We start from the raw sequence: 124,874 nt of genomic DNA on the forward strand, positions 1-124,874 counted from the left end.
TAATTTCTCTGGACTTCACTTTTCTTTCCTGTTTGAGGGGAGTAGATGTGATGGTACCTGGAGTTCTTTTAACTTTATGAATTTGTGATTCTCTAGACTGATTTGGCTCTAGCCCTTTCCCAAAGGGAATTGGTATTTTAAAAGCTGAGCTGAAAGAGGATGATGCTTAATACAAATCTGACTGGCTAATGGTAGTAAGTTAGGCATCAACTGCAGCCCCTGAGGTTAGAAGGTGATACCTACAGGAGCTGTTCTGAATGAGAATCTACAATTAAGATAAAAGAACAAGAGCTTACTCATGCCCACTGCTAAGTCCACAGTGCAGGGTACATTGGATGACAGCTTGGGGTGCTCTGGGATGCCACATAACCCTCTGCAAGCCTGTAAAAGCTTATTATGATAACGATTAGTCTGGAATGGGCCAGTAAAGGGCATAGTGCCTGGTATTTTGGGCATTTCATTCCACTCATCATAGAACCATACTGTGTCAGAAGGGCTCTTAGGAAAAAATAATCACTAACACTTAACATAGTGCTTTACTGTGTTCCAGGCACTATGCTAAGCACTTTACAGTTATTTCATTTGATCCTCACAACCCTGAGAAGGTGCTTTTATCCCCATTTTACAGATAAGGAAAACATGTGGATAGACTTCCTGAACATGTAATGTCAAACCTTAAACAGGGAATGTGGAAACTGGAAGGAAGCCCAGAAAACACATCTTCAGAATTGAAAGAGACCTGTGAGACCATCTAATTCAACCCCTTCATTTTATAGATGGCCTAGAGAGAAGTTTACCATCTAGTGTAGGATGCTGAGAAGGTCACTTAAACCTCTCTGGGTTTAATCAAAGTGTTGGACCCAATCTCTAACGTCTCTTCTAGCTCTAAATCCTGTAACTAAAAATGTGTTAGTGATTGAGCTAGACTGGAACCTCAGGCTTCTGGTTCCCAGTCCCAAACTCCTTCTGCTCCATGGTGATAGGTTTTCTTTGTTCACTTTCCTTTTGTCCCATTAGATCAGCACTGGGGCAGGGCATAGAAGGGGTTGAATTATGTGGCCTTTCAACTACAACTCCTGCCACTGCCCACCAAATCATGGGTGGATGTTGAAGTCCTACATGAAAGAGGAAGTTGAAAAACTTTCTAGAATAAACCAAGAACTAGTGCTTCAGGTGAAAATTTTTTATTTTGCTTACTTCAGCATATGTGTACTACACAAGCATGCCCAAGTGGCTGGCAAGTGCCGACATATGGGGACATATGGGCACAAATGGCTCAAAAGCAAGTTCCTCTGCCCACTTTGCTATAAAAAGCTTGATATAAACTATGGACAGAATCAAATACCATTTTTTGCTCACATTTTAAAATCTTGTTGGAAGAAAAGAGAATATTTCCCTAGCAGTAGTAGCAAGTCTGAGTGAAACTACCAAAACTCTTCATGTCCTGTTTTCCAGATAGTTATCATTTCATACTGATATAGTGCTTTACAGTGTTGTTTTTTTTTAACAGTAGATTCATAGCCATTATGAGATTCTCATAACATCCTTATAGAGGATTCTTATTCTCATTTTACAGACCAAGTAACAAAAGCCAGAAAAATTAACTGCCTGGGGTAACCATTTTTGTTAGAAGCAGGACTAGAATCCAGGTCCTCTGACTTCCAGTCTAGGAGTTATTCTTCTACCTGAGTCTCTGTCTCCAAACACCCCTACACATTTTGTGTTCTCCATCTTTCTGAGGCTTGATATCTTGGATCTAACTGGAGGCTGAAGATGGTAGAGAATTAAAGAATGGTTCATTACCTTTCAGATTTTAGATTCTAATCCAATTTTATTTGACAGATCCTCAAAGGTTGTGTAATACAGCTTGAAATTGAAGCAGGACGCCTCTCCATGATACCTCCAAGTGGTCATCCATGAGTAGAATGTAATCTCTTTGAGGGCAAGCACTCTTTTTTTTTTTTTTTAAATCTCCAGAACCTCCTAGAACAGGGTAGGCACTGAATGATTGATTGGCTGATTACTGGAAGGATTCCAGTGCATTTAAGGTATCCTATTCCTATCTTGTACAGCTGAGATTTATTTATTTTTATTCTTAACAAAATTTGCCTCTTTATAACTTCCCTCCATCGTTTGTAGTTCTGCCTTTTGGAACTAAATAGAAGTCTGATATTTTTTGGTAATAGTCTATGAAAGATTTAAAGGAAACTATCATCCCATTTCTCCTAGCCTTCACTAAGCTAAAAATCTCTAGCTTCTTCAACTTAAATTCATATATTCAGGTGGGTTTAGTGCTCCTCACACTCTTGGTCCCTTTTTTTCTGGCATATTGCTTCTCATGAAGTTAACCCTGTATTTTTTTAAGGCTATGTCAACGACACACAAGTTTAGAAGATCTTTATCACAGAATCCCTGGATCAATGTTACAAGGAATCTTCAAGTCCTTCTAGTCTGACCCCCTATCTGAATAAGAATTCTGTCTTCAGCATCTTTAAGCTTATTAGACCTTGACCAAAGATGTACAAGCTATAGCTTTGAAAATCTCCCCTCCTTGCTTCCCTATAAGTCTTCAGACTTGTGCTGAGATGCTGAGCAACATGCCTGGGGTTAGGCACTGGGTTAGCATTAGTACAAGCTAGTACAAAAGGTTGGGTCCTAAGAATCTCAGCTTTGCCCTTGGAAAGTCCAGCACAGTTACTGAGAAGGGTGGAAAAAAAGAAAGGAGGAAGAATGTGGAAAAGGTAAGTTGATCAGAAGACAATGACAAAGATTAAGTGTGAAGGTAAATTGAGTATTAGTTACGGAAGAGCTCTTGGAACCTAACAAGCAGATAGCCTAATGCCTTTAAGAATGAGGCAGATGGGCTCCCGTGGCCTCCAGCCTCTGACATGTGAATAACTCTGCTCTCTGAAGGACAGGATTACAGGCACTAGTCCAGAGTCTCAGAACTTGGTGGGAAGGGCCAGGTAAAGAGATTGGCATTTGAGATTATCTAATCCACTTCCTTTCAGAGGAGGTAATTGAGGCTCAGAGATGGAAAATAGCTTGACTAAGGTCACACAGTCAAGGAAGAAATTGTATTAAAACCATAGAAATCCTGAATTAGAAGAAGCCTCAGTTCTAGTCCCTATCTCTGACAAGTAAACTGTCCTTGAAGCTCTAGGAACAAAGAAGCTCATTTTACCTCTTGAGGCAGCTTCATTCCTTTATAGATTGGCCCTGGTTTTTAAAATCTTTTTCTTTTTTTTTGAGCTGAAATCTACTTCTCTGTAACTTCTATCAATTTCAGCAAAATGGGACCAAGCCAAAAAAAAAAAAAAAAAAAAAAAAAAAAAAAAAAAAAACCATATTCTATGTGAACACTGCAGATATTTCAAAACAGCAGCTTTGCCTCCTTACCCAGCCCAGGGATCTTTTCATTACAGATACAGATTCATATACCAGTCCCCTATATCAGGCTTCCTGGTCCCTCTTCACTCAAGGTGCCATCTTTTTGCTTGTCCAAACCTCCCACTGTTTCCTATAGCTCTGGGTGGGGCTAGCTGGGGGAATAAAAGGGAGGTCTGGACCTTCAGACCATCTTGGTCTGGACCCATGGCCTGATGGTGGAAGAAGAGGACAGCTGATTGGGGCAAGGAGTGTTCTGTCCTATAGAAGCATACTTGTAGGCCAAGAACAGGATATTACCTCTTAGACAGTCACTGTGCATGATGAGGGAACATTTAAAAGCCTCTCTTCTCAGGGGGCTCTGGATTTTAGGAAGGATAATGGGCCAAAGGGATACAATCCACAGACTCTCTGACTCCCAAAGATGGCTGTTGACCATCTTTGATTCTGTTGACCTAGAGTGATGCAGAGAACCCCTATAGGCCCTGGAACATAAGGAGAAGGGAGACTCTTGATTGAATTGTCTTGTTTTTGTGGGGTACAGTTTGGGAGTTTTCTTACAGGGTGTGATTAGGCTCAGTTGTATAGGTTAAGATGGGTATGAGGAAATGGGGGGTTGCTCCCCATGCCTCTTAGCTGGTGAGCAACTTCTCAGTTGAACTATGGTCCAACAATCACATTCCAGTAGCCCTTCACTCCCTTCATTTTGTCACTTTCGAAGTTCACCACCAGCTTGTGCAGTCCAGGCCATTGGGGCATCAGGTCCACTCGGGTTGTGACAATGTTTCCAGGTTCCACTGGGTCAGGGCTGGAAGAAACAGAGACACGGTGGACAATTGGTCCTGAGACGCTCTAGTCACTTCTTGCCAAATCTCTCAGGGCAATGCAGATAGGCTGGGCAAGGGGGTAGGAGTGGGGGAGGGACAGACATCGTTTCATCTAAGCTTGTTTAGTTCACTTGACTTGAACCACCACTTTCACTTTGCTAGAAGAGACCTTAGGCATCCCCTAGTCCCATTCCTCCCATCACTTCTCACCCATATGTGCTCCTGTGTGTAAGAATATGTATGTTCATGACACAGTTATAAGTATGTTCATGGATAGACTCTTAAAGCTTCTTAGAACTAGATGGAACCTCAGAGGTTCAGCCTCTTAATTTTACAGAAAAGGAACTTGAGACTTAAGAGAAGGAGTACTTGGGATACAATTCTGTATCTATGTGGACATACTCATGGCCATGCAGAGAGTATGGATGCCTACATATGGCTGTGGTGTAGGTATATGCTCACATGTACACATAGGATTATGGATATTTGTCAGTATCAACAAACATATAGAAGGCTGCAGAGGCGAGACTAGTTCTTGATCTGTTGTAATTAGTCCAAAGGATCGGTCAGGCAAACCTGTCTTGAGTTGGAAGTGGAGGTGGAGAGGATATGTTGAAAAATGAAGGCTGGCCTATCTAAGGGGAATGTGAAACCTATATCTTTATCCCTCGTGTAACCCAAGTTTCTGCATTCTCAGGATTCCTCTCTCAGGCCATAGAAAAACCCTTTGTTTTCATTCTGGGCAGGGAGCAGCAGTGACATGATCTGAGCTTGCTCTGGGCAAGCATCAGAAGGATGGGCCTGGCTTTACAGAGGGTGTATGTTAGTAAGATTTAGTTAGGTTCATAATAGTCATCCCTTATTAAAGCGTCAGTGGCTAACCTTCAAGATCCAACTGAAATGCCACCTCTTATTTGAAGCCTCTTCTGATTTTTCCAGCCCATAATGAATTCTTTCTTTTTAAAGCTCCCACTATGACAAATTAGTCTTGTGCCCTTTGGCCCTTGGTAATATAAAAACTGTTTTTCTAGCTACTTCAAGTGTAGTGCTTCAGCCAAATGGGTGGCTCCTAGAATGCAGGTTATTGGTCTCCTCTTTACTCATAATACAGATAAGAAGTTAGAACCCACTAAGAGGTGAGATTACTCAGTTGTTGGCTGGTTGATGAATGGTAGAATAGTATACTCTCAGCCGTTCATTCTTTTCCTCTTCTATGCTGGGGAAGCTTCAGTCTTTAATCATAGGGGAAGCCAGCTTTAAACCTTCAACATCCCTGAACAGATGGGTCCTAGAATCTGAGAAGATCAGAGGACATCCAGACCAAGCTACTACCTGACTAGTAATACTTCATAAAACATTCCTAATGAATGGATATTAAGTCTCTGCTTGAAGGCCTTTAGTGTTGGAGAATTCCCACCATCTAAGGCAGACCATTTCCTCTTTGTCAAGGAGTGTTCTACATCAAGCTGAAATGTGTCATCACTCCTGGTTATAAGAATCACAGATTCTTAGACATAAAATAGACTTTACAATTGATGTAATCCAACTGATCTTGAGGCAATAAATAAATCTCTGACAAATGGTCATCTAGCTGGAGCCAAATAGAATCTAATATTTCTCCTTAATCCTTTACAACCTGCACCCTTCCTACATTTCCAGTGTTCTTACATCTTAAACTCCTCCATATACTTTTCTATCAAGTGACACTGGCCTCCTGGTTGTTCCTTATGCATGACATAACATCTAACATTTGAGAAAATTTTCATTGACTGTCTCTCTTACCTGGATGTCTCCCGCTTTTATCTCTACCTCTTACCCTCTCTGACCCCTTTCAAGTCTCTTCAAATAAATTCTTATCTTCTTGCACAAAATCTTTCTTAATCACAGTCTTCCACAATCCCAAACTTCAAAGACTCTCCTCAGTTTATTATATATATAAAGAGAGAGAGAGAGAGAAAGTTCTTTTCATATTATCTCCTCCATTATACTGTGAGTTATTTGAGAGCAGAAAATGAGTTTTTGTTTTGTTTTTGTTTTGCCTCTCTTTGTATTCCTCTTACTTAAACTTTGCTGGGAACAGAGTAGGTGCTTACTAAGTGCTAGTTACTTAAGGTTGACTGACATCCTCCAGGTACTTGAAGATTGCCATTATGTTCTACCTCACTCCTCTTAAGTGTTTTCTCTTCATTTGGATTAATCTAGAGTCCAATCCTTGATTCTATCACTCTTTGACTTGGATAAATAGTCATTTAGCTACCCCTGTACCCTGTAAAGGAGTTTAAGATTGGACCAGATACCTTACTTTGATGTCTACACCAATGATTTTCTAATCTCAAAGATTTCTTTCATTTCTAAATCCACAATCTTAGTTCCTTTGGCAGATCCTTGTCTGGCATGCTCTCCAGTAACTTTACTTTCCTAGTCACTAGAGAAATTAGTTTGAGACCTCCCATAAAGGAACTGCCCTCCCCCTGAAGCCCACTTGTGTGAAGAGGACACTTACAGATAAACTATCTTCTGCACCGGAGTCAGCCCTGCTCCTTCTGCAGTAAAGACACAATCAAGCAAGGGAACTGGGAGGGGGTTTTTAAGGGACAATTCAGCCACCAGCTTTCGAAGCTTTTTGGGTTCTCCTACGATCTGCAAAGGACAGAAGAATGATATAAATTTCTGGTAAAATAACAATGAGGTAAGGGTATAGAGGTGAAGGAAGCTCTGATCTAGGGGCCCTAGAGACCTGAATTCTAGTCCCACTTCTATTATGAGGCTTTGGGCAAATTCCTTCATTTCTTTGGATCTCTTTTGTCATGAAGATGAAGATAACAATTCCTGTTCTAGCTCCATTCATAGGGCCTTTGAAAGGATCATCATAAGTGATGAGTAAAGAGTAAAAATTCTTATTTACTAATATAATTGACCTCCTGATTTCTGACCTTGGAGACTCTTGCTACAGGAATACAACTTTCCAAGAACTAGGATCAGTGGCTCAGTTAAGAACATGGTCTTAAATTGACCCATGTTACAGATTTGATCTTTGTGGGGCCAGTTAATTTTGTTTTGTTTCAGAGTCATAGGAGTTACCATGACTCTGGTTGTCCACTGCCATTAATCTCAAGATGAAATCAAGGTTATAGAACGTCAGAACTAGAAGGAACCTTAGAACACCAAAAATAGAATATCAGGACTAAAAGAAACATTAGAATATATAATATACCCAGAAGAGAATTTCCAGTTCTTTTAATAACAGTAATTAGATACAGAATACAGTTTGTAAAATGCTTTAAAAATGCCTCATTTCCCCCTCACAATGAGAGGTAAGTGCTGTTATCCTCATTTTACATATGAGAAAACTGAGGTAGACAGAAGCTGAATGACTTGTCTACCATCACAGATCTAGGAAGTATGTGAGGCCAAATTTGAATTAAGGTCTTTCTGACTCCTACTCAAATAATGTACACTGTACCACCCAACTGCTTCCAAACCCATTTTATTGACAAAGAAACTAAGGCAGAGAGAGACAGACAGAGAGACAGAGAGAGACAAATGGCAGAGACAGAGAGACAGAAAAAGCCAGAGATGTAATTAGCTATGCCCTGGTGCTGCCTCTGAGGGAGTGGGGGTGGGGTGGGTGGAGAGAGGTAACTGAGCTCCATCTATGTCTGTTACTTTGTCCCTGGGAGCCTCCTTGGAGACTTCAGTGAAGGCAGCTGCCTCTCATTGCTTCCCCCTCATTTTGCCTCTGGTCTGTCTTTTGGGACAGAATGAGCGATAGTCTTCCTTACCCTGATCTTGATATCTGGATTCACCAGGTAGATGTATCTCTCCGCTATCAGGAAAGTCTCGGACTGGGGGACTTGGAGGAGCATTGTCACTTTAATAAGGTTGCTCTCATCCAGGTACTGCTGATATTGTGAGTAGCAGATCCTCAAAGGTATTATCCTCTCTGGAAGAAAAGTAAGGAAAGGTTTATTTTTGGCATTTGATGTATAATAGATACATGCATGTATATATACTCACACAAGCATATATAGAATTATATATATATATTTATGTGTGTATATGATTATTGTTATACAAAACTGAGGACACAGCCTGCTTGCTGGGCCTTAGTTCTAGGAAACAAGGCAACTCCAAAATATTTTGACACTATTAACATGGATGATGAGGACAACTAGTCTTCAGCTGCTTTTCTCCCTAAGAGAGTAGTGGCAGACCATAGCTGAGGTCTGTTTAAGGATCATTCCCTGTCCTTTCGTTTATGTACATCTCCAGCTATAGACTAGGGTCCTTTTCATCTTTAACTGTTCACTTTCTCTAAATTCCCAATTTGCTACCAGACTTTCATCACCTCTTGCCAAGGACTGCTGAAACATCCTCCTAACCTGTCTTCCTACTACTCCAGGAGGAGGTTTCCTGACTTTCCTCCCACCTGTAACTTACAGCGACACAATGCCAGAGTTCCCTTCTCTCGGCCTAGCTCCAGAACAAGTGAACAATGGACACTTACTTAATACCTAGCGTACATGACCCTATGATTGGTGTTAGGGAAAGATAGGAGAAAAAATGGAAAGCAGCCTTGGCTCAAAGTGTTAAAGTTAGGGAGACCAAAAGAATGAGAGTGGCCATTTTAGTATTGGAGGGACAGAGGTGGAAGGACCTATACTGGGGAGGAAGGGGGAAAGCCCTAGAGCTACAGAAGCCAGAAAATCTTGTGCTTCAGGCATACTGGGAGAAAAGTTTGCTCTTCTGCTTGGCCTGAAAACTTCAAATCATTTTGGGCTTAACTTCTGGTCCTCCCAGCTCATAGAAATGCCGGAGATCTCATCATCAAAAAAAATAACAGCTGTGGACAGTAAGTACAGCCTGGCAAGGTCCAGGACTTTGTTAATCTCAAGATTCCTTCTTAGAATCATATCTAGGTGCTGGGTGAATTCTTGCTCTTTGGGGGTGGGAGATCACTGAGAGGCAACCAATGGGAGGGGAAGGAACTTTGGATTAGGAGTGGAAGCCCCACATTCAAGTAGTTCCTATAAGACCTGGAAAACACCCCTCCCTTCTTCCATTTTCATAAAGGGTAGCTTTTTTTACATATAAAATGAGGTCAGAGTAGATTTCTTCTAAGCTCTAGTTCATTCTCTTCTCTGAGTTTCCGTTTCTACATCTGTGAAATGGGGATGATGACTCTTGTGTTGCTCATCCCAAAGACTTTGTTATGAGGATCCAATGGGATAATGGTCCATGAAAATTGATAGTTGGATAGTTGCATCAGATATGAATGGTTAAGGGCCTGAATATAGAATCAGGAACACTCAGATTCAAATCTTACCAGTTGGATTTGATGGTCTCTAAGGATCCCGCCAGCTATAAATCTAAGATCAATGAGACTTGCCCAATGCCATTTGGACAGCATGCATAAAGGCTATAATTCAAACCTGAGTCTCTGACTCCAAATCCAGGGTGCTTTCCACTATACCAAATGGAAGCTGCAGACAGTGCAGCCTAGTTGGAGGATGCTTGTTGTTAAAGGGAAGGGAGAAGGGAATACACATTTAGGCAGGACTGGTGATTTCTTTGTTGTAGAGATCTTCCAAGAGAAAAATCTTTCTACCAATTCAGTTCAGCAATTGATATGCAAATTATGGTTTTATAGAGTTATTTAGGGGTACCAAGATGCCCAGTGACCTACCTAGGGTCATATAGACAGTATGTGTCTGAGGCGGGACTTGAAACTAAGGCTGCCTGACTCTTTGGTCTGTTTTCTAGCTACTACTCAATACTATCTTTATCATGGCTACAGGTAGCTAAGTAGCCTGTTAGAAGAGGGCACTAGAAATGGAGTCAGAAAGGCCTGAATTCAGACCTTTCCTCAGGTATTTCCTAACTATGTAACCCTAAGCAAACCATTTAATCTCAGCCTCAGTTTTTTCTTCTCTAAATTGGGAACAATAGCAGCACATATCTTCCAGGATGGTTGCGAAGATCAAATGATATCATAAATTCTGAATGCTTTCCAAATTTTAAAGCACTCTATTTTGTTGTTCAGTTGTTTTTCAACTTTGTGATTCCATTTGGGGTTTTCTCAGCAAGGATCTTAGAGTGTTTGCCTTTTCTTTCTCTAGGTTATTTTACAGAAATAACACAAGCTGGATGAAGTAATTTGCACAGAATCACAATAGCTAGTATCAGAAGCCAGATTTGAATTCATAAAGATCTTCCCTAACTCTAGGCTTGCACTCTATCCGCTTTGCCACCTAGCTGCCCAAAGTACTCTATAAATACTATTATTAAATATAAACATAAGTGCTATTTGTAATGGAAGAAAAGGGATCTAAGTCCTTCTCTGCCTACTCCTCTACCTGCATTTTCAGCTACAGTGGAATTCATCCAGTTAGATACATTCATAAGGACTTGAGAACACTTCTAAAAGAATTTCCCTTGGCCAGGCTTAGGGCAGAGATAAATATAGGTAAAGAGTAAACAGACCTATCTGGGAGATAAATGGTGATTAAATAACTGTAGGAAGAAGAATAGATTTAGAGAAAGCTTTGACCTGCTAATTTAATGGACTATCAATTTAATTACTTTTATATCAGGCAGTTGTAGAGAGAGGTCTCCCTCCTACTACCTTCCCCTTTGGAACCTTACAAGCCTGTCTAAGATTATTGATGGGAGGCCTTGATAGACTGATATAAAAGAGTTAGTCACTGACTTCTCAAATCTCTGTCTTCTGCCTCCAACCTATGCTCCCACAGTTATATATTCCTAAAGCCTAAGTCTAATTATATCATTCCCCTACTCAAATTCATGTGGCTCCTTATTACCTCTAGGAACAAATTCAGACTACTCTCACTAGCATGTGAAACCCTACAATGCCTCCAATAGAGAATTTGACCAGAGAATAAGGAAAAACAAATCTCAAAAGAATTGCAGACAGTTAACCATATGAAAGGATGCGCCAAATCACTAATAATTAGAGAAATACACATCAAAGTAACCTGGAGGTTTTGTCTCACTTGGCAAATTGACAAAGATGACAAAAGTTTGGAATAGTCAATATTAAAGAGGTTTTTACAAAGTCAAGTACCTATTGCAGGTGGAGCTGTGAATCAGTGCAGTGTTGTGGAAGACACTTTGGAATTATATAAATAAAATGCTTAAAATATTCTTATGCTTTGACTTAGAAATTTCATTACTGAGCACATACCCCATGGAGGTTATTGGCAAAAAGAAGGGCTCCATATACACCAGCATACTTATAATGGAACTTTTTGTATAGCAAAGAACTAGAAACAAAGTGGTTAATTATACATCAAATGGGATGGGAGGGTAGGGAGAAGGGTGAGTAACTAAATGAATTGTAATATTATGGTGCTATTATGAAATGAAGAACATGAAGAATTGTGAAAAGCATGGAAATTTTAAAATGCAAACTGATGGAAATGGAAGTAAGTAAAACCAAGAAAACAACATATTCAATGACAAAACAATAGAAATAGGAGGAAGAAAATAACTATAAAACAATCTAACTGAATCTTACAAAATCAGGACTAGAATCTCTGTCTCCTGACTTCCAGTTCTTTCTCCTACTCCATGCATCCACAAACTAGATACTCTTCTGGATTACTTGTCATAAAGGTTAAGATTTAGGAGTAGGTATAGTTTTGGCCAATAAATGCAGGTTGATCATAACACTTCTTGCATCTGTTGCTAGTTTGTGGTGGGACCTTAGCCACTTCCCTTCTTTGAACCTACTAAGTTTTTTAAGGACCCTTCCACATATGAGATACCCTACAGTTCTAAGTCTTTTTTAAAAATAATTTTATTGATTTTGTTTTTCCATACTACTTTTTTTTCCTCTATCCTTCTCTATTTTCCCTCCCAGAGAGCCATCCCTTATAACAAAGGTGGGTTTTTTTAAGTAGAAATCATTCAGCAAAATTAATCAACATATAGGAAAAAAACCCTGACATTATTTGCAATATATCATACCCATGAACACCTATCCCACCTCTTCAAAAGGAAGAGAAAGTGTCTTCTCAGATCTGTTTTTTGAAACTAAGGGTGCTTTTTGTAATTTTGCATGATCTCTCTTGAGGCTGCAATGAATTGAATTTTCATTAGTAACCCTGCCTGAAACATCCTTCAAAATAAGTCTGATCTCCAGATCCCCCACTAGCAGTGCTCAGTCCTATGGATGGAGATAGGGCCCATTATTTTCAAGGAATGAAGATCCAATCAGAATTGAAGTAGAGCCTATAGCTCCAGAGAATTGATCTTAAAGTCAGGAAGACCAAATCCAAGTCCTACTTCTGACCCTTATTGGCTGTGTGATCACTAAACAGTGCCTTTTCAAGGCACTTCTTTAAGATTATAAATTGTTGAGCAGTTGAATGATCTATAACATCATAGGGAACTTGACTCACCTAGGGCATCCTATAATGATGAAATCACTAGTCTGGACAAAAATAATAAGGATACCATAGAGGAAATACCGGAAAACAGAAAACTAAAATCTGTGAAATTGGAAATAAAACAAAAAGGAGGCAGGATGGGTTTCCTGGAATTCTGAGTTCATCCCTTATCAGTGAGACAACACCCAGCCATGAGTTGAGGCAGAGAAGTGTTAACATAAGGTCAGTTTTGATTGGAGAGAAAAAGCTATTCTGCTTGGCAGTCAACAAACATCTCTGCAGGAAGATGATGTGGGACAGGTGAAATAACTCTTGTTTGGAAATTGGGAGTCCTGGATTCTCCCAGCTGGGGAGAGGTTTTGGTTTGAATCACTGGAGTTGGATATTTTCACTAATCACCAAATTTTATAGGAAAGGATACTGAAGCCCAACAAAGGGAAAGGTTTTGCCAAGATCCTAGATTGAGCAAACAGAAGCAGGACTTAAACCCAGGACTTTTGACAACCTGAACTATCATTTCATCTCTCCTGGCCTCCATTTCAAGGTCAAGGAGATAACTGTTTTATCGGGAACTATGTTGTCTCTTAAGGCTGGCCATCATTCCCTGTAACCTCCTTGAGAGAACAGACTGCTTTATTATTGTCTTTATATCTCTATCACTTGGCATAGCACGTGGCACATGGTAGATGCTTTAAAAATGCTTGTGAATTGGTTAATTGATTGATTCTCATGGCAACCCTGTGGGTAGTGGGATTATAGTTACCATTCTATCAATGTGGAAATTGGTTTGTCTATGATCACGTAACTAATAGCAAAACTAATAAGGCGCCCAATCTTGGGCCTCATGGATACAAGTGTGCTGGTTCTTCCATAATGACAGATTGTCGAGAATTCGGTAGTTAAAGGATAAATCATTTGCCCACTCCCCACCTGATGTAGGTGTGTCATCACCCCCACTTAAGGTTATCAGAAGCAGAGGATTTGATCCTAGCTGAGAGAGGAATAAATGATCTTTGAAGGAAAGTAGGAAGATGATAAGATGGAAGAAAGCAATCCTTTATATCTCTTTCCAGTTTTTATCCTCTGATCCTATGACTCTGTTTCCCTATTCCAGGTCCTGAACACAGTGATACTTAATGAGAACTGTAACAACATGCTTACCAGATAAGGGTTCAATGGTCAGAGAATCCTGCTCTGTCTTGGAACACTCAGGGCCAAGTCTGCCATTATAGCTGACTGTCCGAGCAGTCATCAGCAAATGGCAACTTTGCTCCTCCGATGAATTGTTGTGGATCACACCAAAGACATCAAAGTCATTACCCTTGCTCATGTTCGGGGACACTTTGATTTTAATCTGCACATTTTCGTCTGGGGAATACTCATTTGTTAAAGACAGCTTGTTCAGATGATTTGCTCTTTTATATGTCTCCCTTTCCTCCTCGGACCCTAAGACACGAAAGAATGTTTCAGTTAGTAGAATACCATGGTTGTGTGTGTATACATTTAAGTGTGTATCACAACAACAATAATAATAATTAACATTAATAGAACACTTTAATGGTTGCAACGTGCTTGCCATATTTAATTTCCTTTGAGCTTCCCAAGAACACCATGAGAGGTGGGGACCATTATTATCCCTATGTTACAGCAGAAAGATCAGTGGTTGGCTCAGAGTCACACCGCTAACAAGCAGCTGAGGCAAGATTTGAATTTCCTGAATCTAACACTAACATTCTTTCTACAAATGCCACACTATCATCCATGCGTTATTCTTTTCACAAAAAAAGGCTATCTCAAATCTTTGAACACAGACTTCAGACTCTCAGAGAGATAGGATCTTAAATCATGGAATCGTAACAGTTGACTATAAAGTTATAAATATTTGCAAATATTTATAGAACATCTTATGGTTTGCAAAGTGCATTAGAGACATTGTCTCTTTTAAACTTCACAAATACACTGTACAAGAAAACTGGTACAGAGCACTGAACATATTTGCCCATGGTTACTTAGTAACATAGGTGGGGTTCACTTCTGGACTTCTCCCAATTCCAAGTCCAAACACTCTCCATTAAGCCAGAATTAATGGAAGGAGCACTAATATTTGAGTTTCATGAGACCCAGAGTTTGCTCCCAACTCTGTCATTAACTTTGTCTGACTAAATCATTTGCTCTTGCACAACGTTAGTTTCTCTCTATAAAATCAGGAAATATCTACTGCTACTTCCCTATTGCTTACCAACATGACAATGGCTCCCCAATCCAAATAATCAACCAAAACCCCTTTACTGGATCTGTATGTCCCTGCTAGCTATTTTCTCTGTGTATCTTTTCTCTCTTTGGTTGCTGAACTTGAGAAGGTTGTGTAGAATCTGTTGATATTTCCACTTCCTCTCTCATTCTTTTTAACTCTTTGAAATCTAGCTTCCAACTAATTATTCTACTGATGCTGAATCTAATGGTCTTTCCACCCCACTCCCATTTTCACCCTTCTTACCTTTCTGCAATCTTCTTCTCCTATATAATTTCTTCTTTCTAGTTTTTCATGACACTACTCTATTCTCGTTCTCTTTCCCCTTGTCTAACCACTCCTTTTCAGTCTCCCTTGCTAGATCTTTGCTGAGGTCATGTATGGTAGTGATGAGAATTACTGGGTCTGTCCTGGGGACTATTCCCTTCTCCCTCTATATTGCTTTACTTGTTGATATCAGCTCCCATGAATTCAATAATCATCTCTATGCTAATGTTTGTCAGACCTACTTGTCCAGACCAAATCTATCTTTTATCCTCCATATTCTTCCCTACTAACTGTCCCAAACTGACTTCATTATCTTTTCTTCTAAGCTCTCACCAATTTTCAAAAATCCCTGTTGCTGTTTCCCTAATCAACTGGACTCAAAATCTAGTTATTCTCCATTCCTCACTCTCTTTCACCCTCCATATCTAATCTGTTGTCAAGTACTGTCAATTTTGCCTTCATTTTGTTGTCTGCAACTCCTCTTCCCCTCTGAGACCACTAAATGCAAGTCCTTATCACCTCACACTTGTGGACAATTGTAATAGCCGGCTGGTTAGTCTTCCAGCTTCAAGTCTTCCCCCATTCCACTCTATTTTTGACTTGGCTATCAAGAGCATAGGTGTGGTCAGGTTACCACCATCCCTAACCCCAATTCCTGCCACCTTCAGTAAATTCTGTGACTCTCTGACTCTCTATCACTGCTGGGATCAAATATAAAATCCTTTGTTTGGCATTCAGAGTCTTTCATGGCCTAGCCTCCATCTTCCTTTTCCCCAGTTTTCTCATATTTTATTCCATATCTCTCCACCCCTTCTTACATATTGCATGATCTAGTGATAATGATCTCCTTTCTATTCCTGGAACAAGACATTTAATCTCCTAACTCTGGTCATTCTGACTGGCTGTTTCCCATGACTGGAATTATCTCCACCACTCTCCACCTCTTTTTTTCTTTCCTTGTCTTTCTGTCAGCTCCTAGCTAAAATTCTAACTTTCACAGGAATCCTTTCTGGGTTATCCCTCTTAATACAAGTTGTCTTCTTTCTATTGGTTGTCTTATATTTATCCTGACTGACTAAAGAATAAAGATTAGGAGAGGTCCAAATGCTCATTTGGTACAATTGAACAAATGAAAAAGAATTATATCAAACATCAAGACTCTTTCACAAAGCAAAAAAAAAAAAAAAAAAAGAACATTACTCAGACTACTAAGGGCAACTAGGTGGTACGTGAATAGATCACCTGACCTGTAGTCACGGAAACCAGAGTTTAAAAATGGCTTGCTACTAGCCATGGGACCCTGAGCAAACCACTTAACCTTATTTTCCTCAGTTTCCTCATCTGTAAAATGAATTGGAAAAAGAATGCCAAACCATTCTTTTGCCAAGAAAAATCCAAATGGAGTCATGAAGAATTGGACATGACTGAAACAATTCAACAACAACAATACTTAGACTACTGAAAAAAGATCAAGAGCTAGTAATTTTTGATGCTTATTTATATACTTAAAAACAAAGTTTGAGCCAAAGAACAGATAAGAGAAACAAAGATTATTAGAATCAGAGAATCTTAGATTCTTAGTTCACAGAACTTTAGTATCTTAGACTCAAACTCTTACACTTACAGAACTCAGAGCTGGCAGAGACCTGAAGGATCATGGAGTACAGCTCCCTAGCTACTGGAGATAAGCACCATTCTGCTGTGTCTTACCTTCTGGATACTTGTAGTGGTGGGTGACATCTTCTCTCTCATCCTTGCCTATAGCCTTTGTACTGATCATTACGCCTACTACCATAGTTTTGGTATATAACTTTTTAAAGGCCCCATCACTTTCTTTGATCCAGTTTACCACATCTGCATTGATTTCAGCAAAGACGAAGGGAGCATCGTATTTGGTATTCACTTCACCATTCTTGATGGCTTTGATTGAAGCTGGGCCACAGCAGTATGTGCCTAAAGAATTGAAAAATCATGAGTGCTAAAGAAAAGGTTTCTACAAAATGGGATTGGTCTTTCATAACAGAACTACCTAAAATGTATGGTTTTCAGAATTTCTTTCTCTTCTAATCCAACTTCTCATGCCTAAAGTCTCCTCATTAGAATGTTTATTCTTACAGCTTAAAAATTTGATTTCTGCTCAAATGCAAATCTCTTGGCATTTACTTCAAATTGATCAACTAGAGAAGGGGGAAAAATTCAATCTGTTATGAGGGGAATCAGTAATTTGGAAGGAGTAATGAACTGGTATTTAGGAGAAATGAATCCCAGAACCAATTCTTTCATAAGCTTGCTATATGCTCCTGAGCAAGGTACTTCCTTTCTTTGAACCTCAGTTTTTCTATTTATACAATTAGCTGGTAAGACTAGATGATTCTTAAAGTAACATATTTCCAACAATCTATCTGATTTTTATATGATTTATTTTCTGATTTGGGAAGAGTGGAGACTCTCAGATTTAGGACTAGACCCTCAGAATAGAACTGTCTACCAAGAGACATACTAACCCAGATGTAATTAGTGTATGGGGAGGTCATCTTTCACCCCTTGAAGTAACATGATCATAAGATTTAGAGCTAGTAGAAAATTTAGAGATTATCTAACTGCAAATGTAGCCTATAAAACTTCTGCACAGGACCCAAATCAAATTAAAATGTAATTGTGGAACATTTAAAAATTAAGTAGACCACATCACAGAAATGTTTGTGGTTTTCTTAGTCAATATGTAGTCCACTGGGGATCTGCTTCTATTTGAATTTGACACCACTGATCTAATCCGTTGCCACACCCAACAAAATAAAGCCCAAGAGAGGTAAATAATTTCCCCAGAGTCAGATAGTAAGCCAGGATTTTGAACCCAGATAATCTTACTCTAAATTTAGTTCTCTTTTAACTACCAAATGTTACTTTTGGTACTGGATTTTTCTGGATGTAATCTAGACTTGCAATCTAATTTTACCTCAGTGGCTTTAGGATAGACCTGCTTAGCATAGGTGATATGAGAGGCTCCTAAACCTGCAAAGTCCATGATTGACTGATGGGATGGATCAGAGGATCATAGATTTAGATCCCTAAGGAATCTTTGTCTAGTCTAAGTTAATTTTACAAATGAGGAGTAGAAAGACCAGTTAATTAAAAGGGCTTTCCCAAAGCCACAAAGATAGTAGGACTGGATTTACAATCCAGGTCCTCTGAATTCAAATCCAGTGCTTTCCCCAGTGTGCTACACTATACTGAGAGCCTTCATTCTGATGCAATATTTGAGAACTGCCACGCATTAAGAATTGGAGTGCCCCAGAGGGAGATTTCAATATTAGTAGGCCCTAACATCATATGCTTGTGCTAGACACAGAATCAATGATCAGAATGGGTCATAGGATCATGGTATTTTGAACCAAAAGGGATTATCTAATCTAATCTCCTCATTTCACAGATGAAGAAACTGAGGTCCAGAGCGAGAATAGATGGCTTGCCCAAGGTCACCTAGCTGGTGACTCCTTGACTTCAAACCCAAGATTCTGTTCCATTTTATCCTGTAGTATCTTTTGCAAGAGGAATGTGTGATTCTTTCAGTGGGAAGGGACATAGGAACATATTCAAGGTGTCTGATCCATCTACCTTCACTCTTTTCCTGGGGAGTTGGATCAATAGCTTGCCAACCATTATACTCTGGCTTTAGATCAGGACGGGCCATCCAAGCTTCAATCCAACAGTGATAGTTCCTTAGAAAAAAAGAGAGAGGGAGAGAAAATTGAATAAACCCAGGGAAGCGTACTAACACCTGGAGGCTTATAGAATCATATTGAGTTGGAAGGAATCTTAGAAACCAAATAATCCACCCCAACTCCCACCAATGGGAGATTTCCTCTTACAACATTTTCAACAACTGATCACTCTGCTGGGTCATCCAATTTCTATTTGCAGACCTCTAGTGAAGAACTCTCAGAGCTATTTAACAATAAAATGGACCAATTGTTAGGAAGCTTTTTCTTACATTGCACCAAAATCTGTCTCCTTGTAACTTCTACCTACAAGTCCTAGTTCTTGCCCATCTTTTTAGTACAGAAGAAATCCTAGGGATGAAGCCTGTGAGGACCCTTATCCATTCCTCTCCTCCCCTGCCAACCCGGACTCACCATACTGTTTCACTCTTGTTCATTAATACCTCGCCTCTCTCATCTCTGTACACTTCAATGGTCAGGTTCGTGTTCGAATCATGGGCTGAATTGTAATTGGTTACAACCCTGGTGGGTATTCCAAGGCATCGCATCACTGAAGGAAAAGCCAGAAAGGGATGACTACAGAAAGGTTCATTTTGCTAATTTAGAATGGGAGCTTGAGCAATTTATTTCCCTTCTCAGTTTAAGATGCATCATCTGTAATCAAACATTCAACAAGTACTTACAAAGTGTCTGCTAAGTGTCAGACATTGTGCCACTCCATGGAGACAAAAATACCTTGAATGAAGCCCTTTGTACTAGGGTAACAATGAGGTAGTTGGACTGTATGACTTCCAAGGTCTCTCCTATCTTGTCATTCTCTGTCCTGGGGGCCTTTCTTGTTCTGATACTCTTGTTTTATATTCACATGCATCCAGTTTTGACATCCTATGTTTTATATTCTGAGTTCCTAACCCCCTCTATTATTTCCAAGTTCCTTCTTATAGTCTAGGTTCTGGGGTCCAACTCTTCCAGCTGATATTTCGTGTTCTCTATTGTCAAGTCCCTTCCAGATCTTACATTCTCAAAAGCCTCCAAGTTTTCCTTAAATATAAACTCTGACTTGCCCCCTATTTCACCCAATTCAGGACTTTTGACGCTCCATCTAGCCCTGTCTCAGGCTCCATGAGAAGGCAGGACCATCAATCAATAAATATTTATTAAGTGCCAAGCACTGTGCTAAGTGCTGAAACCAGAGTACATGTTAGTATTGCTTCTTAGCCAATCTCAGCCAGGAGGCCAGGAACCTTATTCCTTCTGACCTAGATTCCTTTCTCCAGGAAAGTATGGCATAGGGGAGAGGAGGAAGTACTAGGAAGTATAAGGAGAGGAAATAGATCTAAACAAAGATGGTGCAACATGGGTGACTAATCAGCTAATTGATAAGCATTTATTAAACAACAGGTATATATGCCAAGCAAATGGGGACCCAAAGGAAGGCAAAAGACAGACTTTTCCCTTAAGGATCTCACAAGTTGATGGGGGAGACAATAAAGTTATAAAAAAGTTACAAAATAAATAGGAAATAATTAACAGAAAGAAGCCTTTAGGATTGGCTATGTGAAGTGAAGATCAGCTTTAAAGGATAAATTTTTTGTTTTGAAAATCATGACTCTCCAAGTATGAGGTTGGTTTGTTTGTTTGTTTTTCCCTCATGGGGGAATAAAGTTTCTATTCAGATACAAAGGCAATATGGTAAACAAAAAGTCAGTCCAGATAGACAGTTGGAAAATAAAGAATGTACCATGGACACTATAAGCAAATTAGAAGAGCTAGGGCTAGTTTACCTATCAGATCCTTAGAGAAGGGAGGAATTGATGGCCTAAGAAGAACTAGAGAACATTATGAAATGAAAAATGGACAACCTTGATTACATAAAATTAAATTTTTTTGTACAAACAAAACCAACCCAGCCAAGATAAGAAGGGAAGCATAAAGCTGGGGGGGGGGAAATTTTAAACCCAATGTTTCTGATAAAGATCTTATTTCTAAGATATATAAAGAACGGTTTCACATTTATAAAAATATGAGTCATTCACCAACTGATAAATGGTGAACAGATAGTTTTCAGACGAAGAAAGTAAAGCCATCTATAGCCATGAAAAAAAAAAATGAATGTACATGTATAACCAGAATAAATAAATAAATAAATAAATAATTAAAAAATAAAATAATTGCAGGAAGCAGGAGGTCAAGGCTTGGTTGCACACCCAGTCTTAAAAACTATCATGCATCTACTGTAGTAGGATGACTGCCAATCACTGGAATTCGTTTTCATCAGATAAGCAGTCTTTCAGACTGTGACTTCCTCATAACAGAGACTGTTTCCCCTGCCTTCCTTTATTTCCCCAGGGTTTAGCACAGTGCCTGGCACATAGCAGACACTAAATAAATGCTTGTTGACTGACTGTTAAAAAAAAAAAAAAAGACTATGCCATGTATAAGCATAACCCAGTGAGAACTGCTGCTCTGGAATCTTCCAAAGCTCCAAAAGTACAGCTTTACCCTGTACTAAAATATCCATGAAGATGAACCAATAAGAATATGAATGATAAAAGCTCACTTTTCTATGGTGATTTAAGTTATTTTAGATTTTTTTTATAAGAATTTTGTGAAGCAGAATGTGTAAGAATTATCTCTTTCCTTTATAGATGAAGAGACTGAGGTTGGGATAGGTACTTGCCATGTCCTGGAAATGTCATATTACACATAACATGGAAAAGGAAACCATGATTAAGTCCTCCTAGAAAGAGGTTCCTAAAAAGCAGGGGTGATCGGAATTCAGTGGGAACAGTATTTCCCACAGCACAGATCTTCATCCTGCCTCATGGATACAGCCTACATCCAAACTTTGTTGCTTGGCATTCAAAGCCCTTCAATAAACTAGTTCTTTTCTAACATCCTAGCCTAATTGTGTATACCTTTTTTCACCCAATAGTTCTGCCAAACTGGCTGTTTCACTCCATAAAACAAATAACATTCTCATATCTTTGGCTCACACTGCCCCCTATGTCTGACGACTGCACTCTCTGTTGAATTCTTGCACTATTTAAAGTATAGTACAAATGCTACCTCCTCAGGAAATTTCCCCTTACTTTCTTTTCTCCTTTCCACCATTGATAATGATTTTTCTCAAAAACTTCACTTAATTAGGAGGTTCTTTCTGTACCTCTAAGACACAAATTAGGTAAAGTTGTGTATTAAAGTTTTCTGTTTTGGTCTATCTTCCAACTATACTTATAAGGGCAGGAACCATGTCTTATTTAACCTTTGCATCTCCTCCAGTACAAATACAGTGGCATGTAAACAGTAAGTGCTTAATGCATGTTTGTTGAATGAATTATAGTTATCTATATAGTCACCATATCGCCCGATTAGATTAGACGTTTCATGAAGATTGAGCCCACTGCCCAAGCATGGTAATTCTACATATAGTAAACACTCAATAAAATGATTTTTGAATTGTATCATTGTTTTATATTATATTAGATAGTTCTCTGTAATTTAAGAGTAATAAAAGACAAACTTTTATACTAGGAAAGGGTTCTTTGAATCCAAAATTAGCGCCTTCCCTACCTTCCTTGTGCTATGGAAGAGCACTGCATATGGAAACACATCAGGGCTCACCTGTGCAAGCCACTGCAGCAAAAACCCAGCATTGGCCATATTTCACTGGGTGACAGCCACTCATCTTCCACTTCCTCAGGATGTCCACACTCCCTATCCAGGCCATGGGGCTGACTCCATCCTTGTAGTAGTTATCCCAGCGCCCATATAAGACTCCTTTGTCATCATTACAGTTGACCTAAAACAGCACCAGGTGTCATTGACCCAAAAAGGAACATAAACTGGACTTGCCACTTTCCAACCACCAAATTTTAGAATGAATTCTAGAGAGCTTAGTACAGATTGTAGAAAAGCATGATATAGCAGATAGAATGTCGGCCTTGGGACCTAGAAGAAGACTTGCTAGAATCCTGCTTGTATTTTTACTGGCTTTATCATTTCTCTTAGTCTCAGTTCCCTTCTCTATAAATGAAAGCAAAAATATCACCTACCCCTAGAAGAAGATCAGATGAGGTCATATATGTAAGTATTTTGCAAACCTTAAAGCATTCTAAAAAATGTCACAGCTAGAAGATTATAAAATATCCGAGTTGGAAGGAATCTTAGAGGCCATCTTGATTCATTTTACAGAATAGGAAACTGAGGCCCAGAGAGAAAGGACCTGTCCAGTGTTTCACAGAATTAAAAGGATCTCTTTCATTTCTGACTACTCTTACATTCCTGTTCTACCTGGGTGGTGGACAATTATTACAAGACTCAATGAAAACTGAACTTAGTAACCACTATTAAAAGTACAAGGAGAATGTACGGAAACATGAGCAAAATATATTATGAGAAGGGGCTCACAGTTTGAGCAGTGAGGAAGTGGATAATGGTTCTTTCTAATTCTATCCAATCCAGAATTGGTCTCTAAAACACTCCTGGGACCTCTGTCTCACCTATAACATGAGCAAGTACAGGGCTCTGGATGTGATTTGGATAAGTGTTTGAATAGCTGAGATATATTAAATATGCTTGAAGATATTCTATCTCAAGACTTGAATTTGTAGGGCAAGTAGATAAGGGAACTATTTAGGATGTCTTTTTTCCTTACCATGGCACTGATGACCCGACTAATATAGATGGGGCTGCTGCGCTGGGAACAGTCACGACTAGGATCCTTAAAATATTTGGGGTTCATATCCAGGAGCTCAATGCAGATATCTATGATGCCATCTTCAAACTGTAGCCAAAAAGAAAGAAAATGGAAGATCAGAGGATAGTTATGATTGGGCCAGCTTTTGTAGTCTGGGCAGAGGCAAGATCAAGATGATCTAGAATATCTTGCCCATAGTAATATTTTAGAGAAGAGGGAAATTTATTGTTTAGTTCTGGCCATAAGGGGCATGAATGCCTTAATCCTTCATGATTCTCCATGACTCCATTCTTTACCCCACCTGAACACACACACACACACACACACACACACACACACACACACACACAGCCCCCCCCCCAATCTGCACACAAGTTCTAGCTTCACAATATTGCTTCTTATCTTCTCCATGCTTTCCCATCTTTCTCCTCTGCTGACCCAAATTCCACACATTTCTTCAAGGTTCATCTGTGCAGACAAACTTTTCTGGATCACTAGGTAGGCCTAATCATCGAAATTCCCACAGCACATAACACTTGGCTGATGTACCATATCACTAAGTGCTTAGAATCATAGACTCGTAGTTGGAAGGACAGGTGCCTCAGAGGGCATCTAGTTTAGCTCATACGTGAAACAGTAACCCTCTCTATGACATCCCTGGCAAACTACCATTCTATTGGAAAACCTCTGGTGATGGAACTCACTACTTACAAAAGCAGCATATTCCAGTTTGGAATAGCTTTAATTGTTTGGAAGTTTTGACTTATACTGAGCCAAAATCTGCCTCTTTACACTATCTAACAATCGTTCCTCATTTTATTGTCCCAGACTAAGAAAAATCTTCCTCACAAGGGCCCTTCCAATACAGTTAAGTCCTAATTAATATGAATAAAGAGAGTCCTAAAGTGGTTGCATTATTTAAATTTGTATTCTATGTTTTTATTGGGCTGGAGTCAATTATTTTATATAGTTATAACTTTGAATAGTGTGAATCCAAATACATATGACCACTTCAGAGGATTCATTAATCATACTAATCAGGACCTAGCTTTACTGGAAAGACATCTTTTATATTATTCTTTTTATAGTTCCTCCCAACTTCTCTGTGTATATGTTGTTTCAATTTTATACTGGCTGATATTGCTTTCTAAATATCTCATATGCTTAAGCTTTATCAGGCTAACAAAACTAAATTCTGCAGTCTTTTTGCATCCTACCCATTTTTACTCCCCAGTGTTTAGCAAGTAGTGTCATGGAATGGCTGAACTCTAACTTGGACAGGTTACTTTATTTCCCTGGACTTCAGCTCTCTTATTTATAAAATCTAGAGATATGAGACAGCAATTCACTTGCCACTAGGCTCAGAGCATCTGTGATTCATGCTGAGACAGAAGACACAAGTTCCTGCCTTTATGGATTTCCTCCTGTTTGCTGGAAGAAGTAGACTAGATCTTAGAATCAAAAAGTTGTGAGAACCTTATAAACCCCTAGTCCATCTTTTTTATTTAAGAAATAAGGAAACTGAGGCTCAGAAAGAGGAAGATTATATAGCAAGACAATGACAGATTTGGAACTAGAAACCAACTTTCCTGACTCCTAGTGCTGACCTGGGAGCAGCTAGATAGTAACAGTGGATAAAGTGCTGGGCTCGGAGCCAGGAAGACTCCTCTTCCTGAGCTCAAATCTGGCCTCAGATACTTATTAGCTGTGCAACCCTGTATGAGTCACTTAACTCTTGTTTTGCCTCATTTTCCTTATTTGTAAAATGAGCTGGAGAAGGAAATGGCAAACCATGCTAGTATCTTTGCCAAGAAAACCCCAAATGGGTCCCAAGGAGTCAGACCCGGTTTAAAAAATGACTGAGCAACAACAGATTTATCAACAGATAAAGTCAGAGAGAAACCAGCTGAGGCTTCTAATTCTTTGGTATTTATCTGCCCCAGTTCTCCTCCCCTGGCTACTCTTAGGCCTCAACTTCTTCATGGTGATTTATAGCAATTTTTTATGGCTTAATCTAATGAGCGGAAGCAGAACCAACTTATAAATATTTATAAACCTCCTGCTGCCACTCTATGAATATTAATACCCACAGGCTGTCAAGGGGTTCTCCACAGAGTGGCCACTGGTGATTCAAGCTATTTCCTCTCCCTTTCCTCCCCCAAAAGAAAGCCAGTGAAGGGAACACTCTGGAGCACCTGTCTCCTCCCTCTGCACTGCAGTCCCTCACCCGCCAATGTGCCTCCCTGGTTGTGAGAGAGCCACCACCATTAGCCAGCCTTGATGCCTACAATGCCTGAGAAAGGCAAAAGAATTCTAGGATGTCAGAGCTATAAGAAATCTATGGTCTCACTCCTTCATTTTACAGTTGGGGAAACTGAGGCTCAGAGGGGGTTCATAGACAATACAACAGGATCTAAAATTGCAAAGGACTTTGGAGAAGTATGGGGGGTGTCATTCAGTCCAACCCCAATATCTTTTTAAAACTAAGGCTCACAGAGACAGAGTTCTTTCTCAAGATGTCTAAATGGTAAAGCTAGGGAAAGAACCTTGGCTTCCCTAGGAGAAGCTCTGGTCCTGGGGGGCGCCTTGTACTCCCCACTTTGTGAGGCTGGGGTGACAAAAGCTCTTGGAAATCCTAAAGCTTTAATGGGAGCTGTTATTTTTTGCCGTGATCCCAGTCAGGACTCTTAAGATGCTCCAGCAGCTTTGTCACACAGGAGAAGAGGAAGGGAAGCCCTAAAGCATGCTCTGAGTTCTAGGGTCAGGATGGATGTCAGCCTACCCATTTCTGGTCTACACACTGTTTATGAAGCATAGATCCTGCCCTCGTTGGCTCAGTAATTTCTTCATTAGCCCAGGACTTGCTCCATCCTGTCTCTGATGCTCCAGGTGAGTCTACAAACATTCAGTCCAATCCAATAATTATTCTTAATGAGGTGCCTACTAGGTGAAAGGTATATTGGGATAAATATATCCCAATAAGAATGGATCAAAGGGGAAGTCTAGGAGGAAATTGACTTGAAATCAGGAAGACCTGGATTTAAGTCCTATTTGTGATACTCTTGGCACATCTCTTAGCCCCTTTCTGGCAAATCTCCAAGACCATGAGATGCAAGATCTGAATGACTGCAGGGAGTTTTAGCACCAGGAGATCCCATCCTCCAATGAAATTGCTACAAATCAAAGTCCCCTCCAGCCCTCTAATTCTATATTCTATGCTTCCCATACCCCTTACAGCTCTCACAGTCTGACATTCTGTGTTCTATAGCATAGAACCTGTTCAAGTCTTACACTCTCTACCCTGTCCCTCAGCTTTCCTAGGAGTAAAACTGACTTTCCCCAGTTCATATTGTTTAGTCTTTAGACTCTCCAGCCTAATTCTCAGACCTCAGAGGAGCAGAACCAGGACAAGAGATCACAAAGCACTATTTGGAACACAAAGACAATAGAATCCCATGCCTCCAGTCATGTTACATCCCTCCTTCAAGGATTCTGCATCTTCTCATCTTAAACAAACAAAAACTAATCCAATAATTTGTGAATAAAATTCTATGTGGGCTTTTATTGCTATTATGTACTTATGAAACATATAATATTTCATATCCTCTACTAGACTAAGTTTCCAAAGGCACTGACTGTATCTTCTTGAAACTATTTTGTCTTATTTTGTAGATAAGCCAAAAAATCTTATTTTATCTTAGCACTGAGCGCAGGTATCTACACATAGTTGGTTCTTGATAAATGTTCTTATAAATGGATGAATGAATGAATTGTTGCAGGTTGGAGATTAATGGTTTTTCTCCCCAGCTGGTTGTTTTTTGTTGACACACTGGGGCACTGAGAAAAGCCTTGACATGGGAATTAGGAGACCGGAGTCCCTCCTCAGCTACCAGTCAGCCAGCTCCTGGCCTCAGGCCCAAGAGTTTCACCTGCTGGGCTTTGGTTTCCTTATCTCTAACTTACAAAGATCTTTACCAAGCCTTCCCACACCCAACTTCAGAATAATTAAATGGATCAAAGGAAAAGTCCAGAAGGAAATTGACTTATTTTTCAGTCTTCCATTATTACCTAGACCTAGACACTACTGGTTCCTGAATTATCACTACATTTCTCCTTCTTACCCCTTCTGCACAATAGTACCTGGGGAAAGATTTTAGGGATATAAAAACTCAACAAAATTCAGTGGTTTTGATGAAAGGGGAAAGATGATAACTGGGAAACAAGCTACTGGTGTGTGGAGAGAGAACTGGTTCTGAGTAGGAGGGTCAAGAAGAGGGAAAGAGAAGAAAAAAGGGAAGAACCACAGAGGGGAGGTTCCTGAGATAACTGCCAGTGCTGACAACCCGAGAGCTGGGGGTCTTGTTGTAGTGTGTTTATTTTATGTGATGCTATTTGTTGCCCTGATAGATCTGTGGGTCTCAATCACCTAATAAAAGAGTTACTTTGACCCAAATACACTGCATTGCAGGTAGATTAAAGGATTCTTCTCAGTGGAAGTCTTTGATTTACGAAACTTGCAAGTAGAAAGTTAATCTCTGACTGCTGTCAGAAAAGGAAAAGAAAGTCATACTTTAAAAGTGTGCATGAATATGGGGAATTACTAACAGCTGTTGTTTCCCTAAGGCCATCAGCCCATGGCTCTAACCATGGATTAAACTCTGATGCCAACCAGAGACTGAGCTTTGGCCCTAGATAAACACTGAGTCCTGACCTTGACCTCAGAGTTTTTCTCCCTTCTTCCCCTTCATGAGCTTTTCCTTGGCCATAGTTACTGTATGGGTTGAGGTGGAAGGATACTAAATAAAAGTTATTGAGATGGCTCACTGGAGACTATCTCCACTATTAAAAAACCAAGCCCAAACCAAACCAAACCCCATAGTGGGTCAGTCACCTGATCATCCTATGGGGAGGGGGGCAGAATGGCAGAAGAATGGCATTTCCCCCAACCTAACAGCATCTGTAATGCCTGTCTGGTAAGTCTAAAGAATTCTGATGTTTTTCTATCTGCCTGGGAACCATTCCTATCTCCCCTGGCAGGATGATTAAGTTATGATCATGGAGCTTCTCCTCTTCATTCCATCCATAGTACTCAGCTACATGAACTCTTTCTTGCCTTTTTGTGGAAGTAGCTCTCTTGTTTATAGCCATTGATTGCCCAGATCCCAAGGGTTTCTTGAGGCCCAGAGGGGTTAAATAACTCACATAAGGTCACACAAACCTTCACTAAGACATGATTTCTGCAACTCCTTAAAAGCCCTTTTCCTTCGTTCCTTTTAGCACCACATAAGGAAGAATATATTTCAGCTGTTGACTGGAGTCAGGAGACTTGGTTTTGAGTCCTGGCTCTGCTGCTCCCCTATCTGGGCTTGTATTCCTTATTATCAAAACAGAGATTAAAAATATGAACTCTGCTGGCTTCTCAGGGCCAGAGGATAAACTGAGATTTTTAACTAAGAAAGGGCAAAAACTGTATAGGCCCTTAGATAAATAAGGAAACAATCACTGGAGCTAATAGCAGGGAACATGAGTTTGGATAGTAATTCTACCAATTCCTAGATGACAACTATTTTTCTTTAAGTCTCAATTTACTACTTTGTAATGATAGTAATACTTTGGTACTACCTTCTGCTTTCTCAGGCTTTTGAGGAAAACACTTTGCCCATTCTGAGCTATTATTAAAAGTCTGTCCAACCCCTGACTCTAGAGAAGTGGAGGACTAAAGGATGGCTTTCTGAGTCTTGGAATCAGAATTAATCACAAGCATTGCTGTGACCACCCTCACCCCAACCTACTCTGCCTCTGAAAAAGCATTAAAAAAAAAATCCAGATTGATACCATGTAAATGTCCAATGGCCTCTTCATAAGCTTCATCCACTTTATTTTTTAAAGCCATTTTGTGAGAGATGTGGATGTCTCCATGCAAGCCTATCCCTAACCACTAAAGGAACAACGCATAGGCTGGACACACTTAGTCCCTGGGCGGCTCACTTAGACTTTCTCAGTTTGACTTTCTCAGCTTCCTTATCTAAAAAGTGGAGGTTAACAACAGCCTTTCTTATCTACTGAATTATAACATCTGGAAGACCTCAGATAACACTTAGTCCATTCTGAAATGCATATATTTCATTCATTTACCATTTATTAACTACTCACTGTGTATAAAGTCCTTCACTAAAGAGCTCTTGTTTTGGCAGTGGACTCAGTCCTGGCAGGCTTTGCCAGCAGGGACACAAACATCCATAGGTATACTATTGTGCTGAAAAGGCAATAGTGTACTCTGTGCCTATTCCCTGGAAAATGGCATAGCAAAGACTGCCCAGGAGGGTAATAATCATCAATGGAGAAGAATCTGGGGCAAATGGAAACCCACTAAAATATTTCTGAAAGTATTGAGGATTGTTGAGGGAATAGCCAAATCGAAGAAATCCTGAGACTGAAGGTGATAGGCCTGTTTTCAATCCTTCCTTTAACATTTATTTTCTGTTTCATTTGGGTCAAGTCTCTTTTCTTTTCTTCTCTTTCTTTCTTTCTTTCTTTCTTTCTTCTTTCTTTCTTTCTTTCTTCTATCTTTCTTTCTTTCTTTCTTTCTTTCTTTCTTTCTCTCTCCTCTTTTCTTTCTTTCTTTCTCTCCTCTTTTTCTTCTTTCTCTCCTCTCTTTCTCCCTTCCTTCCTTCTCTTCCTTCCTTCCTTCCTTCCTTCCTTCCTTCCTTCCTTCCTTCCTTCCTTCCTTCTTCCTTCTTCCCTTTCTTCTTTCTTTCTTTCTCTTCTTTCTTTCTTTCTTTCTCTTCTTCCTTCCTTCTTCCTCCTTCCTTCCTCCTTCCTTCCTTCCTTCCTTCCTTCCTTCCTTCCTTCTTCTTCCTTCCTTCCTTCCTCTCCTTCCTTCCTTCCTTCTTCCTTCCTTCCTTTCTTTCTTTCTTTCTTTCTTTCTTTCTTTCTTTCTTTCTTTCTTTCTTTCTTCTTTCTTTCTTTCTTTCTTTCTTTCTTTCTTTTTCTTCTCTCTTTCTTTCTCTCTTCCTTTCTTCTCTCTCTTTCTCTCTTCCTTCCTCCTTCCTTCCTTCCTTCCTTCCCACAAAAATGGTTTACCTCTCTGACTCTCACTTTTCTTACAAGTGAAATGGGGATAAAAATAATTCTACCAGCTACTGTATTGAGCTATTTTGGAGGAGATCAATTGAGAGGTCTGAAGAACCATAGAAATGTGAGATTTTATGGAAATACTTGGCAAGTACGGTCTCCTTTTCCACCTTTCTCTTCTCTTTTCCCCCCCATTCTTTTTCTTTTCCCCATTCTTCTTGAGCAATTTCTCTAGAATGCCTTCTGACTGTCTCAGCCCACACTAGCCTTCTCCTAGTTGAGGGCACAACTATCTTCAGGTTATGGCATGTATGTGAGATTGCTAGACTGAAGGCTTCCAGGGGAGTAGGGCCCATGCCGGAGTCACCTTTGCCTCCTCCGTAATATAACTGATTGAGGGCTGATCGCCTTTTGGTTGTTATTGGTGACTTAATTGATTGAAGCAGGTCAAGGGCAGCACCTGGTTCCTGGAAACTAGGGATGGGGGGAGGGAGGCCCGTTCGAGGAGATACATACCTGCCCAAAGTTCCATGGGATCTTGTTGACGAAATTATAGGACCCCTGAAAGATGATACCATGCTGATTCAGGACATATTCCTTCCGAAAGTCATCATTCTCCACATACACTGAATCCTCTGAAAAGGAAAGCAAACAGTTACGTTTGGCCTAAGACTGCATAGTTTAACTTTGATAGTAGCTGGCATCTAAGGTCTATTAGTGTTAACTCTGAAAAGGGAGCTTGATAATAATAATCCTGAAGCATTGGAGTCAGGGCGTTCTACCTGCTGACAGGTACTGAGTTGTTTTAGGGGAGTTCCTTACATACAATGAATTCAGGTTTGTTAGAAAAAAAATCCTTACAGATATGACACATAATTCTTTAGAGGGGGTAGTATCAGATAGTAAAAATTGTATTTGACCTGAGTTCTAATCCTGATCTTATCACTTAAAAGCTGTGTTATTCTGAGCGTGTAAATTAATAGCTCCCACCCTCAGTTTCTTCCTCTGTAATACTGGAAAAATCAGATTTATTTCGTAGGGCATTTCCCTTTCTCTGGCTCAGGAAGACAGAGTGTCCTTGGCTCTTAGAGGATGATTAGGGAGGAACATTCAGAGCTGGGTGCTCTGGAATCAGTCCAACAGATGAGAAGGGGTCAAAAGTCTGATATTAGCTGTGTGGTCTTGGGAAAATAACTTTAGTGGTCTAGTCTTCCTCTGTAAAATGGAGGGTCTGGACACCCACCAATGTTTGGTCTAAAATTCTGCGATTTCTAAGCATAGAATAGTATGTTTATAGTCCACTCTATTATAGATGTTATTTTTACCTGTTACTCATCATAGTATCCTAACATTTCTAAGACCCCTGCCATCAGCATAGGCACAATGTTTAAGGTTATCTGTGGGACTTGGAGGTACAGCAAGGGAAGAATGAGAGTAATGCAGCAGAAGAGTGCTACTTTCTGAGTTTGAATCAATGTTTAGGACTTGACTTTTTTACTCCTCATCTCCCCCACAGAGAAGATGAGAATCTTGGCCTAGGAGTCAACATATCTGGGTTCCAGCTCTGAAACTCAATGACTGATCTTTCTTTCTTCTGAGCTTCAGTTTCCCAATCTACAAAATATTAATAATAACCCTTAAATCTACTAATCTCCCAGAGCTTTGTGTGCAGAACCCATGAATAAATAGATGAGAAAATGCTGTGACAAATAAAGCACTGAATTCTCAGAAGGCATCTATTATTAGTAATATATGACCATGGAAACTGTCAACAGATCTTTAATGGACCTCTCCCCACCCCTCCCCCAAACCCGAGATACAGAGAGAGGTGCCTTTGCCCAAGTCCTCCCTACATGGACCAAATACCATTTGGAGAAGCCTTCTGGTGTTTTAGGAAAAGTACTGGATTTGGAATCGGGAATGCTGGGTTTTAATCCTAGCTCTACTAATATTTGTATTAACAAATGACCCAGTTCCTTCAGCTATAAAATGGGGATAAAAGTAAGACTTGTATTACCTACCTCTTCAAGCAATTGTGAACAAAGCACTTTGTAATCCTGAAAGAGCTACCGAAATGTGGGTGGTTATTTTTCTACTACTACAGTTATTGTCATTCTTACCTTCGCACCAGGGATTGAAGAGGAGTATAAAGCCAGTGATGGAGAATATATTATTATAGGATCCTGTGAAGGTCTCAATCAAGAGTTTGTAGTAACCGATGGGAGCGTGGGGCGGAGAGGAGATGGTCAGGTACAGCACGTTGTCTTCTTGGCCAACCACAGTGGCTGACCAGACGCCCTCCTGGAAAAAGTCAGAGAGGGGGAATTTGGCCATGGTGCCTGCAGCTTCATTGGGATAGGGCCCTGCAAAGCAAAAAGCCTCTGGTGAATTACTGCTCCCTGTGCCTGCCCCTCCATCTTCCACAGATCCTCCAAGGCAAGGCTTTGTGGCCATCAGCCCGGGTACCACGTTAGCTGTCTCCCTGGGGGTCAAGGATAACTGTGGTCTGATAGGAGTTCCTGTGTGGAATGGTGGATAACACTCGTAGAAACTAAAGAATAAAGAACAAATAGAGTATTATTTGAGTAAATAGAAAATAGAATAGTGGAATAAAGAAAGCACAACTAATACACTAATATACACAATGTCCGTGTGAAAAAAAAGAACACTAAAGACATAAGAATTCAGATCAAGATGATGAACAATCCTAATTCCAGAGGACTGAAGACAAAACCTGCTTCCCTTCTTTCAACAGAGAGGTAGTAGGCTATGGATACAGAACACCACATATACTGTCAGACACGGCAGATGGTCCTGCATCCCCAGCAGGTTATAAGGCAGAACTCCATTGGGAAATGAATTTTCCCAGTTAAGATGCTTTTGTGAACTTTGTAGAAGATCCCAATTCTCATCCATATATTTTAGCAAAGACCTAAAAAGAGCTCCAAATTTGACTGGTCATGGTTCAATGTCTAGTACAAAAGGTTATTCAGAAGTGGAGGGTTCCAATCCTTTTGACAAAAAAGATATCAAATATTCTCAAGTGAAAACAACTTCCAAGGTTTTTTTTTTCTTTTTCTTTTTGCTGAGGGACTTGGGGTTAAGTGACTTGCCCAGGGTCACACAGCTAGGAAGTGTTAAGTGTGTGAGGCCAGACTTAAACTCTGGTCCTCCTGATTTCAGGGCTGGTGCTCTATCCAGCTGCCCCTCCAAGGTTTTTAAAAAGCAATTTTCAAAACTTAAAAACCACAAGCAAAAAAGGAAAAACCAATTAGGATTAAAGTTTTGTTTTGTTTTGCTTAGTTGTATCTGCTGAGTTTGGACCTCCCTTCCAAAAGGCACTCCTTCAGGACTCCCAGATCAATCTACCAGGGGCAAGGTTAAGTCAAAGAGCTGCTTCCTGACTTTTTTACTCATAATAATCCCTGTTGGTGTTATAGGAGAAACTAGGGATTATTTCAAGCTAACCCTGGCTTGTTGTGAACAATTTTGAATAAATGATTAGGAAGGGCAAAGCCACAAAGAATAATAATAAAAAAAAAAGCTACGATACCCCTTCCTTTCTCCATCTTTTTTCTTTTTTCCCCCTCCTTTTCTCCTTTCTTTCCTTCCTTCCTTCCTTTGTTCCTCCCTCCCTTCCTCCCTTTGTCTCTTTCTCTCTTTCTCTCTTTTAATCTTTCTCCCTTTCTTCCTTTCTTCCTTTCTCTTTTTCTCCTTCCTTTCTTCCTTTCTAAACCTGAACTAACTGAGGTTGAAGGTTTAGTTCTGGTTATTCCTGTAACTGGCCATATGATCCTGAGCAAATCATTCCCTTTCTCTGGGCCCTAGTTTCTCTGTTTGCAAAATAAGAGGATTACTTTAGGTGGTTAAAGTTCTTCCACTGATCTCTAACAATCCACAGAGGAGTGAGGATTAAATAAAATAATGATTGTAAGGCACTTAGTACAGTCCCTGGCACAGCTATTATTTTTATTTTAATGGAAATATCACTGGTTACGGACTCAGAAGCCCCAGGTTCATGTCCTGGCTGTGATTATTACAAGCTGATATATAGGAACAAGAAACTCTGCCTGAGTTTCAGTTTCCTCCTCTTTAACAAAAAAATCCTAACATCATCTATATAAATTGAAAGAGAAAGTAGGATGAAATAGAAAGCGCATCAGCCTTGGGAGTCAGAAGAAATGGATTCTTGCCCTGTCTCTGACACAAAGTAGATGTGTGACCTCAGATACGTCCCTCTAAGTGTTCTAAAAACCTCTTCAAGACAAATTTTAAAAACTTTCTAAGTCTTTTTCTAAGTGTGAGTGTGGATTTGAACTCAGGAAAAAAATTCTTCCTGACTCCAGATCTGTGTTCTAGCGACTGTGCCAAGTACCTGTCCATAGATATAGATAGAAATAGTTCTATATTAGATATAGTTGGTGCTATATAAATATGAGCTGTTACTATTACTCCTGGTTGTTCCATCAATAAAACACTCATCTCTTTGCTCCAGGCATTCTTTCTGACTGTCCCCATTGGAACTTCTCCCTCCTCCACTCTGAATATTGACTTCCTGCCTTCCTTTAAATCCCAACTAAAATCCTACTTTCTACAGTAAGCCCTCCCCAACCTCTCACAATTCCAATTTCTTTACCCTGTTAATTATTTCCTATTTAGCCTGTATATAGCTAGCTTTGTATACCTTTGTTTGAAAGGTGTTTACCAGTTGAAAACTTCTGGAGGGCAAGAATTGTCTTTTACTTCTGTATCCCCAGCACTTAGCACAGTGTCTTGCATTTAAGTACTTAATGAATATTAATCTAAATTACTTTATGCCAGGTGCTATTCTAAATGTAGTTGTGGGCAACTAAGTAGTGCGGTGGCTAGAGCATCAGGCCCGAAGTCAGGAAAACTCATTTTTCTGATTTCAAATCTGTCCTCAAACACTTACTAACTTGGTGACCCTGAACAAAGTGACTTAACCCTGTTTGCCTCAGTTTCCTCATCTGTAAAATGAGCTGGAGAAGGGAAGGAAAAACCCCTCCAGGATCTTTGACAAAGAACCCCAAATGGGGTCATCAAGAGTTGCACATGAATGTGCTAAGGGCTTTACAATTATTTTTGAGCAGTTTGAGAACTGCTGCCTTGAAGTGTCACAGAAAAGGGAGCCATAATCATATAACTTTAGACTGCCCAAACAAAGTGGGCCATTACCCTCTACTTGCGAATGTATGCTTTGGACAAGCAGTTGTCCTTCCCCGTTTCTAGGCTCCTCCTTGTCTTGAATCCTGTAGTCGGTGTGCCACCCCCACACATCCTTGCTTTGTTTCTCAGAGTCCTCACAACTGGCTCCCTTCCAAGCTCCACTACTAGTCATGGCTCTGGCGAATGGAAAAGGAAGAGGCTGAACCTTCTCTGTCCCCAGTAGGCCTGAGCAGCGTCACACAAAGTCAAGCTGAGATTGCCCTCCATGTGACTCTGATTTTTCCCTAATAAATCTGTCCCTTGCTTTCCTGTCCATCTTCCAAAGGATTGCTTCCTACTCTCTCATAGCCCTTTTCAACTTTTGCCTCCTCTTCCCTTTCCCTCTTTCCTCACCACTTCCCATCCCCACCCTTATGACCTAAAATTTGTCTCCTGCCAGGTGGAAGTCTCCTCCCCTCATCTACTAAGCTCCCTTTTCCTCCCTTCACCCTTTCAGCCAAATCCAGGAAAGGCCTTGAACTGATCTGTTCACTCATACACTGTAGATGAATTTGACTTCAGCAAATATGAATTTACATTTCCTATAAAGATCTGGGGTTTGCAAATCCTTGTCCACCTTCCTTAGTGTTTTTGGGAGGATCAAATGAGATAATGGATGTAAAGTTCTGTGTAAAACTTAGAGCTTTAGATAAATGACAGTTATTATTATTTTGTCATTAAGTTGTTAGGAGATAAGAGCTACCTCTCCCTTTGGCAGCACGATGTAAAAAATAGGGGTTTTTAGGAGCCTGAAAATCTTCAATACCCCAAAGGACAAACCTCTGAAAATCAGTGCTAGAAGGACCTTAGAACACAGGACATAGATTATGAAGGTAGGAAGGGACCTCCGAGATTGTCTGGTCCTTTTTTTCTCCTTCCTTCCTTTCCAAACCTGAACTAATTGAGGTTGAAGGTTTAGTTCTGGCTATTCCTGTAACTGGCCATATGATCCTGAGCAAATCATTCCCTTTCTCTGGGCCCTAGTTTCTCGGTTTGCAAAATGAGAGGATTACTTTAGGTGGTTAAAGTTCTTCCACTGATCTCTAACAATCCACAGAGGAGGGAGGATTAAATAAAATGGACTTGAGGAAAGCCAAGTGGTCAAGATGAGGAAGGAAAGCACTCTCATGGAGTTGAGAGATGGAGTATCTTTTTTGAGGAACAGCAAGGAACCCAGTGAGACTAGGTCCAAGATTACATGGAAAGGAAAACGTTAAGAAGACTGGAAAGGTGATGGGAAGGGGAGTCCTAGGTTATGAGAGGCTTTGGATACCAAATAGAGGGTTTTATATTTACTTGTGGAGATGATTCTGGAGCCACTGGAGGTTATCGACATGCACTTTGGCAGTTGAATGGAGGATGGAGTAGAATGGATGGTGGTGGTGGTGGTGGGTGAGAGAGTGAGATGGATGATATCTAGATTGCACACCTGTGAGACTGGGAGGATGGTGGTACCCTCCATAGTAATAAGGACATTTGGAATAATGGAAGGTTTAAAAGGAAGATAATGAGGTCAGTTTGGGACATGTTGAATTTAAGATGTCTACTCGGTATCCAAGTGGTATTTTCTGCAATGTTGGTGATGTGAGATTGACTGAAGGGCAAATGGAGAGGTTAGGGCTGGATAAGTAGACCTGAAAATGATTGATATAGAGATGAAATTGAATCCATGGGAACTGAGGAGATCATCAAGTGGAACAGGATAGAGAAAGAAGAGAAAAGACCCCAGGACAGACATCTAGGCAGAGACTGAGTTCAATACCCACTTGAGAACGGTGTACCCAGTCCTGGGAAGCACAAGGGAAAATAACGAAGGGAAGTCCTCATCTTGGACAAGCTTTTGACCTAAGTGACCTTCGGGAGAATGCCCACATGCTATTAATTGTACCAGAAGTATAGAGTCCAGCTAGATTAGATGCTTATTGATTGGGGAACAGTCAAACAAATTGTAGAGTGTGAATAAAATGGAATAATGAGGAATATGAGGAATACAGAGAAGCATGGGAAAACTAGACGGAGAGCAGAGTGTGTCAACATAGCTTGAGACCTCTCTGTGGGCAGTTCATTTTCATGGCATACCACCCTCTACACTTAGCTCTTTCAAAAGAGAAGAATTTAGAACTGTTCCTCCTGAGATTAAAGAGAAGGTAAAGTGGATTTTTCCTATTTTCACATCTAAGGAGTTCTTACTTCACTTTTCTGAACCTCAATTTCCTTTTCCATAAATAGGCATAAAACTACCTGTACTACTAACCTCACAGAGTTGTATGAAAAGTGATTTTGAAATCTTAAGGAACATGCAAGTGTGATTTTTTAAAAATAAAAGATGGAAGGGACCCTAAATCCCTTTCATGTAGGAATCATGTAGGGCTAAGCCAAACCTCTCATTCTGCAGATTAGGAACCTGAGAACCAGAGAGAAGAAGGGATTTACCTTAGATCACAGTAAATCATTTGAGGAGCTTGAATAGGTATCTATATTCCTGGCCCAGTGGCCTCCTACTGTCTGTGTCTTGCAAGTATATTTCTCTTGAATGGGACTCTGATCTCCTATATTGGGTCTCCATGGGGTCAGTCCTGGGGAGAGTTGTGAAAGAGAGAAAACATGGCTCTGTGCCTCTCTAAGTGTGCACTAAAATGCCTCTCTACAAAGTTCTTGCCAGCTGCTTCCTCTCAGGCCCCTGGCTTCCTGACAAGACACGGAGAAAGCCTGCATCACTCCTGCTAGTTCATGTTTATTTTTGGTATTGGTCCACCAGGGCGGGGCTAGAGAGAGTGGGCACAGGATGCTCAGTGTGGCACAATTCCTTTAAATAGAAAGTGCCCATAATTTTAACTGGGGAGCTTTCCTCAGGAGGGAAAGTTGGGAAGATTTTTTAAATAATTAAATAAAAACAAGTTTCACTTCAACCAAACAATTAAGCCTTCTCCATGACTACTTCTGCCTGTTCTTGTCCCTTGACCATGAGTCAGACCTTGGCCTTGGACAAGGACAGTATATTGATGTCAAAGGATATTCCTATCAGGAGTTGGCGATCCCAGGGGAGGGATGTGAGGGATAGCAGGAAGGCCCACGCACTCTCGTGGCAGTACACTACTCACAATTACACCCTAACAGAGACCTCGTAGCAGAGGAAAGAAAGAGTGCTGTGCAAAGGGGAAAATGGAGGTTCCAGGTCCGGTTCTATCACAAACATTTTCTTTTTATTGATTATCTTGAATTTTATATTGACTATATTTCCAAATATAGTTTTCTCGCCACCCCTCTGAGCCAGAACACCAATAAGTGCTATTCTACACCCAAAATTTCCTGTTACTACAAGTCCCCCATTTAATTTTTTTTATTTTTTATTTCAGGTCTCAAGGTGACAGTGCTTTCCATCATGATTGTCACCTGGCTGTATGACATTCAAGGCCTAAGAAGTCCTTAGGGGTGGAAATAGGAAAAATCCACTTTTCTGTCTCTTTAGTGGTAGGAGGAACAGTTGTGAATTCTTCCTTTTTCAAAGGGCTGAGCAGAGAGGGGTGGTGTGGGCTGGAAATGAGCCGCCCGCTGAAAGGTCCCAAGCTAGGCTGACACACTCTGTCCTCTGTCCCAGGTTCGTTTCTAGAACAACCTTATTAGAGTGGGAGTGGGCAGGGGGCGGGGATTGGCTTATCTCCTAGACCAGCGGCCTCAGGGATGCTGGGAAGAAGGAGAGTCCATCCAAGAGACGGATGAAACTGTGCTGAACGAGGTTCAGTTCTCTGACTGAGGAGGCCTTGTCACTAACTCGGCTGACTTCACTCCTTCCCAGCCTCGCCCTCCCCACTCAGGCCCACTGCCTAACTTAGTTAGCACCTGGGAAGGGCCTCAGAGCTTAGTCTGACCCTTCAGTTTATGGAAGGGATGGAGGCCTGCAGGGGAGAAATTATCGCCCCAGGTTAGATAATTGCCCAGCTGAATCTAGCCTAAATCTCCTGATTCTGCCAGCTGCCCTGTTTCCCCTCTCTGCTCTAAAGGTATGACTCTAAGGTCAATTCTAGCTTCAGATCTTATGACATAACTATGATATTCTGTGATGTTATCTCCTAGGGCCCGTTTCCTTGTCTTTCAGATGGAAAATAGAATTTCTGCCTTGCCTCCTTCATGAGAGTTTTGTGATGACCAAATGGGATCAAAATTGGAAAAGTATGTTTACAATGAAATCATTTTCCCTTCCTCCTTCCTGGATATGTCTCTAAAACAAGAGAAAAGAATTTCTTTCCTGCCTCCTTCATGAGAATGTTGTGATGACCAAATGGGACCAAAGTTGGGGAAGCACTTTAAAAAAAAAAAAAAAAAGTAAAGTACTATATACATTGAAATCATTTTCCCTTTCCCCTTTCTGGACACATGTCTAAAATAAGGGCACTGGGCATCTGATAATTTCCCAGGATCCTTCCAATTCGAACATTCAATGACCTAAAGCCCCTCCCAGCTTTAACACTCCATGCTCTATGTTCTAAAGTACTTCCATCTCAAAAAGCTTGTATCCTAAGGTCTCTTTCTAATTCTGATATTCTATGTTCTATATTCTAGGGTCATTTATATTTCTAACATTCTACATTCTAAGGTCTTTCCCAGCTCTGACATTCTGTATTATGTTATCTCCTAGCCTCACCTACACCTGGACGTTGGGAGACATTCAATCTCTAGGGGCCCGATAGACTCACTACCCAATATTTGCTTCGGAGAACTGGTCTCTCTTTGCTGGCATGATGTAACAGTATGACTATTTACTTTGTGTGGCCCTAGATAAAAAAGTGGTTAAAGGAATAGGATGTTTGTCTTTCCAGAAAGCCCAGATACACTTCTCTGATCACATTATAAAGCCACGTTTCTTCTTGTATCATAGCCTGATTTGTGCCAAAGGACATTTGTACCTTTGTCCAGTGGCTGATGGGTAGATTCCCATGCATGTACTTTGCCCTTCTTTGACTGTTAGGTAACAGGGTAGCAAGGGGCCTACAGACTCCGAAGTTTCCCCACATACAGGAATTTTGCTGTATTCATCAATATAATGAAAGGGAAAGGGAAAGAACATTTGAAAAATCAATCAATGAGGATGAGAAAGGTTAAAGGCTTGATTGGGATGAGAACTGAGAGACCTGAGACATCCCAATGAATGTGGAGTTAGCTTTCTTATCTTTGTTAAGTCACATGAAGCAAGATTCATAGACCTGGTTAAGGGAACATATGCAGAATACTTATCTCTTCCTTATTTAAAATTCACAAAAATTCACTAAATGTTAACCTGGAACAAACCCCAGAGACATCTAGACTAACTCTTATCTAAATAAGAATCTTTTCTATAATGATCTTAATAAATAGCCAGTTATCCAACCATTGCAGTAAAACCTCAAGTGATGGGGAGCTAGCTCATTGCCTTCCAAAATAGTCCATTTCACTTTTTGAAAGTTCTAATTATTAGAATATTTTGCCTTATATTAACACTAAATCAATCCATTTGTTGTCTCTAGTCCTGCTCTCTTGGGCCAAGTATGGAAAAGGCTTTCAAATATAGTAAGAGAACAAACATCTTTAAGTCTCTTTTCTAGGCTAAACATCCCCAGTTCCTTAAATGAATATATGCTACAGCTTCCCATTCCTACCAATGCATCTACACTGATTACCCCTCTTAAGATATACTCTAGTTTGCCAGTAACTGATTGTTTCTTTCTTTTTCTTTTTCTTTTTTAGTTTGATTTTTTTTCTTCCCCCCCCCCCGCTTTTTATTATAGCTTTTTATTTTCAAAACATATGCATGGATAATTTTTCAACACTGATCCTTGCAAAATAAATTTGTGTTCCAAATTTTCCCTTCCCTTCCCCTCCCCCCCTCCCTAGATAGCAAGTAATCCAATATATGTTAAACATGTTTAAAAAAATATATATTAAATCCAATATCTGTACACACATTTATACAATTAAGACTGTTTCTTGAAGATATTGATGGGGGGCCCAGAGATTTTTGGGTTAGATCCAAAGAACTAATGAACACTGACCTTGGGGCAACATGGGTATTCTATGAGCTCTCTGGTATGTGTGTGTAACTACAATATTTTCACAATGTTCTCATTATTTGTCCCCAACACCTCGAAGAGGAGGGTGGTACCCACTGTCAGAAGATTGCTTCACTTTTGAATTGCTGGGATTGATGAGGAGAGAGACAACTTGGAACTCAAAATATAACAAAAAAAACAAAACAAAACAAAACAAAAAAAAAAAGGTTTCTTCAGGAATGGGATTTGGGAATATGCAAGCAAAGCAGGAAAGTTGCTAAGAAGAGAAGCTTCTGGGTTTTATTTGAAAGATTAAGTGAATCTATAGGGCTTCTCAATGATGTAGATATAGATCAATCACTGCTGTCTGAGGTGAATGAGAAGGAACCAGCCTCAACCATGGAGCTCTCTCCACAGTCTATGACAATCTGTGGAACAAACTGAAAAAGAAGAGGAGGGGATAGGAAAGGAGAAATTGAGAAATAGCCTAGGGAGAAGGAAAGGAAAGGAGGATCGTGGCTCCAGGTGATGGAGCATTAGTCCTGGCCTCTGAACTGGTTTTAAGGAACTTAAAGAACAAAGGATGACCTGTATCACCCCTGGTACCATCTCCAATCCAACTGGACATGGCTGAAGCTGATCCCAAAAAAACAGTGCCTTATACAAAGTAATGTTTGTTGGTTTTAAACGGATGCTAGACCTAGAATTCTCAGCAGAGAATCGTACAACTTAGGTCTTGTTGTTCCTTGGCTAGGAAAGAACATGGGGATATGGTAAAAAAATCAGGAAACCTCACTAACTCAATGTGAGACTAACAAATCTTATAGCTTTGTTGCATCCCAGTTTCTTCATCTGTAAAACACATGACCTGTTCCCTTCCTTGGATTGTTGTCTGGGCTAGATGAGAGAAAAGACCATATGAAGGCAACTTTGAAAAAAAAATCCATTCCTCTTCTGCTCAAAAACTTTCAGTGACTCCCTATTGCTTATAAGACAAAATACGAACTTCTAAGCCTGACATTGAAAACACTGCACAGCCTAACTCTACAACCTTTCCAGTTTTATGTCACATTATTCCCCTTCATACACTCTTTATTCAGGGTCCATCCAAATGGGTTTCTATCCTGAGTCCTCCACTCTTGGCATTTGCATAGGTTGTCACTAGGCCTTATACTTGATCCCCTCCAACATCTCCCTTAGATGAAATCCTACTTCAAGGACTAGTGTATGTGCTATCTTCTCTAATAATAATGATGATGATGATAGCTAACTTTTAAAGCACTTAAAAGTTTATTAATCATTTTATGTGTCATTATCCTGTGGGGTAGTTTCAATGGGAGTCAGAAGAAATGAGTTCAAATCCTGATTCAGACTCTTACTAGCTGTATGTATGATCCCAGGCAAATCATTTAACACTCAGCCTCTCTTTCTCCATTTGCAAAGCAAGGATAGTAATAGCACTTATCTCAGTGGATTGTCATAAAGGACAAAGGAGATAAGGTATGTAAAAAGCCTGGTAAACTTTAAAGTGTCACTTATTATTATTCCCCTTTTATAACCAAGATCATAGAACCTTTTTTTTTTTTTTTTAACTGAGATCATTGAAGAGTTTAAGTGACTAGCTCAGTCATACATCCCTTGAAAGTGAGAGGTGCTGTTCCCTTTATATAAAATGTAGAAATGAATTTGGCCATCAGAAGGATCTTTCACCCCACTACAACCCTATGGAAGCCATGGATATATTGATTAGATGGGGAAAAGACCCCGTTGGGTTGTCTCTTTCTTGTTTCTCTCAGTGATGGTTCCCAGGGCAGCATCAGCATTATAAGCCTGGGAGCTGAGTACAGCTTCTGAGGCTAGTAGGTTAAATTTTGCAGAAAACCTCAATTAGCGATATCCTTGGCCTGGCTGTCAAGGCTCATGATCTGGCCCCTCCCTACTCTTTTCAATCTTATTTTCCTCTTCCCCAAGTCAAATTCTCCTTGTAGACAATCCTTGATACCTCACTTCCCTAAACCCCAGTCCCACATCTATTTCTTACCCGTATTTCTTCTCTAGCTTCAAAATGACTTTCTTGCTTCAACTATGCAAATCTTGATCCTTTGGGACCTTAATTAAAATGCACTTCTGTCAGGAAGCCTTCTATGACCATTCCAGCCTATGGTCAGCTTCTCGTTGTTTGAATCCTGTAACCCTGCTGCTTCTCTATAGGACATAATTGTGTACTTAATTATATATTCTTTCTTTTCAACATGTGTCCTGTTCCTCTCCCTCAGGGACAAGATCTTTGTAGTATTTTTGTTTCCTTGTTAAGTTATCCCAGAATGGGGCACATAATTTAATTCGGATCAATAATGATTAATCACGTATTTTGTGGAAGACCATTCATATACTCAAAACTAGGATTGAAGGATAAAAAACAACATAAAGGTTTCCCTTCTAGTACAGGGGAGGTGCCTCTCACCCTTGCATATAAATAAGTTGTGTATGAATTAAGGTGGGTGGAATAGAGACACAGACAAAATACTCTTCAGAAAATTTGAGGACATAAAGGAGTGTGGACAAGTAGCACCTGAACTGGATCTAAAAGGGAAATGATTTTTGATAAGTGAAGATGAGAAGGGAATGCATGCTAGGTACAAGGAATATGGCTAAATGTATATAGCAGAAACAAAATAAAGACTGATTCTTAGGTCCAACTAAAGATGCTGAGCTCACTCTTTGGCAGTGGAGAAGGAGGATGGAGAATGTGGGAGTGGGATAGATGTTCTCAGGATGCTAGAATATGGCCATTGGACATCTCTAGACAGTACCTTCTCTAGAATTAGAAGGAGTTTAAGATATTCAACAGTCTTGTGCTTGGGAGGCTACCATGTCAAGGATAGAAGGCTGGTCAGTAACTGTAGGAGTCAGCTTTTCAGGCTTAATAAGGGAAATAGAAATCCTAAGTTGCCTCTCTAAGAGCCAGGCCCTACTCTATGATGTGGTCCAGACCACCTCACAACTGTCCTGCAAACCTTTTCCTCATATTCTTCAAGGTGAACAACCAGCTAAGCATATTAATAGATTCTAGAACAGAGAAGTAGACTAGTAGAACTAGAAGGAACCTTATAATAAAGAATGTGAGAGTTGTGAGGAACATCATGGGAACATGATGAAGAACATCATGTTAGAGTTGTATGGAACATTAAAACATAGGATTTCAGGGCTAGGAGTTTAGGGAACAGCTGGTCTAATCAATTCACTTATTTTATGTATGGAAAAAGTAAGGTTTAGAGTGGTCAAGTAATCATAATTCTAGGCAGAAATCAATCCAAGGAAACTTACTATTGAACTAGAAACTAAACCACATAGAGGCAGACTTTTTCTTCTACCCTTTTTCAGCAAACTTAGTCTTTTGTTTAGTTTCAGAGAGGCTGTTCTATCATTTCCCTTTCCTGGATGGCTCCCTGTTTATTTTGTGACAGATTAACTTGCTGCCAAAGAGAAATATGGAGGAAAGAGCAGGTAGGGTAGAGCTTGGTGATTTTTCTGATGTGGGAAATAGGGGGCAGGAAGTCTTCCACCTGCATCTGGAGATAGTGGACGACCATCATTAATCCATGAGGTTGTCCTGTGCATTGTTAGAGGCAAGATCAAACAAAAGGGCAAAAGTAACTCTCCACAACATAAAGGCCAAATATGGGGGAGAGCACCTGGGACTGATGGTCCTCAGCTAAAGGGTGGGAAGTAGACATTACCCCACAAGATCCAGGGAACAAATATCCATTCTAGCCACATCTTCATGTTGGGCAAGACTGGCTCTGAGCTACATGGCGGTAAGATGAACCTTGTCCAAGATGGCCAGAGGAGGAGAAAATTAAGTGAGTGGAACTTACCTGTCTCTACGATGAAGTTCAGTGTGTCTACAGAAGCCTCAAAGCCCCTGTCTTGGAAATATAAAGCAATGCTGAATGGCTGACCTCGTCTGACCACCAGTTTATCCTGGCACATGCTACTAGTCCAGTGATTTTTGCCATTCTTCTCAAACTCCAGGTCACTTTTTTCAACTATCAATCCTGCAGAAGTAACAAAAGGATAAGAAGTTAGCAGTGCATCAGTGGAGACAAGGAGTAGAACTTATAACAAAAACCACAATCATAACAGTCCACATTTCTCTAGTGCTATAAGGTTCCCAGAGCACCTTCCTCCCAATAGTCCTGCCAGTTAAGTAGCAAAAGGATGATGATTTCCATTTTTCTCAGGTGGTCAAACTAGTACTCTAAGAGATACTGAAGTAATAATAGCAATAACAACAAAATTTATATAGCACTTATTATGTGCCAGACACTGTGCCAAGCTCTTCAAAAAAATGATCTCATTTGAGCTTCACAACAAGGTAAGTGATATTTTACAGATGAGGAAACTGAGGCAAACCGAGCTTAAGTGACTTCCTCAGGGTCACAATCAAATGTCAGAACCTAGATCTCCAGCTTTGAACTTAGATCTCTAGTCTTTAGATTCAGTGCTCTTTCCATTCTCTCTCTCTCTCTCTCTCTCTCTCTCTCTCTCTCTCTCTCTCTCTCTCTCTCTCTCTCTCTCTCTCCCTCCGTCTCTCCCTCCTCCTTCCCTCCCTCTCTCCTCTCTCTGTCTCTGTCTGTCTCTGTCTCTCTCTCTATGTCTCTGTCTCTGTCTCTCTCTGTCTCTCTGTCTCTCTGTCTCTCTGTCTCTCTGTCTCTCTGTCTCTCTCTCTCTCTCTCTCTCTCTCTCTCTCTCTCTCTCTCTCTCTGCTTCTCTCTGTCTCTGCCTCTTTCTTTCTTTTTTCTTTCTGTCTGTCTGTCTTTCCTGCCTGTCTCTTTTTGTGTCTGTCTCTCTATCTCTGTCTCTCTGTTTCTGTCTCTTTCTCTGCCTCTCTCTCTTTGTCTCCCTATTTCTCTGTCTCTGCCTTTGTGTCTTTGTCTCTCTCTCTCTCTGTCTCTCTGTCTGTCTCTGTGTCTCTCTTTCTTTGTGTCTCTTGCTGTCTATGTTTTTCTGTCTCTGCCTCCCATTTTTTCCCTCTCTCCCTCTTCCACTCCCTCTCCTCCCTCTCTTTCTCTCTCTTCTCTCCTCTCTCTCTCTCACCTCTCTTCTTTCTTGAAGTGATATACCACCATGCTAGATGATGGTAAAAAAGTCATATTCCTTCCTTTCTGAACCTAAGTTTCTTCAGGAGAGTAAAGCAGAGATAAATTGCACTTACTAAGTAGAGCGTGCATTGTGAAAATTAAATTAGGAATGGAGAGAAGTGGATATAGCACTTTTTTAGCCTATAAATATAAGCTCTAGTATTATTATCAATCAACTAACCAGTAGGCTCTTGGGGTTTTAGTGTCCCTATCTGTCAAATAGTGTTGCCCTACTTGTCTCCCAGGACTTTGTATGAAAGAAGTGTTTTGTAAACCTTAAAACATTATATAAATGGGAGGTATCATAGTCATCAATCACAACCAAGTATGTTTGAGGAAGGACCCCTGTGCTAGGAATTGCCACAGAAAAAATAACAGATAAGTCCCTTGATCATAAAGAAGGAAGAGGGGAGTAAGCATTTATTAAACACCTAATATATAGCAAGCATTGTGCTGAGTGCTTTACAAATATCTCTTTTGATATTTACAACAAGGCAGGTAGGATTCCCCATTTTACAGTTGGGGAAACTGAGGCAGACAGAGACTAAGTGACTTGTCCAGAGTCATATAGCATTTGAAGCTAGATTTAAACTCAGCTTTTTCTCACTCCAGGCTTAGTATATCCACTGCACTACTGCCTCCAAGAGTGCTCACAATTAAAACTAGGAGGATAAGACTCAGAGGAAGTAATTGGCAAATAGCACAAGCCAAGTCATAACCAAGTACTTGAATTGGGTGGTACAGACTGTGAGGGCTATGAGGAAGTCACAGAATCACAAAATCTCAGTCTCTGGGGGAAAAAATCAGAAGGCATGAAATTCAACCAATTCTTTGACTCAGAATGTCTTCGGTAACATCCTCATCAAGGGATTGTACACTTGAAGACTTTCAATGATGGGGAGCTCACTATTTCCTAAGAAAGGCCAATTCCATTTCTAATTGTTAAGAAGCTTTTTTTGTTGTTTAGTCACATCAGTTGTATCCTACTCTTTGTGATACCATTTGGAATTTTCTTGGCAAAGATATTGGAAGGCTTTACATTTCCTCCTCTAGCTCATTTTACAGATGAGGAAACAGAGGCAAACAGGGGAAAGTGATTTGCCCAGGGTTATACAGCTAGTAAGTTTGCCTCATTTGAATTCAGATCTTCCTGACTTTCTATCCGCTGTACCAGTTAGCTGTCCCTCTTCTCACTATACCAAACTTCTTACTAGAAATGACAGTTTCCTTAACTTTCCCTTCCTGATACCTCCTGGGGCTTTGTAGAGAGAGTATTAAATAAACAAAAAAGTGCTGGAGAGTCCTGAGCCCTCATTATGAATACCATATTCACAAGAAACTTTGCAGCTAGGGCAGAGAGCCAGAATGGGAGAAGACATAGCTGATCCTCTGAATGGATCTAGCTTTTCCTGACCAAGAAGGTCATTCTGTGTTCCCAGATTTTTGAGACCACACCTGTGTGGGTAATTAATTGCAACCTGGCTATGTGGTCTAGGGAGGACCAGAAAAGAGGGGTTTGAAGCAGTCCAAACCACACCCGGTTGAGTTTCTCTCCCAGAAAATTATTTGTGAGGGTGTTTGGGGACTGGCTGCCTCCAGGGGCTATTTTTGGCTCTCTTGATGAAAGACTTATTGCTGCTTTAGCTGGGAGGCAGATAATGGGCCCAAATCTTTTTTGGATAAGGAGAAAGATTCTGACTCTGGAGGGTTATGGAATCAAACCTCTGAGGTTGAAGGACACAGTAGAAAGAATTTGAAACAGCAAGCTAAGGGAACTTTGCTCTGATCTTAATTCCACTGTTGGCTTGTACTATCATGCAGGCCTTATTTCTGAGTCTTATTTCCTTTATGTCAACATATGTTGTTCATGCAGGAATATGATAAGGAATGAAGTAACAGTTGGTCTTTGGTCATACTCAAGGAGTTTCTTGTTAAAAACCTATCATTAAGTAGGACTAAAAAGACTACTTGAATTTTGAGTCAGAGAGTCTGAATTTGAATCCTATGTTTGCTGATTAAAAGATGTGTGACTTCCAGCAAATCCTCTTTGTCTTTGGTTCTTTTTATGTAAAAGAAAACAGTTGGTCCATATGACCTGTAAAGTCTTCCAATTACTGTCGCCATTAGTGCAACTCACATTTATATGTAGCTTTTCTATATACAAAATACTTTTCTTACAATGACCCTATGAGAGAAATAAGGCAAATGCAATTATTCTACCAAATGGGGAAACAGACTCTGAATCTAAGATAATTCAGCTAACAAATGTCAGAGGTAGGATTAATTCAGGTCTCCTCACTTCCATTCTAGTGTTCTTCCCACTATGCCAACAAGTTAGCAGGCTATTTGTTAAGTACCTCCTATATGCTGGCCACTGTGTTAAGGATCAAAAATATAAAGAAAAGCAAATGAGGTCTCTACTCTCAAGGAGCCCAATTATTGATATATTCAACAATTAATTATATTAGTTACTATGTTAACATTATTAAGAGGGGGAAAGCATTTATATGTCAGAATTGTGCAGAGGCTTTTTACAAATATTTCATTTTGATCCTCATAGCAACTCTGAAAAGTAGGTGCTATTATTATACCCATTTTGTAGTTGAGGAAACTGAGGCAAATGGTTTGCCCAAGATTACACAGCTAGTATAAGTGTCTGAAGCTGGATTTGAACCAGGGTCTTCCTGACTGCAGACCCAGTGTTCGATGCATTCTGCCACCAGCTGCCTCTAGGCAATATACACATTTCTCCTCGTCTGGAGATGGTCATTGATTTGGAGCTCAAAGGGATCTTAGAGATCACCTACTACAATCCCTCCATTTACACCTGAGGAAATTGAGACCCAAAGAAATTAAGGGACTTGTCTAAAAACTCTGCAAATAATAGAAGATTGAACTCAGACCCCCAATTCCAAATACTGTGATCTCTCCACTGGATGACAATGGGAGACAGGAACCTTAGGTTCCAGCCCCACCTGGATCACAACCTTGCTATGTTACTTTGGATAAGGAATTTTCTGTCTCTAGTACTGCGTGTCCTCATGGATATAATGAACACTCCATGTTATTCATGGGGTTCTTGTAAAGATAGAACAACAGTCTCCTCCATTAGATTGTAAGCTACGGGTAAGGATTGTTGCTCTCTTTTGTATCCCTAGCTTTTAGTACAATGCTTGGTACCTAGTTGATATTTAATATATATTTATTGATTAATTGATATATAATGCAAAAAGTCTTGGGGCATAAAAGTCATTGCAAAAATATAAACTATTTATTCATGGGCTGATATTGTTCTTTCTGATTTCAAGTACCCTCTGAGGCTTGGTTTCCTTATCTGTAAAATAAATTTATGATCTTCTATTTACATGTCTGAGTCAGCATTCCTTTCTCCCAAAGCCCTGTATAGTGTGAGCGGAATGTTCCTCAGCTCCATCTTTCTATCTGAAAGACTTGTTGCTGGAAATCCCCCTCAGCCTGTTCAGCTCTGTCTAGGTCACTAACAGGAAGGCACTGAAGTTCAGGGGAAGTCTTGGGTCCTCAGCTCTTACCTCGTGATCATCTGCAGTACTGGAGTGTATGACCGATACCCAGGAGAGGGCTATTTTAGTCCCAGATTGGCAATAAGTTAGTACTGGGAGTGATATAAGGGGGGATGTTGGCTCTTGGGCAGAGGGGATAACTGAAAGCTCTCTATGGTATCATTTGCCTTCAAATGATTATGTCCTAGTGTTTAAAGCTGGAACATAGTTTAAAACACATCTAGCCCAATGTCCCTAATTTTATGGATGAGGAAACTGAGACCTAAGTGAGAAGTGACTTGCCCAGGGTCACCCAGGTAGAAAAAGTAGCATCGAATTCAGTTTTTCTTAGCACAAATCTAGGGCTCTTTCCATTGTATGTTGCATCGAATCTTTTGTATCTAGAGGGGACCTAGCGAATGTGCCTAGCTAGAGTGGAGGCATAGGAAGTGGTGAGAAGATATTGGTTCTACCTGTACAATGCCTTTCACATCCCACTTCTGTCACTCTCATTACCTGTGTGATCCCGGGCAATTCTCCTAACCTTCCTGGGGGGGTCTGGACCTCATTTTCTTGGGGGAAAGGGTGTTCTAAATGGCTTTTCAAGTTCCTCTGGTCAAAACTGAGTAACCTGTGATGCTTTTCCCCCCTTCAGTTTTATAGCAGCCCTGAGAGGCAGCAGGACATGTATTATTTTTTCTTATTTTACCAACTAGGAAAATGATGCCCAGAGAAGGGGATAGGACTTACCTGGGATTATTCAGTTAATTGGTAGCAAAACTAGTGTCGGAACTCAGTCTACTGGCACTGAATAGGACTTTCCCCCGCTTCTCTTATATTCTCTTGTTCTAGTCAATTGGAATCACAGATGAATGGAAATGATGGTGGACTAGGAATTAAGAGACCTTAGATGGATTAGACTGACTGTCACCAATTGACTGGGACTTTGGACAAGTCATGTCCCTGATATTGCACCTCAGTTTTCCCCTCTGCAAAAGGGGCATAACTTAACTGCCAAACGGGTTTTGTGCCGGGAATGGGAACTAGGGAATCCTTGGTGTGTAGTGGTAGCTGGTATTTCTGCAATCTTGAAATCTTGCAAAATGCTCTATGCCTTGTTACAGTTTGACCTTCTAACCCTGAGAACACTGCTCTGGGGCTGGAATATTTACTCCCTTGGAATATTTGCTCTAACATTTACAATAGCTCCAAAAATATCCATTACGTTCTCCGTAGGAAAATGTAAGAGCTGGATGAGAAAGGATTTAGAGCTGTTAGAGACTAAAATTCTTTTTTCTCTATTGCACAGAATAGGAGGAAAAGTTTAAAACTCCGAGTCGCACATCGCCAGCCACCCACTGCTCATCTGGTCCTCCCCACTCGGTCCTGCGTGCCTGCTGCTGTCCTGGAGTGGGACAGGGGCAGGACAAGCCGGGGTGAGCCCCGTGGCCGGGAGAACGGGAACTGTCCAGCTCCCCAGTGGCTCACACCCTTTGTCGGGACCCAGGGACACTCACCACTGGCCATGTTCTTGATTCTTCGGAGCTTCCCGGGGTTTCGTCTGGGACGGAGCTGACGCGCGCTTCCGAGCGCAGCCACGGGCGGCGGCGGCAGCGGCGGGCAGAAGAGGCCAGCGGCTGTCTATAGCTGTCCGGGAGAGCACTTTTATACCCGCCGCGGGCTGGCCGGACACCAACTTTCCCTCCCCTCTCCCCCGCCCGAGGTGGGACGGAAGGTTGCCTGAGTAAGAGCCCCAGTCTGAGAGGGAGGGGGACAGAGCAGAAACCACACCCACTTCGCCGAGGCCAGGAGGAGACCGAGGGCTTCCAGGAAAGTTTCCCAATCTGGAAAGCTTCCTCGCTTCACCTCTCAGTGGGAGCTCCTACTCCTGCTACTTCCCAGTCAGACCCCAGAAGGTGGTCTCAGACCAACCCCTATCTCCGTCCCCTCGCCGCTCCCCGAAGCACACCGTCGGGCAAAACCCTGCCATCTGGGGCCCATGGATTTTCATCTGAATCCCGGCTCTGTGGTTCGCTGTGCTAGCTTAGGCAAGTGACTTCATCTTTCTCAGCCTCAGTTTCCCGATCTGTAGAATGAAGGGGTTGAACTAAACAGCCTCTAAAGTAGCTCTCAGTTGTGGACCTGTGATTCAATGAAATGGCCCCACTCTCCCGCACAGCGTAGTTGCTCTCCACGGGATGCTGGTCCTGGACCCCTCCTCTAGTTTGAGGATTAGGGGAAGGGTGAAATTTGGAGGCGGGAATAAGGAAGGGACCCTTGACCTTTCCTGAGGACTCTTCCTCCTCCCTGCCAGAATTGAATCTCAAACCTCAGGGATGCCCTTGTCAGGAAGACGAAATGCAATGGGCAGGTCACGGAAGACATGAAAATCGAGCCTCCCCGCCATTTAGAAATAGTGTTTCTCCCCCCCTCCCACTTTTAGTTCAAGGCTTTGAGCTATTCCAAGAAGTTAACAATTAATCAGTCCATTCTTATTTTCTGACTTTTAAAAAGTGCTCTAACAGAGCACTGGTCTTGTCTACTCCTATAACAATGTATTTGAAGTCAGAGGAATTGTGGATGCTCCCAGGTCAGTGCTGCTCTCTTGGGGCCATAAGGTGAGTGGACTAGGAATTATGAGACCTTGAATCAGCCTGGCTCTATCACTAATCAGCTGTTTATCTAAGGCTGAAACTAGGTCAAGTCTTGTTCATGTTTTGCCCCTCAGTTTTCCCATCTGTAAAATGAGCATAACATAACTGCCTCCCAGGTTTTGTGAGGAGGAATAAAAACTGGAGAATCCTTAGGGTGACATGGAAATAAGTAGCTGATATTTTTAGAAGTCGCTTCAAAGCTTGCAAAAATGCTTTTTCAATGGGGTAAATGGAATAAGTTATTCTGTCAAATTGCAGGATAACTTCCAGGGTCAGCTACATTGTGCAGTCAGCAGAATACCAGCTGAATTTAATAATAGGACCCTTTTGTTTTACAAAGAAAGAAACCGGAAGCTCAGTATGCTTAAGGTCATAGAGCTAGCTACTATCATATCTAGGATTCAAGCTCAGGTTCTCCTCCAAGTTCAGTGCCTCTTCCTCATCTACAATATGAGTTTCTTTTGACTCAGAACTTTCAAAGCTCTATTCATATCTTTCAAATAGCACTTAACCTATTCTAATTTATATCATTTTATTATGGGATTCTATTTTGAGGTCATGAGATTTAGAGGAGAAAAGGACCATAATTTGTACAATTTTTTATTTAACATTATTTTGGAATAATTCAGTTGGAAAAACTCTGGATTCAGAGATGGAGAATTTGGGCTTCAAATTTGGTTCTGACATTAATTACACTGGGTAATCACTCTCTAGTTTCCTTTATCTATAAAAATGAAGGTATTGAATTCTATGATTTCTGGCCACTTTCATCGTTAAACTATGATTTAGTATGTTCACGTGCCATTTCCTCCCCACCCTCCAATTCTCATGAATCCCTAAATTGTGAAGGTTGGCATTGCTTCTGATTCATCTTCAAAGCAATGAACACATGCTGCCCCACTAAGGAGCTCTCCCTGACATTTCTCATTACTTCAAGATGGACGGAATCTCTTCTTCCTGGAATCTTTTCTAGCACTTCATCCATGTGGATCATCCTCCTCTAAAGCAGACTATAATCCTTCTACAACTTAATAGGTGAATCTTTGTGTGGCCAGAAGTACTGGTGCAGTACCAGTGACAGTTTATGAGTGGGGGAGGAGATGGACGAGGGGGGTGAGGGGTCTGTCCTCTATGCCTTTACAGCTAGGACCTTGAAGAACTTTCATTTTCCTGGAATAGTCAGTATCACTTTTATCTCTCACTGAGGCTTCAGAAAAGTACATCAGTGAAGGATGCTTATTATCTAATTTGTATTATCACTATTTGTGCTCATGTCTCATTCTCCCTTCTGAACTAAATTCTTTGACACTATGGATTGTGTCTGGTTTCATCTTGGTTATCTTTATCTCTGTCTAGCTCAGGATCATGCACACAGAAAGTGCTTAGTAAATATTTTCTAAATGAATGAATTCTATTTTTACTTCTTTTCATCATCAGATCAGAAAGGAAAACTAAAAACATTTACCTAAGAATTAAGAAATTCTCTCTACAAGAAGAAAAGAATTCACCGAGGTCATTGGAATCAACTTCCCACCTCAGCCTATTTCCTCAGTAATTAGGATGTTTGAAAATGAGTTTTCCATCCTCTGACCTTGCATATCACTTTGAAATCTTTCATAATATTATCATTTTATTTTGAACTGTAATGAAAAAGTTACTTTGGCTTGATAATACCAATTCTTCTACCTTCCTCAACCCCCACTCCCAATCAGATAACAGGTTGCTGGAACAAAGACCCTTGGCAAGGGAAACTCACATTCACCACCCACTCTCACCCTGAGGTTGATGAAGTTGATCTCAGAGCAGGGTAAAGAGAAAGTTCATAGGAAACTGAAGGAAAGTTGCTGGGGTGTAGGGGAGTAGGAGTGGAGTACTGGTACCAAGGCCACAGTTTCTTGGATCTAGAGCTGAAAAGGACCTCAAAAACCATCTAATCCTACACCTTCATTTTACAGAAGAGGAAATTGAATTATACGCTCTAAATACCAGATCCTGGATGAGGAATCCAGATGTACCAGTACTCTTTCTTATATACCCTAATGCCTCTTTCCCAGATGTAAAAATGAGATTAGGGCTGATCCTTCTCTCAAAGTCCCAGCTGAAAGAAGGATCACAGAATGTGCTTTAGAGATCACTTAAGTGATCTTTTTCCTGAGTTGGGTGAACTTGTTTCTTATATAACTGCATTTTTTTTTTTTTGTAAACCTGTGTGTTTTATTTTGCTCTCTTTAAAAAGATCATTCTGAAAAGGGGTCAGAATGCTAAAAGAGTCTGTGATATAAAAAAAGAGGACCCCTGATTTCGTTTGATTCCTCATTTTACAGACCAGCTAAGTAAGAACTATAAAAGGGAAGGAATTTGGCCAAGCTCACATGGGGAATGGGTAGCAGAGCTGCAATTCGAATCTAGATCCTCTAACCCCAAATTTAGTGTTCTACTCATTATGCTTATAGGTTTTTAGGATAGTTCCCAGCAACACTGGAGGCAGGAGAAATGGAGTTAAATAATTTTGGGGTAGCCTGTCTATAGTTTTGGTCCTTGTATGGCTCAGCACAGGGAGGGCACATTGTAGATACTCATGAGTTCTGTAGCCTAATATCCACAAAGACTACTCATCAGTCTGTAACCTGTGTAACAGAGCCGAGTTTTTGTATTGACTTGAAGGAGTAAATTAATCTCCAGGGTCCAGTGGTTTGTTATGATATTTGGTGGGGGCAAGACCAACCTAAAAGGGTAGAGTCTTCCTTTTGCTTCCAAACAACAGTCTATTGACTGTTCTTACCTGTATTGCTCCTAGTTTAGAAGAGGGTTTTTGTTTGTTTGTTTTGCTTTGCTTTTTGGCTGGGATGAGGAGAAGTAGTATGGCATAGTGGTAATCTAGGCTCTGCTATGTACTACTTATATGACCTTGGACAAAGTACCTGGTCTCCTGTTTCTCCAGCTGTACAGTGAGGGTGTTGAATAGTTGATCCCAGCTTTATATTTCATGACCTCCAGATAGAGTCCCATAATAAACTGCATATGGGGGGACAGCTGAGGGAAAGAGGGTTGTCACATTTGACATGTTGGCATCTCAGGGCAACATCTTAAGTATATAACCATAATAATTTTCTCAGTTGTCACCTAACATCTTAGATATCAACTGATAAAATAATTATATTGATCCTTTATATTTCTTCCTTTCTTTTTCATTCATTTATTTATTTCTATAGAAGAAGAAACTCAGGCTCATAAGGATTAAATGGATACCAGAGCTTATATAGGCATTAAGTGTCAGAGGTGGAGATTTGGACTCAGATTGTTTGGTTTTCAATTAATACAAAGATAGGAATAAAAAGACATGACATAGACTAGAAAGTTATCTGGAATAGGAAGAATAATTAGAATAAGGAGAAAGAAGGAGAGGGACACTGTTTTGGTTTTTATTTTTTTTGCATTTATAATTTAATAAAAGAGCAGAACTGCAATGCCTCAGAACAAAAATGAGACAACAAGTTAGAAGTTCCTTTCAACATAGAATGTCAGAGCTAGAAAAGCCCTTCAAATGTCAGAACTGGAAGGAACATTAGAACAGACTATTTGAGCTGAAAAGAATGTGGATATTAGAACATAGGAAGTTAGAGATGAAAGGATTCTTAATGATCAAACCCTTTCATTTTACATATGAGAAAACTGAAGCCCCAGAAAGGTAATCACTAGCTAATGGATTAGAAAGCTGAGACTCAAACCCACAACTATTGATTTTGGCAAGGACTAGCTCTGCCATAAGCTATGGGTGCCTGGAGGTTCATAACAAGTCCAAATCTACACCATTTCCACCTGGGGGATATCTTGTCAATTCTTCCTCAGTGACTTACTATCCCTGAGACCTTAGGAAGAGGAGAGGAAAAGGCACACATTTGTAGAATCCATTTGTTCTGTTGTTTCAGTCATGTCCAGCTCATCATGACCCCATTTGGGGTTCTCTTGGCAAAGATACTGTTTTGGTTTGCCATTTTCTTCTCCAGTTCGTTTTACAGATAAGGAAACCTAGACAAACAGGGTTAAATAATATGCCCAGGGTCACACAACTAATAAGTATCTGAGGACAGATCCAAAGATGGGAGAGTAAGTCTTTCAGATTCCAAGCCCAATGCTTTATCAATTGTACCAACTCACTATTTATAGGGAATGTATTTACTTCTTAGGACCATAGGATTCAGAGCTGGAAGGGATTGTAGAAATCCTCTAATCTACCTTTCTCAGTTTACAAATTTGCCTAAGATCATACAGGTAGCAAGTCAAAAGACCTTTGATCCCAGGTGTAATTCTTTCTTGAGCAAAAACTTTGTAAACTTTCATTTTTTCTCCCTTGAAATTAGGAAAGGATGCTGTACAAGTAAACTACAAAGCTCCTTATTTCCCTTCTACTCATCACTTATGTCCCTGGAATTCATTAAAGAAATGTTTTAGGTTTTGACACAAATAAATTCCAGATCCAGGATATGACATAATGGGAGATCCATCTCATGTGAACCCCATATATATATATATATATGTATGTATGTATATAAAATTTGGATCCTGGCCAATGGATTTACCTCCAGATAAGAAAACCAAACCACATCCCTCCTCCTCCAGCACATTCTGAACTTCTCATAAAGTAGCCACAGTGTCTGTGGGCTCAGAATAGAGAAGGCTCATAAAACCCTAGACCCTTAGTGTTTGCCTGAAACAAGTGTATTCAGCTTTGTTCCATGATTATTCAGGGCCCTCCTGCTCTCATTCTGAGGCTACCTGTTTGAGGGATAGAGATAGGGGGAGGAGTGAGAGAAAATTATGGACCTGTAAGACAGGAAGCCTGCATTTTCCTGTGTAGTTTTGTGTGTCCTCCCAGTGTGATTTTGAGCAAGTAGTATATGAACTCATATACAATCTATATGGGAGTCCCTTCTCTGCTCTCCGATTCACTGAGTGGTGGAAGGGGAATGGGATCTGATATCAGACACTTGAGTTCTAGTAATGGCTCCAATAGTTACTTTCTATCTGATGAGGAGGAGGAAGAAGTCATTGTATCTCTCTGGAACTTACTCATTTTCCTCATCCGTAAAATAAGGTTATAATTATCATCTTTATATATATGAAAAGCTGTGATGCTAAAAAGGAGTCATAGGTTCATAGATTTTGGAGAACCTTAAAGTACAAGTAGGTAGCACAGTGAATAAAGTATTAGGCTTGGAATCCAGAAAACTTATCTTCCTGAGTTCAAATCTGGCCTCAGGCACAGGTAAGTCATTTCATCCTGTTTGCCTTAGTTTCCTCATCTGTAAAATGATCTGGGGTAGGAAATGGCAAACCATACCAGTATCTCTGCCAAGAAAACCCCAAATGGAGTTGCAGAGTCAGACATGACAAAAACAGCAACAAAAAACATTAAAGAGGATTGAGTCTACTTATCTCATTTTTCAGATGAAGAAACCAAGGATGACAGAAAGAAAAAGATTTGCCCATGATCACATAGGTCCTAAGTAACAGTGTAGGAATTAAATCCCAGATCCTTTGACTTCAAATATAGCGTTTTTTCTGTTAATAATAACTTGTATGCTTTGCCAAGGCTCTCTACAAACATCTCACTTAGTCCCTATGCCAGTCCCTGGAGGTAGATGCTGATGAGGAAACTGAGGCAGAAAGAGGTTAAATAACTTGCCAGGATCACATAGCTAATAAGTATTTGAGTCTGGATTTGAACTCAGATCTTCCTGACTTAAGATCCAGCATTATGTCCATTGTACCACCCAGCTGTCTCTCATAGCACTTAGTCATCAAGCATTTATCAAGCATTTACTATGTGTCAGGCAATGTGCTAAGGAATACAAAGAAGTATAAAAACACAATCAATTCCTGCAAGTAGCTCACATTCTAATGGTGAAACAACATGCAGATAATTGTACAGAATGAGACATATGGGGTAAATGGGTTTATAGAGACGACTGCAGCAGCAGCGTAGGAAGGAAAGGGAAAACAAGGAAAAGTTGCCTGCAGCAGAAAGTTGGCTTTGAGTGAGTCTTGAAGAAAGCCAGGGAAATTAGGAAGCAAAAGTGTAGAGGGAAGTTCATGTTCCAGACATGGAGAACAGACATTGAGAAAGCAGGGACATGGGAGGTGCAGTGTGTGAAAAGCAGCAATAAAGCCAGGATAGTAGGAGGGTAGAAAGAGGGCAAGGGTCTTGAATGCCAAACAGAGGATTTAATATTTTCAAGGAGGTAATAGGGAGCCACTGGAGTTTATTGATTTGGGGGGTTGGCTGAGGAGATATGACATCATTATTTTAGCATTTTAAGGAAACTACTTTGACAGTTGAGAAGAGGATTTAATTAGAGTGAGGAGAAATAGGGCAGGAGGAGCATCCAGCAGGCTATTGCAGTAGTCTAGACATGAGGTGTTAAGAGTCTGCATCAGGGTGGCAGCTCTCTGGGTGGAGAGAAGGAGATGTATAGGGGAAATGTAGAAATGACAAGACTTGTCAGTGGATTAAGCCAGAGTTGGAACTAGTAAGTGGCCAAGGTAGGCGGCTGCCTGAGGTAAAACACACTGGAAAAAAGGGAGCTGGGGAATACCTTATAAAGGAATAAGTTCCTCATTCCTGGAAGTCTTTCAAGCAAAGTCACTACTTGATAGGGATGCTGTAGGAGACTCCTGTTCAGGTCCATGTTAGACTCTAAGTTGTTCCCCAATACTGTGATGATATAGTTCTAATACAATGATTGCCTCATTGGCTTGATAGGAGGAAAGTAAAGCTTGGTAAGCTTTAAATGATTCTAGAATGTGACATAATAATCAAATTGGAATTGTGATGAAAATTGGAATTATAAAAATTAAAATAAATAATATTATATGTAATATAATTATAATAAGTGCTTTATAATGATTAATAGTATAAATCATTATAATAATAGCTCATATTCCTAACACATTTTAAACTTTACAAGGTACTTTTTCATTTAAAAAGTGGTCAGTAGTATAAACATGAAGAAATATGAAGTGAAAAGATACATAAGGAATTGATACAAATATATAAGAATAACAGTCATTCTTCAGCTGACAAATGGTTCAAGAATATGAACAGGTAGTTTTCAAAGGAAAAAAGTCTAAGCTATCAACATCCATATGAAAAAATGTTCTAAATCACTATTAGTTAGAAAAATGCAAAATAAAACCAGTCTGAAGTTCTACGTCCCAATTATCAGCATAGCAAAGCTGACAAGAAAAATGACAAATGTTGGAGGGGGCTGAAAGAAAACAGGTATACTAATGCACTGTTGGTGAAGCAGTGAATTGATCTAGTCATTATGGAAAGCAATTTGGAGTTCTGTCCTCAGTTACTCAATTGTAAATATTCCTTGATCTAGCCAATTCACTTCCTTCTCTCTGAGCTTTAATTTCTTCCTCTGTCAAATGGAGATAAATGCTCTGACTCTTTTATAGGGACAGTTACGAGGATCAAATTAGATAATGGAGAAGAAAAAGCTTTATCTAACCCCATTTCATCTCCCTTCTAGTCTTTACAGGGTCCCACCCACATGCTTCTTACCTCATCTCAGACTCTTAGAATTCCTAGTTTTCTTCAAAGCTTATCTCAAATACTACTACCCTATCTATGTAAGATCTTTTCTGTTTCAGATACTAGGGTTTTCCTCCTTGCAAAATTATGTTGTGTTATTTTATACATATATAGTTGTAGATGTATAGTTAGGTGGTACAGTACTTAGAATATTAGGCTTGGAGTGAGGAAAATTTAGGTGAAGACAATAGTTGAGTGACCCTAGATAAGCCACTTAAATCTGTTTGCCTTACTTTTCTCATCTGTAAAATAAGCTGTAGAAGGAAATAGGCAAACCACTTTAGTATCTTTGCTAAGAAAACTCCAAAATGAGTGAAGAAAAGTTAGACATCATTGAAATGAGTAAAAACAACAATATAAGTATATATGTTGTCTCTTCTTATAGAATATTAGCTCTTGGAAGGCAAGGTCCATTACATTTTTTGTCTTTGGATTCCCAGTGCCTAACAGTTCATGGCATTTAGTAGGTGCTTAATAAACATTCATTAATTCATTTTTATTCCTTAGTGTCTCCATGGGGGAGACATAAAGGGACCAAAACCTGAAGAAGGGGATAGAGAAAAACATATCATTGCAATATGTTCTTAACCTTGGCAAGTGTTAGGTTCATGGAAGAGACTGAGACTAATGACTTCCATTCTTCCCATTCATCCTTATCTCTGCACCCCTACCCCCCAACTACAGTTCAGAGCTGGAAAAAAAATTTTTTTTAATTTTTTTTATTATATATATATATATATTTTTTATAATATTATCCCTTGTATTCATTTTTCCAAATTACCCCCCCTCCCTCTATTCCCTCCCCCCGATGACAGGCAATCCCATACATTTTACATGTGTTACAATATAGTCTAGGTACAATACATTTGTGTGAATATCATTTTCTTGTTGCACAATAAACATTAGAATCCGAAGGTACATGCAACCTGGGCAGACAGATATTAGTGCTAACAATTTACATTCACTTCCCAGTGTTTCTTCTCTGGGTATAGCTACCTCTGTCCATCATTGATCAACTGGAAGTGAGTTGGATCTTCTTTATGTTGAAGATTTCCACTTCCATCAGAATACATCCTCATACAGTATTGTTGTTGAAGTGTATAGTGATCTTCTGGTTCTGCTCATTTCACTCAGCATCAGTTGATTTAAGTCTCTCCAGGCCTCTCTGTATTCCTCCTGCTGGTCATTTCTTACAGAGCAATAATATTCCATAACCTTCATATACCACAATTTACCCAACCATTCTCCAACTGATGGACATCCATTCATCTTCCAGTTTCTAGCTACAACAAAAAGAGCTGCCACAAACATTTTGGCACATATATGTCTCTTTCCGCTCTTTAGTATTTCTTTGGGATATAATCCCAGTAGTAGCGCTGCTGGGTCAAAGGGTATGCACAGTTTGATAACTTTTTGGGCATAATTCCAGATTGCAGAGCTGGAAAAATTAAGAAAAAACAATATTAAAAAGAATTTGCCAAATTCCCGAAAAGCTAATACTTGTATATTTGTGATGAGTCAAAGACTTGGGTAACAGGACCTAACGCAGATATGAAGCAAACTGTCTTGTGCAATTTCTAAGAACTTAAAGTGGATGTATATCAGTTTGTCAATGTCCTTTCTTATATACATCATCTAGAATGACCCCAAATATCATGAGCTCATTTTCCTGATTCCTGTTTTGCTTCTCTTCCTGAATAACTACAAGGTTCCAAGGTGATATGACTTAGGCAGGCATTTTGAGGATTATGGTTTGGGAAAAGGCAATATTTCTATTCTATCCAACCTGAGTAAAAAGCATTTCTCCCTTTTATCTTTGGCCTGACATCTTTCAAGAACCAAGGCTGCCCTTTGTGGAGCCTCACTGAAGATTAGGATGAATGTCTCAATTCTGTGTCAAGTTCCACACGTATTAAGACTTACCAATCTGTTTTGAAATGCTGTGGGAAGTGCCTCTGAAAAGAGTACTAGTCTTTAGAATCCTAGTTCTTCACCTTACTAGCTCGACCTTGAGGAACTCTGTAACTTAAGTCTCAGTTTCTTAATCTGTAAAATGAGGGAGTAAAATTAGATCATTTGATATGTTTTCTTTTTCTTTTAGATTTATTTCTTTTCAATGAATGGAAGTCTATTTTTTCTTTCTCTTGCCTTCCCTTGTTGGACAAACAAAAAAAGAAAAATAAATCATCCCTTGTAACAAATAGGTACGGTAAAGTAAAACTAATTCCTGCATTGTCCAGGAATGTTTCAAGATGAACTCTGACACCATTGCTTGTTTGTCAGGAGGTGAATAGCATGTTTTATAATGTCCTATGGAATCATGATTAGTTGTGCATTGATCAGGGTCTTTACAACAATGTTCTTATTGTATTAATTGCTCTCCTGGTTTTTCACATTTCACTCCTCATCTGTTCATAAGTCTTCTGAGGTTTTTCTGAACCTATTCCCTTCATCATTTCTCACAGTACAATAGTGTCCCATCATATTAATATACCATAATTGGTTCAGCTATTTCCTAATTGATGGATACTCCTTTAAGTTCCAGTTTTTTGCTCCCACATAAAAGCTGCTTAAAAGCTATTTTTGTGCATTTGCATCTTTTCTCTCTTTCTTTGCAAATCTGGGGTTCTCAACCTTTTTTTCTATGACATAGATTCCTTAGGCAGTCTGGTAAAGGCTACACAACTCAAAATCCTGTTTTTAAATGCATATAATAAAATAAATGGAATTATAAAGGAAACCAATTATGATGAAATAGTTAGCAAATACTAAAAAACAAACAAACAAAAAGCTAAATTCAAGAACTTGAGGTTAAGAACCCATGGAAATGACCTTAAAGATTCCTTCCATCTGTAACTTCTTATTCTAAGGATCCTAGAACTAGAGTAGGAAAGAACCCGAGAGGACATCTGGTTTAAATATCTCATTTTATAAATGAGGAAATTGAGGCCCAAGGAGGCTATGTTGCTTACCCAATGTCATACAGATACTAAATATCATTTAAAAGATTTGAACCCAGGACTCTAGGACCTTGGTTCTTGTCATAACTCTGAGTTATTAGCTATGTGAAAAATATTCCCCTATTCTAGACCTCATGTTTTCCCCTGTAAATAAATGAAATAATCCCTACTCTGCCTATCACATGATGGTGAGGAACATGAGTTCACAGTGTGGGTACAGTACAGATGTGCTATATCTGCTCACTCTACTTCTATGACAGCTTTGAACTTGAGTTGGTTCCTGTTTAGCAGTTCAGGAGAAAAATTTCCCAGATTGACTGTCACATTTCTGGTTCCTTCACAGGAAATGTGACTTGTTGGCATATAATCTATTAGTCTATAGGCTTCTTGAGGAAAGAGATTGTCTCTTTTGCTTCATTTTGTATCCCCAGCACTTAGCACAGTGCCTATCACATAGTAGGTGTTTAATAAATGTTTACTGAATTGAATTGGCATTGTATCTGACTTTCTCATACCCTTTACCCTGCTCCCAATCAGTTTTGAGAGAAATAAGATTGTCTTGGGAGGAATTTCATCTTATTATAAAAATATAATATTAAAAGAGAAACGGTCTTGTTTTCAAGATTTAGAGTCAGGGAACATCCTCTGAGTACTCACTGAGTGCCCCTTCCTAGGCTTGGTGCTCTGTCTGCCTTCAAGGACCTCATACCAGAGATCAAACACATGGATGGTCATAAATAGCTATAAAACAAGACAGAGCATGACAAGTAATCAGGAAAATATAGAGTGCTGTGAAGTCAGAGGAACAAATATTCAGTGGGAGAAGGAAGATCAGTAATGGTTTGATGGAGGAAATAAAATTGGAGGTCAACCTCAAAAGAATGGGCAGGATTATGACAGAGGTAGGAGGAGAATGGGGATGGAGGAGAAGAAGCCCAAGAGATGGAGATGGAAAAACACAAGGTGTTGGAGAGGGCTTGAGAGTTGTCCAGTTTCACTGAAATACAGAACATAGATAGTATTATTTATTTATTTTCATTTAATTAATTAATTAATTTAAAATTTTATCTTTTTTTAAAAAAGCTTTTTATTTTCAAAACATATGCACAGATAATTTGATAACAATGATCCTTGCATAGCTTTGTGTTTCAGATTTTATCCCCCTTCCCTCTACTCCCTCCCCTAGATGGCAAGCAATTCAATATATGTTAAACATGTTAAAATATATGTTAAATCCAATATGTATAAACATGCTTATACAATTCTCTTGCTGCACAAGAGAAATCAGATTAAAAAAAAAGAAAGTAAAGAAAACAAAATGCAAGCTAACAACAACAAAAAGAGTGAGACTATTATGTTGTGATCCACGTTGAGCTCCTACAGTCCTCTCTCTGGGTATAGATGGCTTTCTTCATCACAAGATCATTGGAACTGGCTAGATAATATTATTTAGATGTTGAAAGATTATAGGATTTAAATCTTAATCTATAGATTTAGAGCTGAAAGGGACCATCAAGTCTACCTCCATTAGAATATAAAGTCCTTTCCAGTAGGGATTGTTTCATTTTTTTTGTCCTTCTCCTCTCTCCCCCCAACCTGGTAATTAATAGCTGCTTAATAAATACTTGTTAACTCAAGGGAAAAAAGCACCCCATTTTCATTTTACAGATGTGGAAAGTGAAATAGGGAAATTAAAGAATTGACTCAGGGTCACACAACTAAGAAGTGGTAGTAAATAACTACCACTCTACCATTCACAATATGAAATGAATCCAGATTATGAAGAACCTGGAATACTAGGTAAGTAGTTTAGGGATTCTTTAGTAGATAATGGAAAACCAATGAAGATTTCAAAGCAGGAGATACAGGATAATTAGACCAAACAGATTATCTAACCTGACTATTTTACAGAGGTAAAAACTAAATTCTGGAGATGTGAAAGATGACTTTTACCTTCCTCGAGTGAAGGCTATATCTTGTGGAACATATATATCAAGATCACAATTAGGAACAAATGCCAAATTCTTTTTATTCCAAAATTAGTACTTTTTTTTTTCAGTGCACCACAAGAAGAAAGGAAATAAGTACTTTATTAAGTGGCTACTATGTGCCAGGCATTATGCTAAACCACTTTACAAGCATCTCATTTGAATCTTCCAGCAACTCTGTGAAGTAGGTACTATTATGCTTCCCATTTGAAATTTGAGGAAACTGAGGCAGTACTCATTAAAGAAATGTTTGAAGTTGGATTTGAACTCAGGCCTTCCTGACACCAGGATTACCTAGCTGCCTTGAAACGCCACAAATGAGCCAGGTTTGGCTCCAGGAAGATGACTGAAGTAGCAAATGCAACTTGACTTGGCTAGATCAGCTCCTGGATCTGTAGTTAGGAGTCTACTTATTACCAGTGCTATGGGAAAGTTGCTAAGAATCTTTGTTAGGGAACTACTATGGGGCCAGAGAACTTGAGTTCAAGTGTCATATAGATGATTGACCTGATTTTGAAATGTAGCATTAGAAAGGAGAAATGAAAAGCATGAAAGCACCGTGACATTATTCTGCACTTATGAGCATATTTTATGTCTACAAAGCTCCATTGATAGAAATAGGGAAGTTAGGAAGATGAGGTGGTTTCAGAGAAGGAAATGAATGATAAATTGAATTTTAGACACTCTTTCTAGAAAAGAGTATATGTCAACTATCTACCAAATATATGTCTTTGCAAAGCAACCCATGCACATTATTCCCATGATCTTCATGATAGCCGTGTGAAGAAGATTGGGCAAGTATTATTATCTGCATTTAACAGGAAAACTAAGCCAAAGAGAAGGCGAGTGGCTTGTTTCTTTTTCTTTTTTTTTTTTTTTTTAATTATTATAACTTTTTACAGACAGTGCATATTCCTGGGTAATTTTTTACAACATTATCCCTTGCACTCACTTCTGTTCTGACTTTTCCCTTCCCTCCCTCCACCCCCTTCCCTAGATGGCAAGCAGTCTTATACATGTTAAATATGTTATCGTATACCCTAGATACAATATAGTTCTCTTGTTGCACAAGAATTGGATTCAGAAGGTAAAAATAATCTGGGAAGAAAAACAAAAATGCAAACAGTTTACACTCATTTCCCAGTGTTCCTTCTCTGGGTGTAGCTGATTCTGTCTATCACTGATCAATTGGAACTGAATTAGATCTTCTTTTTGTTGAAGATATCCACTTCCATCAGAATACATCCTCATACAGTATTGTTGTTGAAGTGTATAATGATCTCCTAGTTCTGCTCGTTTCACTCAGCATCAGTTGATGTAAGTCTCTCAAAGCCTCTCTGTATTCCTTCTGTTGGTCATTTCTTACAGAACAATAAAATTCCATAACATTCATATACCATAATTTATCCAACCATTCTCCAATTGATGGACATTCATTCATCTTCCAGTTTCTAGACACTACAAAAAGGGCTGGAGTGGCTTGTTTCTTAATATGATCTATCAGGAACCTTGTTCTTGATTCCCACAGTCTTCTTCTTGATTGACTTTCTAGTCTGTTCCTAAAGTCCAAGAATGTACTCCCCCTTGCTTATGACTTTGCTCTCTTTTCCAGGTAACATTAAAGTCTGAGGAAATCGTAGGCTCAACTACAACCTTCCTCTGTGGTAGTATTTGCTGTTTACTGGACATGACTCTGGGCAAAAGGCTTAATTCTTCTGGACTCTTATTTCCTCATTTATAAAAGGAAAGGATTGGTCTAAGTGACTTCAAAGGTCCCATTCAGTTCCAAATCGAAGGTCCTTTGATTCTAGTTTGGGTTCTATTCTTGGTTTTTTGTTTTTTTCTTTTTTCCTGAGGCTGGGGTTGAGTGACTTGCCCAGGGTCACACAGCTAGGAAGTGTTAAGTGTCTGAGACCAGATTTGAACTCGGGTCCTCCTGAATTCAGGGCTGGTGCTCTATCCACTGCGCCACCTAGCTGCCCTTAGGTTCTATTCTTATAAATAGGGAGTGGATGAATTTGGTGTGGTTTGAGGGAAGCCCTCCTTCTTCAGAAAATGCCTACCACCGACTTTCCTGAGCACTTGCAAGGATCCCATTTACACACTGTAAAATATTGATGTCTCAATGGGTACCTTTTTCTGGACCACATGGTGAATGAAGAAAGGGACTTTTAATTGACTTCAGAGTCAGAATTGGGTTGTATTCAAAAGGATCCCAGCAAATGAACTTCTTTTGCCTGACTGCATGGGAGTGAGGAGGCTGGGATTGCTGCAGGCTTCCCAATGGAGAAAGAGGCCCTGGGACTTCACTCCCCACCAAGAATGTTGCTCTATGACATCAACACCTGCTGTTGCTTCTGTCTATGTTGTGCTTTCTTGGGTGAAAGAACTTTGGAGGTGGCTGTGAACTTTGAAAGGTTGTAATGGAGAGCTACCAGACATCTGTGAGTTGGAGTCCGTGTCCCTGTTGGAAGGTGTGCTGGCTAAATCTACCAACACATCTGTGAGATCTGCCCCAGCAGTGGATTGAAATCCCCTTTCCCCTGCCAATGTATGGGACCCTGTAAGCAAAGAAGTGACTTTGTCTGTTGGCCATGTCAAAGGGGATGTGCTTTGTAACTTCTCATCTAACATCTTTATAATTTGTCTCCTATATCTTTATAATGAATAGGACTACATTTTTATTTTTATTATTTGGATCGACATTCCTAGTTCCTCTCTTATCTGCCAATACCCTCAGGAGAGGGGCCCTATTAGTTGAATGGGTCCTTAGAATACTGAGTATCAGTGTTAAACTTTAAAGTCTATCTAGTTAAACTGTCTCTATAAAAATGAGCCCCAGAGAGATGAGACTTCTCCAAAGTTCCATAGCAGAGTTGGGACCTGAAATCAGGATCGCTGATTCAAGGCCCAGTGTGCTTTCCATTATATCACCCTCCCTTCATGGTGACGCTATACCAAGAAGGGATTGGAGAAGCTTTATTAAAGACCACTTGTGGCCCATTTCCCAACACCTCTTTTTCTTCATTACTCCTGAAACCCTCAACAGTGCCTGATATCTGAATTTCACATGTGGAACCCACCTGGCAAAATATGGACTCATAGTTGAACACACAAACAGTCAATACAACTTTCCTTCTTCCTCTAGCTCCATCTTTCCATAAGGTTGAAGCTGCCCCCAAGACAAATGTATTGAGGGTCCCTGGGTCCTTTCCATGGACCTATATAATAATCTTCAGACTTATATGACATTACTATGCACCCACTAGCTGAGTGATTCTGGGTAAGTTCTATAATTTGTTGGTTTTCCTTATTTATGAAATAAAAGGATTGGATGTGATAACCTCCAAGGTCTATTCCAGCTCTATATCAATGAACTTGGTTGAAACACATGATATGACTCCTTACTTCCGGTTGGGGAAATCCACTGGAGAGTTCCACCTTCTTCCAGGACCTTTATCCTGTTTCACACTTATAGTACTAGCCTGGCCCACCAGAAGGAAAAAGAATTGAAGAGTAATCAAAATCTTTCTTCTGGGAAACAAGCATAGTTCACACAATTCACAGAACCAACACAAAGCAATAAAAGTCTGGGGACTGGAATTCTCCTTGATATAAGCCCTTTCTGTCCTTCAAACACAAAAATTTATACACCAAAAGTGCTTAGTACATACTGTCCTTGCCCTGGTTCCCAACTCTTGTCATCTTCCCTTAGGACTCTAGTCCCCAGGGTTGATAAGGTGGCTCCATCTGCCCACCCCACTTGCACACTGTCTGAAAGCAGTCAGATTAGAGGTCTTCTATCTATCCAAGGTGGTTTCATGCAGTATAAACCAACAGTCAGACTCTTCCTAGTTCTTTGACTGTCAACAAGTCACTTTCCTTTTGGGTGTGTACGGAACAACTGGGCTTGAGTTCCATCTTGTCTTTTTATTGACTGTATGATCTTTACTTCTAGGAGACTTAGTGTACCTATCTGTAAAATGGGGATCTTCCCTCCCAGGACTGTTATACAGATTCAGTGAATAATAGATGTGAAGCAGATCACAAATAGCCAGCCTCCCAAGGCTATCTTTGTCAAGATATAGGTATTCCTGCTATTACCTTTATGATAAGTGATGGGATTAAGAGAGTGATTTGGATGATTTTCTAAAAATTTCCCTGGCTTACATTGGGTCATGGGCACAACAGAATGCCACATTTGGTCAGAGCAACAGCCCATCCAGACTCCTAGGGAAGCAGCATGAGGTCACTGGACATCTGGGGGAGGCTGGGGCACTGCAGAAAGTGGGGTAAACACATAACCTCTCCTCTTGGTGCTTCCTTGCATCTGGCTCTGTTGAGGGAACCAGCATACTTCAAGCCATCTGTAGACGGAGAATATACAAACAAGATTACTGTCTTCAAGTTCTTGAAGATCTGTCATGCAGAAGGGGGTTAGGCTGGCTGACATGGCCTTAGAGAATAGAATTAAGAACAGTGAATGATACTTGCTGAGGTAGTCTCAAGACTGCCTCGGGACAAAGTTGTGTCCCCTTCGCGAAAGACCTTCAGTGGGAATCTGGATATGTCTCCATAGGTCCTGACGGAGTTCTGAGATCCTGTGATTGTGAAACAAACTCTTGTGAAAGAGTCCTGACGGCTGGCCACTGGGAGTTGCCATCTACACAGGAACAGGAAGTAAATGAATGAAAAAAAGCATTTATTAAGTGCTTTCTATGTATAAAGTACTCTTGTAAGCACTGAGGATACAAATATAAAAAGACAGATATTCCTGCCCTCAAGGAGCTTGCATCTAATAATAAATAGCCAAATGAAGTGAGTAGGAACGAGATTATGCTATAATCAATTCTGTGGAGGGGGCTGTATTCCAACAGTGAAGTGATTCGGGTCAGTTCCAATGATCTTGTGATGGAAAGAACCATCTGCACCCAGAGATAGAATTGTGGGGACTGAGTGTCGAACACAACATAGTTTTTTTTTCACTTTTTTGTTATTATTTGCTTGTTTTTTGTTTTCTTTCTCATTTCCCCCCCTTTGATCTGATTTTTCTTGTGCAGCAAGATAATTGTGGAAATATATATAGAACAATTGTACATGTTTAATGTATATTGAATTACTTGCTGTCTAAGGGAGGAGGTAGGAGAAAGGAGGGAGAAAAACATTTGGAACACAAGATTTTGCAAGGGTGAATGTTGAAAACTATTGATATATTTTGAAAATAAAGTATCACTGAGACAAAAAAAAATCCCATTCTGATCTTTAAAAAGCAATAATAGCCAACATTTATATAGCTCTTAGCAAGCATTGTGCTAACTACTTTACAATTATCAGTTCATTTGAATCTCAAAATAATCCTAGGAGGTAAATTCTATTACACCTTCTCCCTCCCATTTTACAGATGAGAAAATTGAGGTAAAAAGAATTAAGTGACCAATCACATAGCTAGTAATTGTCTGACACCAGATTTTAATGAGTCTTCTTGATTCTAAGTCCAGAAGTCTATCCATTGAGCCACTTAGTTACCTAGGGATTTAATGGAGAAAAAGTCTACATATAGGGAAATGGTGCTCAGGATCTGAGAAATCACATAGATGATAATTTGATGTATGTGACATCCCAGGAAAGGTGTAAACACTAGGAAAACTTTTCCATCATTCTGTCTTTTTCATTCACACAGGATAGTGGAAAGAATACCATCCTTATTTAGTCAGTATCTATTCCCCTGCCTTCAGCCAGGATCTTCCACCTACTTAATGTGTAAATTCAAGGTAAGTAACTTTCTTCTTCTGGGTATTACTTTACTCTTTTGTAATAGGAGAAGTTGAGCCTAAATATGATTTCCCCTAAGAACTGCTTTGACTGTATCTTCTAAGAAATTAGAGATATGTATTCTATCTTCCTGTGAGCCACACACAGTGACAGCCCCCTTGCTAAAGATGTGGGGCCTCCCTATGCATCTTCCTTACATTAGATAAAGGTTGGACTAGATTAGGACTGGGAAACCTTTTTTTCTGCCAATGGCCATTTGGAGATCTATAACATCATTTACAGGGCATACAAAATGATCAGTTTATAGAACTCAGGCAGTGGAATGTTTTTTGTACCTAGCTTTCATCTCATTATTGCCTGTAGTTGATTATGCAAATGATTTCTCAGGCCTTATACAGCTTGCTGGCTGGTTGTTCCCCATCCCTAAGATGGATGAACTCCAAGACCCTTCAAACTCTGAGATTCTGTGTCCTGTAATATCTATTTTGGTCATTTTAAGAAAGAGAGGCAAGACATCTCAGCCAGAGAACACAAGATGTTCTGCCTTTTTTCCTTAACTAGAAAGATGTTACTCATGCCAGATGAGATGAGGAGAAAGAAGGATCAGCAAGTTTTTCTTCCTGTTGTATCTGTTTTTAATTCACCAGCTCAGTTTGAGAAAAAAGTCTGCTGATGAGAGAGGAAGGTAAGGACCAGGAATTGTTGATAAGTCAGATACATGAAGGGCTTTTCATGTCAACTTGATCAGAAGTCCTGGTCATGATTGCAAGATAAACATGATGAATTAGGGAAAAAAAAGTATTCTACTCCAATCTGGAGAGAGAAAAAAATCAAACAATGATTGTTCATTTGTGTCCAATTTTTCATGATCCCTTTTGGAGTTTTCTTGTCAAAAAATACTGAATAGTTTTCCATTTCCTTCTCTAGTTCATTTTACAGATGAGGAAATGGAGGCAAATAGGATTAAACAACTTGCCTAGGTTCACACAATCAGGAAGTGTCTGAGGCTAGATTTAAACTCAGGAATATGAGTTCTCCTGATTCCAAATTTATCCACTATATCCCAGCTTCTTAACCAGCCCTCCATATGGGTACTCATAACTGAAGTAGGGATTGCAAAATATGATGTGTTATTAGTAAACATTTGATTTGTACATCTATGTTATATACCTATGTACCTGTGGTTATGTAAATATTTTTTGGGTGAAAAGAGGTTGTGAATGAAAAAAGTTTAAGAAGGCTTGTACTATTCCACCTAACTGCCCAAGCAATAATTAATAGTTAAATAGCAGGAAGAAAGGTACCAAATTATACTTGTGCACTTATTTTCTTTACAAAGACTTTTTTCATTTGTTGGGAATCTTCTCTTCTTTAAGATAATAATTTATCCCTTAGTACTTTTAAAATTATGACATCTTTTCCAGATTTATTTCATTCTAATTCCCCCAATTTCCCCCAATTTCATAGTCTTGAGTGTTGCTTTTTTAAAGTTTTATTATGCCTTTTTGTTTATATTTCCCTTAATTGTTCCTCACTTATCAAAACCTCTCTTTTAACAAAATAAAATTGTCAATTAAAGACAATTGACATAATGATCATACCTGATGACATGTGGAACATTGCACTCTGTATTCTCCTTAACCTCTGAGATGAGAGAAGTATATTTCATCACCTGTCTTTGGAACCAAAATTTGCCATTTAACTTAACATGAATTCAGGTTAATTTTTAACACTACCTTAATCTACTTTATTGTAATATGTATGATTTTATCATTAGATTAATCCATAAGCATTTATTTTAGGCTTACCAAACATTGTGCTAAGTACTATGGATGTTGCCTCATTATTGTCATTCTTTTTAATGAAATTATTGATTGTTTCTATTATTTGTTCTTTGACTTATTTATTCTTTAGGATTTGATTTTTATTTTTCAATTAATTTTTAATCTATCTTTCCACTGCCTTTTATAGAATATAATTTTTATTGAATTATGATCTAAAAAGGATCTGTTTTTTTATTTTTTATTTTGAGAGTTTTCTGCTCTAATACATGGTCAGTTTGTGTTAGTGACATGTACTGCTGAGAAAAAGGTGTATTCTTTTCAATCCCTATTCAATTTTCTTCTGAGGTCTGTCATATTTAACTTTTCTAAATTTCTATTCACATCTTTAATTTCTTTCTTGGTTATTTTGTGGTTATATTTAACTAGTTTTGAGAGGAAAAATTGAGGAACCCTCCTAGTATAGTTTTGTTTTTCTTCCTGTAACTTGCTTACCTTCTCCTCCTCCTCCTCCTCCTCCTCCTCCTCCTCCTCCTCCTCCTCCTCCTCCTCCTCCTCCTCCTCCTCCTCCTCCTCCTCCTCCTCCTCCTCCTCCTCCTCCTCCTCCTCCTCCTCCTGTTCCTCCTCCTGTTCTTCCTCCTGTTTCTCCTCCTCCTCCTCCTCCTGTTCTTCCTCCTCCTCCTCCTCCTCCTCCTCCTCCTCCTCCTCCTCCTCCTCCTCCTCCTCCTCCTCCTCCTCCTCCTTCTCCTCCTCCTCCTCCTTCTTCTTTTTTAAAGAATTTGGATGCTATAACAAATATGGAAATAAGTTTGGAAAACTTGCATACATTTAATCTATATCAGATTGCTTACTGTCCTGGGGAGAGGGAAGAGGGAGGGAAAGAGAGAAAAATTTGCAACATAAGATTTTTGCAAAGGTAAATATTGAAAACCACTTTTGCATATATTTGAAAAAATAAAGTACTATTAAAATATTAAAAAGAGAAAAATAATTTGGATGCTAAATGTTGGGATGGGGAAATTGGAATATTAGTGTATTGTTGGTAGAATTATGAACTGATCCACCCATTCTGGAGTGCAATTTGGAACTATGCCCAAAGGGCTATAAAACTATACATACCTTTTGATTCATCAGCATCACTACTGGATCTATATAGCAAAGAGATCATAAAAGAGGGAAAAAGTATCTACATATGAAAAAAATGTCTATAATACTCCTTTTGTGATATCAAGGAATTGGAAATTGAGTAGATGCCCATCAATTGGGGAGTGACTAAATAAATTATGGTATAAGAATATAATGGAATTCTATTGATCTATAAGAAATGATTAACAGACTGATTTCAGAAAGCTTGGAGAGACTTACATGAATGATGCTAAGTGAAAAGAATAGAACTAGGAAAACATTGTACACAGTAACAGCAAAATTATGTGATGATCAAATATGATTGATTTAGCTCTTCTTAGCAATACAGTGATCAAAGGCAATTCTAAAACTTGGGATAGAAGCCATCTATATCAATAGAGAGAACTATGAAAATAATATGGATCAAAGCACACACTTTTCACCTTTTTTTTTTTTCTTGGTTTACTTTTTTACTCTCATGGTTTTTCCTTTTTGTTCTGTTTTTCTTCCACAATATAATTAATATGGAAATATGTTTAAGATGATTGTACATGAATAACATAATAGATTTCTTGCTGTCTTGGGGAAGGGAGAGATAAAGGAAGAGGGAAAAAAAGAATTTGGAACTTAAATTCTTTCTTTATTAATAGTACATATAAAGATAGTTTTCAATTTTCATTTTTGTAAAAGTTTATGTTCCAAAATTTTCTTTCTTTTACCTCTCCCCCTATTCACGATAGCAAGAAATCTGATATTAGTTAAATATGTGCAATTCTTTTAAACATATTTTTATATTTGTCATGTTGTACAAGAAAAATCAGACTAAAGGGAAAAAACCACGAGAAGCACAAGCAAACAACAAGAAGGACAGCAACAACAAAGGTGAAAATACTATGCTTTGATCCACATTTAATCTCTATGGTTCTCTCTCTTGATGTAGATAGTATTTTCTATCCCAAATCTATTGGAATTTCCTTAAATAACCACATTGTTGAGAAGAGCCAAGCCCATCACAGTTCATCACATAATCTTATTGTAACTAAGTACAATCATTTAGTTGATGTAAATCTTTCAAGACTTTTTTGAAATCAGCTTGCTCATCATTTCTTATAGAATAATAATATTCCATTATATTCCATTTATATACCATAACTTTTTTAGCCATTCCCTAACTAATGGACATTAACTCTATTTTCTAGTGGAACTTAAATTCTTCCTTCTCTTCTTCCCTTCTTTCCTCCCTCCCTCCTGTCTTAGATCATGGTATTGTTAAGAAGTCTATCAAAGTTAACAATCTGCACAATGTTGCTTTTTACTATGTACAATGTTATTTTGGTTCTACTCAGTTCACTCAGCATCAGTTCATTTAAGTCATTCCAGGTTTTTCTGAAATCAGCCTGCTGATTGTTATAGAACAATAGAACAATAGTATTCCATTGCATTCATATACTACAATTTGGCCATTCTTCAATTGATAGGCATCCCCTCAATTTCTAATTCTTTGTCACTAAAAAGAGAGCTACTTTAAAACATGTTTGTACATGTGGGTCTTTTTCCATTTTTTGTGATTTCATTTGGATACAGACTTAGTAGTTGTATTGCTGTATCAAATAGTATGCTAAGTTTTATAGTCCTTTGGACATAGTTCCAAATTGTTCTCCAGAATGGTTGAATCTGTTCACAACTCCACCACAGTGCATTAGTGTTCCAATTTCCTTACATCCTCTCCAATATTTATCATTTTCTATTTTTGTCATATTAGCCAATCTGATAGGTGTGATGTAGTACCTCAAAGTTGTTTTAATGTTCATTTTTTTAAATCAATAATGATTTAGAGCATTTTTAATGTAATTATAGATAGCTTTTGTTTCTTTATTTGAAACTACTTGTTCATATCCTTTGACCATTTATGAATTGGAACTTTCTCCTTTCAACTTTTCTCTTTTCACCAGTGTTTTGTCTCTGACCACTATCTCCCTTAATTTGCCCAACATTCTGTCAGTATCCCACCTCTTATGTCCCTGTAGGGTAAGATAGATTTCTAATCTAGATTATTGTACATGTTATTCCCTCTTTGAGACAATTCTGATGAGAACAAATTTCGAGCCAACCAACCACCCTCCCATTTTCTCTTTCACTGTAAAAGGTCTTTCATGCCTCATCATATGAGGTAATTTACCCCATTCTACCTCTCCCTTCCTTTTGCTCCCAGTATAATCCTCTTTTCACTTTTAATTTTTTATACTATTCCTTTGAAGTCATTTATACTCACAACTTCTATGTATACTCCTTCTAACTACACTAATTCTGCTATAATTCTTAAGAATTATAAATATCAAGGTGGCTAGGTGGTACAGTAGATAGAGTGCCAGCCCTAGAGTCTGGTGGACCGAGTTCAAATCTGGCTTCAGACACTTAACACTTCCTAGTTGTGTGATTCCAGGGCAAGTTATTTAACCCCAATTGCCTCATCCAAAAAACCAAAATAACAAAAGAAAAGAAAACAACAACAACAACAACCACAACAAAACCCCAAACAAGAATTATAAATATCATCTTTCTATGTAGTGATGCAAACAGATTAACCTTATTGAATCTCTTATGTTTTCTCTTTTCTTTTTACTTCATGCTTTTCTTAAAATTGGAAATCAATTTTTTGGGGGGTCAAATCAGGTCTTTTCATCTGAAAAACTTGAAAGCCTTCTATTTAATTGAATGACTATTTCCCTCCAAAAGATTATGCTCAATTTTATCAGGTAGGTGATTTGTGGTTGTAATCCTAGCTCCTTTGCCTTCTGGAATACCATATTCCATACCCTTTAATCCTTTAATGTTAAAGTTGCCAAATCCTGTGCAATCTTGATTGTGGATCCTTGGTATTGAATTATTTCTTTTTGCTGCTTGCAATATTTTTTCTTGATCTAGGAGTTCTGGAATTTGGCTATAATGTTCTTGGGAATTTTCATTTGAGGATCTCTTTCTGGAGGTAATTGCTAGATTCTTTCAATATATATTTTACTCTCAGTTCTAGGATATCAGTGCAGTTTTCTTTGATAATTTCTTGAAAGATGATGGCTCAGTCCTTTTTTTGATCATGGCTTTCTATTAATCTGATAATTCTTAAATTATCTTTTTTGGATTTTTTTTTCCAGGTCACTTGTTTTCCATTGAGATCTGTCACATTTTCTAATTTTTCATTCTTTTGTTTTTATTCGATAGATTCATGATGTGTTATGGGCCAGAACTTGAAACAAGGTGCTAATGCTTATGTACTTAGTTCACACCTTTAAAGGAGTTCACACATTTAGAGAGCATATATAAGAAGAAGCCCACAAGCCCACTCTTGGCTTGATTCATTTCAACTTCCACCTTCAGCTGGAGGCTGAAGGACAAACCTTTGAATTCAGAGATATTCGGAGGAAGTTCTTGGAACCAACTAGAGATAGGTCTCTACTAAAGCTAAACAGGCCCCAGGAAAAGAGAAGACTTTGAAGGACACAATAAAGGATTTGAACTTTAACTCTTGGCTACGTTTGAGGTGATATTGAATTGAACTGAAACTGAGGCTGCTCCCAGAAGCTCCCCAAGAGATCTGCTCCCAGAGAACATTACAATTTAGATAAGAACATTACATTTTGGCACCTGAACATGGGTGCCAAAACCCTTCATCTGTGACCCAGAAATTAGCGTGAATACAACAAGGAAACTTTGTTAAAGGGCTAAAATAGTATTTCAGCTGCAATGGGACAGATGTTTAGAAAACAGCCTTCTGTTTCTCTTCAAGAAAAATGTGTAGAGAGCATTTTCAGGATTATGAAAAGCCAAGGTTTGATTATAATTTGGGAGCAGATCACTGAACTTTTATAAACTGTACAGTACATATCTCCTTGGTTCTCTATGGAAAAAGAATTGGATCTAGAGGAGTGGAAATTAGTAGGAGAGCAACTTTGTCAATACTACAATAAAAATGGACCTGACTTAATGTCCAAAGACACACTTAACACATATAATTTAATACAACTGGCTTTAAGAAATTATATAAGTTATAGAATAAGAAAAAAGAAGAAAGAGCAGGAGGGGGAAGTGCCAACTAAACTACGTAAAAAGGATGAAAAATTAGATAAGAATGGAGTTAAGATGCATTTCCTATCTCCGGACCTCCCTCCCTCAATTAATCCTTCATGGGTAGAGGGAGAAGGAGGAGGGGGAGAGGCTGAAACACAATCAGCATCTCCTATGAAGCAGCCTATGACAAGATTACAAAAGGCATTGGTTAAGGCTAAGAGAGAAGGACAGGATAAAAATGCATACCCTGTGATTGAAGAGCTTGACTCTTCAGGTCAAAAAAACTCCTTTTGATCTGGAAAAAAAGATTTGAAAAAAGATTGCACTCTTTATAGGGCTACATCATCTTATGTTAAAATGTTACTAGATAATTTGGCTTATGAAATCCTAACCCCCAGTGATTGGAAATCCATAGCAAGGACATGTTTAGAACCTGGACAAAACTTATTGTGGCTTTTGGGGTATCATGAATTATGTAGTATTCAAGCCAGACACAATAGGCAAACAGTATAAGTGTACAAGTTACTTATGACCGACTAGCTGGTGAAGGTCAGTATGGAGAGAATTCAGAATGGATTAATTACCCCACAACTGCTGCAATAAAAGCTTGGGGTTCCCTTCCTGGACAAAAAGATTGAGGGGAAGCCTTCAAAAATAGAGCAAGGTCCTAATGAACCTTTTGTGGATTTTGTGGGATGTTTGCAAACAGCCGTCACAAGAACCATTGAAGAAAATGCAGCTACAGAAATAATGACCAGACATCTGGCTAAGGAAAATGCTAATGAGGTTTGCAAAAGAATTATATGGGGACTACACAAAGATGCTCCTTTAGAGGAGATCATAAGATGCTGTGCCACAGTGGGCACAAATGCTTATTATACCCAGACTATGATGAACATGGGAAGACAGGGTCCCTTTTGGCAAAGGACTTTTAGAGAAAATTGTCGATGTTTTCAGTGTGGAAAAATAGGACTTCTTAGAGCTCAATGTAGATACAGAGATAGAATGAGAAGACAGGCTGAGAGAAGACCTCAAACCTTATGTCCAAAATGCCACAAGGGCTTTCACTGGGCCTCAGAATGTAGATTGACCCAGGGAAATGAGACGCAGAGCCCAGGCCCAAGATATCATACAAAAGACAGGTGGGGCATGATGGCAGCTGAGTTTACACCCAGAGAGTCTTTAGAAGGTCAGGACTCTGATGTGATCTATCAGCCAAAAAGCAATCACATGGCAGAAAGGGATTACATGATCAACCAACAGAAAAGCAATCAGATAGCAGAAAGGGATTAAGATTGGGGAGAATACAGGTTTTTCAAACCAACAGTGCAGTGTCCAGTGCAAACAGCTCCAATGTAATTGCCAGATGATGAGAAGAGATTTAGAAAGTAGTATATAGAAGAGACTAGATAGGTTAACTGCCTGGGAGAGAGGGTTTGCTACAATTCTCTTCCTCATGACCTACTCTAATTCCTTTAATCTTTTTTTCTTCTCTTATTGCCCAAACTAACATTTCTAATACAATATTGAATAGTAGTGATGATAGTGGGCAATCTTGTTTCACCCTTGATCTTATTGGGAATGGTTCTAGTTTGTCCCCAATACATATGATGCTTGCTGATGGTTTTAAATAGATGCTTCTGATCATTTTAAGGAAAAGCCCATTGATTCTTATATTCTCTAATGTTTTTAATAGGAATGGATGTTGAATTTTAACAAATACTTTTTCTTCATTTATTGAGATAATCAAAAGATTTTTGTTAGTTTTGGTTATTGATATAGTCAATTATGCTAATAGTTTAATAAGCAGTTGTGGGGTAATTAATCCATTCTGAATTTCTCCATACTGACCTTCACCAGCTAGTCGGTCATAAGTAACTTGTACACTTATACTGTTTGCCTATTGTGTCTGGCTTGAATACTATATAATTCATGATACCCCAAAAGCCACAATAAGTTTTGTCCAGGTTCTAAACATGTCCTTGCTATGGATTTCCAATCACTGGGGGTTAGGATTTCATAAGCCAAATTATCTAGTAACATTTTAACATAAGATGATGTAGCCCTATAAAGAGTGCAATCTTTTTCAAATCTTTTTTTCCAGATCAAAAGGAGTTTTTTTGACCTGAAGAGTCAAGCTCTTCAATCACAGGGTATGCATTTTTATCCTGTCCTTCTCTCTTAGCCTTAACCAATGCCATTTGTAATCTTGTCATAGGCTGCTTCATAGGAGATGCTGATTGTGTTTCAGCTTCCCCCTCCTCCTTCTCCCTCTACCCATGAAGGATTAATTGAGGGAGGGAGGTCCGGAGATAGGAAATGCATCTTAACTCCATTCTTATCTAATTTTTCATCCTTTTTACCTAGTTGAATCAGCCCTGAATTCCTGGTATAAATCCTACTTGGTCGTGGTGTATTATCCTGGATATGACTTTCTCCAATTTCTTTACTCATATTTATTTAAGATTTTTGTATCAATATTCATTAGGGAAATTAGTCTATAATTTTCTTTCTCTGTTTTCACCCTACCTGGTTTAGGTATCAGCACCATATCTGTGTCATAAAAGAAATTTGATAGGACTCCTTTTTTCCCTCTCACCCATTTCTTTCACCACTTTTTTCTCCTTCTTCTCTTATTTGATTTTTAAACTCCTTTTGAGCTCTTCCAGGAGCTTTTCCTGGGTTTGTGACCAATTCACATTTTTCTTTGAGGTTTTGCATGTAGGTATTTTGACATTGTTGTCCTCTTCTGAGTTTGTGTCTTAATCTTTTCTGTTTCCCTAATAACTTCCTATGGCAGGATTTTTCTTCTTCTTCTCCTTCTTCTTCTTCTTCTTCTTCTTCTTCTTCTTCTTCTCTCTTCTTCTTCTTCTTCTTCTTCTTCTTCTTCTTCTTCTTCTTCTTCTTCTTCTTCTTCTTCTTCTTCTTCTTCTTCTTCTTCTTCTTCTTCTTCTTCTTCTTCTTCTTCTTCTTCTCCTCCTCCTTCTCCTTCTCCTCCTCCTTCTCCTCCTCCTTCTTCTTCTCCTTCTCCTCCTCCTTCTCCTTCTTCTTCTCCTTCTTCTTCTCCTCCTCCCCCCTCCTCCCCCTCCTCCCCCTCCTCCTCTTCCTCCCCCTCCTCCTCCTCCCCCTCCTTCCCCTCCTCCTCCCCCCTCCTCCCCCTCCTCCTCTTCCTCCTCCTCCTCCTCCTCCTCCTCCTCCTCCTCCTCCTCCTCCTCCTCCTCCTCCTTCTCCTCTTCCTCCTCCTCCTCCTTCTTCTTCTTCTTCTTCTTCTTCTTCTTCTTCTTCTTCTCTCTTCTTCTTCTTCTTCTTCTTCTTCTTCTTCTTCTTCTTCTTCTTCTTCTTCTTCTTCTTCTTCTTCTTCTTCTTCTTCTTCTGTTGCTGCTGCTACTGATGCTTCTTCCTCTTCCTCTTCTTCCACTTCTTTTTCCTTTTCCTCCTCCTCCTTTTTTCCTTCTCCTTCTCCTCCCTCTTCTCCTTCTCCTCCTTTCTTTCCTCTTCCTACTCCTCATCTTCCTTCTTCTTCTCCTTCTCTTCCTTCTTCCTTTCTCATTTTTTCTATCTTCTATTATTACTTTTAAAATTTAACTCTGCTCTTAGGGTGGAAGAGTACTATCCCGAGATTCTTATGGCAGGGGTTTCAGACCCTTGCTGTTTGTCTAATGTTGCACTAGTGATGCCCTAAGGCCCAAGGGGGCCTTATGCTGTACTGGGACTATGGAGGCCTGAGAGCTCTCTTGGTACTGCTCTGAGGGAAGAAAGTGAGGTGAAGTGGTGAGGAAGTAGGGTGGCTGATGTTGTGTGTGTTACAGGTGTCTAGCAACAACTTCGTGTTGTACTGTGGTCCATTGGATGGGGGGAAAGATTGGTGTATGTATCTGGTTATTCTCCTAGTGCTGAGAGGTATATGGGAGACCTCCTTCTGTTCAGGAACTTGTGTAGGTGTCACAATGTGGTGGATGTGAGTCTGGCTGATGCTGCTCAGAGCCATAAGAGTTTGGCTTGGTGTTTACCTGGTGTTGCACTGCATGGGAAAGGGGTGACAGTGGTTCTCTTCAGGGTTTGTGTGGAAAACTGTTGTAAAGGGCCCACAGACCTTTAGTCACTGATCTGCCCTGGATCTCAAGGCCTCCCAGTGGTTTGCTGACAGCAGGACCTGTTGCTGGTTTGCCAGAGCACTGCCTGCTCTGAGCCATGCTACTCTTTTACCAGAGTGAGACAGACTTTTCCTGTTGATCTTCTAAGCTGTTTGGACTAGAAAATTATTTCACCCTGTTTTTTTTGGTTAATTTTGCTGTTCCAGAATTCATTTTAGAGTGCTATTTTTTGTTTGGAAGTGAATATGAGAGAGTTCAGTCAATTTCCTACTTATTGGCTCCCAGAAGAATCTCAATGTAGATTTTGAAATGATTTCATTGTTCAGCTTTCAGTTCCACAGATTATTTAAAAAAAAGAAAGAAACCTTCATGGTTGGAGACTGTTCTAGAGAGAGAGCATACATAATGATAACAACTAACACTTAAATAGTAATTTAAGGTTGATGAAGTTCTTTAAATGTATTATTTCATTTGGTACAAAGATTTTGTGAGAAATTTCATAGATGCTATTAATATCCCCATTTTACAGATCAGAAAAAAAGAAACAAAAAATGACTTGACTGGAATCAAATAGTGTGCATGTGAATCAGGACTTGAATCTAGCTCTTCCTAAAGTCAGTCACTAGTCACTGTACACTGTACCCCCTAATCATCTCATTGAGAAAAAAAATGCCTACATGCAGCATCTTAGCTAAAAGTTACCATCTAGGGAAGAGGCTTGATTGTTCCCATTTTTAGAAGATGGTGTTACTGAAGTTAAACTCACCATTTCCTTCTTCATTGGACATCCTCTATTTCAGGCTGACTGCAGATTGGACATCCTGCAAAAACTGGATTAATGCTCCATCAGGAAGATCAGATAGGAGTGTGGATGGTTCTATGCAACCCATCTCTGTCATCAGAGAAAGCAGTCAAATCATGTATATCATCATTATCTACTCCATATCACATTTGAAAAATGGTCTGTAAAGGAAAAAGTGCTATTTAGATATGTCCTGTATTGCTCTAACAATAATATTCTAACATCATTAATATGAATCTTTGCTAAGCACCATTGATGCATGAAGGGATGTGTGGTTGAGAGAGGGGGAAACACTAGGTTTCTGAAGTCTATACCAACAAAAAAAGGGAAGTCTGTGCAGTTGGGAAGTAGTTACTTTGGAGTTAGAAAATTTGAGTTCAAAGCTCACCTTTGTCACTTGCCATGTGTAAGATGTTTGGCAAATGATTTAACATCCATAGGTATCAGTTTTCTTGTAAAATAAGTGGGTTAGAGGTCTCTTTCAATTCCAGATCTACAATCCTAAGTTTTCTTTGGATTCTGTGAATCTGGAACGACCTTGAGACCAGATCTGGTGATGGACAGTGTGTATATTATCTGAGGAGAAGTTTATTATGAATTGGCCAAAGAACGGTAGACTTCTCAGCTATTGTAATTATAACAGGCTCTTTACTGAATCAGAAGGGAGACATGGACAATAATGAAATTATAGATCCTTGGGGGATTTATTATCCTGATTTTTGCAACTTTCTGTAGAATTTTAGGGCTAAGTATTAGAAGTTAGGTAGGTACCCTTCTGGTCATTGCTAGATGGGGGCTTGGATTGAGACCTCCAGAGCCTGGAGAGTAGATCTTTGCTCTGCTCTGTCCACCTTTGGTGCTTGTCCAGTCAATGTCTGAGTTCAGAGCACTCAGGTATCATATGTCTCCCTCCTCCCTATCCCCAGCTTTATACCTTTCTTTATGTCTTTCCAGCTGTCCTCATGTGGGAATGTCTCATGTCCTGCTTTTGTTTCTCTGTCTTTGGCTCCATGTGTTCCTGAACTATATGCCATCCCCTTCTCTCCATGCAAGAGGGCCCCCTTCCTGCCTCCCTCTCTCTCTTCTTTTCTCCATGTTCAGTCTAGGGCAATTCACATTAAGTAAAAATCTCTTTAGGCAGAGGTTTGTAGGAAGGATCATTTATATAAAGTGATAACTGTTTGTACTTAAAGAATTATACAAATATAGAATTATATTATATTATGTGGTTTTTTGAGGGTAATGATTTTCATTTTTATCTTTATATCCCAAGCACTTAACAGTGCCTGGCATATAGAGGGCACTTAAGAAAGATGTGTTGATTTTTTTAAACTAAAATGCAGGTCTCCTGAACCTAAATCTGGAATACTGTCCATGATATTATTCTGCCTCCATTAATGGGTTAACTGAGTAGAAACAGTGATGTAGAGAATGTAGGGTTGAAAGTCAAGAAAACCTGGGTTCAAATCTTGATTGTGTTCTTCTTTCTCTGGGAAGGTCTGGCCCCTTCTGCGTAAAAAGAGGGGACTGGATTATTGGCATTCAAAGGTCCATTCTGGCTCTATATCCTTAAAAAAATGATAGTACATGAGGGCTGATTTGTTTTTTTTTTGTTTTTTTTTATCCAGTCTTCTTACAGAGGTCAAGAGAAAAACCACAGCCAATATTTAAAAACTTAACAAAAACCTTTTCTGCCTGCAGTCTATTACCCTAGCCCCTCCATAGATATCACAGTAAGATCAGCTCTATAAGTATATCTTTTCCTTGTGCATCAGAAGAGTTGAACAAACTAAGCTCAGCACCCCTGATGTTCTCTCCCTACTTTCCACTGGTCTCCCTCCTCCCCCATTTTGTCTGCTCACAGACAAGCCATTCATTACTCTCTTATGGGAGGCTGGGATGGAGAAGGTAGACTCTAGCTTGATCATAAATCCTCTGTCTCACAAGAGCTCAGCTTCAGCAGGGGACCAGATGGACCTGTCTACTAGCTACCAGCCTTCATTAATCCTTCAGGCCAGTAGACATCCTGGAGACTTAAGGGTCCCAAAGGGGGAATTCAAACATCCATCAAGGACAGGTGAAGACTAAAAATGGCCCTGACATCTTAAGCATACCTTGGTGGCCACCCTAGACTATTATCCCATTACAATGTAATATAATGACTGGGTCCATCATCCCTTTGTATTCCTACCAATCAAAACTCTACTGCTCTGAGTCCTTGTTTTTTTCCTGTAATGTTTGCTATCCAATGGTATCAAGAGTCCCTTTTGAGGCTATCTTTTCCCTTCCCCCTTTCCTTTATGGTCAATAGGCAGGATTTTGTGATTTACCAGTTTTGGGACCTTTCTATCCCACTTACAAATTGAAATAAATGTGGCAGAAACCTACTTTTATTGCTTCACCTATGATGCTTTCAGCAGAGGAAAACACACAAATACACATACAACAATCTGTCCTTAAAACAAGTAGATAGACAAAGATAAAGACCTTCTCACTGACTTTTCTGACATAACTGAATTGCCCAATGGCAAATTTGATATTCTGGAGACTCCTGTTTCCACCATTTATAGACATGAGTAATGCAGATTTACAACTGATAGACTGTTTTCTTGCTGTGGCTCCTTTTTCCAAAATTGTCCTTTCTCCACCATTCCCATCTGGCATCTGTTTGTTCTTGACTATCTATTAATCTGTGCCCAGATGTTAATGGATAATTAGGGTGTTAGCTGCTAATTAAGGAGTTTTCTGGTTAGTCAGTGACCTCTCCCAAGGAGAGATGTATTTTAATACAGTGCCTTCAAAGATTGGCTTCAAAACTCAATGGGAAGGGACTCTAATGATAGAATCAGAGAGGCCCTGCTCTCTCTTCTGAACTTCTTTGTGCCTTTCGCTTTCCCAACTTTAAAAAAGTTGGGAAAAAAAAAACCAACTTGGTTTACAGTCTTCCTTTTTACCTGATCCCCTGCCATCACCCATAGGAACATCAATATTCATATTAAAGATTCAACAGCTATACAATTTCTCAATTTTCTCAGCCCTGACAGCCTTCCTATAACTCCATTTTAGCCACATGCTAGCATGATCACATTTTAGTTTTTATCATTTTTTGAAATTGTGCCATCTCCAAGATCCTGAATGTGGTCCAGAAATGCTTACTAATGACTTGATTAATTGAATAAATTAATAGATGACTAGACACTTTACTATTTGATTAATTATTATTTTGTAATATCTTGTACTCATGATCTTCTGCCATCTTGACTTGCATATCTTTACTCTGAGCAACCGCCACAATATAATTTTCCAATTTCTCTTCTAGGGCTAGATTATTCTAGGTCATTAGAAAAGGTCATGAAGTTTTAAACCAAATTCACACAAGATAAATATTTCATGAATACTCTCAGCTCAGTACTCTCTTTCTGGTGCTCTACATTTAACTTTCTGTTTCATTCCCCCTATCAACTTTTCTAAAACTTTTCCCTCTCCCCTCAAACTTCCACACTTACAACAGATGACTTAGACTAATGTGCTACTGAAAAGACTGAAGTAATCTGACTTGAACTTTTTCAGGTCTCCTCTATTACTCATAATTTCTCTGTATCATCACCCATTCTTCCCTCCTCCAAGTTATAGAATAAGAGCTGTCCTAATTTTCTCAATGTGAAAAACCTGTTCCTATGTCCTTGATCTCATTTCCAGCTGTCTCTTCCAAGATCTGGCTCTAGCAGTCACCTTGTCTTTTTTATGTACCTCCTGTCTGTTTCTTTCCACCATATGGAATTCTTCCCATCTAATTGCAAACATGTTTATTTCTTCTAGTCATAAAAGCTTTTCCTTGGCTCTTCCATCCCAGTCAGTTACTGACCTTATCTTTTTCTTCCCCTTCACTTCTAACAATTCTGAAAACAAAAATAAATAAAAAGTTGTTTAAACCAAAGACTTTGATTTTCCCACTGCCCATTCTTTTGCAATCTGGTGTCTGCCCCACTGTTCTACTCAGTCCTTTTGTGATCTGCCTCATTGTCAACATTCTCACTTTCTCTGAAATTGTTTTGTGTTTCTTTGTGTATACTTTGTATTTACTTCCCTTTGTACATGTTGCATGCTCCCCAGACCTACATAAACTCCTTAAGAATTGGGACTGCTATATTCCTTGTGACTAGCATAACTTGTAGATAGCAGATTTTTATAAAGGTTTGTGGAATCAAAAGGTTACTTTCTAGTTGCTAAATCAAAAATCCCCCAGTCCTGATCTTTCTTGACTTGTATACAGATTTGATGCTATTGATCAGGAATACTTACTGTATACTTGATTTTCCCTTAGCTTCAGGGCTACTTTCCTAGTGTTCTTCCCATCTCATAGTTTCTTTTCTGTCTTCACCAATTCTAGTTCTCTCTCCTTAATATAGGTACTCTCCACTTCTTCCCACTCCTCCCTTTTCTCTTCATCTTATTCACACCTCTCCTCCCTCCCTGTGTCTTTCCTCTTCCTTTTTTCTTCTCTTCTTCTCTATTTTCTCCTTTATCTATCTTCTTTTATTTTCTTAGCTGCAATCATTATCTCCCATACAGATAACTTACAGATCCACATCCCTGGCTCTGTCTTCTTTTTTTTTTTATCTCTTTTTAAAAATTAATTTTATAATTATAAATTTTTTGATAATATAAATGCATGAGTAATTTTTATAACATTATCCCTTGTATTCATTTTTCCAGATTTTCCCCTCCCTCCCTCTACTCCCTCCCCTAGATGACAGGCAATCCCATACATTTTACATGTGTTACAGTATAACCTAGATACAATATATGTGTGTAAATTCAATTTTCTTGTTGGACCTGGGTAGATAGACAGTAGTGTTAATATTTTACATTCAATTCCCAATCTTCCTTCTCTGGGTGTATTGTTTCTGTCCATCATTGATCAGCTGGAAGTGAGTTGGATCTTCTTTATGTTGAAGATATCCACTTCCATCAGAATACATCTTCATACAGTATTGTTGTTGTTGTTGTATATTGTTGTTGAAGTGTATAGTGATCTTCTGGTTCTGCTCATTTCACTCAGTATCAGTTTATGTAAGTCTCTCCAGACCTTTCTGAATTCATCCTGCTGGTCATTTCTTACAGAGCAATAATATTCCATAACCTTCATATACCATAATTTACCCAACCATTCTCCAATTGATGGACATCCATTCATCTTCCAGTTTCTAGCCACTACGAAAAGGGCTGCCACAAACATTTTGGCACACACAGGTCCCTTTCCCCTCTTTAGTATTTCTTTGGGGTATAAACCCAGTAGTAGCACTGCTGGATCAAAGGATATGCACAGTTTGATAACTTTTTTGGGCATAGTTCCAAACTGCTCTCCAGAATGGCCGGATTCTTTCACAGCGTCACCAACAATGTATCAGTGTCCCAGTTTTCCCACATCTCCTCTAACATTCATCATTATTTGTTCCTGTCATCTTAGCCAATCTGACAGGTGTGTAGTGGTATCTCATAGTTGTCTTAATTTGCATTTCTCTGATCAGTAGTGATTTGGAACACTCTTTCATATGAGTGGATATAGTTTCAATTTCATTATTTGAGAATTGTCTGTTCATATCCTTTGTCTATTTTCTTTTTTAAACAGCTTTCATTCTAACTTCAAATGTTTAGACTCTAGAAGATATCTTTATCTGGAAGTGCCACTAGAACCTCAAATTCAGCATGTCCCCAAACCTGATTCATTATCTTTTCCTCTTACCCTCTTTCTTTAACATCCCTATTTCTGTCAGAGATACCAATACTCTCCCTCTGCCCCCAATTCTCCTATGGTTGAAATCTTGTAGTTATTTTGGACTCTTCCATTTTTCCTACTGCTATCATTCAATTAATCAACAATTCTCATGGATTTTGCCTCTAAAATTCTTTGCATTGGTCCTCTCATTTTTATTGGCATTGCTACCACCCCTATCTTGGGCTATTGCAACTTTTCTTTCTTTTTAAAGTACAATTTTTTAAAAGAATTCTTTGTTTCAGTTTCAAATTTTTTCCCTCTTCTGCCTTCCCTAGCCAGTGAGAAGAAAAGAAAAACAAACCTATTACAAATATGTATAGTCATGTAAAACAAATTTCATATTAATCATGTTCCCTCCCAAAAACATTTTTAAAAGGAGAGCTAGAAAGAAAAAGCAAAAAAAAATTTCAGTCTCTATTTCAACCCACCATCTCTCTATCTGGAAGCAGATAGTATGTTTCATATCAGTCCTTTGAAATTGTGGTTGATTGTGTTGATCACAGTTACTAAGTCTTTCAAAGTTAATTATCTTACAATGTTGCTTAATATATGGATTGATCTCTTGGTCCTGCTCATTTCACTTTGTTCCAGTTAATAAAGTTTTCCCAAGTTTCTTTGGAGTCTCTCCCTTCATAAATTCTTACAGCACAATAGTATTTCATCACATTTATTTATAATACATTTTTTAGCTATTCCCTAGTTGATAGATATCCCCTCAGTTTTTTTTCTTTCTTTCTTTTTTTTTCCTGAAGTAACTATGACCAAAAGACTGTTAAATTGTGCATATCCAAAGGATATCTTTTGGTCATAGTTCCAAATTGCTTTCCAGAATGATTGCAACACCAACAGTAGATTAGTATGTCTATTTTCTAAAACACCCTCCAAGCATTTGTCATTCCTCCCACCCTTTTTGGGGGCTATTTTAGTCAATCTGATAGGTGTGAGTTGATTTATCATGCATTTCTCCAATTATTATTTATTTAGAACTCCCTTTCTTTTTGGCTATTTTAGTCAACCTGATAGGTGTGAAGTGATATTTTGGAGTTGATTTAGCATGCATTTCTCTAATTATTATTGATTTAGAGCATTAAAGATATGACTTTTAATAGCTTGGGTATCTTTTTCTGAAAACTGCCAATTCATTTTCTTTGACCATTTTATCAATTGGGGAATAACTCACATCAACATAAATTTGACTCAGTTCTTAGAAATGAGATCTTTATCAGAGAAACTTGCTGTGAATATTTCTCACTTTAATCTTTTACATTAGTTTGTTAACTAAAAAAAACTTTTAAATTTTATGTAATTAAAATTATTCATTTCATCTACTGTGAACCTTATTTGGCTATAAACGCTTCCTCCATCCATAGATCTAATAGATAATTTCTTCTTTGGTCCACTAATTTGCTTGTTATACCTATTACTTTCTTTTTTAAAAAAATTAAAAATAGTTTTTATTTACCAGATGTATGCATGGGTAATTTTACAACATTGACAATTGCCAAACCTTTTGTTCTAATTTTTCCCTTCCTTTCCCCCACCCTGATGGCAGGTCAACCAATACATGTTAAATATATTAGAGTATAAATTAAATACAATATATGTATACATGATCAAACAGTTGTTTTGCTGTACAAAAAGAATCAGACTTTGAAATAGTGTACAATTAGCCTGTGATGGAAATCCAGAATGCAGGCGGACAAAATTAGAGGGATTGGAAATTCTATGTAATGGTTCATAATTATCTTCTAGAGTTCTTTTGCTGGGTGTAGCTGGTTCAGTTCATTACTGCTCTATTGGAACCGATTTGGTTCATCTCATTGTTGAAAATGGCCACGTCCATCAGAATTGATCATCATACAGAATTGTTGTTGAAGTATATAATGATCTCCTGGTTCTGCTCATTTCACTCAGAATCATCTCCAGGCCTTTCTGAAATCATCCTGTTGGTCATTTCTTACAGAACAATAATATTCCATAATATTCATATACCACAATTTATTCAGCCAATCTCCAATTGATGGGCATCCATGTAATTTCCAGTTTCTAGCCACCACAAAGAAGGCTGTCACAAACATTTTTGCACACACAGGTCCCTTTCCCTTCTTTAAGATCTCTTTGGAATACAAATCCAGTAGCAACACTGCTGGGTCAAAGGGTATGCACAGTTTGATAACTTTTTGAGCATAGTTCCAAATTGCTCTCCAGAATGGCTGGATGTATTCACAGTTCCACCAACAATGTATCAGTGTCCCTGTTTTCCCACATCCCCTCCAACATTCTGCATTATCTTTCCCTATCATTCTAGCCAATCTGACAGGTTAGTGTAGTGGTATCTCAGAGCTGTCTTAATTTGCATTTCTCTGATTAATAATGATTTGGAGCATCTTTTCATGTGCTAGAAATAGTTTCAATTTCTTTGTCTGAGAATTGTCTGTTCATATCCTTTGACCATTTATCAATTGGAGATTGGCTTGATTTCTTATATATTAGAGTCAATTCTCTATACATTTTGGAAATGAGGCCTTTATCTGAACCTTTGACTGTAAAAATGTTTTCCCAGTTTATTTTTTCCCTTCTTATCTTATTTGCATTGATTTTGTTTGTACAAAAACTTTTCAATTTGATATAATCAAAGTTTTCTACTTTGTGATCAATAATGATCTCTAGTTCTTCTTTGGACATAAATTCATTCCTCTTCCACAGGTCTGAGAGGTAAACTATCCTATGTTCCTCTAATTTATTTATAATCTAATTCTTTATTCCTAGGTTATGAACCCATTTTGACCTGACCTTGGTGTACGTGTTAAGTGTGGGTCAATGCCTAGTTTCTGCCATATTAATTTCCAATTTTCCCAGCAATTCTTGTCAAACATTGAGTTCTTATCCCAAAGGCTGGGGTCCTTGGGTTTGTCAAACACTAGTATATCTATTACTTTCTATGTCTAAATCATATGTCCATTTTGAGCTTATCTTGTAATATGGTATGAAATATTGGTCTATGTCAAGTTTTCCCAGCAATTTTTGTTGAAAAGTGACTTCTTGCTCCAATAGCTAGAATCTTTGGATTTATCCAATATTAAGTTACTATATTCAATTCCTTCTGTATATAATGTACCTAATCTGTTTTCTGTTTTTTTACCCAGTACCAAATTGGTTTTTTTTGTTTGTTTGTTTGCAGCTTTACAGTATAGTCTTGATCTTTCCCCCCTCCAGATAAATCTTGTTATTTTTTCTAACTCCATAAAGTAATTCTTTTGTAGTTTGATTGATATGGCACTGAATGGATAAATTAATTTAGATAGTATTGCCATTTTTATTATAGTGATTTGGCTTACCCATGAACAAATGAATATTTCTTCTTCATTTATTGAGATTTGTCTTTATTTGTGTAAAGAGTGTTTTGTAACTGTGTTCGTAATTCCTAGGTGTGCCTTAAAAGGAAAGGTCCCAAATGTCTTATACTATCTGTAGTTATTTAAAATGGAATTTCTTTTTCTGTCTTTGATGATTTTGTTGGCAATATGTGTGTGTGTGTGTGTGTGTGTGTGTGTGTGTGTGTGTGTGTAAATGCTGGTCATTTGTGAGGGCTTATTTTATATTTTGCAACTTTTTTGAAGTTGTTAATTGTTTCAATTAGTTTATTTTTGTTGACTCTAAAGTTCTTTCAGTGAACCATCATGTCATCTTCAAAAAATGATAGCTTCATTTCCTCTTTGCCTATGTTTATTCCTTCTTTTTCCTCCCCTATCTAAATAGCTAGCATTTCTTCTAAGTAGTAATGATAATGGACATCCTTGCTTCACTTCTGAATTTAATGGAAATGTTTCTAGTTTATCCCTGTCATAAATAATAATTGCTCTTATTTAGAGAGATACTACTTATTAATTTAAGGAAAAATTCATTTATTCCTATATTTTAAATTTTTTTAAAAATTGGAATGTCTATAGTAATTTATAAAATAAGGGTTTATTCTTTGACCACTCATGTTTTAGGATTTGGCTATTTAATTCCTAACTAATTTTTAATCTGTGTGCCTCAAAGACTATGTACTGAACTGTAGTCCCAAAAAAAGTGCATAAGTTTTACTTTTCTGCATTTGTTTGTGGAGTTTTAATGCCCTAATTACATGGTCAGTTTTTGTGAAGGTGCCATGCATAATTGAGAAATAGCTACATATCTTTCTATTCCATTCAATATTCTCCAGATATCTATCAAACCTAATTTTAAAAAAAAATTATACTTCTCCTTAATTTCTTTCCTGTTTGTTTTATGATTAGATTCGCCTAAGTCTAAGAGGGGATAAATTGAGATCCCCTGCTGGTAAATTTTTACTATTTATTTCACCTTATAACTCAATGAAAGTTTCCTTTAAGCATAAGGTTGAATTTGAAATTCTTTTAAGAATTCAATATTTCTATTAATTCATTGTGTATGGTACTTTTTAAAAAAGCATAACTGTAGTTTCCCTATTTATCTTTTAGTTAGGTCTATTTTTTTTCATTTGCTTTGTCTGAAATCATGATTGCTACTACCATTTTAAAAAATATATCTTTGTGAATCTTTCTGTTTCAAGTGTATTTGTTGTAAACAACATATTGTTGGGTTCTGGTTTCTGATTCATTCTGCTATCCTTTTATGTTGTATGAGTGAATCTATCCCATTCAAATTCACAGTTATGATTGTTGAGGATTTATTTTCTTTCATCCTATTTTCTTATACTTATCTTGTGCAGAATTCTGGTCATGTCAATCCTTTGCTCCAAATTTTTTCAGTAAATCTCTATTGATTTCCCAATAAAGTTGAAACTCTTCTATTTTCAAGATCTTCAATATTGTGCTATCATATCTTTCTAGTCATATCTTGTATTACTATTCTTCATTAATTTATACCTCAGCCAACCTTTATTATTCTGTTTCCTCCAAACAGTATATTCTTGTCTTCATACCTTTGCTCATACTGCTCTCTATGCTTAAAATATCTTTTTTTCTACTACTGAATATTTTGATTCCCACCAATCAGAAAAGATAAGCCCCTTGCGAAAAAAATAAAACAAAATAAAACCCCACAGAACTTTTCTTTGAATCTCTAGAGAGATTCTTACCATTTTTTTTACCATGTATTCTTACCATGAAATATTGTATATGATAGCTCTCTGTATTCATATATTATCTCTCTAATAAATTGTGAACTCTTTAAGGGAAGGGACTGTGGCGTAGCTAATCTTTTAAAATCTCCCCACACTGTAGGGACTTTATATTTCTTGACTATATTATGGTGATGTCCTCTCTGAGTTCATGTGGTAGATAATTTCTGTCAAAATAGATTTACCACAACACAGAAATTGTAGAGGTAAAAACTAAGTTTTATTAATAGGCTCAAGCATAGGTTCAGACCTCAGAAAAACCGAATTCCAATTAGAACTCTAAGAAGGCTTCTTGTAGACAAAATTATGTCAGAATGACAGAGAAATAATTTATTTATATATTTCAATCTTGTACATTCTTCTTAGCCATAAAAATTAAAGAAAAGATACTTACTTAAGCTTACTTCAGCATCATAAAAGTTGAATAAACTTAGTTAAACACATTCATCTTTTCATCCATCCCCTAAGGAAACAAACTGTCAAACAAACTATAGGTAAGCCAAGTCAGGTTTTAGATTAAATTAAATTTAGAGGGTTCACAAATAGGCTAATTGAGGAGAAAAATGCTGCAAAAGGATTCAAGAATAGTTGAGATTCTTCTGTCTTATTATATAAAGAATATTTAAAACTTTAAGTAAATTTTCACCTCCAATAGGACAGGTTTTGCTCAATAACATTTCAATTAGAAAAAATGTCCCAGATCTTTCCTTAAAATTATTATTCCATGAGCCAAGTATTACTCAAGTGAGATTAATATCAGCATAAAATAGGCTTTAAATTTTTATTAATATCTTTTTTTTTTTTTTTTTTTTTGGTGAAGCTGTTGGGGTTAAGTGACTTGCTCAGGGTCACACAGCTAGGAAGTGTTAAGTGTCTAAGGCTGGATTTGAACTCAAGTTTTTTTGACTCCAGAGCCACTGCTCTATCCACCATGCTATCAAGCTGCCTTTTTAAATTAAAAAAAAAATCCTCAATAATATTCATATATATATATATATACATATATATATATTCCTCCCTTCTCAATAGATCTGACAGATAAAATATCTCTTGTTCTTCTAATTTGCTTATACTATCACCCTTTATATCTAAATCATGAACCCATTTCAACCTTACTTTGGCATAAGGTGTGAGATATTAGTCTTCCTTCTGTCATTCTATTTTCCCATGCTCCCAGCAATTTTGTCAAATAATGAGGTCTTATTCCAGAAGCTTCAGCCTTTGGGTTTATCAAACACTAGATTACTACAGTTATTAATTATTGTGTCTTCTATAACTAACCTATTCCACTGATCCACTACTCTATTTCTTACCTAATACCAAATGGTTTTTGATGACTGTTACTTTATAACATGGGCCACCTTTCTTTGCATTTTTTGGATTAATCTCCTTGATTTTCTTGACCTTTTATTCTTCCAAATGAATTTTGGTATTTTTTCTAACTCTATAGAAATTTTTTTTGGTTGATGACTAGTATAGTACTGAATAAGTAGACTAATTTAGGTAGAATTATCATTTTTATTCTATTAGTTTGGTTTAATCATGAGCAATTGATATTATTTAGCCATAACTTTATGTGAAAAGTGTTGAAATTGTATTAATATAGTTCTTGGCTTTTTATTGGCAGATAGAGCCCCAATTATTTTATATTCTATACAGATATTTTAAATAGGATTTCTCTTTCTATCTCTTGCTGCTGGGCTTTGTTGGTAATATATAGAAATGTCAATGATTCTTGTGGGCTTATTTTATACCCTGCAAGTTTGCTAAAATTGTTAATTGTAGTAGTTTTTAAATTGATTCTCTTGGATTCTCTAAAAATGCCATCATATCTGCAAAGAGTGATAGTTTTACCTATCACAATTTCTTCAATTTTTTCTTCTCTTATTGCTAAAGCTAATATTTCTGGTACAATATTGTATAATAATGGTGACAATGGGCATCCTTGTTTCATCCCTGATCTTATTGGAAATGCTTCTAGTTTATCTCCATTACATATAATGCTTGCTGATGGTTTTAGATAGCTTCTGTTAATAATTTTAAAGAAAACTTCATTTATTCCTATGTTTTCTCATGTTTTTATTAGGAATAGGTGTTGTATTTTATTAATTTTTCTGCATTTATTGATATAATCCTTGATTTCTGCTTGATATGGTTAATTATGCTTACATTTTTCCTTATATTGAACTAGCTCTGTATTCCTGACATAAATACCAGTCATAATGTATCATCCTGATGATATGTTGCTGTAATATCTTTGCTAATATTTTATTTAAGATTTTTGTGTTAATATTCATCAAGGAAATTGGTCTGTAATTTTCTTTTTCTGTTTTGGCTTTTCCTGGTTTTAAATTTGAATACCATATCAGTATCATAAAAGGAATTTGGTAGGACTCCTTCATCTATTTTCTCAGACTAGGCTTTTAATTAACCAAAATTTGCAGAAGGAATGACTCTCAGTCTTGAATAATAAAAGTAAATTTTTAAAATTCCCATAACAAAGCAATAGATGAATGGATGGATGGATGGATGGATGGATGAATCAAAACTTGGGGTAAAGTGAATGAATTTGATATCTCCTCAAATTGCATAATGTAACCTATAATTTGTTCCATCAGTTCTATCAATTTAACCTCATGACACTAAGGCTATAGTCAGATTCAAATCTTCAAATTAAGTTTCAAAATGCCATTGAGTATTGAGGCTTTACATATATAGTAAAATTTAACCAATGCTTATTGAATGAAATGAGGATTTTACTTAATATTTTTTCAGCTTCCATTATTATAAAAATAAATGTCAAAAGAGTAAAGATACCAAATTTAGGGACAGCTACCCAGTTGACCTTTCCTAACGTTTCTCTCCAAACAACTTTTAAAAAGGCCTCAAATAAAATTTTGGAGCAGCAGAGTTAATCAAAAGTCAGGATGAGATATTTTTCCATCTAAGAAAATTTAAGGGATCAGGAGAACAAGTCTGTATCACCAAGATGAAGGCCTGTATAGAGCTCACACATACAGTGATGGCAACAGTGGCCACGGCAGCAACAGTAGGTTTGGGAAATCTGAGCTCAGAGACAATAAAGGAAGCCGACAATTGATCAGAAAGAGATTACCAGGAACCTGCTAGCACTGATTGGCACCTCTATTGCCCATACACACTTCTGGGTCACGGTTTCAGAGTAAAGAGGAGCACAGATTGTCAGTCAGAAGGAAGCAGGTACCAAAGCAAAGAAGAATTGCAGGTGTTTTCAGTTGCAAGGGATGAGAGCCCTTTCCTGGTAAACACCAGAGCACAGAATAGGACAGCAGTGTCCATATCTCTCCCAGGGTCACACCACCTTGGAAATACCAAAAACTTTCAAAATACTAAAATTGACTCTGTAAATAGCAGCCCTCTGAGGTCTGAAGCTTGGATTAGTGCCTCTGCATTGTAAAGTGAGTAGAACCCACTTTTAATATAGAATCCAAGGTAAAAACATAGGCTGGAAAAGTGAGCAAGCCACAAAAAAAGAATCTGACCATAAAAAGGTAGTACAGCAGCAGGGAAGACCAAGATATAAGCTCAGAGGAAGACAACAATGTAGAAACAACTACAAAAAAGCTTCAGAGAAAAATACTTATTGGATCTAAACCCATCAAGAATTCCTAGAAAAACTTTAAAGAGCTAAGAGAGGTAGGGAAAAATGGGAAAAGAAAGTTATGCAAAAATTGAAAAATGAAAAACTGAAAAGTGAATTAGTAGCTTGGTAAAAGGGACACAAAAATATTGGAGAAAATATCATTTTAAAAGTAGAATTGCCCAAGTGATAAAACCAAAAGTCCACCGAAGAGGAGAACGTCTTAGAAGCAGAATTGGCCAAATGGAAAATGAATTCTAAAAGCTCAATGAAAAAAATAATTCCTTAAAAATTAGAATTAGGCAAGTAGAAACTGATAACTTCAGAAGACATCAAGAAACAATAAAAAGTCAAAAGAAGAAAAAAAGAAGAAAATGTGAAATATTACATTTAAAAAATTGACCTGGAAAATAAGAATTGTTGGACTACCTGAAAGTCATGATCATGTAAAAGTCTGGATATCATATTTCAAGAAATTATCAAGGAAAACTGCCCTGATATATTAGATTCAGAAGGTAAAAATAGAAATTGAAAAATTTTCAAGTGAAAATGCCAGGAATACATAACCAAATTCCAGAGCTTCCATGTTAAAGAGAAAATACTTCAAGAAACCAGAAAGAAATAATTTAACTGTTGTGAAACCACCATCAAGATCATACATGCTTTACCAGCTTACATGTTAAAGTAGTTTAGAACTTGGAATATAATATTCTGGAAGGCAAAGGAGCTAGAATTGCAGCCACGATTAACCTACCCAGCAAAATTGAGTGTAATCCTTTGGGGGGAATATTTAATAAAATAGATCAATTCCAAGCATTTTTGATGAAAAGATCAGAGTTCAATCAAATTTATAAAAATAAAAGTCATTCCCCAATTGATAAATGGTCAAAGGATTTAAACAGACAGTTTTCAGAAGAAGAAGTTATAGCTATCTATAGTCATATAAAAATGCTCCAAATCACTGTTGATTAGAGAAATTAAAATTAAAACAACTCTGAGATACCACCTCCCATCTAGAGGAAATTTCAAATGCTAGGGGGATGATTTGCTGGTGGAGAAAAATATGGAACTAAACTCAAAGGGCTAAAAACTGCATATCTTTTTTTTAAACTAGGCAATAAAGCTACTATCTCTATATACCAAAAAAGATCAAAGGAAAATGAAAAGGACTTATAAATACAAGTATATTTATAGCAGCTCTTTTTGAAGAGGTGTTCATTCAGCAATTGGGAAGTGTCATATTATTGTGATGAAATAAGATTGTGCTATGGGAAATGATGAGAAAGGTGGTTTCAGAAAAACCTGGGAAGACCTATATGAATTGATGCAAAATGAAGTGAGAAGAACTGGGTGATCATTGTGCACAGTAACAGCAATGTTGTTATGATGATCAACTATGAAAGACTTGGTTATTCCAATCAATAAGACAATGCTAAAGGACCAATGATAAAAAATGCCATTTATTTTCAGAGAGAATTAATGAACTTTGAGTGCAAAATGAAGTACGATTTTCTCATTTTGTTTTTCTTGATTTTTAAAAAATGTGGCTAATATGAAAACATATTTTGCATGATTTCACATGTATAATTGATATCCTATTGCTTATTTTCTTAGCTGATGGGGGAGGCATGGAAAGAAGGGAGAAAATTTGGAACTCAAAATTTAAAGGGAAAAGAATGCAAAATATAGATAAATTTTGTTTTGAAAAAAGAAAATAAATCTGCCACCCTTCAATAGAAGAGTTGATTCTGGAGCTTGTCTAGATAGCTAAGGGGAAGAAATCACTTAGGAATTAAAATTTAACCTTGATTAAATTAACAGATGCCCTAACTTGCATTTGCTGGGTGACAGAAGACAGAATATTAAGCCCCTCTGTAGCCTAGCTTTTTCTTCTATGAAATAGAGATGTCTTGTCAAAGGATATTAGTCCTGGCTTAGGTTTCTCTGATACGATTGCTTTTGGCATAGCCTCTAAGAAGCTTCAATATCTAATGCCTAAGGGCCAAGGCCTATGTTTGCATAACCTTGGGAACAAAGGAAACAGTGACTTACAGCATTTCACACTCTAGGGTTAACTACTTTTCTTTAAACTGGACTCTTTCCAAGATTGAAAATTCCAATGGTCCTAAAACTTCTTGTTAAGACAATTATAAAACTTTCTTCTACATCACCATGTTTGGAGCCCACAAAGTCCCTAATAGGTGGGTTGGGATGAGTTCTGGCTCAGAGCCTTCCAGAATATTCTTGCTTAGTAAATGCTCATAAATGATAATGAGAGATTGAGGCAGGACCAGGGGAAATTACTTATTTAAGATCCTGCAGAAAAATTATTGGTACAACCAATAGTGGAGTCCTGATTCATGGAAAATAAGAGCTGGAAGGGTCCTTAGAGATGGTCTAGACCAAGTGCCTCATATTATAGAAGAGAAAAATAAAATTTAGGGAGGAGAAAGGACAAGCCTAAGATCATACAGTGAGTCAGCTTTAGAGCTGGGGCTAGAACCCATATCTCCTCATTTTGGATCAGGATTATTCCCATTGCACCCTCTGCCTCTCAGAATGACAGCAACCTCCATATATATAGGGGAAAATGCCCTCCTTGCTGTAAAGGAAAGAACCAGTAACTAGCTATGTCACTTTGAATAAAATATTTTCCCTCTTGTCCTCTCTTATCAAAAGAGGAGTTGAGCCTGATGTTTTCTAAGATTCCTTCTACTTCTGAAATTCTTAGCTTATGAGAAAGAGATAGAGACAGTGACAGAGACAGATTTAGACATACTGAAAGAATGCAGAGAAACATTGTGGAAATAGTATAGGAGGACAACTAGGGGGACAAAGCAGAGAGAGACAAAAAAGGAGGCACTAAACCCAGAGATGGTGAGAGAATTCTTGCATGGTCATAAGGAGGAAGTAATTTTTGTGATTTGCCTGGGTCCAGACCAGGTAGGGAACCTTGTACATATAGTCATCTAGATGGCTATAGACAGATAAGGGGCCTGATGAAGAATGACTACAATTTTAGAGCCAGGCATTCCTAGTCAACAGTCTGAGTTATCCCTCTACCTTTGTTTTTTACCCTATCTCCAAAGCCAATCTCCAAAGGCTATCACAGGACACCATCGCACTGAATTCCCTTTAATGTTTCTTGGTTAGCCAAACCAAACATCACAGGACATCATGTGAATTTAGAGCTGGAAGGGTCCTTAGAGATGGTCTAGACCAAGTGCCTCATATTATAGAAGAGAAAAATAAAATTTAGGGAGGAGAAAGGACAAGCCTAAGATCATACAGTGAGTCAGCTTTAGAGCTGGGGCTAGAACCCATATCTCCTCATTTTGGATCAGGATTATTCCCATTGCACCCTCTGCCTCTCAGAATGACAGCAACCTCCATATATATAGGGGAAAATGCCCTCCTTGCTGTAAAGGAAAGAACCAGTAACTAGCTATGTCACTTTGAATAAAATATTTTCCCTCTTGTCCTCTCTTATCAAAAGAGGAGTTGAGCCTGATGTTTTCTAAGATTCCTTCTACTTCTGAAATTCTTAGCTTATGAGAAAGAGATAGAGACAGTGACAGAGACAGATTTAGACATACTGAAAGAATGCAGAGAAACATTGTGGAAATAGTATAGGAGGACAACTAGGGGGACAAAGCAGAGAGAGACAAAAAAGGAGGCACTAAACCCAGAGATGGTGAGAGAATTCTTGCATGGTCATAAGGAGGAAGTAATTTTTGTGATTTGCCTGGGTCCAGACCAGGTAGGGAACCTTGTACATATAGTCATCTAGATGGCTATAGACAGATAAGGGGCCTGATGAAGAATGACTACAATTTTAGAGCCAGGCATTCCTAGTCAACAGTCTGAGTTATCCCTCTACCTTTGTTTTTTACCCTATCTCCAAAGCCAATCTCCAAAGGCTATCACAGGACACCATCGCACTGAATTCCCTTTAATGTTTCTTGGTTAGCCAAACCAAACATCACAGGACATCATGTGAATTTAGAGCTGGAAGGGAATCTTAGAGGTCAAAATCTAGGTCTTGTGAACCATCATTTTGAGAGGATGGTACAGCTAGGGGCTATAGTGGAGAGAGTTCTGAATAGGTAGTCAGGAAAACTAGTTCATCTCCTGCCTCAAATATTACAAGCTGTGTGTCTCTGGGCAAGTCAACCCCTCCTAACCTGTTTTCTCATCTATAAAATGGAGATAATATGAACATCTATCACAGAATTATTGAGAGGGTCAAGAGAGATAATATTTACCAAGTGCTTTGTAAACCTTAAAGAATAATATAAACACTAATTATTTTTATTATATTTGTTTCTTAGCCTCAGTTTTTTCATCTCAATATGTGTGTAACAATAATACCTACACCATAGGGATATGGTTACAATAAAATGAGACAATGAATGCAAAATGCTTTCAAAACCTTAAAATTACACAAATGTCAAATGTTATTACTATTGTTATTGTTTTGTCTTCGAAAACCTTCATCTGTCTGGTGGACCTAGTAACTGAATCATCCTAGGAATGAAAGTTACTCTGAGTCAGCAGTGACTCTGGGGTCAGGGTGTGCCAGGGTGGGCCCTACTCAGTGCCAGCAGTGAGGGCCTCAGGGCCTGAGAGACCATTAGAGGTCTCTAGAGCTTGATGTCTTCATCGGTCAGGTTGCTAATGTTTGGAGGAAAAGAGTCCAAGGTGTTTTAAATGTTTAGAAATCTTAAGGAAGAGGAAATTGTATATGGATAGTGGTTAATAAATGTTTATTGAATAAATGAATTGAAAAGAGCCAGTCTTGTGGTCAGTCCAATCTGATTCCTATCTTCTTCAAGTAAGATCATGAAACCCACTAATCAACAAATTCTCTTTCATACATTAAGCACTGGACATTTTCTACCTTCAGAACCCTATTCTATCCTCAGAGAGAGGACAAAACAAATTGTAGAATCTCCAAGTTGGAAGGACCTCAAAGGCGATCCATTCTACCCTGTACTAAACAAATATCTTCTTTGCCTCATTGATAATAGTTCACTTAACTTTCACTTGAGGATCTCTAGTGATGGGGGAACCCAAGGGAATTATGCTAACCTTGGACAGTTCCAGTTGTCTAAAAAAAATGTTTATGTGTTATAACCTCTCTATAGAATGTAAGCTTCTTGAGGGCAGGCACAATTTTTCTTTTTAAAATCTCAATAACCTAGGGCAGTCATATGTCTAGGGTAGTCATTTCATGTCAATTGAATTGTCTATATCTGCCTCTCTACAGCTTTTATTAACAGTTCCTAGTCCTGTTCTCTGGGATCAAGCAGAAAAACAATCTAAATCTTCTTCATAGTATATATCTTCCCCCAAAAAGCTTGGCCTACTTCTGTTTTTATTTTGAGTGATCTGGAGCCATCTTACACATAGTTGTTAAAATTTTGCAATCCTTCTGAGAATGAATCATCCATATCTTTTGATCTAATTTAATTCTAACTGTAGGAAGAGTGCAGGTAGCATGCTAAAGTAGAATGAACAATATATGTGGAATCAAAGGACTTGAGTTCAAATCCTGATAATTTTTCCTACTCCTTGTGTAGCCTTGAGGAAACCATTTTATTTCTCTGAGATTCAGTTTCCTTGTCTGTAATGAGGGGATTGTATTAGATAATCTGTAAAGTCTTGTCTAGCTCCAAATTTATTGTAATGAGGATTTGGTATATGTGCAGACTCCATCAGTTTGCTAAGTTTGCAGAAAAATGTTAGGGAGTTACTTTAGGGAAATTTGTGGACATAGAGTTACTGGTACTAGTATTGGTTATATGGCCAACTGAGTCCAAGAATCAAGTAAAGACGTTGCAGTCAATTTAGCCTCAATGTATTGCTCTAGCACTCAGTTTAGTGGTGATGTTGGCTTTCGATAGCAACTTGACGCAAACAATTCTATGTAAAAACTGAACAAAATTATGAGTTTAATCTCCATACTCCCCAATTTGTCTAGGGAAAGAATTATATTATAGAGTTGAAGAAGAGAAAATATTTGTATATTTGTTCTTGATTACATATATAAACATGTAAATTATTTATATATATACATATATATATGTATGTATATAAATACCATTTTGTAAAAATCACTATATTTTAAATAGATAAATGGAACTAGGGTGCTAATTACTGACTCCCTAAAGATGATGGGAACACAGATGGTAGAAGTTTAGGTCAGTGATAGAGAAAAGAGACTCTCTAACTTGTACTTGAGAACCTTGGGTTAAGGTGGGGGATATAAAAATGTTACAGATATAGCCCTGTGATAGTAGAGCCAGAGTCAATCATGTTACACTATGATAACTATGAATGAATGCCCAGCTCTGAGGAGGGACTTCTATTAGGAAGGTTCACTGTTCTCAGGAAGAACTCCTTATCTCTTCCCACCTACAAAACAGATAGTTTTGGATCTCATTTCACTGGAGGCAAACTCATAATAGTCAGAATCAGTCCCTAATTTCCACTGGAATCTTGGACTACAGCCCCAGGAATCACCCTGACTTCTGATAAGTGAGCTTTCACCCTATTCTTTGGGGATCCAGGCCTTCAATTCACCTCTTTACACCAGTTAATCTAGTTACATCATTATAATGCAGTTTCCTTGAAAGCAGGGATTCTTTTGCTTGTCTATATTGTATTCCCTATGCTTAACACAATGCCTGGATATCATAAGCACTTAATAAATGCTTATCTTTTTGTCTACTTTCTATCTATTTATCAATCAAATATCTATCTAAATTATCTATCTATCTAGATCTAGATTAGATAGATCTAGCTATCTATCTAATGGTATTAGGTGCCAGAAACCAAATCCATAGGCAATTTGTCTAATTCCTACTCATTATAGGGAAAACTAGCCAGACAGTATTTCATATCCTTAATGGCAAAAAAAAAAAAAAAAAAAGCTTTAGAATGCCAGAACTGGGATGATTCTTAGAGATCATTTAGTTCCCCATCCCATTTTCCATTTTTGGTAAGTTTTATCACTGTCTTCCCTCCTTTGAACCTTCCTTTGTCAGAAAGAAAAAAATGTATAAAAAAACTCAGGAATAAAATGAACAGGTTTGCCAATATGTGCGACCTTTCTATCCTCCTCTCTCCAGACCCACCCTTTGCTATTGCCCATAATCCTTTAGAGGGAGGGAACACTGTTCCATCAGTACTCTGGAGCCAAGATTGGTCATTGCAATTAATCTGAATCCAGCTGGCTTTTAGTGCTGCTTCTGTTTACATAATTGTGGTCACTGCCTATGCTGTTCTCCTAGTTCTTCTTTGCTTTTCATTAGCATAAATATATCTTACCATGCTTCTTTGAAGTTCTTCATGTATGTGGTTTCTTAAGGTGGTGTAATATTTCATAATATCCACATACCACATTTTTGTCATTTTTCTCACCAACAGAAATCCACTCTCCCCCTCAGTCCTTAGCTGTCATAAGACTGCTATCAGAGTGTGTGTGTGTGTGTGTGTGTGTGTGTGTGTGTGTATGAATATGAGTGTGTGTGTGTGTGTGTGTGTGTGTGTATGTGTTCTAATTCCTTCAATTTACAATTGAAGAAACTGAGGTTTAGAGTGAGGAAGTGATTTACCTACCCACAGCCACAAGATATGATATTGTTATTAAAACTAAACCTCAGTGCTTTGTGTACAACTTTCTATTCCATGATGTTTCTCTACCTTCTTCCTCTTCCCCTTAAGAATAAACTAATTTATATAACACTTCAAGGTTTGAAAAATGTTTCCTTCAAAATAACCCTTGAAGAAGGTAGTGATTATATTATTTTTCTTCATTTTCTATCTGTGGAAACTCTGGTAGATTAAATGGCTGGTCTATGATAATGCAACTAAGTAAGTATTTCAGATTAGATTTTGACCAGATCTCCCTACCATATTCAGTATACTCTTCCCTACCTTGGCTGCTTCACAGACATGCTTCACGGATACCTGCTATCCTCTGTTCTTTCTCCTCTTCAATTCATCACCAAAACCTATGATATAATTAGTAATAATAATAAATTGCATGTCATATATGTATAAACATACATATATACAAATATAGCCCTTACTATGTGCCAGACACTATGTTAAATTCTTTAAAATATTATCTCTTTTGATCTTTACAACAAACCTGGGAGATAGATGTTATACAGTTTAGGAAACTGAGATGGCCAAGTTAAATGACTTGCTGGTGATCACACAACTGGTTACTATCTGAGATCTGAACTCAGATTCCTGAGTTACAGGGAAAGTGAGAAGTTTCTATTTATCCAATCGATGTGAGTGGCCATGGCCATAACTTTCTCAAAAAGGAATTGGTGGAGGGGCCCATCCCACCACTGTGGGGAAGTGGGTCAAAGATTGGCTGGAGCAGGAACTCTTCAGGAGAAGAGATGAGGGAACTAGAGAAAATCAGTGTAGGTCTGGAAAGAGAAAAAAGGGAAGAGAGAATTTGTAGGGAGATTGGGGGATTTCCTGTCATTGGCTGTTTTTGTGCCTATAGGGATGAGGGCAAGTGGTCTGGAGCTATCAGTTATTTATCTCTTAGTGTGAAATAATTTCTAGTTGGGGTTCTTGGTCCCAAAGGCACTTGTGCATTTAGCTTTGTTTCTACTAGGGCTATAAAAGGTTTTAGGGAAACTTAGGACATCATCAAACAGATGGGCAGGGATTTGAGGAGCAGGGAACTTTTCAAAAGCTCCTGACATATCACTACAGAAGCCTTTCCCTCATCCAAGAACTCAGAACATACCAAGTCCCTTAGGGAGATTTAGGCTCCTGTTTTAAGGGACTATTTCATCTGTGTTTCAGTTGTATGGCCAAAGAACCAGTCCTTGGGAGCAGAGACTTAGCCAGGAAATGAAATTCCTTCAATTCTCAGGGTTCTTCTGGGTTCTTTCAGAGCCAGTCTTGGGCTCCTCTAACCTTGCCTAAAATGGGATGGAATCCAGGCACTTCACTTTCTCCCCTCAGGCAAAAACCATGCAAACTGGAAGCTTATTTTTGTATTTGGCTTATTCTTAAAGTAGAATGTGTCTAATGGTAGTGCAAGTTGGAGAACAAAGAGAGTTGTAGGCAGTTCAGTCCGGCTGAGTATAACTTTAACTTAAGACCATGAGATTTAGAATCTTAAAAATCATCTAGTTATATTCTCACATTATAGATATAAGGAAAAAATTATGAAAGTGTTTTGACTTGTCCAAGTTCATATAGATAGCAAATAGAAAGGATTCAACTGTATTTCTACTATTCCTCATCGGCTTGCAAGACTGTTTAACTAAGAAGCTTCCCTTTCTCAGGATTTGTCTACATGGTATATTAGAATGATCTTGGGCCGTTGTGTATAGACCCTGACTGGGCTTGCTGATGGGTCACTGGCTTAGAGGTGAAATGGGACCTTTAGGTGAGGAAAGATACTAAGAGAACCTCACAAAAACAGGTACCTGGGTTAAACCTGGACCTACTATTCATCTACTGTATGCTCTTCTACTCCCCCATTTATTAGGAGGAATATCAACAAACTCAAGAAATGAGAGAAAGTCACCAGAATAAAAGTGGGATGTGGAAAGCAGACAATAAAAGGTTAAGCTGAAGACTTTGGGAATGTTTATTTTAGAGATGCATTAAGAAAACCACAATTTTGTGCTTTGGACTAAGAGAGATTAAATCTGTTCTACTTGGCTCCAGAAAACAGAAATAGAAGCAAGGTAGAGAAGGTAGGAGTGGAGAGGGAGAGGGGAGAGTTTAAAGGAGACAGATTTTGGCTCTATATCAAGAAGAGCTTCTTGACAAACAGAGATAGCAATTCATTTAAAGTCATTATTCACCAGCCACTGGAGGTAGTGAGTTCTTTACCAATGGAGATATTAAAGTGGAAGCTATCTAAATATTTACTTGTTAGAGATAGTGGAGTTAAAAACCTTTGCACTGACTGGGAGTCAGGACTCAATCAAAATTTCTGAATTAGTTTTGAGACAATTTTTTTTGATGCACAAAATTTACCAAAGATTTTTATTTTTTAAAGGCTATAAAATTAAAAAAATTATTTTCTCCCCCTTCTTACTCTTTCTCTCCATATACCTAGTCTGTTCTCTGGTCCTCTGAAAGCCACCTACCAATAGCCAGAGTAGTCCCCAGGAGACAGTTTAAGTATTTTACTCATCCCTGTTATAACTCAGCTTCAGTTTAAAAAACCCTGGACCAGCAACCTTTTTTTCTTTTTAGAATGCTATTTTCATCTAGTTACATGTAAAAACAATTTTAACCCTTGTTTTTTAAAACTTTGAGTTCTAGATTCTCTCCCTTCCCACCTCTCCTCATTCAGAAGGCAAGCAATTTGATACAGGTTGTACATGTATATTTATGCAAAACATTTTTATAAAAATCATGCTGTGAAGGACATAGACCCCCCAAAACAACCTCTCAATAAAAATAAAGTTTAAAAAGTATGCTTTAATCTATGTTAAGACACCATTAGATCGTTCTCTGGGTGCAGATAGCATTTTTCATCATAAGTCTTTCAGAGTTGTCTTGAATCATTGTATCGCTGAGAATAGCCAAATCATTCACAATAGATTATTTTATAATATTGCTGTTAGTTTGTACATAATACATTTTACTTTGTATCAACTCATAGAAAACTGATCTGGTTTTTCTGAGAGCATTTTGTTCACCATTTCTTACAACACAATTGTATTTCATAATAGTCAGATACCACAATTTGTTCAGCCATTTCCCAATTGGTGGGCATCCCCTTAATTTCCAATTCTTTGCTCCCAGAAAAGACTTGCTATAAATATTTTTGTCCACATAAATCCTCTTTTTAAAAAAATCTCTTTTGGGTACATACTTAGTAGTAATGTTGTTAGAATAAGGTACTTGTATGGTTTTATAGCCCTTTGGGCATAATTCCAAATTGCTCTACAGAATTGTTGGATTAGTTCACAATTTCACCAAAGGTGCATCAGTATCTCATTTTTCCCACACCCCCTTCAACGCTTGTCATTTTTTTTTTACTATCTTATTAACCAATCCAATAGGGTTGAGGTAGTACCTCAGAATTGGTTTAATTTGCATTTCTCCAATCAATAGTGAGTTAGAAGATTTTTCATGTGCTTTTTTTCATATAACTTTGATTACTAGTCCATCTAAAAATTGTTCATATCTTTAGACAATTTATCATAATTCTAATTTTTGTAAATTTGACTCTATGTTTGAGAAATAAGGCCTTTATCAGAGAAACTTGCTTCAATTTTTTTTCACAATTACTGTTGCTAATTCCCTTTCCCCTTTTTGATTCATTCTATTCTGTCTCTCCTTTCACCCTCTCCCTCTTCAAAAGTGTTTTGTTTCTAACTATCCCCCTCTCCCAACTTATCCTCTCTTCCATTGACCCCCCCCTGACTTTTTTCTTATCCCCTGCCCTTCCTATTTTCCTGGGGTAAGATAGATTTTTATACCCAATTGAGTATGTATGTTATTTGAGCCAATTCTGATGAGAATAAGATTCATTCACTCCCTCTTACTTTCCCCCATTTTCCTTCAATGTAAAAGTTTTTTTTTTGTCTTGCCTCTTTTATGTGAGATAATTTATTCCACTCTACCTCTCACCTTCCCTTTCTCCCAATACTCTCATTCCTTAATTTTATTTTTTTAGATAGCCAACTTTCACATTCAATTCACACTGGTGCCCTTTCTCTCTATACATTTCTTCTAACTACCTTAATAATGAGAAAGTTATTATCAGTTGCAAATATCACTTTCCCATATAAAAATTAAGTAATTCAATCTTATTAAGTCTCTTATGATTTCCCTTTCCTGTTTCCCTTTTTGTTTTTCTCTTGAATCTCATATTTGAAAATCACATTTTTATGAAGCTCTGTTCTTTTCATCAGGAATGCTCAAAAGTCCTCTATTTCATTGAATATCCACTAAAGGAATTTGGAGGAGCTTGTGGGAGAGCTTAGGAGAGTCTTTGCCTTTACTCTACCTTTCCAAGAACTAGTGTCAATTCTCATATGCTCTTCCTCCCCTTCCTATTACCTTATATCTTGCATACGTTTTGCCCAATTTTGATGTCACAAATATTTGATGACACCTGTGCTTGACCCCTTGTCATTGGAAATGTACTACTAGAGCCAACTGAGGACTGTGCCTTACCCAGTAAGCTTTAAAATGAAAAACAACTTCCAGATAGTATATAATAGTGGGTATAGCACTGCACCTGGAGCCAAGAAGACCTGAGTTCAAATACAACTACAGATACTTGCTATTTAACTGTGAGCAAATTACTTAATTTTTGAATGCCTGTTTCCTCTTCTATGAAATGAAAATGATAATAGTACTTAACTTCCAGAATTATTGTAAAAATAAAATGAGATAATATATAAAGCACTTCATGAACTTTAAAGTACTACATAAATGCTAACTGCTGCTGCTGCTACTACTATTACCACCATCACTACTCCTATCCCTTCTCCTCTTCTTCATCCTCAACATCCTCTTCTTCTTTCTCTTTTCTCATTTTTTCTTCCCATTTTTAGAGCATTCAAAGAATCTTTGATCTCCTTCAGACTTCCATTAAAGTGGGACAGTTCATTTCACTCTTTTATTTCTATCTTTCTCTTTTTCCCCTACCCTCAATAATGGTGACTGAAGGTACATGGCACTGAGGGGATGCTCTGGTCTAAAAGAGCCTAAAATTGGACTGAAAGTCTCTGCCTTCCCTTTTGCTTTGATTTTTAAAAAAATCTGAGCACATGTAATCAAATAGAGATACTGAAATAGGTGTTTTTTAGTTTTGGTGGTAACTTTGTGAGTTTGAATGATCACTAGTATCTGAGTCTATGTTTTTTTTGTTCATCCAGAAAGGATCCCTGTGACACATTCTCAGAGAAAAACATGAGCACAAACCACACTTTGATTTACTAGAAGACCTTGAGCAAATGAATCAGACAGGGTTGAGAGAGGAGGCAGAATTGAGATGATGATGGTGGTGAAATGCCTGTTCATCAATTCCACAAAATGTTTGATGCTTTAGTATTTTTAATATTAACTTCCAGCAAAAGTATAATGTGATGGGTTACTGTATTATATTAAAAGTATTTGTCAACATGTGTTTTTGAGTCTTTGTGTTTCAAATATTGGTAGAGAAAGTAAACAGCTGTTCTATGCCTCATCTACTTTATACATTGAGTATCCTTCTAGAATATCCTCTCTTAACCCTGTTGATTTTTTCAGGGGGTGGGTAGGCATAAGGGCATCTGGCCAATAACTTGGATTCTTTAATGGGATAAGGTGCGGTTGCCTCAGGAAGTTTTTATATGAAGGTCTCCCCCATAAAACACAAGATCCTTGAAGAAAGGAATTTTCATTCTTGCTTTTGTGTCTATGATCCCCATGGAATTTGTGGTAAAAGGGAACCCAAGTCTCCTGACTTTTTGCTTTATGTAACTGAAATTATTATGTCTAAAAGCACTAATGACCTCTACATCTCTGGGGTTTTATTATTTCCTGCATCTTTTTTTTTAATCTTCTTCAGCAACCTTTTGATAAACTTCCTTGTGCTTTCAAAATCTCTGAAGCAAGAAAAAGAGCTGAAAAACATAGATGACATAGTCAGAAAAAGGGCACAGAAAGTTCAGATTTTTATCAGGATGTGGTTCTTTTCCCCCTCAATCAAGTAAATATGAGTTCTAAGGTAGTAAAATAAAAGTTGTTGTAATGGCAAGAACACATTTTAGAATGAGAGAAACTGAGTCTGAAGCCCAACTACTAAGCAACAGCCAATCTTGGTCAATTCTTCTTTCATATCTTCTTTCAAATCTATTCCCTTCTCTCTACTCATGACTAACATCCACTCTTACCTGAGCTATTTCAATAATCTCTTAGTCTGCTTGTCTCAGTTTTTCCCTCTTCATGCAACTACAAAACTGATATTCCTAAAATATGTGTCTGATTATGCTTAATAAACTTCCAGATCAATGAGGTCCAATGGTTCTCTATTATTTTTATAATATAAACTATTTTTTAAATAATATAAACTTTTCAGTTTGGCATTTGAAGAATGTTCACAATCTAAATCCAATCAACTTCCCAAAGCATATATACATTACTCTCTTTCCTATGCTTTATGGTTCAACCAAACTGATCTTGTTGCTGTTTCCCTTAAATGGTTTTCTATTTCCTGTCTTCCTGCCTTTGTATAATCTATATCTCATTTCTTGAGTACATGCCCTTTTTACTCTTGATTGTTAGAATTCTTAATTTCCTTCAAAGCTCACTTCCAACTTACACTCATATTTATAGGTTGAGCCCCCAGATAATTATTTCCATCTCGTTCCTAGGGGCAACCCTGTAGATGGCTAATAACTTCTGTTGTAGCTAATAAGTTCCCACCAATGTACTTACATTAGAGTCAGCCAGTAGGTTCAATTGACTCTTATATAAGACATTTATTAAAGTGATATAGTGAAAACAGTAATAGATGTTATAATAAGATAAGAGTGGCAATAATTGTGAGACATATATATGGAATACATATATGGTAAAGATATCTTACAACTCCTGGTACTGCAGGACCTGGAAGTCCCCTCTTCTTATCAAGTCCTCATGAATAGTTCCCAGGACTTGCTTCTTTCCACAGTCTAATTCTTAATTGCTAGTTGTCATTATTAATCTTCTTTCTCCACAGGAGTCTTAATATCCAATTGTTTTGAGATTTGATTGCTTTGATTTTCTTGGGGCTTAACTATTTAAAATCCCTCATAGTGTAATGTTCTCTTCTCTAAAGTATAATTGTTCTCTGGGAGCAGATTTTTTGAGGAGCTTCTGAAGGCAGCTTTAGTTTCAGTTCAGTTCAATAATCCCAAATGCAGCCAGGAGTTAAAGTCCAGATCCTTTATTTTCTCCTTCAAAGTCTTGTCTCTTTTCTTGGTCCTGGGTAGCTTTCTTAGAGACCTATCTCTCTCCTTGGTTCTGAGAGCTTTCTCTGAATCTCCAGCCAGCACAAAGGTGGAAGTTGGAATGAATCTTGACTTAGCCTCTGAGAGTGGGATTGTGGGCTTCTGTGAGCTTGTCAATCTGGCCCTGAGAGCTTCTTGCTTATATTTCTGCCCGACTTGTGAATCTCCTGGACTTGTGAATCTCCTCCTTATATATGCTCTCTAAAGGTGTGAACTTCTTTAAAGGTGTGAACTAAGTACATAAGCATTGTCTCTATCAGTGACTTAGCACCTTGTTTCAAGTTTTGGCCCATAACATCATAGGAGTGTTTAATTTGTTTTCTCAGTAAACTCATTCTCTTCTTGACAGTCACAGATCTATTCATATCTCATAAATGGATCATGGATAGGTGCATCATGTGTATGTACAGAGTAAAAGTTAATTTTGTATAACTATATTCTGTGGTTTTATCAATTAAAGTATGTATGTGGAATGACCTCTAATGTGTGTGCTATTGTTTTCTCCTATAAAACTCTTTCAGGCAGGGGACTGCTTCATTTTTTCTTTCTATCCCCAGGATCTCCTATAGTGCCTGGCATTATGCTTGTTCATTGATAGAATTACTAACTTCCTAACCCTGAGGAAGTCACAACTTGGACATTAATTTTCTCATCTATAAAAGTCTTGGCTGGACTAGATAATCTTTACAATATCCTCAGTACAGTGATTAAAAAGTTGAACCTGGAATCACAAAGAGTTGAGTTGTCTGGTCTCAGACACTGACTGTGTGACTTTGAGGAAATTCATTTAACTTCTATCTATCTCAGTTTCCTAGTCTATAAAATGGAAATAATAATAGCACCCTTCCTTCCAGGATATGAGGATCAAATTATATATATACATACATATATATATATATATATATATATATATATATATATATATATATATATATATATAATATATAGTACTTTGAAAATCTTCAAATGCTATGTAAATACTAGTTATTTTTATCCAGTGACATTATGTAATATAATTGAGTAGTTAAGGACTTAACAAATGAGTTTAATTATCATATTTAAAACTGGAAGAAAATATCAGCATTTGAAGGAACCTTAGGATATTGGACAAATAATTTAATTAGGAGTAACTTTAGAGATGATGTAGTCCAGGCATTTGCTTGAGACAGCTCTAAGAATGTACCTTCTTGTAAGACTCAAATGAGATTGTATTTTTAAAGTGCTTTACAAATGTTCCAGTGTCATATGCCTGACAAAGTGGCTGAGATAGACCTCTGACTGATTCTACCACAACAATACTGTTTCCTCAAAGGAAAAAAAAAGAGAGAGATCTATGTGTGCCTAATTAAGATAAAAATTTTTTAAAAGGAATTATATGCACAGACTATATACACAAATATGTTTATAACGGCTCTTTTTCTGGTGGCAAAGAATTGAAATGCCTATCAATTGGGGAATGACTGAGCAAGTTACAATGCATAAATATGATAAAGTACTAGTTTACTATGAGAAATGATGGGAAGGGGGAGAGCCAAACTGATAAGGAGAAGCCAGGGAGTTGCCTGGGCTTTCCTTAGTTTCCCTCAGAAACAATGTTGAATCTAGAGTGATAGAACTCACAAAAAAGATGAATTGAAACAATTTGCTAGATTAACATAACAGGACTTCAGGAAAGGTCTGAGTTACTTGGGTAAAAGGGTCAATGCTGGCAGGATATGGGCAAGTCAGCCACAGCACAGATCAGCAACAGAGTCCTCTTCAGTGCTGACTCAGCAATCCAGCTGTGAGACCTCCAGCCCAGGCAAATGATGAGTCCTGGAACCTAGCATAACAGGTGTAAATAAACCATGACTACACCATGATATCCCAAGGCAACAAGCAAACCATGAGCACCTGAGGCCCAAATGTGGAAAGCCAGTGATTAAGTCCTGAGCCTCTAGCACAAGAAGCTTGGGACAAAGTCCCCTATATCCTCATGCAACTTTAAAGCATGAGAAAAAAATAAAAAAGAACTCTGACCATAAAAAGCTACTATGGTGACAGAAGATCAAAACAGAGACTCAGAAGAGGACAGCAATGGGAAAATGTCTATATGTGAAGTCTCAAAGAGAAATATGATTTGATCTCAAGCCCAAAAAGTTCTCTTAGAAGAGTTCAAAAGGATTTTTAAAACCAAGTAAGAGAGATAGAAGAAAAATTAGAAAAAGAAGTGGAAGTTATGTAAGAGAATTATGAAAAAAAGACTCAATAGTTCTTGACTGAGGAAAAATCCTTAAAAATAGAATTAACCAACTGGGAAAATAATCCACTAAAGAAAACAATTCCTTAAAAGTAGAATTAGCCAAATGGAAAAGGAGATACAAAAGCTAACTGAAGAAAATAGTTCCTTAAAAATTAGAATTGGGCAAGTGGAAGTTAATGACTCTATGATACATCATGAATCTATCAAACAAAAAGCAAAAGAATGGAAAAAAAGAAAAAGTATGAAATATGTTATTAGCAAAACAACTGACCTGGAAAATTGATCCAGGAGAACGAATTACAGGATTGTCATTGGAGTAGAGTTGAAATGGCGATGTTGACAGAGTAGCAGTAGCCATGCTGGCATGGAAAGTAGTTAACTATCTCCAGAGCAAAGATTTCCAGTACTACTTGATGAATATGCACTTTTGGGGACCAACAGCCAACTGGGGACTCCCCATTGCAGCCGTCAATGACTTGCAGAAATCTTCAGAGATCATTAGTGGCAGAATGAATGATATTTGTTCTTTGTTGTTATTCTTTGATATTGGTGAGATTCACCTATGAGGTACACACTCAGAACTGGCTGCTCTTTGCATGCCATACCACAAATGAAGTAGCCAAGCTCTTTCAATGAGGATGGCTCCTCCAACACAAGATGGATAAAATAACCGTAGCATAACAATGGGAGGGAGATTGTATCCTGCTACAATGATAGCATTTCCAGTAACAGCTGCTGAGACACAGATTCTATCACACATGGTCTTGTTAAGGAAGACAAACAACATCTTTTTATTAACTAGACATTTCTTTAGAAAGAGCTGAGTACCTAAAATAACTGTTGTTTTACAAATACTTAACATATTCTTTCTTTTTAAAGAATAGTTCCAATTATACAACTAATTTGATGGTCTCAATGATGGTTTTAAATTGAAATAATATGTATATTAACTCTTGATCATGGGATTTATCTTATGAAAAACTTAAGAGAACAAAGCTTGTTACTTTGAACACTTCGATACACAGAAAATTTTATTTGTTTTAAAAAAGTCACAGGTGAACTAGCAATAGTTGGCTGCACATGTGTTTATTTCCAATGAAGTAATTATTTGAGCTAATTATCTGTGTACTTCCATGCAGTATGTATGATTAGAATCCTATAGCTTAATTGCAATAAATCATTGAAACATTAAAAAAAAAAAGAAGAATTATTGGACTGCCTGAAAGCCATAATTTTAAAAAAAAGGATCTTAGACAACATCTTTCAAGAAACTGTTAAGGAAAGCTGTTCTGATATCCTAAAACCAGAGGTAAAGTAGTCATTGAAAGAATCTACCTACCACTTCCTAAAAGAAATACCAAAATTAAATTCCAAGTAATATTGTAGCTGGATGGCAGAATTATGAGATTAAGGAGAAAATACTATATAAGAAGACAGAAAGGAACAATTTAAATATCAATGGGCCACAGGATTACAATGGGTTTAGCAGCTTCCACATTAAAGTATTAGAGGGCTTGTAATATGATGTTCCATAAAGCGAAGGAGTTTGGTTTATAATCAAGAATCAACTACCTAGAAAAACTGAGCATAATTTTACAGGGGAAAAGATGGACATTCAATGAAATTGGGGACTTTTGAAGATCAGTGATGACCAGAAAATCTGATATTCAAATACAAAATTCAAGAGAAGCATAAAAAGGTAAACAGTAAAGAGGAAAAAAACAAAAAACAAACAAGCATGTTATTCAATAAGATTAAATTGCTTGCATCCCTACAAGAGAAGATGATACTTGTAACTCTGGAGAACTGTATCTCTATTAGGGCAGTAGAAGGAGTATATGTAGATAGAGGGTGTGGGCATAAGTAGACTTTGATATGATAATTAAGGGGTGAAAAAAGGATTGTACTGGGAGGAGAGGAAATGAGGCAAAATGGTAAATTATATCACACAACATAGAAGTGGAAAAAACCAAACTATTATAGTAGAGGGAAAGAAGGAAGAGGTGAGCATTGTTTATCTAGTACTCTCTTGGACTTGACTCAAAAGGGGAATAACATATACACTCAGTTAGGTATAGAAATTTATTTTACCCTACAGGGAAGTAGGAGGGGAAAGGGGAAAGAAAAAAAGAGCGGGGCTAATAGAAGGTAAGGTAAAAGATAGGAGAGGAAAGAAAAAGGGGAGGCTGAAAGAAGGGAGAGCAGATTGAGGCAGGTAGGTATCAGAAGCAAACACTAGTGATAAGAGAGAGACTGAAAGGAAAGAGAAAAGTATAAATGGGGAAAAGAAGGATGAAGGGAAATACAAAGTAATCCTAACTGTGAATGGGAATATGAATGGGAATTCTCCCATGAAACAGAAGCAGGTAGAAGAGTGGATTAAAAAATAGAATCCTACAATATTTTGTTTACAAGAAACACATCTGGAGCAGAGAGATGCATACATAATAATGGTAAAAGGCTGGAGTAGAATCCATTATACTTCAGCTGAAGTTAAAAAAAAAATGGGTGGAAGACTTCCGGCCAAGATGGCGGCATGGAGGCAGACAGCTGCTTGAGCTCCTCGTTTTCTCTCAGAACTTACTTCATGACAAGCCTCAGACTTAATGCTTGACCCAGAAAGAAATTCACAAATAATCACCAAGAGAAGACATCCTTGAAAGTCGCCAGAAAAGGGCTGTGTTTGCTCGGGGGAGGGTGGAACAGACTGGGCCCAGACTGAGGGCAGGCAAGCCAGAGCGAGATAGGGAGCTCAAACAGCTCAGACCGAGGGGGGAGGAGTACAATCTCTGCCATTTCTGTGAAAAGACTTTTTCCCGAGTGTGGATACTCCATCTTGGCAGCAAGCCAGGAGCATCAGAGAGGGTGTAAACACCGGGGTGAGGATTAAAACCCCAGAAAGCCAGCGTCTCTCAGAACCCAGCACCCCCAACCCCCACTTGGACTGACTCAGCATGTTCTCAGAGCCTCAGAGTGCAGACTCAGTATAGTCATTGCTGTTCTGTTAGTGGCTCTCTGCTGCCCTACCCCCAGTCTGTAGAGGAAGCCCATTAACACCATCCAGCACCATCCCCCTCAAAACAGACCAATTGTTTCTCTTGTCAGTTTGTTTTGTTTGAGTCCTGCTCTGACAAAATGAACAAAAAATTCAAAAGGGCTCTAACCATTGACAGCTTTTGTATGGAGAGAGAGCAGACTTCAAACACTGAGGAGACTAAAAACAGACTGTCCTCAGAGGAATCCCCTAAGGGGGATATGATCTGCTCCTCAATACAAAAGAATCTCATAGAGGAGATCAAGAGGGCTCTCACAAGAGAGCTGGAAGAGAAATGGGAAAAGGAAAGGGAAGCTTGGCAAGAGAGCCTGGAGAAGTCATCCCATGCATTCAAAGACAGAGTAGATAAAGAAATCAAATCATTGAGAAACAAGATTAGTGAGCTGGAAAAGGTAAACAATTCCAAGGAAAACAGGATTAGTGAGCTGGAAAAAGAAAACAGCTCTCTAAAAAATAAAATGGATAAAATGGAAAAAAATTCCATGGAAGATAAAAACTCAATTGGACAATTACAAAGAGATATAAAAAAAGTGAGTGAAGAAAATACATCATTGAAAATTAGACTGGAACAAGTCGAAATGAATGACTCAAGGAGAAACCAAGAGGTAGTCAAGCAAAACCAGAGAAATGAAACAATTGAAAAGAATGTCAAGTACCTTACTAGAAAGACAACAGACCTGGAAAACAGATCCAGGAGAGACAATTTGAGAATAATTGGACTCCCTGAAAAATGTGAGGAAAAAAAGAGCTTGGATACCATTTTCGAGGAAATTATCAAAGAGAACTGCCCAGACGTTCTGGAAACAGAGGGTAAAATGGACATTGAAAAAATTCATCGATCACCTACTGAAAGGGACCCTAAAATCAAAACGCCAAGAAATATAGTGGCCAAGTTCAAGAACCATCAGACAAAGGAAAAGATATTGGAAGCTGCTAGAAAAAAGCAATTCAGATATGGAGGATCCACAATAAGGATAACCCAGGATCTAGCAGCGTCCACATTAAAAGAACGCAGGGCCTGGAACATGATATTCCGAAAGGCTAAGGAACTTGGTATGCAGCCAAGAATAACTTACCCAGCAATAATGAGCATCATTTTCCAGGGAAGAAGATGGATTAACGAAATAAATGAATTCCATCTATTTTTGATGAAAAAACCAGACCTACATAAAAGGTTTGATTTTCAAATACAGAACTGAAGAGATTTCTAAAAAGTTAAAAAGAAATCTTGAGAACTATACTTCTGCCAAAAAAATATGTAAAGAACATATGTACAATCTGTCTTAGAAACTAGAGGTTGAAAGGAAATTATATCATAAAAAAGAGAAAGAGAGAGAGAGAGAGAGAGAGAGAGAGAGAGAGAGAGAGAGAGAGAGAGAGAGAGAGAGAGAGAGAGATGATGTGGGTGGGGGATGGTTTCAGAAAAAAAAAAAAACCAACCTCATATAAACTGATACAAAGTGAAGTGAACAAGGACCAGGAGAACATTATACATGTGAAAGAAATATTGTAACAATGACTGGGTTTATCTACTGTGATCAACACAACAATCCAATACAATTCCAAGGGACTATTGATGAAAAATGCTATCCACCACCTCCAGAGAGAGAATTGATGAACCAAAGCTGATTGAATCATGTTATTGTTCACCATATTTTTCTTGCTTTATTTATTGATTTTGGCAACATGGCTAATATGGAAATATGTTTTGCATGACTTCACATTATAATAGGTATCAAATTGCTTGCCCTCTCAATGAGTTGGGGGGAAGAACTGGAGGAATGTAGATACTCTGGAACTCAAAATAAAAATAAATGTTAAAAAATTAAATAAATTAAAAAATTTTCAAAGTATGAGTTTTTTATTTTTTATAGTAACTTTATTTTTCAAAATATGTGCAAAAATAGTTTTTCTCCCTCCCTCCCTCCTTTCCCCCTCCCTTAGACATCAAGTAATTCAATATAGGTTAAATGTGCTCAATTTTTCTAAATATATTTCCATATTTATCATGTTGCACAAAAAAAATCGGATCAAAAAGGAAAAAACAAAAAAGAAAAAAACAAGCAAGCAAACAATTGGATAATAATAACAACAACAAAGGTGAAAATATTATGTTGCGATCCACAGTCAGTCCCCATAGTCTTCTCTCTGGATGTAGATGTCTCTCTCCATCACAAGTCTATTGGAATTAATCACTGTTGATCATCACATAATCTTGTTGCTGTGTACAATATTCTCTTGGTTCTACTTACTTCACTTTAGCATTAGTACATGTAGTTTCTCTAGGCCTTTCTAAAATCATTCTGTTGATGATTTCTTATAAAACAATAATATTCCATTATATTCATATGCCATAACTTATTCAGCCATTCCCTAGCTAATGGGCATCCACTCAGTTTCCAGTTCCTTGTCACTACAAAAAGGACTGCTACAAACATGTGGGTCTTTTCCCCTTTTTAATGATCTCTTTGGGATACAGTGATACTGCTGGATCAAAGGGTATGCACAGTTTGAAAGCCTTTATACAGAATTCTAAACTGCTCTCCAGAATGGTTGGATCAGTTTACAACTTCACCAACAATGTGTTAGTGTCCCAGTTTTCCCACATCCCCTCCAACATTCAAAATTATCTTTTCCTGTCATTTTAGCCACTTTTAGAGGTGTGAAATGATACCTCAGAATTGTTTTGATTTGCATTTGTCTGATCAATAGTGATTTAGAGCATTTTTTCATATGATTAGAAATAGCTTTAATTTTTCTTCTGAAAATTGTCTGTTAATATCCTTTGATCACTTACCAAGTGGAGAATGGCTTGAATTCTTATAAATTTGAGTCAATTCTCTATATATTTTAGAAATGAGGCCTTTATCTTTGTCCACAAATTACTTCCTTTTTTTTCACAGATCTGAGAGGTAGACTATCCCTTATTCTCCTTTTGCTTATAGTATCACTCTTTATGTTTAACTCATGAACCCATTTTGACCTTATCTTATAAGCTAAATGATTGTTAGGTGTTGGTCAAAGCCCAGTTTCTGCTATACTATTTTCCAATTTTCCCAGCAATTTTTGTTAAATAGTAAGTTCTTATCCCAGTAGCTGAAGTCTTTAGGTTTATCAAATATAGATTACCATAGTTGTTGACTATTAAGTTTTGTGAGCCTAATCTATTCCATTTTTCCATGATTCTATTTCTTAGCCAGTACCAAATGGTTTTGATGACCAATGCTTTATAATACAATTTTAGGTCTGGTACAGTTAGGCTACCTTCACTTGCATTTTTAAAATTAATTCTCTTGAAATTCTTGACCTTTTATTCTTCCAAAAATTTTTTTTGAAGATAATTTTTAAAAATTTCTTATTGATAAAACTTTCCCTTTCCTTTCAGGATATTTGGCAAATTCACCTCTGAGATTCTGTCATCCTGTCAAAGATATGCACTCTTTCATATTAACCTCTGCTCCCATTTGTCAGATTATTGCTTAAGAAACTTTCTAAGACAAGTCAAACCTGATCCAATTAATCCTTCTTCAAGTTATGCTTTCTTCTGACTACCAGTCTCTGTTTAGACTGGTCTTATTAAGGGTAAGGGGAAGTTTAAAAAAGGAAGGGAATCATGGGATTACAGTAGAGCTAAAAGGGACCTCAAAGGCTATTAAGTCTAATTCTCTCATTTTACAGGTGAAGAAACTGAGGCTCAATGAGGTTAAAATCACATAGATAATACATTTTAAAGCTTGGATCTGAGCCCAGGAGCTCTGACTTCAGAGCCTGAGTTCTTTCCACCATATCATGCTAACTCATCCCTGGGGGGAAAGAGCATTACCATCATAAACTGGAAAAGGCTTAGATCAGGCAATCAGATCAGGGTTCTGTCAAGAAATTCCTGCTTAGATTTCTCCCGCTAGCATGACTTTCATAGTAAACTTCAGCGTATTTCTTCCTCTTTTGGGAGCTTAATTTCCTTATCTGGAAAATGAAGGAGTTGGTCTCTAAGGTCTCAGCTCCAACATTGTAAGGCCTTGACAGACATATTACAGAGACTGTGGAATCCTATCCTAATATAAAATTAAGGTTTAGGAATCTTAGAGATCATTTAATCTTAGACTGATAGCTTTGATTTTATTGGTAAGGAAACTGAAGATATAAAGGTTGTCATTCAGTCAGTAAACATTTATTAAGTCCCTACTATATGCCAGGCACTGTGCTAAGCATTGGGGATACAAAGAAAGGAAACATTCCCCCAAATAAAACCCCCAAACAAAAAAAAAAAAGTCCCTGCCTTCAAGGAGCTTACGGTTTAACAGATAATATTTAGACTATCATGTATAAACAAGCTATCTATAGCATAAATATAAAATAATCACAGAAAGGTGCTAGAATCAAAAGGGATTGGGAAAGTATTTTTGTAAAAGGCAGAATTTTAGCTGGGATTTGAAGAAAACAAGAGAAACCAGGAGGCAGAGGAGAGAGAGGATTCCAATGTGGGATAATCAAAGAAAATACCCATAGTGTGGAGATGGAATATCTTATTCAAGCAACAGCAAGGAGACCAGTGTCACTTGATTGAAGAATAGTTAATGGTGTTTATAAGGTGTAAAAATATTGGAAAGTGAATGGGGGGCTTGGGCTTCAAAGAACTTTGTACTTCTAACAGAGGATTTGGTATTTGATCCTGGAGATGATAGGGAGCCACTGAATTAATTGACTAGGCGTGTCTGTGACATGGTGCTTTAGGAAAGACTGCTGCGACAGCTAACTAGAGTAGAAAGAAGCTTATAGCAAACTGATTAACCAGCAAACTATTGCAATAGTCTTAGTGAGAGAGCCTACACTAAGGTAGTAGCAGTATCAGAAAAGAGAAGAGGATATATATGAAAGAGGTAATAAAAGTAAAATAGATAAGTCTTGGCAATGGATTAGATAGGGGAGTGAGAGAAAGGGAGGAATTGAGGATAAAACCTAAGTTGCAAGTCTAGAGAATTGTGGGAATGATGGTGCCCCTCAACAGCAAGCTTGGAAGGGGGAAGGATTTGGAAAGAGACATAAAGAGTTTGAGTTTTGGATATATTCAATTTAAGGTGTCTATAGGACATCTATGGTGAGTCTGAAAGGTAGTTGGAGATACCAGATTAGAGGTCAATGGTTCTAAATTTATGTGCCATCCAACCCATCCCCTGAAGAGTAACAAAATCACAAAGTCTCAAAGTTGTAAAGAAGGCACCTCATGTAATCTATACCTGAATAAAATCCCCTCCATAATATCCCTGATTCTTAATTAGAGTTTCTGTTGAGGTCTCTTCCAACTCTTAAATGCTATAATTCTGGGATTATGAGTGACATAATGTTGGGGGTGTGGGTTGGGAAGGAAAGGTAAGCCAGGTTTTTTTGCAGACTGGTCATGTGATAGTTAAATAACTTCATTTGTCATGTGAAGGATGAATGAGATTTATTCTGTTTGTATTCAAGATGGCAGAACCAGGACCCCAACATGTGAAAACATATATATGTCTTTGGTCAAATTAGTTCTCTCTAGTGCCTCAGTTCCTCCATTTGTAAAATGAGAAGACTAATAGTCTGTAAGATCCTCTAGCTCTATATCTTATGGTCTTATCTGAGTGAGATCTTGTATAAAAAAGCATCACAAGTGGGGAGGTAGATCATGGGTGGGAAGACTGGATCTTAAAAGGATCTTACATCCCATCTAGTCCAACTTTTTCATTTTATAAATGGGGAAAACAAGGCCAGATGAATAAAATAACAACCCCAAGGTACTGCAGGTATGAAGTTTTGTCAGGAGCTGAACCCAGATTCTTTGACTACAAATTCACTTCTCTTACTACTATACTATAGATGAGTCCTTCACTAGACTGAGCTTCCTGAGGGCAGAATCCTGTCTTCTTCAGTGACTAACTAGAATGGGCTGGACACACAGGAGGTGCACAAGAATTATATGCTAAGTGATTGATTGGAGTCAGGAAAGTTTTTCCATTTAAGTTACTTTAATAGTTTTTATGGCAGCTAGGTGGTACAGTGGATAAAAGGGCTAATCCTGGAGTCAGGAAAACTCATCTTTCTGAGTTCAAATACTGTTTTAGACATTTATTAACTTTGTGACCCTGGGCAAGTTATATAACTCTGTCTGCTTGAGTTCCTCATCTGTAAAAATGAGCTGGAATAGGAAATGGTAAACTTCTCATCATCTTTGCCAAGAAAACTCCAAATAAGGTCATGAAGAGTTAGATGTGACTGAATAACAATAAACCACCTTATAGAGGCTGATGTAACTGACAGGGAATTAAGAGCTGGAGTAGGGAAAAAGCAAACAGCTGCAAGAAGACTCATAAGATGAAAAGCAGGGAGGCTGTTTCTCTCTCACACACACACAAACACACCCCCTTTCACTCAGAAGAGGAAGTGGGAGCTATCCCTGGCTGGGGTAGGGGAGCATCCTCAGAGGGGATTGGAAGCACACAGGAGAATGTCTGGAAAATGAGCATAGAGGCAATTGTGGGATTTGTGCAAATCACAAGCAAATGAAATTGATTTTTTAGTCTCAGTTCCAGGTAATCCTTAGGTGTGTGTGATGATAATCTGGGATGATTAAGCTATTGGAAGAGCTGATCAACTCTGTGCTACATTCCCTTCCAGTGACATCC

At 38.2% G+C, this 124,874-nt stretch overlaps 1 protein-coding gene and 1 long non-coding RNA gene across 3 annotated transcripts; both read right to left on the reverse strand.

Moving 5' to 3' along the window:
- Nucleotides 1–1,168: 1,168 nt before the first annotated feature.
- Nucleotides 1,169–59,953, reverse strand: TGM2 (transglutaminase 2). Of its 2 annotated transcripts, XM_074292706.1 has the most exons (14): nt 59,797–59,953; nt 52,064–52,193; nt 45,763–45,942; nt 32,756–32,998; nt 31,152–31,270; nt 23,520–23,648; nt 22,487–22,664; nt 19,277–19,412; nt 18,759–18,862; nt 16,854–17,096; nt 13,787–14,071; nt 7,997–8,157; nt 6,718–6,854; nt 1,169–4,195 (listed from the first exon to the last, which is right to left on the reverse strand). In XM_074292706.1, exons 2-14 carry the CDS (start codon nt 52,071–52,073, stop codon nt 4,048–4,050), a joined length of 2,073 nt encoding a protein of 690 aa, XP_074148807.1. In that variant the 5' UTR covers nt 52,074–52,193; nt 59,797–59,953; the 3' UTR covers nt 1,169–4,047. The 2 variants fall into 2 exon arrangements, with proteins under 2 accessions (XP_074148807.1, XP_074148806.1); XM_074292705.1 differs by lacking the exon at nt 59,797–59,953 and having other exon boundaries at nt 52,064–52,271.
- A 2,004-nt stretch (nt 59,954–61,957) lies between these two features.
- LOC141553588 (uncharacterized) lies at nt 61,958–64,518 on the reverse strand. The gene is made up of 3 exons (XR_012485540.1): nt 64,418–64,518; nt 62,724–62,846; nt 61,958–62,238 (listed from the first exon to the last, which is right to left on the reverse strand). It is a non-coding gene; the product is annotated as an uncharacterized LOC141553588 (long non-coding RNA).
- Between the last annotated feature and the right edge of the window lie 60,356 nt (nt 64,519–124,874).

This window comes from Sminthopsis crassicaudata, chromosome 2, assembly GCF_048593235.1.
Source record: "Sminthopsis crassicaudata isolate SCR6 chromosome 2, ASM4859323v1, whole genome shotgun sequence".
In the NCBI taxonomy this organism is placed as follows: Eukaryota; Metazoa; Chordata; class Mammalia; order Dasyuromorphia; family Dasyuridae; genus Sminthopsis; species Sminthopsis crassicaudata.

Excerpts from the sequence above, each read along its gene's own strand:
- TGM2 (XM_074292706.1), bottom strand. Across the intron at positions 32,999-45,762 it reads GAACTTCATCGTAGAGACAG|GGCCCTATCCCAATGAAGCT; the intron begins GTAAGTTCCACT and ends TTTGCTTTGCAG. Across the intron at positions 31,271-32,755 it reads CTTCAATCCCTGGTGCGAAG|AGGATTCAGTGTATGTGGAG; the intron begins GTAAGAATGACA and ends TTTCCTTTTCAG.